General features: G+C 40.8%; 3 protein-coding genes and 1 pseudogene across 11 annotated transcripts; 3 read left to right on the top strand and 1 right to left on the bottom strand.

Annotated features, from left to right (window-relative positions):
• Positions 1 to 728: 728 nt before the first annotated feature.
• Positions 729 to 24,281, top strand: Clcc1 (chloride channel CLIC like 1). Of its 7 annotated transcripts, none has more exons than XM_074050854.1 (12): positions 1,124 to 1,713; positions 6,771 to 6,910; positions 7,300 to 7,401; positions 10,152 to 10,259; positions 13,154 to 13,375; positions 13,722 to 13,862; positions 15,266 to 15,359; positions 17,297 to 17,394; positions 17,883 to 18,029; positions 19,973 to 20,311; positions 21,845 to 22,145; positions 23,743 to 24,281. In XM_074050854.1, exons 1-11 carry the CDS (start codon positions 1,680 to 1,682, stop codon positions 22,094 to 22,096), a joined length of 1,677 nt encoding a protein of 558 aa, XP_073906955.1. In that variant the 5' UTR covers positions 1,124 to 1,679; the 3' UTR covers positions 22,097 to 22,145; positions 23,743 to 24,281. The 7 variants fall into 7 exon arrangements, 6 of the variants coding, with proteins under 6 accessions (XP_073906956.1, XP_073906958.1, XP_073906960.1 ...); XR_012439964.1 differs by having other exon boundaries at positions 1,125 to 1,713; positions 21,845 to 23,645; XM_074050855.1 differs by lacking the exon at positions 1,124 to 1,713 and adding an exon at positions 729 to 856 and having other exon boundaries at positions 21,845 to 24,281.
• LOC141415251 (small nucleolar RNA SNORA70) lies at positions 9,528 to 9,655 on the top strand (annotated as a pseudogene).
• A 747-nt stretch (positions 24,282 to 25,028) lies between the features above and the next one.
• Gpsm2 (G protein signaling modulator 2) lies at positions 25,029 to 70,615 on the bottom strand. Of its 3 annotated transcripts, XM_074050853.1 has the most exons (16): positions 70,338 to 70,615; positions 58,561 to 58,862; positions 54,773 to 54,865; positions 51,091 to 51,312; positions 50,594 to 50,729; positions 50,147 to 50,286; positions 49,180 to 49,303; positions 48,982 to 49,097; positions 46,402 to 46,557; positions 45,372 to 45,480; positions 44,641 to 44,770; positions 40,699 to 40,769; positions 37,115 to 37,291; positions 33,967 to 34,123; positions 32,303 to 32,520; positions 25,029 to 25,899 (listed from the first exon to the last, which is right to left on the bottom strand). In XM_074050853.1, the coding sequence occupies exons 3-16, from the start codon at positions 54,838 to 54,840 to the stop codon at positions 25,675 to 25,677; spliced, it is 2,049 nt and encodes a 682-aa protein (XP_073906954.1). In that variant the 5' UTR covers positions 54,841 to 54,865; positions 58,561 to 58,862; positions 70,338 to 70,615; the 3' UTR covers positions 25,029 to 25,674. The 3 variants fall into 3 exon arrangements, with proteins under 3 accessions (XP_073906954.1, XP_020016971.1, XP_020016977.1); XM_020161382.2 differs by lacking the exon at positions 54,773 to 54,865 and having other exon boundaries at positions 70,338 to 70,613; XM_020161388.2 differs by lacking the exons at positions 54,773 to 54,865; positions 58,561 to 58,862 and having other exon boundaries at positions 70,338 to 70,613.
• A 20,392-nt stretch (positions 70,616 to 91,007) lies between these two features.
• On the top strand, positions 91,008 to 120,132 carry Aknad1 (AKNA domain containing 1). Its single transcript, XM_074049051.1, has 13 exons — positions 91,008 to 92,003; positions 94,230 to 94,403; positions 94,500 to 94,561; positions 99,612 to 99,750; positions 102,422 to 102,530; positions 103,320 to 103,380; positions 104,755 to 104,880; positions 111,735 to 111,829; positions 114,594 to 114,716; positions 114,808 to 114,915; positions 116,877 to 116,958; positions 118,909 to 119,038; positions 119,732 to 120,132. The coding sequence occupies exons 1-13, from the start codon at positions 91,008 to 91,010 to the stop codon at positions 119,861 to 119,863; spliced, it is 2,337 nt and encodes a 778-aa protein (XP_073905152.1). The 3' UTR covers positions 119,864 to 120,132.
• Positions 120,133 to 122,273: the final 2,141 nt, after the last annotated feature.

The following is a 122,273-nucleotide window of genomic DNA, read 5'->3' on the forward strand; positions in this document are numbered from 1 at the left end:
TGCTGGCTTCGAACCGCGATCCTCCTGATCTCTCCTTCCCCAGTATAGAATTAAAAGCGTGAGCCACCAGTGCCTGGCTAGAGTACTGACAAAATTTTAACACACTTTTTGTTGCCAATTAACTTTTTTGTGTCCACCTGTGGAAAAATCGTTATCTCTTTAGAGAGTTTCCTGAGATTTCGAGGACAAAAGCTGAAGATAAAACTTTATTTCCAACAGCCCTACAGTGTGCAAACTCCCACTTGCCCCGCCCCAATATCAGACCATCATTAACCCCCATTTACAAAATTATCCTCAAACAGATTTACAGTTTTATGACAGTTATATACTCGAACTTACAAGACAAGTTAATAGTAAAAAAAAATACGCATGGCGCTCATTTAACCTACCGGGTCTCACATAAAACTTCATTTCTAGAAAAAAGCCCGGGCCCAAAACTTACGCGTTGAGGCTGCTGGCCCCGCCCCTCGGCGGGACCAATCAGCGCCGCGCGCGGGAGGCACGCCCCCACCGCCGGCCGAGCGCACCCATGCGAAGGCGCAGGGGCGTGCGGACGCGCGCGCGGGAGGCACGTCCAGTCGCCGGCCGAGTGCGTCGATGCGAAGGCGCAGGGGCGTGCGGACGCGCGCGCGGGAGGCACGCCCCCACCGCCGGCCGAGCGCGTCCATGCGAAGGCGCAGGGGCGTGCGGACGCGCGCGCGGGAGGCACGTCCAGTCGCCGGCCGAGTGCGTCGATGGGAAGGCGCAGGGGGCGGGGCCGTGGGGCCACGCTCAGCGTCCGGGGCCGACGGCTCGCCATCTTCTACCGCTTGCGGGGCAGGTGTTTTGCGGGAGACGCTGGCTGGACCCTGGGGACGTGAGTCTGCGTGCTGGGGTGTATTTGGGCGGCCGGCAGGACCTGGGGCTCACTGGGCGGGCGCGGCGCAGACGCGCGGGAGGCCGCAGGCATCCTGGGGCGGGGACACCGCGCCGCCGCCGCTCGGGCCTGTGGTGACTTCCGAGCTCGGTGTTCCTGAGGTGGGCGGACGCCGAGCCGCAAGTGCAAAGCGAGACCCCCGCGGAGGTTGCATTTTTTTTTTTTTTTATTGGCTTCGTTTCCCTCTGAAAACTTTGGATGTAATTCGAACAAATAGTGCCAGCAAAATATCTAGGATTTGGGTATAGCTAATCTTTTAAAAACTGCAAGTCTAATTGGATGTAGAAAGTTAAGAGGTGTCATAAGCCCGTATGTTGTGACTGGGTGGTGTCGGGGATTATGAAAGTGGGGTCCCCAGAATAGCTTCATCGTCACCTGAGAATATGTTAGAAATACACACTTGCAAGTTTGAGAATCACGGCAAACACGCGCGAACCAAAATGCAACCATTGCTTCCGAACTAACGCCGAAGTTGACTCTGTGATCTAAGTGAGCCTGGCCTTTCCCATTACACGGGTACATTCGTTAAAATCAGACCTTGGTGCGGATTTCCATGGTGGCCGACATGTCCCTGCCGGTCTTAATTGGTGGCCCTTCAGTGTCGCGGTTCCAGACCCCCCGCCCTTCGGTGCAGCGGGTCCAGCAGCTCCTGCTGCACCCTAAGACTCTCACCTCCAAGAAAGCTCAGGGCCCGAGTACTTTGCCCTGACCGCTGTCTGGTCCACTGGCCTTGGGCGAGTTCGTTGTTTTCCTAATCTGCAAAATGAAGACAGCAGTGCTACCTCTTGAGAGTTTCTGTGAGTAGTAAGTGAGTGTATGTATCAGATTAAAAAACAGTATTAGCTGCTGCTGTTGTATGTAGTTGATAAGATTACTACCAAAGGTGGAGGCAATTGAGAAAGTGGTAAAATGGTAGAAACTGGGGGGAGAGAGACTAGTACCCACTGACAAGTTAAAATGACATGTGCTACTGTTAAATTAAACCAAGATAGGACAATTTTTGGGGGGTGGGAGGGCTTAGGTTTGAACTCGTTTTCCACTTGCAAAGCAGGTGCTCTACTGCTTGAGCCACGTCTCCAGTCCATTTTGTTCTGGTTATTTTGGAGATGAGGACTTTCATACTATTTGCCCAGGCTGGCCTCAAACTGTTATTCTCCTGATCTCAGCCTCCTTAAGTAGTTTAGGATTACAGGCATGAGCCACTGGCATCAGCAGTTTGTTTGTTTATTTGGTTTTTTTTGACACAGGGATTCCCTGTGTAGCCCAGGCTGGTCTGGAACTGAGTGATTCCTTATGCCTCAGTTCCTCAGTGCTGGGATTACAGGCATGCACCACCACACTGGCCTAGGATGATTACTTTTGCTTAATACTGTAATCATAGTGTGATGTGGGAACATCAGGTCTGTATCATGAGCAGGAGCTCATTAGAAATGCACAGGCTCAGATCCACCTCAAATGTACTGAATCAGAATCTTTTTAAGACCAGGACTCACTCTGTAGCTCAGGCTGGCCTTAGACTCACAGTCCCCCTGAGTGCTGAGATTACAGGTGTGTGCCACCATGCCCAGCTTAGAACCTATTTTTTTAACAAGCTCCCTAGCACATGTAGATGCAGCTTCTGTTAGAGAAATGCATCAGCTCTAAGATTTATGGTTCCAGCCAGGAATCTGACAGGAGGGCTTGAATTTCCAGCTGATCCTACTGTATCTCATCCTCTGTTCGGTCATCATTTTTATATTGCCATTCTCTAGCAAATTCTGGATAAATCTCTGTGCTTGCTGAACATTACTGGAGAAAGTCACATGATTGTCAGTGGTATGACCATGTGTGACGCTTGGCAAGCTTTTCATTCACCTTGCTTTGCCAGGCAAACGCTCTACCACCTTCCAAATTTCCATTCCCCCTACCTGCACAAGAGTGTCCACAGTGACACTCTTTGCAGAATATTTGTTGTCTACTTGATGCCATCTTATAATGTGAACTCTACTGGCTTCCGATCTTTTTACTTTAGAAACTTTCATCTTCCTCCCTCTTCGTTCTATTTATGAAGAAGTGTATAATCTTGTTGCCTGTGATAAAAACCTTCCTGGATTTTCCTTCATTCATACACACTCCCAGTTTCTGGAAGCCTCAGTTCATTTTATATGCTCTGTCACCTACTTACTTCTTACCCACTTGGAATTAGGCTTTTTCCTGTCGTTTTTTGGTCTATAAGTGGCCAGCTTAAGCGATCCGAAGACCTTTGATCAAACTTCACTCTCAACGTCTCCAAAGCATTTAACCTCTCCAGATGAAGCCCCTCCTTGTTTTCTTCACCTTGCCTGGTTTTGGCTTGCCTTCTGTTGCTCTGATTAGTCTGCACTCTCCTTGCATTTGCTTCTTCCAAGGCTTTATTTATTCCTTAGTTTGACCCTTGTTTTGTTTTTCTTTTTTTCCAATAAAGCCTACAGTTATTCAGTATTTCTCTGTCTCCAGAGCATGACAGTGATGTTAGTATTTTGCCTTTACACTTTTAAGCACAAAACCTTTTTTAAAACTACTGATAGTTAATTGAATTTATTAATACTTGATTGCTGATCGTTTCTTCTGTTTACTCCTTTTCTCCTTGTGGTCAGACTTCTTTGATGTATGAGGAGTCCATGAGTTGTCGACCTTTTTAGTCTTTCATATCTGAAGAAATCTATATCAGTTTTCTAGGGTTACCATAACAAGTATTAGGGAGCTTAGGCAGGTGCTGTACTACTTGAGCCATTCAGCCAGCCCCTACTACTAGGGAGTGTAAACAATAAATTACTTTTTTTTTTTTTTTCACAGTTTTGAAGGCCAGAAGACATAGCTCATGCGGCAGGATTCATTTCTTCTGAGGCATCTGAAAATGGCTTACAAATGGTCTATGTCACCTTACCTCTGACCAGTCTGTATCCAGATACCCTCCTCTTAGGACTCCAGTGATACTGGATTAGGGCCCACCCTACAGATCCCATTTAACTTAATTCTTTAAAGACCCAGAGCCTTTCATGCTAGTGCATGCCTGTAATGTCAGCACTTTGCGAAGGATGGTGAATTTGAGGCCAGCCTAAGCTATACAGTGAGACCCTGTCTTAAACAAAACAAAGAGTCCCCAAAACTCTATGTCCAGACACAGTCACATTCTGAGGTACCTTCAACATTAGTCTCATGCCCATTTAGTAAACCTTTTCCTCCTCAGGTGAGTCCAGTGTGAAGAAAACTGTTGAAAATGTAAGTGCTCACCTTAGCCAGGTATTAAAAAGCGATCACCCATGTGACTGCCATCCACTTTTCGTTGCCAGTGTCCCAGAAACCCTCAAGCCCCTTTCGCTCGTCTCATTCTTGATCTACTAAGTATGGTGCTTGCTGTAGCAGACTCTTGACCTGATGAGGAAAGTAGCTTTCATTACTCTTGAAAACTCTTGTCAGAGGGTGAAATTAGTCACAAGCTTTGTATGTTGGTGTCACCACAGCCTCGTTGTTCAGCTCTGTGCCCCAACATACATCCTTGCACTTACACTTTCTGAAGCATGGATTTTGCTCTTCTGCTTTCTTGTCATGCATTCTTAAAATGTTCCCTATACTTCATGATCCATTTCCCACTGGATTTCTCCATGAACTCTTCCTGGGTTTTCCTAATCAGATGAGTGTTATTTGATCTTTGAGCCTCTCAGATCCTTTAATCTTGTTACAGTGTTGATCATTTGTACTTACTGCTTAAACATTTATTAAACGTCTTTCATTTGGCAGTCACTGGGCTGGGTGTTGTGGGGGGCAGGATGGAGAGGTCATTGGTAAGGTGCATTTAGATTTGGAGTAGCTGAGGTGGTGCTGTGGATTTTGACCTTGGCTGCACATTGGAATCACCTGTGGAGCTTTAAAATTCCCAGTGCCTGGGCCCCAGCTCCCAAGATTCTGATTTTGTGGGTCTGGGAAGTGACCAGGACATGAATTTCAGAAGCTCCTCAGGTGAGTTTGGTGTGAAGCCACAGTTGAGAGCGAGCCCCTTGCTAGTGGAAGAGAGAACAATAAAGGACTCATTTCACTGTGTGCTGTGCTAGAAGAATGAACAAGGGGAGCACAGAGAAGTACTAATTTAGTCTGGAGTTACTTCTGTTTTTACAACTAGACTTTAAGCTGTTTGTGTGCACAGCGCAGACCTTTCTCATTTTGGGGTTCCCATGCCTTACATGTAGTGGATTTAAGGTAGGCTGTTTGGAAGAACTTTCTGTGCCTATGGAAATGCCCTGTATCTGCACTGGACAGTGGTTGGTTTGTGGTACTGGAGTATGAACCCAGGGCTCTGTGCTTTCGAGGCACCTGCTCAACTACTTGAGCCACACTTGCTGTATTTCACGTGCTCAGCAGCCACATGTGGCTCCTATATTGGATAGTATGTTAATTTTTTTTTTTTTTTTTATGGAACTGGGGTTTGAACTCAGGGCCTCTTAGCCCTTGCTAGGCAGGCACTCTACCACTTGAGCCACTCTGCCTGCCCCTCAAATAGTATGTTATACAGACACTTAGGTGAGGAGGCAGGTCATTTTCTCTGAATGATATTGGAGTTCGGTTGAATCTTAATTTCATATCTTTTCTTAAAATCTCACTTGTTAAAAAAATTGGCGAGAAAGGTTTTGTTTGTTTTTTAGTACCTACATTGAGCTATAAATCAATACTATTTTAAATTCACTTGTTTAATTGGCTTTATTTTTCATTCTAAACATTGGCAACACTTCACTCCATAAAATAGAATAAGTGCTCTCTACTCACTTAAAATGTACAGTTCAGAAGCCAGGGGCGCATGTATTATCGCAGCGATCTGGGGGGCTCAGGTGGGAGGCTCATTTGAGCTGAGGCGTTTGAGGTCAGTCCGGGGACCATAGCAAGACTCCATCTCTGTGTATTCACGGGTATGTCCAGCCACAACTTTAAAACAGTTTTCATTCCTGTACCCTTTAACTATAGCCCCATATGGCCCTATATGCCCAGCTAACGGCATCCTTAGTCTTCTTTCTGTCTCTATAGATTTGTCTACTCTGGACATTTCTTGTAAGTGGAATCATAACATTTGTGGTCTTTTGTGGCAGGTTTCTTTCACAGCATAATAATTTTAAGGTTCATTCATGTTATAGTATGGCATAAGTGCTTCATTCTTTTATGGTTTAATACTCTGTTGTATGGGTGTACCACATTTATTTACTCATTTATCAGTTGATGGAATTTTGCGCTGTTTTACTTTGTCTATTTTGTACAAGTGTTTGTGTGGACATATATTTTCATTTCTCTCGGGTATATAGTTAGGGATGGAATGGCTGGGCCATATGGAAGACATGTTTTTTTTTTTAATCTGAATGAGAATATTGTGCATATAAGTATTTTTATATACATGTATATTTTTATACATGGATGCCACCTTACTATTATTTAATGTACATTCCTTAATTATTACTCAGAAATGTTAACACTGTAAGGAAGTAGTTTTTATTATAAAATGATTTATTTTAAAAACTGTGTTTCAGCCAGGTGTAGTGCTTATACCTGTAATCCTAGCTACTCTGTAGGTGGAGATCAGGCAGATTGGGGTTCAATGGCAGCCTGGGCAAACAGCAGGAATTCATTTCATCCAATAAAATGCTGGGAATAGTGGTGTGCACCTGTCATTCCAGCTACATAGGAAACATAGGAGGATTGTAGTCCAGGCAGGCTAGAGCATAAAAGCCAGATCCTATTAAAAAATAACTGAAGTTATCTTTAATTTGATGGTATGGCTAAAGTGGTTCAAATGCCAGTGCCACCACTCTGCCCCACCTCCCCGGCCCAAAATTATATCAAAAATTTTTTTTAGTCTTATACAGGATGCTGTGCTGTCTGCTTCTCTGTGAATACCTATTGCTGATAACTGGTTATGCTCATGACGATGACTGGATTGACCCCACAGACATGCTTAATTATGATGCTGCTTCAGGGACAATGAGGAAATCTCAGGTATTTATTTAAAACTGCATGTGTGTGTAAGTCCTATCAGTCCTCTGATGGAAATAGTACTCTGTTGTTCTTGTTTATACAGATTTAAGAGTGTCATATATAAATGATTAGCAGTCATGTAGAATATCTTCCTAACAACTCTTAAATCTGTTTCAAACCCATTTGGTTATTTCCATTTTGAATTTGAATATAAAGCTGATCAAGGAGTAAGCCAGATTGATTTTAGTGCTTGGTATGTACATTTGAGATTTTTACTTTTGTCATGGTTCAATTCAAGTGAAGGCTATAATGAGCAAAGTCATAAAATGATAAAGTCAAAATTTTATTCATTAACCAAAAGCTTTTTTTAAACTGAACTATATAGAAATAAAATCTCTACTTTGTTTTAGGCGAAATATGTTGTATCAGAGAAAAAGGATGTCAGTCCTGACTCATCAAATGCTGATGAATTGTCACAGTGTTATCTCAGACTTGATTCTTTAGCTCATAAGGTTGGATTTTTTTTCCATTCTTAAATGTAACATTGTGTTAAGTCACTCCGTTTTCTTGTCTTTGTTAATGTTTGTGTTCATAATGTTCCTGTATTATGTAATTATATGTATATTTTTAGTCAAGTTTTGTTTTCTAATAATGCTTTGTATTTTTTGTGATGACATCTATCATGTTATGTTGTAATTATGTCTTTATCAGACTACAAACTAGTCTGTAGGAGTGCATTTTATTTATTCATCTTGCTGTATCACCTGTCATACTGGTAAGGGCAAGGAAGAAGATGAAAAGAAGCAAGTGAAGAAACTGGTCTATTAACAGTTTATAAGACCTACTCTTACAAATGTGAAGGGCTGTTAGAATCTAGTGTATGGTAGCTATTCATTTCTTCTTTTACTCAATCTTTTTTTTGTTTTTGTTTTTTGCGGTACTGGGGTTTGAACTCAGAGCCTATACCTTGAGCCACTCCACCAGCCCTTTTTTGTGTTGGGTTTTTTGGAGATAGGGGCTCAAGAACTATTTGCCTGGACTGGCTTGGAACCTCGATCTTCTTGATCTCTGCCTCCTGAGTAGCTAGGATTACAGGCATAAGCCACCAGTGCCCAGCTTCAATCTTTTTTTTTTTTTTTAATGTGGCTGAAGTAGGGTTTATATAAAAGGAAATAAGATTAAGGGATGTGAGCATATTCATTATTTGCTGGGAGAATCATCCTCTATTAGTTTTATATGTAGAATGAACTGTCAGTATGGAGAGGGTCTGGAATGAGGAGGGTGGTAGTCAGGTCATCAGGAGTTACAGAGGTTCAGCATGCTGAAGGCTCACAATGACATGGTGACAGTGATGGGTGAAGAGAAGAGGTGAGTGTGAAGCTTTTATGAAGTAGAGGAGATAAATGCTGATAGCTAAGGGAAAGTGGGAGATACAGGGCCAGGGAAGGGCTAGAATTCCCAGCTCAGGAGACTGGGAGAGTGCTAATTGAGATCCTGGTTTATCCTAGATCCAGCCAGATATATCCCCTGAATGCTAGCAAAAGAATGGTTGCATAAATTTGTTTCAGTTTAACCGTATTTTGGTAGTGAGCTAGTATGGTTGACATTAAGAAATACAGAAATGCCTTTTTCTTGAAATTTTTATTTCATTGTTACTTGGGCTCAAACATGATAAAAGTACAGTTGGCGAAATGGAGTCTTATGTTACTGGGGTTTTTGGTGGCGGTGGGATAGGCAAGCGCTTCACCATTAAACTATATCCCAAGACCACTTGAGTAATCTTTTTTATTTTTTAAATCTTTTTATTTATTTATTTATTTATTTTGGTTGAGTAATTTTTAATAGCTGAAGAAGTTAAGAGCTAAAAAAATAAAATGGTTTGTAAGTCCTGCCTTGAAACAGGACTGAAACTGCTGTGCTCCTTCTGTCCTATGTGTGTGCATGCTGCTTAATTACTTGTCTTGTTTATCAACTGGTAAACAAGCCTTTGGGCCATTTCAGTGCTCACTGTTAAAAAAATATACAAGTTGATTATCACCAGGTTATTTTGAAGTTTGTAAAATACCCACTGCCCTCGCTCAGCCACTTGGCTGCTGTTGTGGTAGTACAACTAAATTTAGAAATTTGTTCCAGTGAAGAATTATGTACTGAACGCACGCATGTGTGGGATTCTTTGGAGAAGCCACAATTACTGCTTTCCTGAGCATTCATGTAGTGGGGTGATTAGTCACTAACAAAAGAGGTCAGAAGTAATATGTGCATTCAAGGAATTCTTTGCTTTGTCCTTCATTGCATCTTCTGGCTTCACCCTGTCTCCATTCCTCTGTCTCTTTGTGTGTCTGTTTTTATTCTTCCTTTCCTCCTCTCTTTCTCTCATTGAATCGTTGCTTTGAAAATAGAAAGAGGTGGTATGGTGCAGATGCTCTGCTTATGAATCTCTGCTTCTCAACTTCATGATCTTCAGTTTTAAAATTGTTGAAAGGCAGCAGAAAAACTGTCAGGTCTGGGCTAAGTACTGGACATATGTTCCTTATTTGTTGCCTACTGCCCTTTACCAGGAGAACTCACAAGACACAGGTCAGCTCTACACTGTAATGCAGCTGATATGTATAAGCTTGATAAAAATAACCAACTCCTTTTGCAGCCAATTAAATTGACCAGGCTCTTTACCCACTGCCCTGGGTGCAGCGGCTGCAAACACCAGCCTTCTTGGTAGTGTACCAGTCTTGTTTATATGGGTTGTCCTAAGGGACCTTGGAGACAGAGTTTTCCCAGTGGGTGTTCATGTCTCTGCTCTCATGGTGTCCCCAGTCCAGGCTTCAGACAAGTATATGGGCACATTCACACCTGTCAAGTCATCAGGTCCATTTGCACCAACCTGTAAAACAAGGAATATGTGATTGAGGCCTTATGCAGGGCCAAGTTCAAGCTCCCTGACCACCAGAAGACCACATCTCAAAGAGGCAGGGCTTTACCAAGTTCATTGCGATGAATTTGAAGCTGCTGAGAAACAGCTCATCCCCACTGACAGTAGGGTTGAATATATCCCCAACTGTGGTTAGTTGGACAAGTAGTAGTCCCTGCACTTGAGAGGGCTTCCACCCACCAGTAAAACATGTTTCTTGTAAAAAAAAAAAAACCAAACCAAAAAACAAACAAAAAAACTCCTTACCCTGACTTCGATGACATCATCAGGCTAGAACTGGACCCTTATGTTAAACTTTGATGCTAACTCATGTTGAATTTTTTTGTGTGATTACAGATTGATGAGTGTGAAAAGAAAAAGAGAGAAGACTATGAAAGTCAAAGCAATCCTGTTTTTAGGAGATACTTAAATAAGATTTTAATTGAAGCCAGAAAGCTTGGACTTGTGAGTATCTGGTTGTGTGATATTAATCAGTGTAGTGGATATTTTCATTCCCCTCCCTTCCCTTCCCCCTTCACCCTTCCCCTGGGGCTTCCCCCTTTCCCTTCCCTTCCAGTGCTGCAGACAGAACCCAGGGATTTGCATATGCCAGGCAAGAGTGTTACCACTGAGCTATACCCCTAGCTCAAAACTTCCATTTAAAAATTTTTTTAAATCCATTTAAAAAAACATTGTTTTCACATTGGGGAATCAAAACATTAAGAAAACTTAATAATTTTATAATTTACACCATTTATAAAAGCTTACTTTCAAGTGCGTAGATTTTTTCCCCCCATTACATATATCACCAGAATTAGTTTAGGGTAGAAGCTAGACTTGTTTGGTTTGTCCATTAGCTAGAAGCACTAGAACATTCACAGGCAGATTCTTGAAGTGAAATGGCCTTGTGTCAGCATTGAGCAGGCTGGCCAGATTCTTTTCTCCTGGCTGAGCAAGAAATGGTTAAACTGGACAGAAGTGTTAGATGAATAATTTAATAATGCCACTTTTTTTTTGTTTTAGGGCAGCACTGGGGTTTTTACTCAGGATCTCATGCTTGCTGGGCACATGTTCTTACCACTTGAGCCACTCCACCTGCCCTTATTTTGTGATGAGTTTTTTTGAGCTAGGGTCTCACGAACTATCCTGATCTCTGCCTTCTGAGTATCTAGGATTATAGGCGTGAGCCACCAGTGCACAGCAATACCACCTTACCTTGAAAGTATAAAAGCAGATGTTCTCATGTGTACACCCTTTATAATTTTTTTTTTCTTTTTGGAGGTGGGTCTTGTTCAAACTTGAAATCTTCCTGCTTCAGTCTCCTGAGTAGCTGGGATTACAGGCTTGCACCCCCACACCTGGCTTGTACACCCTGTGATTTAAGTCTTACAGCTGTGTAGAGTAGAACAGAACCTATATGAGAAAACAGAAGGAGCCAGGAGACATTTACGATGGAGATGGGGCCAGGAAATGTAGCTCAGTGGTAGAGCAATTGTCTAGGGTGCATGAGGCTTTGGGGTCAATCCCCAGCACAAGAAGGAAAGAGAGAAAAAGCAAAAGAAAGGAGGAGGAAAGGGAGGGAGGTGCTTGGAAATGCTTAGTTCCCAATTTAAAAAAAAAATTGTAAAGTATTTTTAAAATATTCTTTTCAATATTAATGATGACTATGCTTTCTGGTGATTTGTGATTTTCTGTGTTTACTCTTATAAAAATGAAAGGAATTTTCTCTTAATTTGTATTGTTTGCTCCTTTTTAAAATTTTTCTTATTTATGCTACTGCAGATTTTAGGCTGTCTTAAAATTGTATCAGCAAATACAAAGTCATAAACTGAATGATAAAGACAGTCAGTCTTTATTTCCAGATTCCATGTTTGTGAATTTATTTGTTATAATTTATTTTTGGCCTTGAAGTCAGTACTTGAGGTGTCTTTTTGGTCTTTCTGGAGCATGTGCAGAGTGTCAAAAAATTTGAGTTGCTTGATGCCTGATCCCAACTGAGGAGGAACAAAGCAGCAGGGGTCTGCCTCTTTTTGTTTGTTTTTTTTCTGGTACTGGCATTTGAACTCAAGACCTTCACCTTGAGCCACTCCACCAGCCCTTTTTTGTGATGGGTTTTTTGAGATAGGGTCTTGGTAGTTATTTGCCTGGGCTGGCTTCGAACTGTGATCCTCCTGATTTCTGCCTTCTGAGTAGCTAGGATTACAAGCATGAGCCACCACCTCCCATCTGAGATCTGTCTCTTGTTTCAGCTCTAATACTACAAACCATTGTCTTCTGCTATGTTCATTATGGTTTATTTAGTGCTACGTTTTTCACATTTTTGGGGGATGGGTGTAATTTTGTTTAAAATGTTCCTCAAATGTATGTTGAAGTACTGCCTAGTGTTCGTAAGTGCAAGAAGGCTGTGATGTGTCTTACAGAGAAAGTGCATATGTTGGATAGGCTTCATTTAGGCATGACAAATAGGATTGTTAGCTGTGTGTTCAGTGGTAATGAATAAGATGTCACAGAAATACACATAAAACAATGTTATGTATTGATCAGTTATAATTAGAGGTTCAAAATGACCCAAGCCTTGTATGCACATATGAATAAGAAAACAATAAAAAAAGAAATAATTAGAGGTTCATAGAACCTAGCCCTGTGTTTCCTATAGGAGTATGGCTTACTCTGCCAATTAGTGTTTGAGGCTACTTTGTAGAACTTAAGTATGCAAAGAGCAAGAATTAACTGTGTTTCAATACAATTAACAGTATCCTTATATACAATTCTCTCATTTTAAAAGGTTTTTCACACGTTTCTGTTTTTTTTTTTTTTTTTAATTTTTTTGATGATTCTGTGGTTTGATCATGCTTACTAGGCAGGTGTTCTACCATTGAGTTACTCTGCCAACCCTTTTTGTGTTGAATATTTTTGAGATAGGTCCTCAAGAACTGTTTGCCTGGGCTGGCTTTGAACCATATCCTCTTGCTTTCTGCCTCCTAAGTAGCTAAAATTACAGGCATGAGCCACTTGTGCCTGGCTTATTACTGGTTTTCATGTTGGCCCTTGAGACAGACAGACATGTATATATGCTTTCTTCTTCTTTTTTTTTTTTTGGTGGGACTGCGTTTTGAATTAGGGCTTCACACTTGCAAACACTCTACCATTTGAGCCACACCTCCAATTCTGTTATTTTCTTATGTGTGTGAGATACTGCAATTTAATTATACTTAACTCATTCTCTTTGTGGGGTGCTAGGGATCAAGCAAACTATATATTTAATTCCAAATTGGCTTTTATCTTAATGCTTCACTGGGTGATGTGATAATAAAATTCTCTTTTTTTTTATTGTTTGAATTTTGGTGAATTTAATTCAGCCTGATGAAAATAAAGGTGAAATGCATTATGACGCTGAGATTATCCTTAAAAGACAAACCTTACTGGAAATACAGAAGTTTCTCAACGGAGAAGAATGGAAATCAGGAGCCATGGATGATGTGCTAAGTGATATTTTAATTAATTTTAAGTTTCATGATTTTGAAACATGGAAGTGGCAATTTGAAGATTACTTTGGAGTGGATCCATATAACGTGCTAATGGTAAGGTGGGATAAGGGTGACATGATTAAGTTTCCTTTTTTATAGTACTTTGAAGACACTAATATATTATTAAGGGTCTATACTGAGTCACTCAGACTTCAGTCTGAACAAGCAGCAAAGTGGTATGAATGATTTTCTGCATTTAATTTTTTTGTTGTTTTTGGCTTTGCTGGGGCTTGAACTCAGGACCTTGAACTTGCTAGAAAAGTGCTCTGCCACTTGACCCATACCCTCAGTCCCGATTTTATGTATTTGTGTCTACTACTTTTGTTTCTACTGATGTTTGGAGTTTTTTGCTGGGGAGGATAGGTTGGCAGTGACTCTGATTTACGCTTTTGTTTTCAAGGTACTTCTGTGTCTGCTCTGCATTGTGGCATTAGTAGCAACTGAGCTGTGGACATATGTTCGCTGGTACACCCAGTTGAGACGAGTTTTCTTCATCAGTTTTGTCCTCAGTTTTGGATGGAATTGGATTTATTTATATAAGGTATTAAATAGGTTGAGAGTTTTAAATTTTTAAATGTAAATTCAAATAAAAGAACACTATAATCTACTTGGAGCAATCTTGCTTTAGCTGTGGGTTAAAGGCAGTGTTGGAAGTGGACAACAGTGGGGAGAAGTAAATTGACACTCAGCTGTGTTTGGTTTTTGGTCCTTGACCAGCTAGTAGGGGGAAAGTGTAGCCTGATTTCCATAAAGCAGTCACTCTTGGGTAGTATCTAAACAACTAAGTCAGCACAGAGCTAAGTAGACACATTTTTAAAAGTCTTATGTAAGTAATTTGAGGAATATCTTTATATTCTTTGTTGAAATCATACCAGAATATCATTATTATTTTAATATTTTCTGAATATAAAAGTATGTTAAATTATAAATGATTTAGACAAACACAGATGAATCAATTTTTAAACTCAGCATAATCATTGAAGGAAAATTTTAGATCTTTCTAGCAGGGTGTTAGGTATCCAGGTATCCTCAGTGAATTCATGTGATTAAATCATTGTGAATATCCTTTAACTTTTGCTCTTTTTTCTATAGCATCTAGAACTAGTTATTTACAAACTAAATACCTAGGTTCTGTGTGGAAGGAAGGTTGCTTGGTTGAGTATTGTTAGTTCAGTGATTTCTCCTGGGACTTTGATTTATAAAAGCTGTACAGCTATCCCTCGGTATCTTTAGGGAATTCGTTCTGGGAACCCCCTGCCCTCCCCCTCATAAATACCAAAATCTATAGACACACAAATTCCTTACATAAAATCATATAGTGTTTGTACATCCTCCCATGTACTTCACATCATCTTTAGGATTACTTACAATACCCAGTGCAGTGTAAGTCCTGTGTAAATAGTTGTTTACTATATTGTTTAGGGGTTAAAAAAAAATCTGTACATATGTTCAGTACATACACAGTTTTTTTCTATCTGTGACTGGTTAAATCTGTAGATGCAAAACCAACTGCATTATATCTATATTAGTCATTTGTGCTAAAAACCATTCAGAGAAAAAAAAACACATTTTATCATGAATCTTAAACATACAGGAGATATAGTCATTTAATTTGGATCGCTACATTTTCAATTCAATTTTCAGTTCAATTTTCAATTGAACTACAATTGAACTAATTCTTAGAAATGATCTTTTTAATAGTTTTCCTTCACCATAATTATATACAAAGAAAGCACTTGTGGTTAATTCTTTATTCTTCTTTGTTGCGCTAAGACTATGCCTTTCCACGAGCTGAAAGTAGCTAGTTAAGTATTCTTTTAAGTTAAGAAATTTGGAGCAGTGTTGGATGAATGGTAAAGACACTCGAAGCTAGGGTGTCTTGGATGTGCAGGGACAGCCTTCGTTGTTGGCAGCCTTTCACTGTTCCCTTTTCATATTGGTCAGCTAGCTTTCGCACAGCATCAGGCTGATGTTGCCAAGATGGAGCCATCGAACAACGTATGTGCTGAGAAGATGGACTGGGTTGGAAGTCTCTGGGGTAAGGTGTTTATTCGTTTCTCTATAGTGAATGGAATTTCTCAGAAAAGGGAAACATTAGTTAGTAATCACAAAGAAAATTAGGAAATGCCAGATGAGGCTTTCCATGACTGAATCTTTAATGTAGGGACATGTAGCCAGGCGTGATGGATAACAAGTTCAAGGCTAGGCAATTTAGTGAGACCTTAAAATAAAAAAGGCTAGACTGTAGCTCAGCGGTGAAGTATTTGCCTCCCATGTACAATTCCCTGGGTTTGATCCCCAGCACTGCTACAAAAAAACAAAAACACATGCAAAAGGATTCTTAGGATTAAGACTTGTGGCTTTTGGCTCACATAAAGTTACAGGGAAGAAACAGAAATCGTGTGTATGTGGCTCTGATGTTACTGTCTGTGAGGCTGAAGTTCTGTGCTCCCTTTTGCTTACCTGGTCCTTAGCAGAGCATCAGGCACTTTCTAGGCCCTCAACAGCAGTTAACTAAAGTGGATGAATGTGTGTACAAATTAATGTCCATCTTAACTTCAGTTTCCTTATACTGACTTATGAAATCTTTTCATTTATTTTTTTTGTGGTTCTGGGGTTTGAACTCAGCCTCACACTTGCTAGGCAGGCACTATACCACTTGAGCCACTCCACCAGCCCTGACTGATGAAATCTTATATTGTGACTTCACTATGCTTTTTTTTTAACTAAGGGGGAATTATTATATTTGGTTTTTATTCTAATATTGACCCCCAATAGTTGTCTGTATCTGTGTTTACTGGAAATGATTTAATGTTCAGAGGCACTTTTTAAATACAAATCCATAATAACTGACAGAGTAATATCTTAGTAGATTCTACAAAGAGGGCCCAGAATTAATGTTTTTAAAGAAGTTGTGAGAAATAATCAATTCACTTTGACCTCTTGGCTTCAGGAGACAACAAAGTGCCTCCTCTAGTGCAGGTTAGTTTCCAAATGTGCCTAAGACTGATTTAGAAAAGTTGGGAGAATGAATGTTCTGTTTTCTTACTTTTGTACAAACAGAAAGCACTGTTTATTGTTGCGATAATTACAGATTCATAAGCAGTTGTATGAGTAAGACAGCGCCTATGTGTTCTTTTCCCGTTTTCTTCCCCATTTGTAGCATCTTAGCAGCTACAATAGAACAGTATAAGAGGCAGGATATTAACTTTGATGCAATCCACTAGTCTTACTCACTTTCCCCAGTTTTACTCATATACATTTGTATGCATAAAAAGCTGCTGTAATCATTTACTTTTTAGAAAAATCTGTATAATTTTTTGTCTCCATAAGACTTGGATAATTTGAATAGATTTTTTAAAAAATAAGCATGATTTTGGACATAAGATGAAAAATTTAAATCAGTCTTACAGGGAATCTATTTAAAATTTAAAACAGTTCAAAACTGAGAAGCGTTGGTGGTATAGTGGTGAGCATAGCTGCCTTCCAAAACTGGGCTGGTGGAGTGGCTCAAGCTGTAAAAGCGCCTGCCTAGCAAGCATGAGGCTCTGAGTTCAAACCCCAGTGCCACCAGGAGATAAAAAAAAAAGATACAGACTTGAACTGAATCTTTAGCTGGAGGTATGGCTCAAGTGGTAGATCACCTTCCTGGCTAAGGAGAAACCCTGAGTTCAAACCCCAGTACCACCAAACAAAACAAAACAAAAAAGTAATGGGCTGGTGAAGTGGCTCAAGCTATCAGAGTGCCTGCCTAGCAAGTGTGAGGCCCTGAGTTCAAGGCCCAGTTCCGCCAAAAGAAAAATAAATAAATAAAAATTTTTAAAATGACAAATTGACTAATGGGGGCTAGAGGCATGGGTCAAGTGGTAGAGAGGCTGCCTAGCAAGCACGTAGCCCTGAGTTACCAGAGTATTTTATTTGGGAATAAAATGCAACTTTTTAATGATTCTGTGTTTTGTCTGTCTCTCTGAATAGAACTGTTTAGAAGCTCATGGACCTATAGAGATGACCCATGCCAAAAGTACTATGAGCTCTTACTAGTCAACCCTATATGGTTGGTCCCACCAACAAAGGTATAGAACATATCTTGTGAAAATCACTTATACACAGCGTCAGAAATCCCTTGCATGTATAAAAAATTGTGTTCTTTAGAATGTTTTGCTAATAACATTCATCTTTGAGAAAAGGCTTCCATTGCATGGTGATTTTCACATATAAGCTGGGTTTGGTAGTGCATGCCTGTAATCCTAGCACTTGGGAAGCAAAGGAGGCAGGAGGATTGTGAGTTCTAGGCCAACCTGGGCTACATAGGAGTCCCTGTCTAAAATAACCTGGGATGTCAATGGCAGAACACTTGCTTTGTTATGGGTGAGACACTGGGTTTGACCCCTAGCACCACCACCACCACCAAAAAAAAAAAAAAACAAAAAAAAAGTGGTATATAACAGAATTCTGATTTATGTAACATAATTTCAGCCTCAGAGCACAGTGAATTTTGGCTTAGTCTATGTGTCTCACTCCTTTGAGCAAAAAATTAAATTCCTTTTATCTTTTATTTTAGGCACTGGCAGTTACATTCACCAACTTTGTAACAGAACCATTAAAGCACATTGGAAAAGGAACTGGTGAATTTATTAAGGCACTCATGAAGGAGATTCCAGTGTTACTTCAGATTCCGGTGCTGATAATTATGGCCTTGGCTGTCCTGGTTAGTATATCAGCACTATTAATATTTAACAGGATTTGCAGAAAAAAAGTAGTTCTAAAATTATTAGGCTGCTTTGATGTTGTAAATCAAACTAAGTCATGCTTGCTGTTTTGTTTGGTTTTGTTGAGACAGGTCTCACTGTATAGCCCAGACTGGCCCTGAACTCACTGTCCTCTTGCCTCCACCTCCCAAGTGCTGGTGTTATAGGCATGTGCCACCACACCCAGCCTAAGTTATGCTCATTGGTTCAAAAAGTGATACACATTGATTCAAAAAGTGATACACATTGATTTATTTATACTTATATGTATATTCCTCTAATCAAGGAAGTTCTCTAGCTTATAGATATCATAGCAGTGATTTACAATAATAACCTCTTTTTATCTTTTTGTAGTAAAAATAATAGTAAAGTTTATTAGGAAGGAAATGTAGTATAACAGGATAAGAGTGGGGAAAAATGAGAAAAAAGAAAAACATTTCCTGTCCTCATGCAAGGAGAAGGAGACACAGGAGGAGAGACTCCTAATAACCTCTTTTTAAATTCATTTTTTAAACTTGGTGAATTAGTACCTAGGAAATTGGTTTACTACTTCCTGTTTAAAAAAATAGGCCTTCTTGTTCCAGTCTGAGTTTGTGCAGCATTAACTTGAACCCAGAATCAGGGAGGGTGCAGGGAAGCAGTTTGGGGATCCGGGAGCAGACACTTGTCAAGAACATTGTTCATTCATCCATGGTTGTTCAGCCTCTTTTTGATGTAGATTTTTACTCAGTAGCCAAAATGCAGTTTCCATGTGAAAGTAAAGAACTCAGACATGCCATGGGAAATTGTCCCTTTTTTGGGAGGGAGGGGAATTATTCTTTCAGATATAAAATTTACTATGCTCCATTCACTTTGAAGTTGTTCCTTTTTTGGTTTTGTCTTTTGATGATTATAGGACTCAATGGGTTAGAGATAAGACTTTCTTACGTGACATTACTTCTTTAGTAGTAGTTTAGTCTCTAAAACTGAAACTGATCAAAAGCTTTATTATTTCTTTTTGTTTGGTTTTTAAGATGGAATCTTGCTATGTTGCACAGGTTAACCTTAAACTCCGGGGCTCAAACTGTCCTTCCACATCAGCCTCCCAAGTAACGGGGACTACAAGTGTGCGCCACCCTGCCTGACTTGTGTTATTTCTTTTTGCATCATTTGTTCACTATGGAAAGTTAGACTCTTTGACTTATTGCTTCTGTCTACAATACCAGTATGATAATGCTGGTACAGAGATTTTAATACTTTTGTTCTTAGGACCCCTTTGCATTCTTAAAAATTGAAGATCATAAAGAACTCATGTCTGTGGAGTTACATTCACTGACACTTACCATAGATTGAGAAATTAAAAAAATACAAGTATACACAAACATACATTCCACGAGTTGTCAGACTATCACCCTATCCTGTGGAAAACTCTGCTGTACACTCACAAGAAGACAGTGAAAAAGATAAATGGTGCCTTTCCTGAAAAATAAGCCTGTTGCCTAGTTTTTCCTATGGGATATGAATCAGAATCTGTTGAATTTTAGGTATAGCTTAAGCCAAGTTTGTGTTTGTAAAAAAATCTATAGGAAAATGTCTGCATAGCATTTGAAATAATTTTCAGCATTTACTTTATATCATGGAGCATGAATGTAGAAACATGAGCAATTATCAGAAAATTACAACTTTCTGATTTAAATTCCTAGGCCTCAGCCTGCTCTTATAAATTGAATCAAAATATGTCTAGCTGATTGAAATGTCTACTTGATACTGAGAGATTTCTTAGGTTTTATTGGCTACTCTGGCCTGTATTAATCTGAAGAAAAGTTGTTTAATAAAAAGTGAATTAATATTTTTATGTCTGTAAACGTTGACTAAGATAGCTCATAATTTAAGTCTTGAGGCTAATGCATTCTTCTTCTTACAGAGCTTCTGCTATGGTGCTGGAAAATCAGTTAGTGTGCTGAGACATGTAGGTGGTCCTGAGAGAGAACCTCCCCAGGCACTTCAGCTGGGCGATAGAAGACAGCAGGAGATTGATTATAGACTCCATGGTGGAGCAGGTGATGCAGATTTCTATTATAGGGGCAACGTTGGCTCCATTGAGCAAGTCCCTTCTGACAGAACATATGAGTATAGAAGAGATGTTTTGAGAGAGAGAGATGTTGGCTTGAGATTTCAGACTGGCAACAAGAGCCCTGAAGTGCTCCAGGCATATGATTTACCAAACACAGAGGCACAAGAGCATCCTGAGGTGGTACCCAGCGTAAGTCAGCAACTGTTTATTTTGCTGTCCCTTTGTTGTAGACTTAAATGCGTCTTACTGAGCTTTTGAATAAGTGTCTTTATTCTTTTACCCTTCACTGTTAATTGTGTCATTAGTGGTAAGGTTCGTCCAGCTTCCTCAGAAGAAATAAAATTAGATTTATTTTTTGTGGTAAATACTATTTAATGGTGGTTTGTTATAACAGGTGGTATTTCATACGAAATTCATAGGAAGCTGACAAGCGAGCATGACTAAATTCTGCCTTTGAAGAGATCAGAGAGAGGGCCTCACAGAAGGCCTGGAACACAAGGGTACTGAAGGGTACTGGCAGTAGGGCTCTAAGGCCCAGTTTGGATGAGAAGGGGTGGTAGCAGTTCAAAAGCTTTGCCTTTCCTTTCTATCATTAGATTTTTCTATATTAGAAATCTTTTGAGGTCATTGGCTGGCTAGACTGCACCTTTTACTGGCAGAATGGTGACAAGGGCTTTTTCACTACTATTGGTGTTTTTGTTTTGTTTTGGTGGTACTGGGTTTGATCTCAGAGTCTCAGACTTGTGAGGCAGGTGCGCTGTACTTGAGCCACACCTCCAGCCCTAGTCTTGGTTATTTAAAGGGACATTTCCATTTCTGTTTGCAAATGATTCTTTTCTCAAAGTAAACCTTTGAGAAACAGTTATGAACTCAACAGAATCTAGAAGACTATAAAATCTCTTGCCATGGAGTTCCCTATGAAAATGTTACCTTCTTATATCTGGAAAACCTGGGAATGGTTCTTCCCAGTTATCTGTTACCTGCTACTCATCTCAAAAATGCTCCCGTGACTTGCTCTCACTTGAGGAGAACGCACTGTTGCAGTGGTCTGCCCTAGTGGTACCTGGTCTGGTCTGCGCACATCCCCCGGCCCCCAACCCACCACCTCCCTGGTCATCTGTTCTCCCTCCAGGCTCACTGCACCTCAGTCACAGGCGTTCCTTGAGCTCCGCGCCTTTGCTCAGTGCCTAGGATGCTGTTTACCCATATGGTTCATTTCCTTAGGCCTTTACTCATCCTTTCTTAGATCACCTTAGACCTAAGTCTGACCCTAGCATTTGTCTCTGCTTTTTTCCTACATAGCCCTTAATTCAGACTTTATGTCATACTCTTGTTTGTCATCTGATTCTCTTTTGTTCCTGCTGTATCCTCAGTACCTAGAACTACATGCTCAATAAGTGCTTGTTGAGCAAATTATTCTCAAGAATTATGCAAGAAGAGTTAGCAGTACTGGTGATCAGTCCTCTTGACCCCTCCTAAGCTGGATCACTAGACCACCTGTCATCCTAGTGTCCCCATTCTTCCACATACAGTTCCGTGAGTCGTGACACTCACATCATTATAACCTAGCTGTGGGACCATGGTTTAAAAGCATCTGGAGTGTGCTACAATAGACTTGGAGAAGAACTTGATCTGCAGCTTAGGAGTTCAGAAAAAAAATTCTATTTGATTACTAAACTTCACATTATGTTAATTGTTAAAATGTAATTCTGTACTTTATAGCATAAATCATCTATTTTGGATACAAAGCCCAAAGAGACTGGAGGAATCCCAGGAGAAAGTACCCTGACAGAATGCAGCAAGTCCATTAAGCCTGCCCCTGACCAGGAGGCATCAGGGACTGCAGAAGACTCGCCTGCAGTGAAAAAGGCCCAGCTGAAGACTGAGGTGGAGGGCAGCCCTCAGAGCCCAGACCCCGCAAGAACTGCACCCACAGCATGTGGAAAGGATCCCATTGGCAGCCTGTGTGGCTAGAGGAGCACAGACGCAGGCCCCAGCTCTGAAGTCATCCGTCTTTAGTTTTGTAAAGTATACCTTAACAACTCTATCCATTCTTCCTACAAATACGGTATTTACTCCAAAGGTGTAAATTTAATCAATAATTTTGCTTACACACATGTATGCATGTAAAAGCTCCCGTTTAATTTCATTTTCTTCTCTTTGATGTTAAGATACATCCCATAATGTTTTAAAGTGTTAATTTTGACACGGGGACTCAGAATTTACATTTAAAAATGAATGTTATGGCAAATACACATTCTAGATAATTATGGCGAGTGAATTAGAAATTAACTGTTTATAGGCATTTATAGGAACCAACTAACTGAAGTGTGTGTTGCCTCGTGGAAGCCCTGTCACATCTTTAGTTAACAGAATAATTTATCTTGCATTAGATTTGAAGTGTTTCCAGTGTAATAGATACTTATGAACTGTTTTTAAAGAAAGATCACTTAAGGTCACCCCCTTTGTGGATGCTGGCATCTTAATGCAGCTGCAGAGTTTATGAGCATCAGTCCAGCTGACACCCAGTTTGTCTCTAGGTGGACCAGTCACAGATTAGTGTGACTGTTTGGTTTCATCCCTCCTGCAGCTCTTACTGGGCCTGCTTCCTTATCATACCTTTGACTGTGTGCCTCAACAGAGCTGAGGATTGCCAGTGGGGTTTATGTGACATAGCAGTAATCCTAGTTTTATGGCATCAGTTGACTTTGAGAATGACTTTATGATGCTTTTCCCACCAGATGAAGTGCACAGGCATTGTTGAAGATCTCCTTCCCATATTGCTTACAATCCTAGCAGTGGATACTACTGGATATTACCAAGCTTATTTAGATTATAGCAAACTTGTCTTGGCTACATAAGGTTCTATATATGAAGAATACTATGATAAGGAAAACAGGTGTTTTTCTTAACTACAGATGGGTTGTCAGTTAATGTTTTAGTCTTCTAAATTTTAAAAATCATTCTTAATTGAAGCAATTTGTGTATTTTGCATATGTCCCTAGCTGTCAGGCATCACATGCACTCAGGTGGCTTTTGTTTTAACCATATTTACACTAGAAGTTATATGCAGCTGCTTTCTAAAAATGGTACCAGTCAGGAATGAAATCATAAAATTTCCATGTAAGCATTTGTTTCAGGAAAAAAGACAAGGATGTTTTTTGATAATTTTTACACAAAATGCAGAACACCCTTTTTTGGCTCCCAGAAGTGTTACTTGGATACCTGAAAAAAAAATTAATTTTACATGTCAGTATTATTTTCTTTGTATTTCAAAATGATAATCATTTTTTCCAAGAAAGATAACATTTTTGGATTTTCTATTAAGATTTGTAACATATAGCAGGCATGTAACAACTGACTGAACGAACACTGTGTATGTAAAACAGTTCTCTCTGGGGACTGGACCCACTCCCACTGATTGGTGAGTGAGCTCCAAGCCGCAGGACTTGTCCTCTGAGCTGTGATCTGATTCTGAAGAGAAATGAATGCCCCAGGTGATAGACTGTGACTGAGAGCAGAGGTAATGCTGCTTGTACTCCACGTTGCTTTTAATCAGTCCCAAAATGAGTCCTTTTAAAAACCATTTGGAATCTCATCTTTGTATTCTTTCATTACAGATGTTCATTTGAGGATGAAATCTGCTTTGACAGCTAACAAGGCAACATGTTACTGCTATTGAATGATTGCAACAATTCAGGGAAGACTGTATTAAAGTTTATTGAACCTACCAAGCCCAGTTTGTTACCAGGAAAGAGAACAGGCTTGTTTATTGACTAGCCAATATTTGTTACTGGAATTAAGGTTTGTAGTAGTTAGCTTTTAAGAAAATCAGAATGGGGTACACAGCTGTTAAAAGCAGGTTTTTTATTCTTGGTTTTTTTTTTTTTACTGGGATTTGAATTCTGGGCTTATACTTTGAGCCACTCTGTCAGCCCTTTTTTGTGATGAGTTTTTTTTCCGGAGAGGGTTTCACAAACTATTTGCCTGGGTTGGCCTTGAACCGAGATCCTCCTGATCTCTGCCTCCTGAGTAGCTAGGATTACAGGTGTGAGCCACCGGCACCCAGTTAAAAGCATTTTTTAAATGGAATAATGTTGAATGTTTACAGGGTATAAGAAACACTGTATACAAAAAATAAACACTTATTTTTACATAATTGTGGTTTGGTATGCTGTCTTTGCTTAATGAGTTTTTAGTTTTGTTTATTTTTGTTAGGTACTGGGGATTGAATCCAGGGCCTCACTGCTAGGAGCTATTCCACTAGCCCCTGCTTTATGAGCCTCTTGTAAAGTAAGTCCCATAAAACGTGCAGTTTTGAAAGTGATGGTGTCCTGGACATTGTAATCTGGGATTTACCCAGCTTAATGTAATCTGGGTTTTAGCCTAATGCTTGTGACAACATTTCTGTGTGTTCTTAAAGCCAAGAAAAAATATTTTCTTAGCTCTAAATATAATTGCAGGCTGTAACTAAATTTTTTTTTACATTGGCCATTTTAGAGAAGTTGGATCTTACTTTTGCCCATCAGAATCATCCAAATGACTTTTTGAGAAGAGACCAAGGTCCCATCTTAGCTTTGTAGAATCAGTGGCAACTACAGTTGTTGCCAGTGTGTTCCTGGTGTGGGAATTTGTATTTAGCCTTAAGCCAGACCCCACTGTCTCTTGCTTTCTGCCTTTCTCACCACCTCCCATTGTGCACAGTTGTAAACTCCAAGAAGTCCTAACTGATGCCTCTCATGCTGGTTTTTTTGTGAGCTTTCATTTGTTTGCTATTTATGTGGCTTGGGTTCCTGACGTAACCACATGGTTTTCTGATGTGTTTTGGCTGTCTTTTTAAAATATTAGGTCATTAAAAGTTTGTTTTATAGGAGTATTATGCAACTGAAGAGACAAATCACCCAAACCTGCTAAAAGAAATTTATTGAAGCATTTTTTATCCTGGCTTTGGCCTAAAAATGTATTGAAAACAGATTTTCTTAAAGAAAAAAAAAATCCAGAATTTTATAAGACTATTTTATGTAACTTTTTTTTACATTAGACAGGTACATTATTATTACTGAACAGTGTGATTTCCCACTGTATCCATGGTTAAGCATTAAAAAAAAACCAAAAAACATTGTCAATTGAGATTTTTTTTAAAAATCACCTCAGCAAGAGGATTAAATTCTAGCCTAGGATTCATTTAAATTCCTACTTTACAAACACTTTGCTGAAGAGCAGTCCCAGGCAGTAACCGTGGCGATTGATGAAGCACCTTATGGGACACTGCCACCCTGAAAGCACTGTGTCCACAGGAATGCTGACCCAGTACTACACTACTGAAATCTAAGTAGTTACATTATTCTAAAAACATTGTAAGCTGTACCACAGTGCTATATATTCTCCTTTTTAGGAAAAAATAATGTTGAATTTCCCTGCAGCATTCTGAAAGGAAGTAGGTCTTTTCTTTAAAAAGAATCCATAGCATCTAGTGGCTTGCTTGTTATTTTCCTGGAAAGGAAATAGGTGTTTTCTTTAAAAGAATCCACAGCTTTTTAGTGGCTTGTGGTTTATTTTCCTGAATTTTTAAATTCCAAGAAAGCATTACTTTGCAAAAAGTCCTTTAGTCCAAATTCAGTGTCTCTGTTTTGATCTCTTTGTAAAAGAACTCTCTGTTCATCCATTCTTTTTGCCTGAGACCGTAAAATAAGGCTAAAAAAATCTTCATCCGGTACCGTTGCGCCCTCTGTGGCAGCAGGCGGTGGAGCACATCTTTGGTCATCCAGTCTGGACCCCTGAGAGTGTACGAGAAAGATTAAGACACTTCAGGTAAGAGAAACACCAGGCTGTATGACATCTGTCAGTCCTGTGTAAACTGAAACTAAACATTTCTCTACAGACCTGAAGCCTAGTAAAAACTATTTAGAACGACTTACAGAATCAGAATGTAAGTATCACGTAGAAGTACAGCCAGAGTCTCATGGTTAGTAAGTACATTAAATCATATGATTTTAATTATAATTGATTACAAGAAATCTGAGATTAATCTCTTGGCAAGGTCACCCGTGTCCACATAGCAATTCCAGGATTAGAATCTTACCATAGCAGGTGTCCACAAGAGCATTCACCAGACCTTTAGAAATACATTTAAAACCCTGCAGAACACTACCTTTAGAAAGCCTTAGGCTAGCCAGGTGTGGTGGTATACACATGCCTTTAATCCCAGCTCTGGGGAGGCTGAAGCCAGCCTGGGCTATATAGACCCTGCCTCAGAACAACAAAACAGAGCCTTGGGGCAGGGGGCAGCAAACGCTAACCAGTGCCTGCTTCTGAAACTCTCATTTAAATTTCACCACCAGTGATACTGAGCAGTTGCAACAGAGATCATACCGCCTGAGGCCTGAAATATTTTCTCTCTGGCCCTTTACAGAACAGTCTACCTGCCTTTGTCTTAGGCATTTGTTAAAGAAATAACCCAGACTGAATTTTTCCTTCAGGTTCTAAGTGAGTGTGAGAGTGTGTGTGTGTATGGTGTGTAAAGTGGGAGAGTTTATTGAGAGAAAAGTAGCAAAGAATAGAGCTTCTAGAGCTGGGAGGGATCCCAAGAGGGTGTCCAATGTCACGATTCTTAAATTAGAAGTACATTAGAAATGTTAACTGATTGCCAGGTGCTGGTGGCTCACGCCCGTAATCCTAGCTACTCAGAAGGCAGAGATCAGGAGGATTGCAGTTCAAGGCCGTTCTGGGCAAATAGTTTGCAAGACCCTATGTTGAAAATACCCAACACAGAAAAGGGCTGGCGGAGTAGCACAAGTGGTAGAGCACTTGCCTAGCAAGTGTGAAACTTAGCCCAAACCCCAGGAGCACAAAAAAAGTAAAAGTTAATGATCAAATAAATAAAATCCAATAACTTAAGAATTTACAGTGCAGTTTCTGATGTTATAGCTCAAAAATAAGAGTGAAAATGTGGTAGTGTACCCACTGTATTGCTGGCCACTGTGCTAAGCATTACATGCCTTAAAACATTTAACCCCATAATCCTACGAGGGTGCAGGTGTCCGCTGGCTTCCTACTCAGCACCTGCACCTCCACCTCCACACAGCTGGCTCACTCATTTCTCCCATCATAATTCCTGGTCGGTTCAGCAGCCTTCAATAAATCCAACCTTGAGCACCTCCATTCCTAGACCTTTCCTTATCGTTCTCACCCTTTTCCTCTCCCTTAGCCATTTGCCCCACAGTTAGGCCAGACCCTTACTGTCGTCTTTTGAGCCAGGTTGACTTTTAGGAGTTCTCCATATATTATTGATTATTAATCATTTATCAGATGTGATTTCCAGACGTTTTCTGTGGGGTGCCTTTTTACTCTATTGCTAGTGTCTTTTGATGCTTTTTTTTTTGGGGGGGGGTCCGGGGGATAGTACTGGAGCTTGAGCTCAGAGCCTCATGCTTGCTAGGCAGGCACCCTACCACTTAGGCCATTCCACCAGCCTAGAGATTTTAAATTTAATAAGTCTTATCTTTTTTTTTTCTCTGTGCTTTTAGTGTCATTACCAAGAAATCATTGTGAAACCCACTGTCATGAAGTTTTCTCTTTACTCTTCTAAGAGTTGTATAGTTTTAGTTCTGACGTTTATGTCTTTGATATATTTTGTCAACTTCATTCTTTTGTATACAACTATCCAATTTTCCGGTTTTTTTTTTTTTTTTAATACTGGGGTTTGAACTCGGGGCCTCACACTTGCTAGGCAGGTGCTCTGCCACTTAAGCCACTGTGCCAGCCCCCAGGACTGTTTCTTATAGACTGGTCTCGGCACCTGCTGTGGTTTGAATGTGTCCCCTATGTATTGGGAAGTGAGATCTAGTAGACAGGTGATTAGGTCATGAGGGTTTGCCCTCATGTGTGGATTCAGTGTTGTTAATTTGGGAGTGGGTTAGTTTATCTTAGTTGTTTGCCTAGCATGTGCAAGGCCCTGGGTTCAATTTCCAGCACTGAAAAGGAAAAAAAAAAAAGCAGCCTCTTGCATTTTGCTCTTGCCAGGGGTTGGCAGAGTGGCTCAAGTGGTGGAGCGTCTGCCTAGCAAGAGTGAGGTTCTGAATTCCAGGCCCAGTACCACCAAAAAAAAAAAAAAAAAGAATGAAAGGCCCTTGCCAGGAGCCAGTGCCATGCTCCTGGAGTTCCTAGCCTCCAGAACTGTTAGGCAAGTAAATTTATGGTCATTATAAATTACCTAGTTGGTGATATCCTGTTACAATGGCAAGCATAAATGGAATGAAACAACATCCTTGTTGAAAGCCATTTGAAAGAATATATCTGCTAATACATATATGTGTCAGTGTGTATGTGCTACGGTTTATTTCTCTACTCTTCTAGTCTCAATACCTGCCTTTATGCCAGTACCACACTGTTTTGGTTACTATAGCTTTTAGAAACTTTGGAAATCAGGAAATGAGAGGTCTGCAGCTTCATTCTTTCTCAAGACTGTTTTGGATATTTGGGGTCCTTTGAGATTTTGTGTGATTTTTAAAGACAGATTTTTCTATTCAAGTTTAAAAAACGAGCTATTGAGTTTTTATCAGGATTTTACTGAATCTGTAGATCACTTTGGGTAGTAGTGAAATTTTAACAGTATTAGTTTTCCAATCCATGAACCATGGTATTACTTCCATTTGTTTAATTTCTTTCAGCAGCATTTTGTAGTTTTCACTGTACACGTGTTTTGCTTCCGTGATTAATTCTAAAGTATTTTACTTTTTTGATGCTATTTTAAATGGAATTATTTTAATTTCCTTTTCTAATTGTTCACTATTAGAGTATAAAAAGACAAATGATTTTTACTTTTGTTTATTCTGTATTTTGCTACATTGACAAATTTGTTGCTTAGTTCTAGCAGTTTTTTTGTGGAGTCTTTAGAATTTTCTACATAAGTTCATATTACCTGTGAACAAAGATAGTCTTCCTTTTTCTTTTTTTCCCCCTTCTTCAAGACAGGGTTTCATCAGGCTGGCCTCAAACTCACTATCCCAGAGCTGGAGTGTACCACCACACCTGGCTTTACTTCCTTTTGTCTAATTTGAACATCTTTCTTTTTCACCTAATTGCTCTGGTCAGAACATCAGTATCTGAGCAGATGTGGCAAAAAGTGCACACTGTCTTATTCTGATGCTTAGAGGCAGTCTTTCTCCATGGAGGAGGATTTAGTGCTGGCTGTGGATTTGTTGTATGTGGCTTTATTATATTGTGGCAGTTTTATAAAGTTCTTACTTGTTGGCTTCATAGAATGAGTTAGGAAGTGTTCTTTCCTCATCATTTTTCTTTGGAAAAGTCTGAGAAGAATTAGTGTTTGGTAGAACTTACCGGTAAAGCTGGTAAATTCAGGTGCAGGACTTTCCTTTGCCAGGAAGTTTTGATTGATTACTGATGTCTCCTTACTATGGGTTTCTTTTCTATTCATGGCTTGCTCTTGATAGGTTTTGCATTTCTAGTAATTTATCAGAATTATTAATAAGTAATAATGTCCCCACTTCCTTTTCTGATTTTAATAATCTGAGTCTTAGATCTTTTTGTTTTTTAAGTAGTCTAGCTAAAGGTTTGTTAATCTTTTGAAAGAATAACTTTTGAGTTTTTTGTTTTTTTTTTTCATTCTGCCACTTTGGGATCTAATTTATTCTTTTTCCTTAAGTTGTAAAGTTAGGTTGTTGATTTGAGTTCTCTCTTCTGTTTCTAATGTAAGCATTTACAATTACAAATTTCCCCTTTGGTACTCAGCTGTCCTATCATTGAGAGTAGAGCATTTCAGGTCTCCAGCTATTACTGTAGAACTGTCCATTTTTAATTCATATATTTTGATGGTTTATTATTAGGTATATCTCTTCAGTACTTTTTTTTTGCAGTACTGGGACTTGAACTGAGGGCCTACACTTTGAGCCATTCCACCAGTCCTTTTTGGTGAAGGATTTTTTTTGAGATAGGGTTTTGTGGAACTATTTTCCCAGGCTGGCTTCGAGCCATAATTTTCCTGATCTCTGCCTCTTGAGTAGCTAGGATTTAAGGTGAGCCACCAGTGCCTGGCTTTTCTTCAGTACTTTTTTTGTTGTGGTCATTGAGATAGGAACTCACTGTGCAGTCCAGGCTGGTCTTGAATTGGTGATAATTCTATGCCTTTTCCTCCCGTGGCATGCCCACCACACCTGGCTGGATCTTCACTAATCCTTGACTCTACTAGAGACTACCCCTGGGTTTTTTTGTTTTTTTTTTGGGGGGGGTGGGTGGCACTGGAGTTTGAACTCAGGACCTCACGCTTGCTAGGCAGGCACTCTACCACTTGAATCACTCACCAGACCTTTTTTGTTATGGGTTTTTTGAGACAGGATCTCACAAACTTATTTGCCTGGCTGCTTAGAACCACGATCCTCCTGATCTCTGCCTCCTGAGTAGCTAGGATTACAGGTGTGAGCCACCAGTAACTGGCTCCCAGCCATTTCTTCAGATAGGGTCTTCCCTCTGCTTAGAACCAGCCTAAGTCTGCAATTCTCCTCTGCCTCCCAAGTAGTTGGGGTAACAGGTATGACTCTCAGTGAACCATGCCTGGCCCAAAATACCAATCTTGGTTAAATGTATCTCTGCCATTTCAAGCATCTGGTTATGACTAGAGAAAACAGAACTGCACTGACCAATCTCACTTCAGGTAGGTCCCCAGCACAGCTCAACCTCACTACTTTTCCTTGGTCAATTCAGTTTCTCAAAGGCAATTGTTTTCTACTTTCTTTCTCTTCAAACTTATAATGTCCATCTAATTCAGCAGTGATCTGTTCCTTCATTTCTTTAAGCAAAATCTCTTGAGAAGGTTTTCCATATTTACTCTGTCCCCTTTAGTACTTCCCATTTTCTGTACTTGCTCAAGCCTTTGGTTCCCACCACGCCAGTCAGTGTCTTCAAGTTACATGTTGCCAGATCTAGTAGTTCAGCTGATATCTTAATATACTTCCTTAATATACTCTTCACTTGGTTTCCACTATACCATACTCTGTTTTCTTTTAACTCTGGCTCTTCTTGTTTCCTTATCTATTACTTAGGTATAATCCTTTTCAGGGTTTTGATACTAGCTATATGCTGTCGCCTGCAACCTCCCTTTCACTGTCTAATGAATATCTCAAACTTAACATAGCTAAAACAAAACTCATGCTTCCCAAATCTGCTTCTCCTCATCTTCTCCATCATCATTCTTTCATCCTATTACTCAAAAAGATAGAAGTCATCCTTGAGTCTCTCTTTCACTTACACCCTCCATGCAGCTTAACAGGACTTGCAAACCAAAAACCTTAAGAATATATCCCTATTCTACTTATCACAACTAGGGCCATTCCAACCCAAGTCACTACTCTCTTCTGCCTGTATTTCCAGCTGGTTTCTGCACTGATACACTTGCCACTCTATATTCTTCCTTCAGAACCCTCCAGTAACTTCCAAACCTATTTAGAACACAAGATTTCATGATGGGCTGCAGAAGCCTGTATGAGCTAGGCCCTGATTACTTCTTCATCCATGTTTCATGCCACTCACCTTTTCCCCTTACCCACTCAAGCCACACTGGCCACTGAGCCATTCTTGAACCTGGTACACTAGTCCATCCAAGAGGGGCTTGCTATCTGCATGGAATGCTCTTTCCCTTGATGGCTGACTGCTTCACTTCATTCAAATCTCTGTTTAAATGGCAATCTAGAAAGGTCATCTTTAAAACAGATGCTTCCCCAACCACTCCACCTTTTCTGGTTGCCTACTACTCCTTCAGCCTTCTTCCTCTTCTTTCTTTTTTTCTCAGTACTGGGGTTTGAACTTAGCCTCAAGCTTTCAAGGCAGGCACTCTGTACCATTTGAGTCACTCCACTAGCTCCCTTCAGCCTTCTTTAAGTTTCTTTATGGCAAGTACCACTGTGCCTCTCTGCTTGATATATGCTTGAATATAAAGCACACTTCCTCACTGCCTCTCCCACTAAAAGGTAGGATCCTTTAAAAAGCAAGTGCATCCTCAATGCCTAGAACAGCATCTGGAACACAACTGGTGTGCAACAGTGTTTTGAATGATGGACAAGTAAATAACTGATTCAAAATGAGTCCTTGCCAAGTAAGAACCGTAACACTGCCAAAGCTCTTGACGGTATCTGAGCTATGTACAGAATGGAAAGCATACAGACATACTTGACACTTTATAAGGATGTCAAAGAAGTCTTCATCAGGCTCTTTGTTGTCATTAGTTACTAGGTGATTAAGTACTGACTGACTGTTGTTTTTCGTCAGACGAAGCCCTGGCAAATTACTGAAACTGGCCCTCTGGTCATCTAGGCGGCGGCTCTGCGAGCTGGCAAGAAGGTCTAAAAACTCATCCGTGTTGGGGGACACCACAGAAACAGATGGTGCTATGAATAAAAAAAAAAAATTGAAAATTTTACAAAGATGGTTAAGCATATTTGTTATATACATAGTTTTTTTTTAATACAGACATGCTTTATTGAAAGTTTTTCCCCTAATCATTTGATTAAGAAAGTTACTGGTAACACCCACGCACAGGAAATCAATGTGAGTCAATGCCCTGTATAGCTATCCTTATCTCAACCAGCAAAAACCCTTGTTCCTTCCTATTATTGCTTATACTCTCTCTTCAACAAAATTAGAAATAAGGGCAAAATAGTTTCTGCTGGGTATTGGTGGGGGGGAGGGAAGGGGCGGAGTGGGTGGTAAGGGAGGGGGTGGGGGCAGGGGGGAGAAATGAACCAAGCCTTGTATGCACATATGAATAATAAAAGAAAAATGAAAAAAAAAAAAAAGAAAGTTACTGTTAGGAAGGCAAAAATCCCAAACACTTCATTTAAAGGGAAAAAGAGAGCTAAAGGTTGAAAGATGTAAGAACTAAAACTAGTTTTATGCCTTCTCAGAAAGAGGCAAAAGGAAGTTTATATAAAGAATTCTTAATATACTAATGGCTAGGGTTGTATTAAGACAGTTTGAAGTCATTCATTCAACAGTGTCTATTGTGTAACTATTACATTCCAGGCATGGTTTTAAATACTGAGGGAAAAAGACAAGGACCTTACCCTCTACTACTATTTTTTTAAGCTATAACTTTTTACACAGCTGTTTTCTATCTTGCAACCCAACACCTTGTTTAACACTGTCTCTGATCAGCTTCAGCTAGATGGCTTTGGCTTTTATTGGCAGGGAGGGGAGAATGAACCCCTCAGTACTTGAGATGGTACTCTTGGAGGTTATTAAGAGTTGTCTGTATTTCCCTTTATCTAATGCTCATCCAAAACAAAACTAAGGTACACAGCTAGATTTCAGAAGGTAAACAAGCTGTTTTAAATAATTTCTCAGGGCAGGTGAGTGTTTTTTTCTTCCACACACTGGATGGGAATCACTGTGAACTGAACTTAAGTCCTGCTGATAAGTCTCAGACTCTCCAGAAGACATCTTTTAGGAGTTGAAATACTCATATTTAGGCTCACTGTGCAGCCCAGGCTGGCCTCTGAACTTGAACTTAGGATCCTCCTGCTTCAATGTGAGCTGACAGGCATGTGCCACCATGCGCACCTCTCGTTTTTTATTTTAAATCAGATTTTTTTGCCCTACCTCAAAGAAACTAGAAAGGCAGTATGACATACTTAGTAGAAAGTACACTGGACTAAAAACAAGACATACTTAAGGGAACTTAAATCTTATTTGAACAAAATGAATATCAGCATCTTAGCTACACCTGTATTCAGGGTCATTTATTACATGTTCTATGAGAACTAAAATCTCAGAAATAAATCATGTGAATGTCAAAGAGAACTGTTAAAATTAGAGGAGAAGCACAGATGGCTTACTTTTCAGCATTTTGGGGGGAGTGGAGGCAGTTGCTGTTGAGGCTGCGTGGCAGGTGTTTTCTTGTAAGCAGCACCTCTGGTCATCCATCCTGTTGCTCTGAAATCTGCTTAACAGGTCAAGGAATCCCTCATCTCCAGTGGTGTCTGCGCTGACTTTCTAAAATATTGAGAGAAACTCTAGCTAATTATTCTACCATCAGGTCACTGAGAAGCAGATGATGCACTCAAATGTAAAAGGGAAAGAATGATTAAAAATTGACCTTTAATTTTCAAAAAAGAATACAAATGGCAATATTGATAATAAAATGTTATTTCAGTGCAACTAACAATTCTTTTAATTGTTATTTTAATTAACTTCTGTATTTTTAAGGCTAACAAAATGCACCTCAATCTCAAGAAAACTGCCACAGATACTGAGCTATGCAAATGCAGTCACTTAGGGATGGGGACATGCTCTGAGAAATGAACAGCAGCACACTCACACAAATCTGGATGGCATGGCCTACTACACACCTAAGCTACGTGATCTGTACACTGTCACAGATGTGTCCATCAGACTGAAACGCTGACATGGAGGAAATGGTTATGTCAGCAATGCAGACAAGTACTCAGGCTCAAAATTCAGTTGTAAGATTATACAACAGTAAACTGCGCTTTAAAAATTATTAACCTATAGCCTGGCCCAAAAGACCAAAAATCGTATGTTCTCCCTCATATGTGGACATTAGATCAAGGGCAAACACAACAAGGGGATTGGACTTTGATCACATGATAAAAGCGAGAGCACTAAGGGAGGTGTGAGGATAGGTAAGACACCTAAAAAACTAGCTAGCATTTGTTGCCCTTAACGCAGAGAAACTAAAGCAGATACCTTAAAGCAACTGAGGCCAATAGGAAAAGGGGACCAGGAACTAGAGAAAAGGTGAGATCAAAAAGAACCTAGAAGGTAACACCCACGCACAGGAAATCAATGTGAGTCAATGCCCTGTATAGCTATCCTTATCTCAACCAGCAAAAACCCTTGTTCCTTCCTATTATTGCTTCTACTCTCTCTACAACAAAATTAGAAATAAGGGCAAAATAGTTTCTGCCGGGTATCAAGGAGGTGGGGGGGAGAAGGAGAGGGCAGGGTGGGTGGTAAGGGAGGGGGTGGGGGCAGGGGGGAGAAATGACCCAAGCATTGTATGCACATGTGAATAATAAAAAAATAAAAAATAAAAATTATTAAACTAATTAGGAAACCAAGTGCATTTTGCTAGTATAGTGATTTCCAGTGTCTTTTTTACTTTCATTTTTGTGTGTGTGGTACTAGGGATCAAACTAACTCAGGGTATCCTATTAGTCCCTAGGGAGCCACTCCAAGGTTGGTTGGTTTTTTTTTTTTAATGAAAGATTTGAAGATACTGAGAAAAATACACATAAACTATAAATAAATGAATTTATGAGGAGGTGGAGGCTGTCAATACATTTATTTGGAAGGTCCAAAACTGAAATGATTAATGCAGTTTAATGTAAGTAATTAAATTTTTTTTGTAATGTAAGTATAATAAGGCAATACATAGAAATCTTGTGGGAGTAACTAATTCTTAGGGAAAATTTCATAGATGTATTTGTGCTGGCTTCTCATGAATGAACAGGCATTTGCAGGTGAAAGATGTGTTACCCTGTTGACCAGGCAATTCCAAAGATTTGTAGTATGCAAGAACAATGGACTAAAGGGTAGAGGTGAATAAGGAGAAGGTCTTCTGGAAGCAGTACTAGCAAGTCTGGTCTGCATTCTGTGGGACAAGGGGCACCGGCAGCAGAGTCAATTTGAAACAGTCTGTACAGAAACTGCCCCACCAACAGACTGGGGGCCAGGAACAAAGGGAGGGAGAGCAGGTGCCTCTTCCAAAAGTCTGGGTAAGCGATCTTTGGAAAAAGACTACAGATCGGAAGGACAAAGTGATTGGATATGGTTAGCTAAGGAAGGTCACTCCAGGGACAGAGTCCACGGTATCCCTTTAACTGAGATAAGGAAAACAGGAGTGACTGACTGAGATGTACTTAAGCACCAACAAGACTTTTTTCTGGGGGCAAAAAGTTTTGTAATTCCAATTCAAAATTCTAAACATCAAAACACAACATGGCTCTAAAAGTGTAGGCAATTTCAGTTGAGCAAAGTGTGCGTATTTAAGACCCAAACCTTGAATAAAGCTGTGCCTTCCCTGAAGTCTAGTTTTGCTCTGGTCTACAAAAAAATTCCTAAACCATTAATATGTGTCACATCATTTGTCCTCTGGTTAGTCATAGAGCGATCAGAAAAGGTGTTTAAGAAGCCACTGATAAAAATCAAGAAAAGGACACAAGGCTGAGTAGATATAAATGGAATTCTGACAAGAGGAACTCAACAGAAAGTCTCCAATAAGCAAAAATAGACTTTTTTTTTCCAAAGGCTTTCATTGAGAAAGGGACTTGACAACAGGAATCGCCTTCTTTGTTAATTATGTTATCCTTTTACAGAATACAGATAGCTTAGCCATTTCCTTAAAACTGATCAATAAACCCAAGGTGTTTTACCCCTAAAATAGTTAAATTTAATAAATTGCTTTTTTCATCAAAAAAATTTTCAATTCTATGTACTTTTAATCCAATTAATAGAAGTTGATGCTAGCACCCATTTTTCATTCTAAAATAGTATTTAAAAATCCTTGTACAGATTGCAGTCCAAGGACAGCCCCAGTTAAAAGTGCAAGATCTGAAAAAATAAAGCAAAATAAAAAGGGCTGGCATTGTGTCTCAAGTGGTAGAGCGCCTGCCTAGCAAGCGTGAGGCCCTGAGTTCAAACCCTAATATTGGAAGAAAAATCCTTGAATATCTGAATTTAATTTTTTCTGGCTTCTAAGATGAGTTAGTTTTACTGGCGGACAGGGTAGTGAGATAAATGGTATTAATATTTTTGCAAACAACAGTGACTTGAAACACAAAGCTTATCCATGAATACAGTAACTCCTATTTCTAGCTGTGAAGATAGACAATACAGAGAAATATGGACAAGTTCTTTGAATAGCAAAGATATTTTATACTAAGTGTCTAATTTAAATGATCAAAAAATTCAGTATGAATACAAGAAAGCTAACAGATTAGGTACTCAAAACATAAAACATACCCTCTGAGCACCAGGAACTCGGTGGTCATTGGAATTACTGGTATTCTGGAGCACTTTGGTGGAAGAACTGGCTTTGTACTTTTTCCCTTTCAGTCTGTTGACAAAGAGTAGCTTTGCAGAAGGTTTGGCGATAAGTGGTTTTTGTTTAGCAAGAATTTCACTGTTCCAGTTCTGTACCTACAAGATAATAAATGAAAAGAACCCCAATCTTTCTGGTTTCCTACATTAGCTTGATACCTTCACTCATTGACTAATGGGATGGGAGGAGAATTTTCAATCTCTTAATCCTTTCAGTGTATCTCACTATTTTCAAAAGCTTATATCAAATGCATACTGTGGCTCTCTCATGATGAAAACATTAAAATGGTGGGGTTAAAGAACCTAAGGATAAGAACCTGTTCACCAAAAATAAAATGTGAATGGTCAGAGAAGGACTATTGTAGTGGGTGTGAGTTACATAAAAATCTGTAACAACTAGAAATTTGGGTATATGTATACTCTTTAACCATAAAAATGAACATCTAAAACTGTTTTCAGCTAGACATGGCACCTGTAATTCCAGCCACTTGGGAGGCTGAGGCAAGAGGATTGGGCCCGGACAACTTACTGAGACCCTGTCTCAAATAAAAGGGATAGGATGTAGTTCAATCGGTACAGTACCTGCATGACATGCTCGAGGCCTGAGTTCAGCCCCCATTTCCACCAAAACAAAACAAAAGAAACTACTGTTTTCACTAAAACACAATACATTATCAATAGCCAAAACCAATTTGTATAGGTCAGGTTTAAGCCTGACACTGTGCCTCACACCTGTAATCCCATCTACTTGGGAGGCTGAAGTAGGAAGACTGTGAGTTCAAGGCCAACCTGGGCAACATAGCAAGACCCTGTCTCAATGATAACAATAAAACTCCAACATCAAAAACCTCCTGGCTTAAACAAACATGGCACTCTCTAACACAGTCAAAATAGTAAGATTGAATTCAAAGGAAAAATATACAGAATATATATGCTCTGCGATATCTGCAGTTTTTACATTCAATCTTAAGTGTTTGCAAATAATTCTAAAGGTCTGTGCTGTGTAATCATTGATAATACTGGTGAGGCGTGTTTTTCATAAGTAAAGTTCATATGCATTTAAATGCACAAATCTTAAGCGTGTAGTTGAAAGCCATATAATCTCTATCCCAATTAAGACAGAGCATTTCTATTTCAGATACAGAAAAGTCCCCTGTGAGGTATGAACTGGAATAAGCCCAGCTTGGAGGCTCACATACAGAGTGAGACAAGTAGATAGAAAGTGAACCACGCCATCAATTCCTTTTCACAAACAGGTTATGGGGGAAAATATTTTCTAGAGTGAATTTCAGTCTGTTGGTTGAAAAATAAAAAGAAAATAGTCTTTGATTTGAGACAAACTGAGACTGGCAGAATGGCTCAAGTGGTAGAGTGCCTGCCTAGCAAGTGTGAGGCTCTGAGTTCAAACCCCAGTACTGCCAAAAATAAATAAATAAAAAATAAGAGAACGTACAAATGTTCCTAAAGCCCAAGTAAAAATATGAAAAATTAAAAATGTTTTTGTAGTTATTTGGACTATTCAAACATTGGATAAGAATACACAATATGTATGTTAATGTCTTAAGATTATAAAGGAACATTGTTTTCAAGTTCTTTTGTTGTTTTTGGTGTTGCATGAGAGCTCTACCACCAAGCCACATCCTTAAATGAGCAAAACTATGGATCAAATGTGAGAGTATGAAAAAACATTTTCACACATCTGGTTCAGACATCCATGTCTCAAAAGTTCCCTCTCACTGCACTCTTTCCCAAGAAGCACCTTTTCCCATCTCCCTGGCTTCTTATGTACATGTCTGTACTTTGTTGAGAGTAATGAAATGATGAACTCTTCAGAACTCTATTGTTAGGAAAAGAAACCAACACAGAGAACTACTTTCACTGAAGCATCTTAAAACAGAGATAAAACCTAGCCCTTGAGAATTAGAGGGCTGAAACTGGTCAACTTCTTACAGAATTACTATAGAAAGTAAGCAGAGATAACTGCTACTAATTTTGCTACTTATTAGTAAGAGCCTACAAGAAAAGATTAGAATTGCCCTAAGTTAAAAAAAATAATTTGTGAAATAGAAAGTTACTCATGAGATAAGAGCTGAATATTTTGAGAGAACTGCAAAGTCCTTCAAAAGTCACCAGAGATTTTAAACAACGTGAGTAACTGATATGAATCCAAAAAAGATAAGAGACTTTTGAAGGCTATTTGCACAGTGTCAATATTAAAGAAATCATGCTAGTTATTATAATGATGGGGTAGAAGAATATTTAATGACACAGAAAGATTACTTTGTTTTCCTGAGACAAAGTCTTGCTACCTTGCCCAAGATGGCCTCAAACTTAGGCTGACCTTGAACTCAAGATTCTTCTGCATGAGCCTCCCAAATGCTGAGATTACATGTCTAGCTGGAAAGATTTTTTTGGCAGTGCTTGCAATAGAACTCAGGGCCTTATGCACACTAGGTAACCACTCTACCATTGAGCTCCATCCCCAGCCCTGGGTTTTTTGAGACAGGGTCTCTACATAGTTCAGGCTGGGCTTGAACTCACTATGTAGCCCAGACTAGCCTCAAACTCATGATCTCCCTACAATTACAGATATGTGCAACCATGACTGGCTGGAAAGATGTTTTTGATGGATGACTACATATTATAAAGTATAATAATATAACATTCAAATGAAAATGCCAGATGAATATACACCAAAATATTAGTAGTAGCTATGAATAGGAGGTGAGATTATTGATTATTTTAGTTTCCTTGCTGGAATTCTCTAAAGTTGCGAAAATGAACCTATTTTATAAGAAGTATAAAATACACAAGGGAATGAAAGTCTTATTTTAACAATGCAAAATTAAATTAAATGGAGGTAGAAGAAAGTAGCTTTGATTTGTTCTCTGATAACCTTTTACCAGTTATGAAGTCCCTTCTTTGTTATCCATCCCCCTAAAAAAAAAAAAGGGCTGCATCATGAACAAAAAGTACTTTCAGTTTAAAAAAATGCTTCTCAAAAATGCAGCTGGTACAACTCTTCTTGATCATAAGCCTCATTAATCTTGGCAATAATGTTGCTATATAAGTGAATTTAAAAGGTTGTTGACCTTTTTTATATCTTCCTGGTGATCTTTTAATTGAGAAAAAAAAGGCAATATGCTTACATGGTAAAATACTCAAACCAGTTCAAACCAGTATATAAGTATTCTAGCCTAACCCAAACACCCAGTCCCTCTTCCCAGAAACAGTAACGGTCAGCAAGTTTCTTGAGTACTTTTCAGAATGTTTTATGACTCTATGAATGATGTAGATGTGTATAGAGTATATATTTACATATATCTTTTTCTCAGCAGCATGCTAGCATAATTCTTTTTGCACTATACTTTTTTCTGATTCTTCTTAAAGGCAAATTTTAAGTGATATCCATGTAGGACAAGGCTTATTTAAACTATTTCATTTAAGCTAAAATTTACTAAAATACTGTAACAGTTCATGAAATTTAAAACATAAAAATGGCCAACCTTTTCTGGTGTTAACTTCATAAGCTCCATATTTTCCATACTGTGTCGTCGTCCCAACTTGGTGCGTGCACCTTTGCAAAAAAAATAATTCAGATAAAAACCAGAGGGAGCCTTTAAGAACACAGCTTCAGCACCTCTACTGTATTCAGGCCTACAGTCTGACCTACAACCCTTAGAAAAGGAGAAGACATGTACACATGTATTTTTTGGTGAATAATTATTTTCCATTCCAACTACATAAAAATACACACTCCCTCTAAGATGCTTTGATGTAAGGAAGTTACATTTTGGTTGGAAACTAAATTTTGGTTACTAACATTACCCCTTAATTTAGAAACAGCATTTTTATAGTAACTGGTTTTATACTGTCCACTGAGTCTCCAAAAAACCAAACAAACTGTAGAGTAGTTTAAGTAAGTAAAGCATGTGGAAAAGGCTTAGGCCTACAATTTTGAGAAAAGAACAAAAATAACATCCCCAATACTATACTGTATTCCTAAGTTACCACTTTCCATTTTAAGATATCATTAGATGATGGGTTTTTGCTAGTTAGGAAATAAGTTAAGCAAATGGCAAAGACTCAGCCGGGCCCTGGTGGCTCATGCCTATCATCCTAACTACTTGGGAGGCAGAGATCAGGAGGATCAGTTTGAGGCCAGCCCAGGCGAACAGTTCACAAGACCCCCATCAACAAAATAACCAGAGCAAAATGGACTGGAGGTGTGGCTCAAGTGGTAGAGGGCCTGTTTTGCAAGTGCAAAGCCCTGAGCTAAAACCTCAGTCCCACCAAAAAAAAAAAAAAAAAAAAGCAAAGGTTTCCAAAAGTGTTTTTTCAACAGTTATTAAAAATTAAGTATAGGGAATTTCGATAACTTACCTTTTAAAAGACATAATAATAATATAAAGAATACCTGATACCTAATACCTAGCTTAAAAATAAAACATTACTGATACATTAATCCCCCTTTTGTAATTCCCCTTAAAACCTTCTTCCTCCCTGCACTTTTGTGTGTGTGTGTAGTTCTGGGGATGGAAGTCGCCTTGCATGTGCTGCACAATTGCTCTACTACCGAGCTACAGTCCCAGCTATGCTCCTGCACCTTTATAAACTTTCATGACACGCGAATCTCTAAGCAATGTACCATTATTCGCATTGCTCTGAAACATAAACACCACCATACTGTACAGAATCTGCAACTAGCTTTTATTTATTTATTTTTTACCTTTTTGGAAGTATATTTGAACTCAGGGGCTCACGCCTGGTAGGCAAGTGCTCTACCACGTGCATGCCCCAGCCCTTCATTACTATTTATTCATTCTACCAGTGAGATATTTAGATTGCTTCCAATTTTTTACTATTAAAAACAGTACTACATAAATGCCTGGTCATGCCTTTTGGTGTCCATGAAGAAGCATTTCTTCCATCTTAGAGTGGAATTGCTGGATTATGCAGATGGTGCATCTGTAACTTCACCAGAATGCTGCAGAGTTCTTCTGAGGACACCAGTGTGTGTCCCATAACACAGTACAACAGGTTCACAACCCTGCCTCATGCCGATACTACCACTAGACTTTTGTTCATCCCATTATGGTTTCTGCTTCTTGAATAGCACACTCAATCTTAGCCAAAAGGCCAAGAGGCGACCAAAGATTAAAGAAAATTGTCTTTTCATATATTTACAGGCTATGTGTGTTTCTTTTTGTCATCACTTTTGGCTACTCTTCAGGTTATTTGTCTTGCATTTAATTCCTTGGAGTTCTTATATAATCTGGATACAAATACCTTTTTAATCATGTGTGTGGCATATATTTCTGCTCAGTTAATCTCTTATTTTTTTTTTAATGAAATCAAGTTCTTAATTTTTTGTTAGTGGTTTTATTTTTTGAGTCTTGAGAAGTCCTCCTTTCTCTCCTGTATTCTCTAAGGTAGCACAGCATAATGATTTAATCATGGATTTAAACATTTAAACATTTAAAGTGATTTAAACATTCACTTGTGATATGACCTTTGGCAGTTACCTCTGTGTTACTCAAATTCTTATCTATAAACAAAATAATAACCAAGCCACATATGGTAATAGTCTATAATCCCTACAGTCTGGACATGGGAGGATCATGAATTTGAAGCCAGTTGTGCTACGCAGTGGAACCCTGTCAAAAAATCTTCAACACGAAATGGAAAAGGAATAGTAATACTTATCTCATATTACTGTGTGATGACAGCTGCATCACTGTCTAAAGGGATCAGTACAGTGCCAGGCGAGGGGAAGTATTTGCTAAATATTAGCAACATCTTATGCTTGCTTTAGAGCTTTCATATTTAAATCCTTAACCCATCAAGAATTTATTTGAGTGGGGGATTTTCCTTTCTACGTATACAAAGAATACAGGCTCTGTGTTCCAGTCCATCGATTTGTCTGGCTCTATGCCAAAAGCACAGTCTTCATTACTGCTGTCTCTAGAGAAAACCCCTCTCATTTCTAGTTCATCATAAGGAATGTTTTCACTTTCCTCAGACCTTTTTTCTTGTGAGCGGGGGTATACGTCAGTGGTAGAGTCCTTGCCTAGCACGCAAGAGGCCCTGGGCTCAATCTCCAGCTCCACAAAGGAACAAAAAACAAAGACTTTCTCTTGTATCAACTTTCACAAAAGCACTCTGATGTGTTTGACAGTGTGCTGAATTTATATTAGTGTGGGGAGAATGGACATCTTTTATATTTAGTCTTCCAATCCAAGTAGCTTGTTTTCTGTCTGTTACCGTGTGAGGTAAGTTAAACTTTCCCTTCATCATTGTAGATTTTCTCGTCTATTTGGTCAGTTTTGCTACTACGTATACTGACGTTTTGTCATTAGGCCCATGAAGTAAAGACAGATTCAGTGGTTTTATTCTGGTTAACTGAACCTCTTAAACATTAGGAATAACCACTAAGAAGTGACCCTCTTCTTTATTAAGACCTTTCGGCTGTTTTTTGTTTTCTTTTTGGTGCTGGGGAGCGTTGAACCCAGGGCCCTGTGTATGCTAGGCATGTTCTCTACCTCTGATCTGCACCCTTTCCCATGGACCTTTTGTCTTAAAGTACATTTTATCTGACATTAACATAGCCATGCCAGCTTCCTTTTAGTTAGTTTTTGCATGGTCTATCGTTTTCTTTTTATTTTCAAGCTTATTATATTGGGAGGATCATAGTTCAAAGTCAGTGTAGGAAAAAGTTAGCAAGACCCATCTCAACCAATAAAGCTAGGCATGATGGTGCACATCTGTCATCCCAGCTGCACAGAAACAACTGTGGTCCAGCCCAGCGTGGGCAAAAAGGACTGGGAGACTGGGCGCCACTAGCTCATGCCTGTAGTCCTAGCTACTTGAGCGGCAAAGATCAGGAGGATCGTGGTTTGAAGTCAGTCCAAGCAAATAGTTCTCGGGACTCCCCCCCCCACCCCCTCTGGAAGACACCCACTACAGAACAGGGCTGCGTAGTAACACACCTTCCTAGCAAGCGTGAGGCCCTGAGTTCAAACCCCAGTACCAACAAAAAAAAAAAAGTTTTCAAACCTTCAACACAAAGGTACAGCAAAATTTTCACCCAACAGTTTAATATAGATTTTTTTCTTCTTTTCTTACTCATTTGAATGTGTTTTTTTTCGCAGCACTGGGGTTTGAACTCAGGGCCTCATGCTCCCTAGGCAGGCGCTTTACGACTTAAGCCACTGTCAGCCCTTTGAATGTGTTTTTACAAAAGAAAATAACTATACCTTCACCATTTCTAAATTCATGATAAAAATTATAAAGTAGTGCTCTTTATATTGATATAAAATAACAATGTATACAACAAAAAAAGGTGAATTAACATATATCCTCTCTGGAGATGGTAAAAGTATGTGATAAGTAATTTAAACGTAACTTTTGAGGACAAGGAAACCAGGTTTTAGGACATTGTTACTTACTATGCAAACTGTCATCAACATCGATGTTTTCAGACATTATGGAATTATTTGTGCTGTAGCTCAGACCGAGGACCATCTGAAGGTCCGAGAGGTTCAGTCGTGCTGTTAGTTCACCGCTTTTATCCCCGACCTACAACCACAAGTGTTTGTATTTTAAAGGATACTATTTAAAGATAAAGATTTGTTGAAAATAGTTACCCCCAAACTGGAAGAAAATCAGAGAAATGAAAATAGTTACATTAGAATTATGAAACTATGAATGAATAAAATGGATTATCTCATTAATAGTTTTTTGGGGATTTTTTGGACTGGGAGCATGGCTCAAGTGGTAGAGTGCTTGAGGCCTGAGTTCAAGCCTACTAACTCAAATAAAGTTGTTTTTTTTTTTTTTAAGAACAGAAAAAATGGCAAGTTTCTAAAATATCACATAAGGACAAGTAATTCTATTCAGTAAATTCTTTAGTTCTCTAAATATTAGAGTGCCATTCTATTTATTCTCCAGAATTCTTAGAAATCATGTGCCATTCCCCATGCCTGGCCTTCCCTTCCTGTTTTCCTACATCAAGGCAACACAAGCATACCTCTGATCTTCATCTCAAAATGCTTTGTGGGCGTCAAGGGAACAATATATTTACTATCCAGCCAAATGGAGCAATTCGGAGAAATGAGAGGCTTCTCTCCCTCTGTCAGTGATTTATAAATTACAATGACTTTTTTTTTCTGTTTCATACCTCTCTTGAAATTTCCAGGTGCTTTTCAGCAAAATGCATTGCTTGGTCGTGATTTCCTAGGGCCGTGTATGCATTTCCCAAGCTCCAACATGCTCTTCCTTCACCAATTCTAAAACACAGTTCAAAGTTATATGCAGTTATCTGAAAAGTGGTCTGTGCAGAGAATAAAATGCTAGCAGTAGTTAAAGATATAAACCATGCTTTGGATTTATTTGATCCTTCATAAAAAGTACTTACTATGATACTAGAGAAGGAATCTAAGAATACTCAGAAAATACTAAAGTCAGAGTAAATACTGAAATATGTAAAGCATTCTTTTTAAATATGCATTGCATTATAAAATAATAAAATCTCAGGGATAGGCTTTTTATTCTGACTACCCCATATCTTTCTACAATAACCTTACCAGATAACCATTCAGTGTGTGTGTGAACACCAAGAAGAGAGAACTCCACTTCATTTTGTACACTGGTACTGAATAATTCTTTCTCATACTGAGGTAAAAATCTACCTTCCAAAGTACAGTCACAGACTACATGCCAGCATAGATATTATTGTCATACAGTAAAACAAAAGAGAGTGAATGAATTAGTCACCAACACTTAAAAAATCAGAAGATTTCATGTATGACACAAGATTTCTAGCTTCTCTTGGAAAAACAAAAAGTGGGAGGATCTGTATATAACAGACCCTCACTCTTGCCTGGCAACTATTGGCCAAGTAGCCACAACCTCTTGATACTGGGCACTATCTCTAGGTCACCACAATTCCCACAATGACTAAGCAGAAGGACTGGTGAGAAGGCAGCTGAGTTTGTGACTTGATCCAGGCTCAAAGGCACATCAAACCACATCAATTAGTCCTTTACCTCAGTCTGGCCCTTCAAACAATATGCAGAGCATACTAATCAAACTTTTTTTAGGGAATCTCCCTAAAAAGGAAACATGGAAAAGAACCAAAGGAACGATTCCAGGGATAAATACTGCATCCATATTTTAGCCTCACTAGAGGAAAGGGATGCATAACTTACCTGTCTTTCAGCTCCTGTGCAATTGCTAGGTGCTTCAGATGATAATCAATGGCCTTTTCGTAGTCTTGCAGTAAAGTGTATGTGTTTCCAAGGCTGTAACAAGACTGCGCCTCCACAGCTCTGTCTTTAAGCTGTCGAGCCAGGAGTAATGTCTTCCTAAAAGTGGAAATTAATTCTCACATAATGAGCCTTTTTAGTTTTGGCTATAAAATAAAAGGCACAAAATAAAACTGATTTTTCCTCTCTGCTGCTTTCTGCTGTCTTTCAGGTAAATCTGTTAGAGAGTCTAGTATCTCATACTTTTCCCATTATTTTTAAACAAACTGAAAAGATGTTCTGAAATGCAAAAAGCAAATGCAGACTTTCAGAATAAATCTAAATCTTCATTCGCCAAAGAAAGGAATATTGAAACATGAGGTCAAGAACCTCTAAAAATTGACAGTATTTTTTAGCATTTAAAAAAATCTTTCCCTTCACACTGGCAATATCTTAAACTTTTGTTCACATAATGTCTATCTTCTATCAGACTGCTTGCTGCCTTTACATTTTATTAAAATTTAAAATATCTAGGTAAAATTCTTAAGGGCAGCCCATTAGTCACAGATTCATGTAAAAGACTGGGTATTTCATTTAAATGTTACCCAGATTCTACCTAACACATGGTACTGTTAACAAGAAGCTGGTGTAATGGGTAAGAGCATGGGTGCTGGAGCATCATGTCTGGGCTCCACTCTCACCTTTGCCAGCTGTGTGAGCTGAGGAAGTCATCCAGCTGCTTTGTGTACCAGCCTGTCAGACAGAGAGCTTTACATGAAGGTAAGTGATGAGAATAGCACCTTATGTAGAGCAGATGCTATGTAAATATTAATGCTATTTCATCAGTGCTTAAACCTACAGATGACTTTGAACCCAACAGTTTAAATGACTCTTTTCCATAATTTCTGCCAAATAATATAATTACTTCTTATCACTTATAACTACATAAAAAGTTATGACATGGTAATATGACAAGAAAACAAATCTGAAATGAGACATTCAATGAGGTATGGCTTTTGCATTTATTCTAATGTTCCTGTCCTCCCAAACACTGTTGAGACCTTCAGAGCTGCTTCAGATCCTGCAGCACACCGGTATTCTTTCTACAGATGATCTGCAGATAGTCAGAAATCCTTCTTGAAACAAATTCAATTACTAATGTAGGTTTGCTAAACTACTGCCTTGTATCATGAAAACATGAATCTATAATGTCATGACAGTCTTCTTGTGTGGGACTGAAAACAGTTTCAAAGGTTGAGTTCCAAAAGTAGTTCTAATGTTTTTAGAATATCTGTGAATCTTTGAGTTCTAGCTTGCCTGTTAGGGGAAAATAATGTCATGAGTACTTCATACTCATGTTTCTTTAGCCAAACAGCTACCGTCCACTTTATGATAGAACATTTCAGTATTTCACACAGGGACATCATTTAATAATTAAGAATTCTCTATATCCTTTGGCTTTAAAATACATGAAACTTAAAATCAAAATGTATATTATACTCCTCACATAGTGACATATTTTATTTGGGAAGATATTTCATATCTAATCAACCAACAAATACTAACCACTAGTCATATTTAAAGCAAGGAAGGATGCCATTCAATTTTTTAGATAGAACAAAACAATTTTACCATATTTTTACATGACTGACTATCCAGAATGCTCTCTCTCACATTGAAGTCTTTAAACTACAGTATAATTCAACCCCTATGTCTTTGACTCAGTGTGAATGGGCCTTCAAACCCCACTAAGTAGAGAACACTCCAAACAGTCTAGAAGGCACAGACCAGGCAACTTGAGCCTGTTTAAAGTTGACTACCATCTGTTTCAAGCTGACTGACTGACCAGAAAGAGTCTGCCACAGAAGAAGTAGGGGCTGCCAACCGCTCAGGTAGAGGGATGGGGCCAGAGCTTAGTGAGAGCCACAGTTGGGCAGAAGGAAGGTGGAAGGAAGGTGAGATGGTGGAGAAAATATTCAGAGATCACTGGTGGAGACTTGAGCCTATTTTTGTTACCAAGCTTCTCTTCCAACCCATAATTGGGTAAAATGAGGCATGTATGCATGCATACCACACGTTAAACAGGTTTAAAAGACTTTAAAAGTTTAGAATTTCATGTAAAAACAACTGATTTTAAATATAAAAACTAATAAAAGGGTCTTGCTGCTATTAAGTCTTAGGAACCAAGGAAGAGAGTGATGCTACATGCCTGTAATCCTAGCACTAGGAGCCTGAGGCAGGAGAGTCACCAATTCCAGGACAGTCACATCACCAGACCCTGCCCCAAAACCACAATAACTTAGATGTAATAATATTTACTGAGCACTGTTTGCCAGGCATCATGCTAAGTGCTCGTCATTCATTCTTTCACTTAGTCCTCACAGTAATGTCAGAATCAAGGTATTAATGCCTTCTATTACAGATAGCCCAGGTCCTACTGTTAGTATACAGCCAAAAAAAAGCAGGTTTCAAATCCAAAGCCTGTGATTTAATGGGATTGCATGACTACTTATTTCACATTTATCTACAGAAGTATGGACTCACTTGTAGTACTCAGAGGCAGTTTCAAATTCTCCAAGAAATACATAAGCGTTTCCAAGGTTGCTGTATGCTCTTCTTTCAGCCGCTTTATCTCCAAATTCTTTTGCAATGAGAAGGCGCTGAAACAGAATTATTTTCATTAGGATCGCTGTGATGAAACTGATGGAAGAATCGCGCTGGCTCCAGGCCCTGCGCTGGTACCTGCTCGTGAGCTATGACAGCGTCCCGGAAGTGGCCGAGGAGGTAATGGGTATTGCCCAGATTTCCAAAGGCTCGTCCTTGGGCTGCTCGGTCGCCCAGAGCCGTCACTAAGGATAGGTTTTCTCTAAGGGACAGCAAAAGTGAAGGAAGTAAGGTTAGAGAAATGCTCTCATTGATTTGGTTTATACATCTATTCTTTCTTTTTTCACCAATGAGTATTAAACCCAGGACACTTCATGTCTGCTAGGCAAGTACTCTACTACTGGGCTGTAACCTCAGCCCTACATCTAATTCTTTTTATCAGAAAAACAAATAAGCTTTAGCCATAATGTGCATCACTTTTAAGATTCCTCTATGATGGAGGAAAATTATAGGAACTAGCTGGGAATGCTTTATTGACCCATTCAGTTAGGTTTCTGTCCAGAGTCAAAGACAGTTAATCTTAGAACTTGTATAGCCAAGAAGCTAAGAAGGCCTATAAAATTCTATTTACAAAGGCAAAACTTATGGGCTGGTAGAGTGGCTCAAGTGGTAGAGCACCTGCCTAGGAAGTGTGAGGCCCTGAGTTCAAACCCCAGTACTGCCAAAAAAAAAAAAGATGAAACTTACTCCTAACACATTGGACTAAACATTGGTATTTCTTGTTTTTGCCACTAAGAGGCACTGGTTTGCTGCTTAAATGAAAACTATATATTGCTACCATGAAACACTAATATGTAAGCCATAACTGATGTGATTTGTTAGTCCATACAGCTAGGGTTTTTGTTGTTTTGTTTTGTTTTATTTTATTCTGGTAGTACTGGCAAGTGAACTCAGGGCCTCGGGTATCATTTGAGCCCATACACCCAGTCCTTGTTAGTCCAAAATTTCAAAACCTTTGCCAAACTAAACACTTACTACTGGGTAGAGAAAGAACAGTAGGCCCATGGCTTAGCTGGACCCACACGCCAGCATCAGTCTTACTCACTCATAAAAATCCACAGCTGCCTGCAGAGCATTTCTCACTTCTTCTGGAAATTCTCCATCCTGGGGCCCAAGGTAGCCAAAACTTTTCCCTTTGGCATGATACACATTTCCAAGATTGTAAAGTGCTCTTGCTTCTCCCACCTAGACAGAAATATCAGCAAAGATGTTTCTACTGCTTATCCCAGATATTCATACTATCCTTCCCATTATCATCAAGAGAAAGAAATTTCTTCAGTAGTTTTTGATAGAGAACCAAATGATTACTTATGAAAGAGGACCTCTTACATTTACTTCTTTTGTCTACTTCAAATTTTTTATTATGTTTTCTCTTTTCTATTTGTCTTTGTACATTTTCTTTTTTTAAACCACAGAATAAGTATGTTAAAACACAACGCAGTCTCAATGAAACCATTTGGCATTAGTCTGCTAGCTCATGTTTATTTATTACCTTGTCATTAAGTCCTCTAGAAATATCCAGGTGTCGCTGACAGCAAACTATAGCTTCATCAAAATTCCCCAGGACTTTTAAGGTGTTTCCCAGATTGCCACTAGCTTTGGCTTCCCCCAACTGGTCTCCAATAGTCCTAGGGAAAAGGTGAATGGTGTTAAAACTATAAATGGCATTAAAATATAAAGCCATTTATATTTTATATATCCTAGAGGACAAATGACATACTTAAGGTAAGACTCATTAGGCTTCAAACCCACTTACAAAAAGATTTGAAACTTAAAATCTCTGAATTTAATTTTCATTCATTTAATCAAACACTAGGACATTTCACTGCTCTTCACTCAAAATTCTTTATTTAGCTGATTCATTTTTTAAAACAACAATATTGAATTATAGCTCATTAAATGTACTAGGTTAGCTTTTAAAAATTAAATAGAAATATTTTTAGAGTAACAGTTAAGTTGGGGAGGAAGAATATTAAAAAGCTTAATTACCTTGCCAGAGTTAGATCATGATGGTGGTATTCTAATGCTTTTGCATAATCATGCAAATAGAAATAAGCATTACCCAGCTGGCTGTAAATAGCACTAAGTGTTTTTAGGTCTTCAGTTCCAACTTGAACTGCAGCTTCAAAAAATGACACACCAGCACGGCAGTCTCCTGATTTACACAGACGTTCCCCTTCCAAGGCCAGCTCTAGGCAAGAAGCTTCCATTCTACAAAATTATACAGGACAGACATTTACAACATTACAACTACATTGGTGTTTTAAAATTTGAATATGATTTAAATGTGGGCTTTGTGGCTACTCTTGCTCAGACCAATGCATCTCTAATTGAGGCATATGTACATTGCTGATAAACAGTTAACAGTTATTTGTAGCAAGAGCTAGTTGCCCCTTCAAATATCTCTAAATCTCCGAAGTCTGTTATATAGGATAGCTAACTATCCTGGCATGAAGATCATCTTAACAGGCCCATCTAGAGCAACCCACTTTATTACTGAGAAAACCTAAAGCAGTGTTTCCTAAAATACTGAGTTACAGCAGACCTATGGACTTCCAGAGAGTTTGGACAGAATAAGAAGAGCCTAGGAAGGTGAGCTATAATTAATACTATTCTCCATCTGGGTAGTCAAGTGACTATTCACTTTCACATTGTGGATCTACTTAAAAAATACAAATTAATACAAGTAAATCTCTTCTTAACATTTTGCTTCAACATTAGATGAAGCCAATTAGATACAGGAAGAAAGACCTAAAGTACATCCAAAGATAAATCACTTAAGCTGAGCACCGGCGGCTCATGCCTATAATCCTAGCTATTTGGGAGGCTGAGATAAGGAGGATCAAGGTTTGAGGCCAGCCCAGGCAAATAGTTTGTAAGACTCCATCTTCAAAATAATCAGAGCAAAGATGAACTGAGGTATGGCTCAAGCAGTAGAGCACCTGCTTTGTAAGCTCGAAGCCCTGAGTTCAAGCTCCAGTCCCACCAAAACAAAACAAAAAGATAAACAACCTAAATCAGAAACCTTTAACCTTTATATTTTTATTTCTTTTCTTTTCTTTTTTGAGGGAGGGTCTCATTAGGTAGCCCAGACTGGCATTGAACTCTGGATCCTCCTGCCTTTGCCTCCCAAGTGCTGGGATTACTGGAGTGTCACCACATCAAGCTATTTGTATTTCTTTACATGTCAGTTCACAATAAAGCCTATTCTTGTCTTTCACAAGTGAAAACTTCCCTTTGGAAGTATTTTTTTTAAATGAGAGCTGCTAGGCAAGGTATCTGAACTAGTCTTCGTTTGTCTAAATACTAAAAACAAAACTGAAGAGAACACCCACAGAGTGGGAGAAAATATTTGCCAATTATACATCAGACAAAGGACTGATAACCAGAATATACAGGGAACTTAAAAAACTAAATTCTCCCAAAACTAATGAACCAATAAAGAAATGGGCATGTGAACTAAACAGAACTTTCTCAAAAGAAGAAATTCAAATGGCCAGAAAACACATGAAAAAATGCTCACCATCTCTAGCAATAAAGGAAATGCAAATTAAAACCACGCTAAGATTCCACCTCACCCCTGTTAGAATAGCCATCATCAGCAACACCACCAACAACAGGTGTTGGCGAGGATGAGGGGAAAAAGGAACCCTCTTACACTGTTGGTGGGAATGTAGACTAGTACAACCACTCTGGAAAAAAATTTGAGGGCTACTTAAAAAGCTGGACATCGATCTACCATTTGATCCAGCAATACCACTCTTGGGGATATACCCAAAAGACTGTTACTCCAGAGGCACCTGCACATCCATGTTTATTGCGGCACTATTCACAATAGCCAAGTTATGGAAACAGCCAAGATGCCCCAGCACTGACGAATGGATTAAGAAAATGTGGTATCTATACACAATGGAATTTTATGCAGCCATGAAGAAGAACGAAATGTTATCATTCGCTGGTAAATGGATGGAATTGGAGAACATCATTCTGAGTGAGGTTAGCCTGGCCCAAAAGACCAAAAATCGTATGTTCTCCCTCATATGTGGACATTAGATCAAGGGCAAACACAACAAGGGGATTGGACTATGAGCACATGATAAAAGCGAGAGCACACAAGGGAGGGGTGAGGATAGGTAAGACACCTAAAAAACTAGCTACCATTTGTTGCCCTTAATGCAGAGAAACTAAAGCAGATACCTTAAAGCAACTGAGGCCAATAGGAAAAGGGGACCAGGAACTAGAGAAAAGGTTAGATCAAAAAGAATTAACCTAGAAGGTAACACCCACGCACAGGAAATCAATGTGAGTCAATGCCCTGTATAGCTATCCTTATCTCAACCAGCAAAACCCCTTGTTCCTTCCTATTATTGCTTTTACTCTCTCTACAACAAAATTAGAGATAAGGGCAAAATAGTTTCTGCTGGGTATTGAGGGGGGGGAGCGGGAGGGGGTGGAGTGGGTGGTAAGGGAGGGGGTGGGGGCAGGGGGGAGAAATGAACCAAGCCTTGTATGCATTATATTTTATTATTATATGAATAATAAAAGAAAAATGAAAAAAAAAATAAAAATAAAAATGTGAACAGTCAGACTTTCAAAAAATAAATAAATAAAATAAATACTAAAAACAACAGATTTCTAAAAATTATAGGAAATAAACTGGAAAAGATACTTTATATGTAAAATAATTTTCCTATTAAAATTTCAATGTAAGCATTTTAATTATGTAAATATATATCAAGCATTTTCACTGCTAGGAATAAAGCAGGATATTTATGAAAGGTTTATTCATAGCAGGAAAAAAACTGCAAATAACTTCAATGTCCATCAATGAGAGTAGTGGTTAAAAAACAACTACTGGGGGTGTGGCCTAAGTGATAGAATATAAGCATGAGGCTTTGAGTTCAAACCCCAGTACCAAAAAGAGAGAAATAAATAAATAATTAATTAAATATCATCTCACACAGCACGTGATTCCCCACAGGGGTGGTAGGGAAATGGGCTTAGCCAGCAGCACCATCAGTTTAGGAAGACTGGGTTGCTGGCCAGGAAGCTAGGGATAAAGCAGAACTAGCTATTTATATGTAAGACATTTATAAATTAGAAGTTTTCAAGTATTTGCCTATCCATATAAAGCAGAGAAGGCTTCTCTGCAAACACTTATCAGCACCTTCTGCATTAGAACCTATTTATACAATGTTACACTGCAATGTGACATCCAACACAAGTTAGCCATAGGCTGAATGGTGTCATAAGACTTTCATTTTTTAAAACAGGCATCTTTACATAATTGTGACTAGAAACCACGACAACAACCTGGAACCCTGCTGACTATACACTGTCGTCCGACACCACGGAAGACTGTCTCATAAGAGAAATCACTTCAGAAAGTTATTTCAGTAACTAAGACTGCAAGGTCAAAACTCTCTATGTTAGTGTTAATTCTGAGACACAGCTCTGAAAATTTTTATTAGAATAAACTTCAATTTTTGGACAAAATCCCCAATATCCCAATCAAATATATGTAATTGCAAAATAGGGCAAGTTAGCCTATTAATTTTTTTAGAAGATCATTAAATAGTAACAGAGAAAGAAATTTTATCCTCCCTGTCGCCATTGGGAGAATAGAATTACTTCATTTGTTTATCAGTTGGGAAGAAAACAAAGAACATACCCAGATGCAGACAACGAACTTGTCCAGGAGAGTAACTTTCCATTAAAATATATCCCACAAAGTTTCATCTAGTCTTCCTAATGGCCTGAATAGCTGCATAATCAAAGAAACTGCACTTTAATAACTGTAAATAAACACTACTGTCCTTGACTGAAATGTTCTCATTTCTGCTATCAATGCATTAAACATTTTAGGTATAATTCCTCCTCCTCTGTAAAACCCCATGTTATTTCAACTTCTCAAAAAAATTTTTTTGGCTTTTCTTCCACACTAGATTTTAACTTTTGTTATCTTCTTTACCTCCTTAATTCTGGTTTCTTGTTTTCACAGTGCAACAGTGAAAACAAAGCAGGATTAAAACCTTGATGCTACAACATTTAAAAAGATCCAATGAGCTAGTAGAGTGGCTCAAGGGGTTAGAGCGCCTGCCTAGCAAGTGTGAAACTCAAGTTCAAACCCAGTGCCGCAAAAATAAATAAATAAAAATTTAAAAAGATCTAGCAATACTGATAATGTTCAAATCTGACTCCTAAAAGGCTCACACACTATTTCAGAATAAATGGCAGGACTCAGGATTTAAGATCCAAATCAAGAGTGCGCTACACCTTCTCCACCTTAAAGTCTCCTTTCATAAACCCTAGCTCACCTCTATGTGTTCTAACTGGGTATGGAGTTGTTCTATCACCAGTCCTAGCTCCAATAAACAATTTCCATCAATTCTAATTTACCATGTATCTCTAACTGTTCTAGTTCATTTTGTAAAAGGAAAAGTAACACAAAATAATCTAGATTTATATTTTATATAGTAACTTCATTTAAAAAGCGCTTTAACAAACACCAAATTTGATTCTCACAACTCTCTGAGACAGGTGTTATTACAAAAAGGGAAACTGATGCTCAGATAGGTACAATGACTGGCTTAAGGTCAGGCAATGATTAGAGAAATGTAATTCTGTCATCTGTAAATCCAGTGCTCTTTTTACCATTCCATGTTACCTCAAGCTAGTCTTCAGGAAAGAATATTATTAACAATTATACTTATCTAACAAAATTAAAGAGTTCAATACCAAAATTCTATTTCTTTACAACTTAAGTGCAAGTCTCATTTTTACATATAAAAGTATTGAAATGTTTATTATTCATAGAAGCAAGTATGCACAGAGGTGTGCCAAAGAAATAAAAAAAAAGAGAAACTAGTATAATGAATACAATATATCCATCTCTCAGCAATTACCAGTATGAATGATACTATAATATAAATGATACTATGTTTCATTCTCTATTCTTACCCTCACACCTCTAAACCTAGAAAGCAGATGATTTCCTTTATAAATATCTAGTATGTATCTCTTAAAAGGTAAGTATTTTTGCAAAAAAATTTAAGCATTTGAGAGGCAAAGGTGAGAAGATCATTTGAGCTCAGGGGTTCAAGAACAGCCTGGGCCACATGGTACCACTTGGTCTCAAAAAACAAAAAAAATTTGTGTGTGTGTGTGTGTGTGTGTGTGTGTGCGCATGTAGCTATGTATAAAATACCATTATCACATCTAAAAAATAATAATTCCTTAAAATAAATCATATGATCTTTTAAAAGTTTAGAGACTAACTCCATTTTGCTATCAGTGTCCACCTTCCCAAACAGGTACAAAATTAGGACATCATTTCAAAGTTGCAAAGTCATTAAACCATGGAAACTCCTCCTAGGATAGATAAGGCCCCCTCCAATGAAAGAAGCAGATACCAAAACATTCCATGTTAAGTATTTACTAGAGTGGAAGAGTAATTTACACTAGGACATAGCTAACACAAAAGCTTCAAATCATTACCTGCAGTTGTACAACCTCAATATACAAACTGCTATATCTTAGAGCACTCATGAGGCCAGATTCATTTGCATATTCTTACTGAAGACAGTGCAGATTTTTAAGCTTCCCTTGATGAAGCCCTATAGCAACACACAACCATGTTTGCCTGTGCCATATCATAGAAGGACAACGCTAAGACCTTCCACAGACAGGGCTACATCACCTCTCCTTATCTACAGGTTCCTAAGACAGTGTCAGGGAACACAGCAGTCTCTAAAATGATCAGAAAAAACAGATGAACATCTTGGGAACACACAGCATGGTTATGCCCAATGAAGATCAATGGACATGCATACAAGACAACAGACTAAGCATCAAGGTTCCCTAAGGAGTTAACAGTTGAAGAGGGAGAAGTGAAGAAGAAAAAGCCATAAACACAGACGCACTGGATTTTAATGTAGTTCCTGCTAAGAAAGAGCCATATGCAGTCATAACGTGAACACAGGGAGGGCACACAGCCAAACTGTGGAGTTTACAAATGTTTCCCAGCAGGAGATAATCTCTATGCTGAATATTAGATACCGAGTAGAACTAGCTGCACAAAGCAATTGGAAAGGGAATTCAAGTCAGAGGATATAGTGTGAACAAAAGCACTGAGGCATGAAATGGTGCAGTGTACAGGGCAACAAAGTCCAAGTGCCAGGTGGAAGATGGCAGAAGTGAGGTCTAAGGCAGAGGTAGAAAGCCAGACCACAAAGATCTTGTGTAGTATGCTGAGTTTGGCTCTGCTCTATAGGTGACCAGGGGTCACCTTAGCCATTAAACAGAAAGGTTGCATGGTTAGTTCTTTATTTTCAGACTGTGCCCTCAAATGGCAAATTAAAAAGATGGATCCCAAGAAGGTAAGAATGGAGAATAGCAGCAGTGTAGAAGACACTGGGACCTGAACTACAGCACTGGAGGAGAGGATGCAGATGAAGAGATGAATCTGAGGAGCATCTAGGAGATCAGACTGGCAATGCTCCATGCCAGATACAGGGAGTGAGAAGAAAAGAAAGAAAGTAATTCCCAGGTTTTTGGAAACATAGCCGAAAGGGTAGCATGAGGTAAGGTAGAACGAGGCATTTCATATTAAAGGCTCGTCTTGTGTTGAATGTCTTCCATTCTCCTTTATTTGAAACCTTTTACATTTAATAGAACTATCTATACCTTATCTATATACATTCCTTGGCACCATGCCCTGTCATGAATTATCTACTTCACAGGATAATTCTGTTTCCTTCTATTTCCTAAATGTATGTTAAGATATCTAAGATTTGGTAGCAAACACCTTAACACTGAGATTTTTAATTATATTCATTGCTACAAAATTCTAGTGCCTGTTTTATTAATTTGTAACAGTTTTGATAAAGAATCTACTATTATTTATCTTACCAAATAATTGCCTTTATTTTATGGTTTAGTGTAATGACCAGAGAGAGGTTCCAGAATAAATGTTAAATAATACTAATACAGCTATGCTTACCTTGTTCCTATTATATCAGAAATGTCATTTCTATTTTTCACTAAATATTAAAGTGGTTATTGGTCTGTCATACTTAGAAAATGACCACCCATTTCAGCTTTACTTAATACCAATTTCTTTTAAAAGCTCTTTTATGAAAGATTACCAATTAAAAGTTATAACACAACCATCAGGCCCCCCAGCTGACCACATTAAAAAAAAAATCCATCTTTTACTCCCAAGGAGTAAATTACATCCCATTTTTATTCTTGCATTGTGTCAAAAGTTACAAAATATAAAGTAAGTAGTCACAAGCTTTTCCCCAAAACATCAATGAGCCATAGTATATGACCAGCCTTATTACCACTTCCTACAGAAATGATACAAAAAAACTTACAGCTACAACAACAAAAAAATTTTGCTTACAGAAGACAGCAACAAGGACTAAACGTCATCCACTAAGAAAGCAACAGTCTTACCTGTAACGAACATGAGAACAGTCTTCCCTCATGCTCATCAAATTTTCCTCCATCGAGTCATACTATAAGCTGAGCAAAATATACAATTACTTTATTTTGTGTCAATCCAGTTCTTTACATGCAGAATTGTTTGCAGAACCTTGTCCAGTTAGTACATTAATGAGGTGGTGTTAATACATCCTAAGCTCCTGCTTCTTCTTTATTAATAATGAAAGGAGGTCAATGTCAGACAGCTTAAAGGTTCAACATGTGTCCCAAATCCTTGCATCTCTGGCCCTTTCAGCAGCATTTCAGCAACATTTCTGCAAAAGGAATACAAGATGTTTTGCTTGAAGTCCTGCTTTCAAAGAATAACCGAAAGTAACCCTGAGCGTACATCATCACACAGCTAACTCCAGGCTGCTGTGAGGCCAGTTACCACAGAAAATGGCACAGGGCTTAACTGTCACCAGGCAGATTCCAAACAAGGACGTGAACAAAGAGGTGTGTTTGAGAACGGACCTTTAATTTTTAAAAGTGATTTAAAGTACAATAATCTTATGTGGTATTTTCTACAATTATAAACAATTATAGCAGAAAGGTATGTGTCATGTTAGCATTTTAAAACAAAATTATGAGGAGGAGAATTAAGAAAGAGTAATACAGATGGGTAAATTTGATTAAAGTACATTACATGCATATATGTAAATATCACAATGAAACTAATAAAAAATTTTAAAACAAAATTATGACACTTAGAGCTATTAAAGTTACTATTAACAAATCACATGAAAATTCAACAATTATTTAAGTCAATTACACTCTATTTCTTCAAAGAAGATAATCACCCTAATAATTAAGTTACACTTGTACTCATTTTCTCTCAAAGTATATTGTATTTAAGTTCTTTAAGGTCTTTAAAATATTTAAATTAATACTGCAAAGGTACCAAATGAATTTAGGAAATGCATGCATACAAAAAAGAATGGCACAGTAAACTACCTAGTACAAGATAAAAGTGTGTCACCACTGCCTTTGAAGTCCCCTGGGTACCCCAACTGAACCATCAACTTCCTTTCTTCTCGCCCATCTCTGAAGTAAACTGTGCTTATCACTCCCATGCAGTCTTTATAACATCACCAAAAATGTGTACATAGCCCCAAGTAATGTATTTCTTAGATGTATATAGTTTTGCTTAGCATTGTTTCTGAGATTCAACTCAATCGCTGCTGAACCTAACTACAATATGCATATTTTTATTGCTGTATCATATGCAATTGGATACCAGATGTTACTTTTAATTCTACTGCTGATGGGCATTTGGTTTGTAATTTTTTATATTTCTTTCTTTCTTTTTTTTTTTTTTTTTTGCTATTACTAAGTGTACTGCTATGAAGACTGACAGTAATAATTTCATGTACTGCTTAGGTGATGTAACAAATAGTGAGAAAGGTGAGCAGAGATGAAGAGATGAAAACTCCTAGAGAGCAGCTAAGAGAAAAGGAGGGCAAGGCGAGAGGCTCTGACAGATCTGATCGGAGCACCTTCGAAGCACAAGAAGCAAGGGGTAAAGGCAAAGTCTTCAGTGACAGGTGAGGTTCAGGACTGAAGGCATGAGTCAGCAGGCTGAAGAAGCACACTAAGCCCTACACAGGGAAAATAAAATGAGTCCATGCCCAGATATGCCCCAGAGAAACTGCCACACAGCAGATATAAACTAGAACTTTTATATCCAAGTTCAGAAAGACAAGTAAGGAAAGATATATAGGTACAGAATCATAAAGTCCTAGACTTTCAGTATTATAAACAACCCTTACAGGTCAGCTAATCCAACATTTTACTACAACTTTTGCAAAAGGTCATAGAGCAGCTAATGCTAATTCTGAATAGGGCTCCTGAAAAGTTGTTTCACTCTTTGAAACAAATATTTACCCATTTGTCCTGTTCTTCCTTCTGCTGTCATCTACACTAAAGCTTACTTCTTTACTCTGCCACATAACATGCTTTTAAGTACCACAGTCACACAGAACCGGACTGTAGGTACTGAACGCCCACTGCTTTGTTAATTAGTATAGTTAGAGAGAGGTTAATAAGGAACAGAGCAGAATGGTGGGAGGGAGGGGGAAAGGACAGCCTTGGGAATGTTGACAAAGCTTCCTAAAGGACATGAATTTTTCATATTAACAACTGTTTGGCATGTGAGAAACACAAAATGTTATTCCTCCTATTTCCTCTCTTGTCCAACAAAGGAAGCAATAACTTAAAGGATGAAAAAGAGAGGTCACAGGCAGCTACTCCAAAAAATCTCTTTTCCTTTAGTGCAGAATCCACTGTGCCTCTTTTCCTTTAATAAAGACATTAGTAAAGGGAGTTAGTGTAGATATTCAGAACAATGGCTCCAAAGTGCATCCAGATTACATGGCAGCTGAATTGCCAACCAAACTGTATTCCATTATCCACTGTGAGGGTTAGCCTGGCATAAAATAGAACAAGGAAAGGTATTTCATTTAAATATTTTCTCATCTATAAGATCATAATGAAATCCCACATTTTACTAATAATTTTAAAATGTCAATTTCATATTTATTAAAATATAAACATTTTAAATGTTTACATGTATTCATTTACATGTTCAACACATTAACAATGTATATAAATGAAGTTGCAAAGTACCTGATGAAAACTGCAGAGAAACACTTTTAAATCAAGCAAGGAGGCAGAGAGAAGGCTATTTGCAATTTTACTAAGGACAATTATTACTATGGTTTTATTATTCTCAAAAAATACAAAAATCACTCTTGTATTGCAGTCTCTGTAACAATTAAATAGCATTTTAAGCTCCACACCCATCAAACTCAGGACCTCACACATGCTAGACAAGCATGCTGCCATTGAGCCACACCCCCAGACCAACAGTATTTTATATTTTAAAATTATTCACTGAACAAACAAGCAATTCTTGACTTATGATGCATATTGCAAGAATTCTCTAACCAATCTAGTAACAATGTGTTCACTCACGTTCCACATTACACAGTTAACACACCCACTTCATATTTAACACTATATAGATATGCACATGTATATATAGAAACACTAGCAAAATATAAAGATACTATATATATATATATATATATATATATATATATATATATATATACATACATATAGTTAATTTTAAACAAATACTAAATACAAATTTGCTCATTAGGATAATAAAAATTAATTTAATAACAGGACCAGGAACTGAACATGGAAATTATAGGTTTGAATGCTACTGAGAAGTGACCAGGTTTTAATTTCCAACCTCCATTACTTTCAGATTATCTAAATGTGGCTTGTCCCCTAATCCAAACTGTGTTTTTTTGGTTATTGTTGTTTTGCTTTTTGTTGGGGTATTTGTTTGCTTGTTTTTTGGTGGTGCTGGGGATTGAACACAGGACCTTGTGTATGCTAAGCAACTAACAATTTGTAAGAAGCACATTCATCCCTTAATAGCATCTTCCAAACAATGCTGTTAGCATCTTTTGATCTGAGTGCAAAGAAATAAAGAGAAAGCAATCATTTTTTTCATATCCCAGAAACTGAAAGAAACAAGCATATAAATCTTACTGCTTCACATTTAATAGCCTGAATAGAGTTAAAATAAGGAGACTCCCTTTTTATAGCTAGGTGGACTTCTAGACACTATCCAAGACATGCAATCAGAGCAGGCAAGAGGCTGACCTTTTATCACAGAAATGCTGGCCCTGCTTTACTCCACTGACAATAAGAAGTTTGCAAACTAGATGACGGGGAATAAACACAACAGTTATATTTATATCTTTTAAAATATATATAATGACCTACTCCTGGCTAATTTACATGATATTCCCTTTTGATCTCCTTCTTTCTTTCAAGGAGCTATATAAACTGATAATACCATTAGATAATAAATATAACTTACTTTCTTGCCTCTGAGTTAGGTCATTTAAATTCTTAAGACTTTTCATATCCTGTCAATTCCCTCTAAGGTACAATATTCAAATTCTCCAAATTCCTTCTAGCTGTAATGCTTCAAGTCACACAGCAGCACTTTATCAATAAGAACAAGGATAAACATGAGGAAGAACTAAGAATATATGCTAAACAAAAGTTCTGTTATATTAGAATTCAGAGTGCAGGTTATAGCAGCACATACATACAAAGTAGGATGCCAGAATATCCATTCCTACAATAAAGTTCAGTACCCTAGGTAAACTGGTTATTTTCTACCAAATTATGTATCTGTAAGTAGACACTAACTTATTTTTATATGATCTAAATGTAGCTTGTCACCTAATCCAAACTGGGTAATTTTATTGTTTGTGTGAGTGTGTGTGGTACTAGGGATTGAACCCAGGACCCCGTGCATGCTAAACAAGCACTCTACCACTGAGCTACTTCCCCAGGTCCCCAATTTTCTATTTCTGAAACACAAAGTGGAAATAAGATGGCAAGTAGAAAGAGTATCATATTAAGAGCAAGAAATGAAGGGCTGGTGGAGCGGCTCAAGCAGTAAAGCGCCCACCTAGCAAGTGCAAGGCCCTAAGTGCAAAACCCAGTACCACAAAGAGAAGGCGGAAGTTACCACAGTGGCACAAGAAGGCTGTGTGCAGGAAAGGGCAAGGCATAGTAAACAAAGTCCTACAGAGATGATCCCAGATAGCAGAGCTTGAGTTTACTATGGCAAGTGTTAAGGAGGCAAGTGAAGGCAAGAGAAATTGATTTGACATCAGAGTACATCACTGATATAAGAAACTAATCCCTTACACAAGGGCAGTCACACCAAAAAGCAGCAGGGCACTTGGTATAACGTGGTCAAGAGCACCTACAGAAAAGTACACACTGCCCACGGACAGTGAGAGGCAAGGGGCAGGCAGGGACAGAGAGCCCACGAGAGTCCCGATTCACGAACGCACCCACAGTGACAGCCAAGTTGAATGACAAGTTATTTATACTGTGAAGAGGGAAAATGAACCACTTCTGTCAAACTTGTATTTGCTGAAGTGCTATATCCACAAATAACAGCTGAAAAAACAAAAATACCAAGTTTGAGATACAAAAAGTTGACAAATGGGGAAATGTCTGGGAAGGAAAAAACAGAACTGAGTGATAGATGTTCCTAGATTTTTACACATCTTTAAAACTAGACCATTTTAGAGTACCAATGAAATCTAAATGTTAATAGGTTAAGTCATTGGCAAAATTGAGAAACTCCATGCAGTGAAAACAATGAAGCAGTACAGAAAAGTCCCAATTCTTTACTCAATATACTCAATTTCTACACCAATAATATGATCAAGTGGCTCCGTAACGCTGTGAACTGAGTGAAGAGGAACTCAAGACTACGTATACCTATGTATCTCTATAATGGTGAGCAGAATTCCAGTATAACCTGACAATTGTCATGTATACCAAATATGCATGACTTTACACAATCTCAAATTAACAAAATAAACTTAATCATACACTTCATTAAGCAGATCATCCCACTCTCTATCACTGCGAAGAAATGAGAATTTATTACAGATTATGCTATTAAAAACTGTGTCAATAAAGTTCTCCATAAGCAAATACATAATCCTAAAGTATGTACTCCAACTAAAGTCAAATCTCAATGTATTGTAATCTTTTAAATGTGCAATGTCCAGTTTGTGAGATTTCAGGTAAAGTTAGTTTAGAAAACAAGTATAACAAACTGTAAATTCTAACAAACACCTAAAATAAAAACTTTAGTCCTGGGGTGTAGCTCAGCGGTGGAGAACTCACCTAGCATGAGGGAAGCCCGAGGTTTGATTCCTAGCACCAAAAGACAAATAAATAGATAAAATAAAAACCATAAGCTGCCTGTAACTATTGAGCAGCTAAACAAATATGACACTGTTCAAAGGGCAGATTAGGACTAGGGTTACAGAGCCCAGTAAATGTTAAGGCACCCCGCCAGTGAGAAGAGTTTCCAAACACATCTGCAACTAATTCTCAGGGGTCATTATGAAAGATACATGCAAAGTAAAGGCATGATGGATTTCAAATTCTCATTTTTATTCCTAGACATTTCTGGGATCCTAGAACCAACAGCCCTTGGATGATTGCAAGGGGCAACTGTATAAACTTCCTTTCTTGGTGAGGAACATTTATATTTTCTTTCATCATATAAAATAAAAGGGAATTCTCCCTGGGTAACCAAAACTAAAAAAAAACCTACACATGAAATTTCAAAGTAAATAAATACTGCAACGTAATCTAGAAGAAAGGGACTTGAACATTTCAAGTCTTCATTTAGCATTGTTACTAACAGTGAGAAAAGTCTGCATCAGCCTGCAAATGCTTGGAGTCTATGTACTTTCCAGCAATCTGCACAAAGCACTGTGGACAGAATGACCACGCAAGTAGCTTCTTATTGTCCTAGGGTTTAGCAGCTCATGAAAAGTCAGAAAGAGGTGGAATATTAGAGTTGTCTGGGCTGTGATAAACTAGGAAGGGACAGTATTTTTATATTATATTTGGAGTTGATCTGAATTACAACAGTGACTAATCATTAAAACTGTTTTCTGATGATAATCCTTAGTGATTATAATAATTTAATTTTCAAAGACAAAAGGAAGATTGCTTTATGTAACATTCTTAATCTTGGTACCTTCCTCCCTGACAGAGCAGTTGCTGAATTAAAAATCCTGCTCCAACAGGATTATTTACATTTAAGAATATAAATAGTGGGCAGAACACTTACCTAGCATGCATGAAGCCCTGGGCTTGATCCCCAGTACGAGGGTGGGGGGTTGGGGGGTGGAATATAAAGAAGTTCAGCTAAAAGAAAAAGTCTTACACTGAGTATGTTCATTAGACTAAAACCAGCACTTTTTTCCTTATTAACTTGGTATTACTTCTCATTAAATCAAACACCAGAGTTAAAGAATGTTAAATTTCTCTCTTACGAAGCTACTTTAAATGGATATGATCTTTTTAATCCATTAGTAAAATTAATAACCTTTTGAAAATTTTTGACACTTTCATAAGAAAAAATGTTTCTAATTATGAATAATGTAAACTCAAATACACAGAAGTAAAAATTCAAAGTTATAGATGATATAATAACTTTTAAAAACAATATTCTAGGGGCTGGAGGCATGGATCAAGTGGTACGCACAGGCCCTGAGTTAAAATCCCAGTATCACCAAAAAAAAAAAAAAAAAGAAAAGAAAATGTCTAAACGGTATTGTAAAATTTAATCAACCACAATTACACATTCAGTACTTTCCAAGTGACTATTTAAGGTTACCAAAGCAAGAGATGACAAGGAAGTGTCTGCAATGTGAAAATACTAGTGGTTCAAACTAAGCCCAATTTCTCAAAAAAAACCCAAAACACATTAATACTATGTCATTGCCCTTTCCTACCTGTCATCTTTTCGAAAATAAGTAAAGATACATTTAAACTTTATCTTATTTGGGCCTATAAAAATTATTGGACAAACATAAAATTAATAGCTCAAAGAAATAAATTCAAAATAGTGTTAGAAACATATTATTATGGTGGAAGAAAAGAGAGACAATTATTAGTAAACAATGCACAATTTTGAGAGAACAGGACAATGAGTTACCAGAGAATGTGGCCCACAGCCACTTATTCTGCAGTGGCTCCCTCTCATCTGCAATTTCACTTTCCCCAGTCTCAGTTACTTACAGTTAACTGCAGTCCAAAAATATTAAATGAAAAGCCCCAGAAATAAATAATCCATTAAGATTTTAATTGTGTGCCATTCTGCCATTCTGAAGATCACAAAAAGTTTCTCACAGTGCCAGCAGGATGTGAATCAGCCCAGGGTATCCAGGCTGTATATGCTACCTGCCCATTAGTACTCAGTAGTAGCTATGTTGATTATCAGATGAACTGTCAAGTAACCCTTATTTTACTTAATAATCGCTCCAAAGCATAAGAGTAAAGATAATGTCAATTTTACTTCAGTGTATTGTTATAATTATTCTATTTTATTATTAACTAGTGTTAATTTCTTACTGTTTAATTTATAAATTAAAGTTTACCATAATATCCAGGTACAAGGGCTCATCCCTGTAATCCCAGTGGCTTATCCACATGACCGCATCTCAACAAACAAGCTGGGAATGGTAGTATGTTCCATAATCCCAGTTATGCCGGAGGCATAAAGAGGAGGATCTTGGTCCAGGCCAGTTGGCCAAAAAAACACAAGACCCTACCGAAAAATAACTAAATAAAAAAGGAAGGGCATGGCTCAAGTGGTAGAGCACTTGCCTACCAAGTCTGAGTTCAACTCCCTCAAAATAGTAAATATAATAAATAAAAATAAAACTTATAACATTAAAAATATGTTTGTATAGGAAAAGACAGTTCTTATCTGAGGTTTCAGCATCCCCTGGAGTCTTGGAAGTGTCCTTTTATGGATAAGAGTGGACTACTGTCACAATGTTGGTCAGCCATCAGCCTCAAAATCAGTCAATACATCTATATATAATCATTTAAAAACTCAATAGTGGGCCAGGTACCAGTGGCTCACACCTGTAATCTTAGCTAATCAGGAGGCAGACATCAGGAGGATCGTGGTTCAAAGTTGACCCTGGGCAAATAGTTCCGGAGAGCCTATCTCGAAAATACCCATCACAAAAAAGGACTGGTGGCCTGGCTCCAGTGGAAGAGTGCCTGCTTAGCAAGCATGAGGCCCTGAATTCAAACCCCAGTACTGTAAAAACAAAAACAAAAACAAAAACAAAAAACCCCAAAACCTCAACAAATAGTGAGCAAGGTACCAGTGGCTCATGCTGTAATCCAGTAGCTGAGATTGGGAGGATCACAGTTCCAGGCAGCCTAGGCAAAAAGTTCCAGAGATCCCATTTCCAAAATGGACTGGAATTGTGGCTCAAGCAGTAGACAAAGCAGTTAGTAAACAAAAGTCGGTTTTCATACTGGAAGAGTTTTAAAAAGGTAAAATCAGTTTCACATACATTTTTAAGCAGAGATAAATCCCAAATAAAAAAGATTATAAATGACCCCCCAAAAAAGGTCCCTAGAGAATTTGAGTTTAGAACTCATCATAGAAAAATATTATCACGCATGATCGTGACTTCTCTAAAGTTAGCAATCACCATTCTGCTGGAAAGTAAATGTTTCTATTCACTTCAATCATATTATGATGAGAATAACTGTAACTGAAAAGGACCAGGACAAGCTTTCTGGAAGCAAGGAAATCTGAAATTACACCTTCAAGGATGGCAGATCTTATCCGGCAAATGGAAAAAAACACATTCTATTTAAGGGAAGTGGCTGGAGCAAAAGCAAGGAGATGGGAATGCAGGCTGTGTTCCAGGATAAGTACTCGGTGTCAGGAGGTATGAAAGCTGTCTGAGGAGTTAGAAGAGTACGGAATTGCGAGACTTCCCATATGTAGCAAAGAACATATTTGGCGTTGCATTTATACAATGGAGAAATTTTGTATTTTTTTCAACAAAAAATAGCACAGTTGAATCTGTGTTAGGAAGATATACCCTGGCACATCACAGAGGGCAGGATGAGGAGACAGAAGAAAAAGATGCTGCAAAAACTCCCAAACATCTGCTGAAGAGGAAGGTGTCTTTTGTCATTGCACACCACCAAGGACATTGCTTTGCACATGATGTGCCCCCGCAGAAGAAGATAGGAGCTCTATGAAGCAGGAAAGAATCCTGGAATACTGGGCCAGGGGTGTGACTCAGTGGTAGAGCAGACAAGGCCCTGGGTTCGATGGTGGGGGAATCTATTAAGTGAGAAAAGCAGACTTTAATGCTTTTCTGCTCTATAGTAAAGAGTATATTCATATTCATGCAAAGATCTCAGAAAAGTCTTACTCTTCATTTATAAATGTTTTTATAAAGACAATTAAAAGGATACTGAAAATATTACATGATTTAGATGACAACAAAGACAAGACTGTAGTTCTAGAAGGATGGAAATATTTCTACATAGTTCACAACAAAACACAGTATCTACAGGCATCTTTAAGTAGAATAATGTCCCCCAAATGGGATGCAGAGACATGTGAGGATTTAAATAGACACACGGAACCATTTACAGCAGGTGCTTTGGGATCAGGCCATGGTCTGCATCCCAGCACAGTGACTTACTAATTCACTATCCCACACTAAATTCTCAGAGCTGGTGTGGGCATAAGAACAGTTACCTAACGTGTTGTGTTGATTAGCGATATGATTTAAAAAACACCTAACCCAGTGCCTTGTACATAACATAAGCACTAAAAATGTAACAGTAAAATAATAATAGTTGCTATTATTATAAAGTTGAATATGTCTATTACAATAGATTTACAATAGTCTAAATCTATGTCACGTTTTCAATTTCAGAATTCCAGAGAACTACAAAATTTTATTTACATAAATCTTAGAAATGTTTTATGCTTAACGACAGGCCATTTTATGCCCAGTGGTAGTGGTGCACACCTCCAATCCCAGCAACTAAGGAGGTTTGAGGCGAGCCTGGACTACTTAGCAAGACCTTGTCTCAAAATAAAAAGGGCTGGGGATGTAGCTCAGCAGTAGCTCGCTTGCCTGAGGTGCTCACCGCCTAGAATCAATCCCCAGTACCGTCCCTCCCCCACCGACCCAAAGCAATTAAAAAAACTATTGTACCCTCTTACTGTTACAATTCATCTAGTACCAAGCCTCGGATTCATCTGAACTGTATTTGTAACACCGCACGTCTGACTTAACAAAGGAAGAAAGTACAAGCATCCAGTCAAAGAGGAGCTGGGAACTAACTATGCCTCCAGAATAACATCACGACTTTTGACTTCATAAACCAGTCCATCCTTAAATTACAAATAACAGCCTGCTTTGCCAAAGCAGGATCCATGGTAAGATGTAGGGAAGAGTCGGTCTGGGACTGCCCCGCATCCCGGATGGCCACCCTCCTCCCGCACCCTCTTTCTTCCTTCTGAACCAGCAACCCGCGCTGCTCGTGAGCAGTGGGAACACGCCAAGAGGTCTGGCCACCATCAGATCGGAAACTTTCGGGGCGCAACTTGGAAAGTCAGCTCGCTCGGTGACGTTAACCCCAATACCAGCCGCCCAGGAGAGGAAAGGCTAGAACCCACTCTCCGCGGCCGTTCAATTATGCATTAGGGCAAGTCCAGTTTCCATCCTCACTCCTGTTCTGAAACGGCGTTCAAACAAAACTACTTAAAGCTCCCTAATTGGTTGCCATTAAGAATTAAAGAAATTATAGGGTTTTGGAAGCGAGTCTGGAGATTCCAGCAAACCTGTTATGCTTACTTCAAAACTTTTTTTTTTTTTTTTTGCAGCAAACTACCAATTTCAGTTTACCAACAGAAAATCGGCCGGCTGGTTGCCCACACCGTGCGCGGATTTTAAACGTGACAAACGCAAATATCTGACAGACGACGCACAGAGGATCTGCCTCGGATTCGATCCCGCGGGGATCTGCGCTTTGGTCCACGGCCCGTGACGCTCGGGATACGGGACAAGTCCTGAACCTGGTACGGTTTTTAGTTTTCAAAAACCTAGGGAACGAAGCTCTTAAGCCTCACCCTCGTTAAAAGTTTTCACAAGAGACCAGCGCGCTCGCACTGCTGCGAACTACTCCCCACCCCGAGCCCGGACTGTCCCGCGCCGGTCCCCGCCGGCCACCACAGTCCTCAGCCCGGCACCCCGCCCGGGACAAAGAAGCCGCCGTCCCCCCACACTCGTCCCAGGCCTCTCAACGCCTCAGTCGCTGCAGAGGGCCAAACTCACCTCCGGCAGGCCGGCGGGTCCCGGGTGCGCGGTGAGCTCGGCGGTGCCACGGCAGCGGTCGCCCCCCGCCGCAGAATGGGGGTCACGGCCCCTCCCCCAGACTGGTCAGCGCGCCGCGGGCGTCCAGCCACGCAGGGGCACAGCGGGAGGCAGGCGCGCGCCCCCTGCGCCCGCCCCCGGCCGGTCACGTGGGCCAGCGCTCCGGACTCCCCTCGCCTCCCCTGAGCGCTCCTCAGCCACCTAGGGGTCCTGCGGCGCCGCCGGCTCTCAGCGACTGCGATCTTCTGCGCCTGCGCTTAGCTACAGGCGCTCCCATTCAAACCGACAACGCCCCGCGTCTTTCGGACCGGCCAATGGCGATGGCGGAGGGCGGGGAAGGGGGCGGGGCGAAGTAAGGGGCGGGGCGCTGTTCCCTAGCTGCCCGCCCCCTCCTCGCCCAGGACTAGTGAACGGGGCTGAGCCCAGGCCAGGGGGTCTTGGGATCCCCTCTGTTCCGGGACCTGTCCTCAGTCACCACTTTGAAGTTCCTTGTCCTCGCATTTCTTCACACACTGAAAGGTGGAGCAAGAAACATCGTCCCCAGTTCAGATAGGGTCTCACCCAGACCCCTGTGAAAGGTGGGAGCTCCAATCCGGTTCTTCCTTCCCCAAAGGCCGGCTCCGCCCTCCAGAGCGAGGATCGAGGCGGCAGATGCGAGGTGCGCAAGAAAAAGAGGCCTCTGTGAAGGGGACAGAGGGTCCCGTGTGAAGGTCTGAACAAGGCAGCCTCAGTTCTTGAGGTTGTGTCACAATTCTGCCGTTTCCAGCTGCTGGAAAAGCAGACTTCTTTTGAGTGCAGGATCGCTGGTTCCCAGGAAAATGGAGAGGCGGGTTTCGTCAGTTTCAGCAGCTACATTCCAAATGCACAGAAGAGAATAAGTTTTATTTCTATGTACTTCTCTCCATATCAAATTGATCAAAAATAGGTCTCATTATCTTCACAAAATGCCAAGACTGGAATCTCTCTGATAGAAAGAATCCGATGAATTTAGATTATTTCTCTGTTGAAATAAGTTTAAATGTGTTACCGAACCCTGGATTCAGTATCTCTCTGAATGGTGGTTATAACCACTTATCCGAGCAATGTTTCTCCTTAGGTATGTGGGATGGCAAATTGTTTAAAGGAACAAAGTTGCTGTCAGCTAGAATTGGGTTTGAGCTTCAACCCTGCCACTTAGGGGCTGATTGACTTTGAACAAGTTTCATGTCCTCGTTAGCCTTGATTTACTCACCTGTAAAACACAGATAATAACTCCTCTTGTAGTAAGGTTTGTTATGATGAGTGAGGTAAGGTTTATGAAATGGTTAACATAGCTTCTGACACATGGAAACTGCTCAATACATGGTAACTATTATCAACAACCCCTTTAATATCAAGTTCTTATAAAAACAGCTGAATTAACTGGCTGCCCTGTTTTAGAGGTAGGTATTATAATTCCTTCTTACTCATAAATTCTTTGTGAGTATTGATACTATAAACCACAAGAGAAGTACAATGTATCAAACTAAACATGTCCAAAATCAATCATTATTTCCTCCCTCCAAATCTCTTACAGATTTGATTTTCTATCTCTGACACCAATTACTTCCACCTTCCTAATTACCCAAGTTCAATTATTTTTAAATTATCTTTCAAAAGATATAAATCAGGCTGGGCTCCAGCCTGTAATCCTAGCTACTCGGGGCAGAGATCTGGAAGATCATGGTTCAAAGTCAGCCAGGGCAAAAAGTTCAAGACACCCCATCTCTACCAAGGACTGGGTGAAGCGGTATGTGCCTGTCATCCCAGCTCTGTGGAGATGCACAAATAGATCACAGTTCAGGCCAGTCAGCATAATGCCAGACCCTATCTCAAAAAATAATCAACACACACAAAAGGACTGAAAAAGTGGCTCAAGTTGGTAGAGCAACCTGCCTAGCAAGCATCATGAGGCCCTTAGTTCAACTACCAGTACTGCCAAAAAAAAAAAAAAGGCATAAATCCTGGAAACTCTTTAGTGGCTTCCCATTTGATTTCAAATACAGTCCAGTCTGGCGCCGGTGACTTACACCTGTAATCCTTACTACTCAGGAGGCAGTGATCAGGAGGATCATGGTTTGAAGCCAGCCTGGGCAAATAGTGCTTAAGACCCTCTCTTGAAAAAAATCCATCACAAAAAGAAGCACTGGTGGAGTGGCTCAAGGCACAGGCCCTGAGTTCAAACCCCAGTACCACAAGTAAATAAATAAATAAAATACAGTCCAAACTCCTACCGTGGTCAGAGAGCCCTAAGTCATCTTACCCATGCCCATCTCTCTTACAGTCCTCATTTCCCTCTCCTCTTGGCCTCCTGGCTCACTATCCTCCAAGTACACAGGCAATCACTCCTCCAGCCCTAAAGTAGCCCAAACCTTAGGGTTCTCTCGGGATCTTCTACTGGCAGATTCCTCTGCCTTGGTATTTCTCCCAAGGTTTTTAAATGGCTATCTTCTTTTCTTCCCTCACTTTTCAGCTGTGTGTCAGGAACTGTTGTAGGTACTGGGAATACAGCTGTGAGCAGAACAGAGAACACAGCCCCTGCTCTCAGAGGGCTCAAGAAAAATACCAGGTTGTGCTAGATACCATCAGAGTCTAGTACTTTAGACTGAGGGTCCAGACACTCCGAGAACATGGTACCCAGAGACTTGGAATATGAGGAGGAGCTAGCCTCCATGCAAAGTTCAGGAGAGAGCACATCCCATAAAACGAATACTTAAGGCAAATTCCTGCAAGGACAAGCTTTGTGGACCTGAGAAACTGGAGAAGGCCACCGTGATAGAATGAGGGAGAAGAGAGGCCAAAAAGCCATTGTAAGCCAGAATAATGAGTTGAGATTTTTTTATTTCAGCTGATCTGCATTTTTACAAGAGTACTTTGGAACAAATTTGGAATTTGAGACGATCTACAAAATAACTAGCCCAAACTCTTTATAGAAGCCAGTATTATTAATACAAACCTACAAGGGGATATAAATGTTGATGGAATCTTAGGGAACAAAGAAAGGGAGGGAGAAAGAGATAGAGAGGGAGAGAGAAGAAAGAGAAAGAAAGAAAAAAAGGAAGGAAGGAAGGAAGGAAGGAAGGAAGGGAGGGAGGGAGAGGGAGAGAGAGAAAGAGAAAGGGAAAGGAAGGAAGGAAGCGGGGGGGGGGGAGAGAGAGAGAGGTGAAAGCTGGAATATTTAAGGATAGAGAACCATGACCTCTACAACACATGTCACATGATTTGGCAAAAGACAGGGAGAAAAAGAGTGAGAACTGCAAACCAAATTTTAATAGTTGGATTTAGGCGAAGATATATAAAGATGTATGTGTGTAATTCTTGTACTATACTGCCCATTATCCTTTTATCTTTTCTGTAAATTTGGAACTTTTCAGAATTAAAAATAGAAAAGAAAGTCACTTTTAGAGACTTCCATTTGTGAAAGTAACGTAATAGATGCCCTGACTCTCCCACTGAAAACAACTTAAATTGCCTTGCAAATATTTTAAAAATATAGAAAATCTGTCAATGCGCTAGCTTAAAAGTAAGGATTACTCAGAAGCTAAGAACTGATTAAAAATAAATAAATGAAGATTGAAGCCAGCTTGTCTTTGAACTTGAGCTTTAGTTGTCAGTCTCAAAGAAGAAACAAAGGCCAAATCCCCAGTCAAGGTGAGGAAGCTTGTAACAGATCCCACGCACAAAGCCAGAATCTCCTGAATGTCGCTCCAGCCTCTTCCTAGAAGACTGCAAAAGGAAATAGCCTGGAATCATCCTTAATGTAGACTGGAGAGAGAAATATGTCCTCTGAGAAGTTTTTTAACCAAAGACAATGATCTGTCCTACATAGATGGTCAGAAACACTGGAGCAGACAATTTACTTTAACCTGATTTGGGATTGGTGGTGTCCCCAACTAGCAGAGGTAAACCAAGTCACCTTTAGAGGGGCCCAACTTGATCAGACCCAAAAACATACACAGAAAAAGACCCCCAAAAATGTAAACTCTCAATCAAATCACAATTCCTGAGAAGAAACAAGACATCTTATAGAAGAATTAGCAGCAAGAAAACAGCAGGATCAGACTTTAAACTGAATTATCAGACATAGATTATAAAATAAGTATTTTTAATATACTTAAATAAAAGACTAAAAATATAAGAACAAAGGATTGAAAAAAAAAAAAAAAGGCCAGGCAGGTTTAAAAAAGAATCCAGCAAGAACACATGGCATGATGGCTGGGCATCAGTGGCTCACACCTATAATCTTAGCTACTCAGGAGGCAGAGATCAGGAAGATCAAGGTTCGAGGTCAGCCCAAGGAAATAGTTTGAGAGACCCTATTTCAAAAATACCCAACACGAAAAGGGCCGGTAGAGTGACTCAAGTGGGGAAAGTGCCTGCCTAGCATGCATGAGGCCCTGAGTTCAAACTCTAGTACCACCAAAAAAAAAAGAAAAGAAAAGAAAAAAAAGTCAACAATCAGAGGCCAGGCCAGGTCAGTTGGTGTCTGACATGACACGAGAAGTATGTCTCCTATGAGTCTGTGGTCTTCATTCTGAGTCAGCTACTCTGCATCTGTTCCTTCTGTTCTCATCTGACATTTGACCAGAATGTAACTAAATATGGCTTCCTCACTTATAAATCTGTGTCATTGTCACTGGTGGTGGGTGAGAGTCTTGAGGAGCTACCCCAAAAAGAAGGAAAAAGAGAGGGATCCTCAACTTAGCACTTTATATTCTTGCTTCCAAACAAGGAGTAAATATTTCAGGCACAAACCCAGAACTGGTGGCTCACACCTATTATCCTAACTACTTGGGAGACAGAGATCAGGAGAATCACAGTTCAAAGCTAGTCAACATAAATAGTTTGAGAGACCCTGTCTCGAAAATACCCAATGCAAGAAAGGGCTGGAGGAATGGCTCGAGAGGCAAAGCACCTACCTAACAAGCATGAGGCTCAGAGTTCAAACCCCTGTACCACAAAAAAAAAAAAAAAAAAAAAAAAAATGATCTTAGGTGAATAAAAAAACAGAAAAGAAATGATGACCAGTAAGGCAATAAATAAGTGCATAAAGATAAGCAATTATTAATTGATATCATTGCTCTTCCTTGCCCTGTAAAGTCACTCGGCATCAGTTCAGTAACCTATGAATGTGTAATAGGAACACAGAAGTGAGGTTTACTGGACCTCTTCCACACTGCTGGGGCTGGCACAGCCAAGAAGCTTTCTTGGCCATTTTCCAGTGCCTTTGAGTAGGGACAGAACACTGAGGATACCCAGAGCCTTTCAATACTCAGGTGTTAGGATAGGCCAAGCTTGGTTTTTTAAAGGTAAAGCCAGAGTGGCTGGACTTCCCTCAGTTATAAATGGCCACATTGAATCAAGGCAAATTTGAATAACATTTGTTGCTTCCCTGCCCACAAAGTCTATCAGAGAATAACAGGGCTCCCTTGACTGAAAGAAACTTGGAGGATCCAAACTTGGAAGATCCAGTGTGGCTGTCCTGCTGCAAGAATGTGGACTTGTAGGCCAGGTATAATCCCAGCCCTCAGGAGACTGAGGCAGGAGGATCATGAGTTTGAGGCCAGCCTGGGGTACATAGCATGACTCTGTTTCAAAATAAAAGGTTTGGGGGGTGGGGTGGAATGAGGGGTAGGAGCTTTACAAAGAAATACATAAGAGGTATGGGAACCTTAAAATACAAGGGAATCGGGGCTGGGGGTGTGGCTCAAGTGGTAGACCATTGCCTAGCAAGAGCAAGGCCCTGAGGTCAAACCCCAGTATGGTACATTGTAAACATATATGGAAATGTTAAAATGAAATCCCTTATACAAGTAATATTTGCTAATAAAAATGTTTTTTAAAATATGGCATATATATATATATATATATATATATATATATATATATATGAAACAGATTGATAATCTTTCATTTGAAACCTAAAGTGAACCACCATGCACTATTGTGAGCATTTACACATTTGAAGATTGTATCTGAACACTGATATAAGGCCAAAATGAATTAATATATATGAAGTACTTGATGAAGCCTAGTATATTGTGAGTCTAAGTGACTTTTGCTATTACTTTGTGTGCGTGTGTGTGTGTGTGTGTGTGTGTGTGTGTGTGTGTGCAGTACTGGGATTTGAACTCAGGGCCTCGTGCTTGCTAGGCAGGCACTTTACCACTTGAGCCATTTTCCAGCCTACTTTTATTGTCACTATTGCTCCATCTTCACAACAAGCCAGTGACATTGGTACAAGGGAGATCCAAAGCAGGCGGCTCCTATAAGGGAGGCAGTAAAACATGACAGGGCACAGGAGAGATCCCAGTAAGAACAGATCTCAGGAAATTCTAGCCTTGCTCTGATCCACAGAGGGAGGGCTGTTGGGTCTAGAGCTTCAGTCGCCCTACAGAATTCACCCCCACTTTGCACAAGGGTGCTGTTTATCAGGTGCAACTTCCTCAGGCTCTCCAGAAGAAGGAGAGCTGTGACCTCTAGCAGCCCACCTCACCTCAGATGGGAGATGGGTGCACTGGCCAGTGACGAGACTCTGAAAGGGCACCTACTGTGGTTTAGATGTAGCGTGTCTCTCAAAGGCCCCTGTATTAAAGGCTTGGCCCCCAGCTTGTGGCACTACTGGGATGTAGTGGAAAGTAAGAGGTGGGGCCTAGTGGGAGGAAGTTAGGTCATTGGAGCATGTCATTGAAGAGGATATTGAGATGTTGACCCCTGCCTGTTTCTTTCACTTCCTGGTAGCCATGAGGTAAACAGCCTTCTCCACCAAGCTCTCCCTCCATAGTGTACTGTGTCTTCGCAGGACCAAAACCACAGAGCCATGTGACCATGGACTAAAACCCACTGATCCACTGAGGAATGGTGAGCCAAAAGAAGCCTTTTCTCCTTTTAAATTGATGATCTCAGGCATTTTGCCACAGTGATGAAAAGCTGACTAACACTTAAACTGCATTCACACACTAGTGTGCAGAGCCCATCTGTCTCAAGATTACACTTTCAACCTCTTTCTACTTCCTCTTATAAATTAAAAAAGAAAACAAATGAAGCTGAGCACCAGTGGCTCATGCCTGAAATCCGAGCTACTTGGGAGGCTGAGATCAGGACTGCAGTTCAAGGCCAGCCCAGGCAACTAGTTTGAGAGACCCTATCTCCAAAATAATCATAGCAAAATGGAGTGGAGTTTTGACTCGAGCAGTAGAGTCCCCAGTCCTGCAAAAAAGAAAATGAAAACCTATGCCACTATCAAGTATTTAAAGAGAAAAATAAAAGGTGACAACTTAAATGAGAGGCAGAGGACAAAGACCAGCACATTACAAGAGAAACTCAAGTGGCCACAATGAGTGCATCACTTAGGAGGGTGGATCAGTGGAAAGGACGCGTGGCTCTCTTATGACTACCCCATGCATCTAAGTTCTAAGAATCAGTTTGCCTGTAGGACAGCACACTTACTCAGATGTCCTCTTCTGAAGGTAATGCACCTGTTTTATGATGCTATAATAAGTCTTAATTATGGGATTGCAAATGTGCCCAGAGGTTCCCTTGGATGGGCAAAACATCTGAATGTAAGCTGTCATCACAGGGAAGGAACTCTTTCTACCTTAGTGGCTAGATTCCATCTTAGATAGTTGTCACCGGTACTCCTCAAACGATTATTTTTTCAATCAGTATGACCTTGGTAGGCCCCTGGTCTCAGAGACAAAAAAGACTAATAACTTTTTAGAGATACCTCACCAGTTAGGTCAAACTCCTCCCAAGAACCCAGATGTACTTATCCCACAAAGACTGCTGGCCCTCCATATCCATGGGTTCTGCACTGTAGATTCAACCAACTGCATAGGGAAACTATTAGGAAAAATATCGTAACTGAGCCAGGCACCAGTGGCTCATATAAATTTCTACCCTATGTGCCTTGCTGATGGGGAAGAGGATGAAGGAGACATGGAAAAAGATTTGCCATTTATCAAGCACTCACCACATGTTAGACGCTGAGCAAGGACCTTTATATACTTGCCTCATTTAATCCCCACTTCACCCTCGTCCCATTCTGTGGATGAGGAAACTGAGGTTCAGATAACATATCCAAGATTCTCAGTTAAATACACACCTAAGAGTTCAACTCAATATATATATATTTTTTTTTGTACTGGGCTCTTTTTTGAACTTAGGCCCTCGCACTTGGTAGGCAGGTGCTGTATCACTTGAGCCACGCCCCCCCCATCCTTGCCTTTTTTTTTTTTTGCTTTGGTTTTTTTTGAGATAAGGGCTCTTGTTTATGCCTAGGCAGGCCTGGACTGCGATATTCCTATTTATGCTTCCCATGAAGTTGGGATGACAGGAAGTGTAGGAAGTGCCACCATACCCAGCTTTTTATTGGTTGAGATTGGTTTGCCTGGGCTGGCCTCAGACTATGGTCTTCCAATCTCTGCCTCCAGAGTAGCTAAGATTACAGCTGAGCCACCATGCTCAGCCCAACTCAGCTGTTTAACTTGTGCTTTTCTACTCTTCTCAAGCACCCAAGAGTCTTCTTCCTCCTCCTCTCTCTCCTCCCCACCTGTCTTCCCCTGCTGACTCTCCCTTCCTCCCTTCCACCAAGGTTTTATAATTGTGATAAATGCCATTACTGAGATACACAGAATGGTCTGCAGGCTTATGCCCGGGGACTCTGCCCTAGTGCAGGAAATGAGAGAAGGTTCTGGAAGAAGTGATGTGCTAAGGGATGTCAGAAATGAGCAGATAGAAAGGCAGAGGGAAAGTGTGACAGACACCTCACACAGAGCCAGGGGACCGAGGGGAGGCCCCGGCACGGGCAGGGGACAGAGTATTTGAGGAAGGGCAGAGAACAGGGATGGCCAGGGGCTGGAGAGAGAGTGCACTTATAGAGGCAATGCCTCAAGGATTGGATTCTGGTTCCATCACTGACTGTACCTCACACTCGTCTGGAGCCCCGAGGAAGAGATATTCATGGTCTTTTCAGAGAAAACAGGTTTTATCTTTAGTATTTCTTAATGAGGGCCCTGGGCATTTGGACGAGATGGTGGTCCAATGTACAGGACTTTCTATGTCTTGCCTCTTCTGTGCCCACCTGCAGGTACTAAATGCTAGCAGAAACTCTCCCCCCATCCCCCACCCCATTTTCTGAAGCCCAGAGGGTGAGTGTTCTAGTTCAGGCCACAAGAGTGTCATTGCCACCAGCTTCATCCCTTCACCTGTCAATATCCAAACTGTTCTCTAGGAGACCCTCTTCCCTACAGACCCTCTAATGACTCCAGTGTTTATCTCTGTGACTATGGGAGCATTTCATGCATGAAGAGCACATTGTGTCCCCACTCCCAGGTTGAGAGTACAGATAGCTAGTGACAGGGACAGATATGAAACCATCCATTACAAGATGGTGAGGAAGCTTGTACAGGGAACTGAGGTGGCAGAGGAGGAAGTGAGGACCACTGGTGGCCAAGGAAGCCAGGGAGAAAGGGCATTCTGGCACAGAGAGCAGTGGCATATTCAAACAGGTGGGGACAAAGCACTGTGTGAGCTTGGGAAGCTCTCAGAAGCTTGGGATGGTTGAAGCATGACTGTCAGGACGGGTGTGGTAGGAAGACAGGTAGGAGAGCAGTCAGCCACAGTCCACAAGGCCTCCCTCCTATGCCTGGGGTAGAGTTTGACAGCAGGGGAAACAAACTCCAAATGTGTAGCACTTCCTTCAGAAACAGTAACCTCTGAAGTGGTATTTAAACTTCTGCTGGAGCACTTTATAGGTAAGGCTACTGTAGCGTGATGTGTGTTTTCCCTGGCTCTCATTTACCAACTTCCTGTGTGCTTTGGAGGACTTTCAAGTTGTTTTATTTGTAACAGCTTCCTGCAACCAAACCTGACACAATAAATAACACGTATTTCAAGGCACAACTTGGTAAGTTCTGACATATATACGCACCTGGGAAGCCAGGTTCTAACATAGGTCCACACCTGTGAAACCATCACCAAAATCAACATATCTGTCACTCCTAAAAATGTCCTCACGTCCCTCGAGAATCTTTCTCACCCTCCCTCAACCTGCACTCCAATCCCAGGCAAATCTTTATCTGCGTTGTCCTAGTAGTCTCTAGAATTTTATAGAAATTGAATCATACCATATGTGTAGTCTTTTCTTTGAAAAATAAAAAGCAGGCTGGAGGAGTGACTCAAGTGTTACAGTGCTTGCCTAGGAAGCACAAAGCTCTGAGTTCAAACTCCACCAAAAAAAAAAAAAGCAATTCAAGTAGCATAATTATTGTGGGATTTATCCGTGTAGTTGCATTATCAATAGTTCCAATACCATTTTTACCTTCCATTTTTGAGTTATGCCCTCCTGGTATATTTTCTATATCTCAGCAAATTACAGTGGCCCATGGGATGAAAAAGCTCCATTTAGAAGGGGTTTGGAGTAGGAGCGCTCCCTGGAGATGCAAAAAGTGCTGCCTGGAGATGGGAGAAGACAGCTCCTGCTTTTCTAAGAGTTCTCAAAAACTTAAGAGTGCTGTAATAACTAAAATGGTGGCTCCCAAAGATTTCTGTGCAAATCCCCCAAATCTGTGAATCAGTCACCTTACCGGTCACAGGGGATTCTGCAGGTGTGATTCAGGATGTGGAGAAGGGAAATTATGTCGGGTTATCTGGTGGCCCCAATGTAATCACCAAGGGTCCCTATGTGGAGGAGCAAGGGCAGGGGACATTTGAAGATGCTGTGATGTTGTCTTTGAAGATGGAGGGCTGGACCCTGGGCGACCTGGTGTAGAGTCTCTAGAAGCCAGAAAAGGAAAGGGGGTGGATCCTCCCACTCCTCCAGCCTCCAGAAGGAGTACAGCCCTGTCTACATTTGATTTTAGTCCAGTTAAATTATGTTCAGACTTCCAGCCTCCAGGACTAACTGATAATAAATTTGTTTTGTCTTATGCTACTAAATTTGTCATCATTTTGTTAAATTTATGGAAGGCCATTATTTTGGACTGAGTTCCTAAATGAGGCCCCAGGAGACCACACTAACAAATAGGAAGCAAATACAATAAAAATCCTGCAAAAAAAATTGTGTAACTCTGAGTCTCATTCCTTCCTCTTTATGATACATGGTTCAACAGGAGCGAGAGCCAGATGGCTTTGGGATGGGAACCTAACCCAACTCAGTCCCTCTGAGCTCAGTTCTTATCTCTGGAGACAATTGAAGAGATGGTAACACAAAGTGCCTAGCACTTAGTAGGCCTCCAACCACTGATCCTTTTCTTCACTTTTCCACCATTTGATTTGAGGGGACTAAGTCCTCATGGCTAGTGACCCACTGTGTAATTTTAGCCAAATGGCGTCCTTCCCTCAGTCTGTTCCATGGAGTTAAAGGGAGATACTTATTAAGAGTTTAATTAGAGCTGCTGTGTACTCAGATGTTCCTGTTGAAAGTGTTGTTTAGATGGGGTTTAGATGTCACGTGCTGTTATCTTTTGAGCAGGTGATTATTTCCTGTGCAAAACTGTTTATCATCATACCGAGGATCCATCCCAGAGATGATGCCATTGCTTAGGAGAGTAAAGAAATAGCTCACCTAGGAGTTGCGAGTCTTAATTAGTGCTTGTTAAGCCTGCACAAGCCATCTTAAAAGGCTAAGTGTTTATGACTTACCTCCTGGACGCTTGTCACTTCCGGTATTTTAATTCAGCAGACATTTATTAATGTCAGCATTTCAGCACCAAATTAATTTAGTTCATAAGCAAAGGGGGGATCTAATTTGTTTATTTTGGTGGTACTGGGGTTTGAACACAGGTTTCACACTTGCTAGGCAGTCACTTTGCTGCTTGAGCCACACCCCAGCCCTTTTGGCTCTGGTTATTTTGGAGATGTGGACTCACTTGGACCCTGGACCATAATCTTCCTATTTAGAGCATCCTGACATTGCTGGGATGACAGGCGTATGCCACCACTCAGTTTTTTCTCATTGAAATAGGTGTCACCAACTTTTCGCCAGGGCTGGCCTAAAACCACCATCCTCCTGATTTCACCCTTCTAAGTAACTAGGATTAGAGGCATAAGCCACTGGTGCCTGGCTTAATTTGTTACTACTTAAAGAGCTTTGTGTTTTTTACAACAAAGGGGTTAGGGAAATATTGATAACTAACATTTTTCTACCACGGAATAATTCATAACACATCTGCATTTCAAATACTTATCTCTGACAGAAAATTATAACAAATGACTAAAAAAGTAAAAATTTGAAACACATTTTAATGTAATAAATTTTTCTTTCCTTAATTAATAATTAATTTTTGGTGATGCTTAGGTATCTGGCACTCTATCACTCTATCTACACCCCCAGCCCAGTTAATTTTTTTTAAAACTAGGATTCATTAGCCATGTGTACCAGGTGCAGTTCCAAGCCCTAGGCATGCCTTAAAGCTAAAATAGACACAATACAACTTTAGGACACATTTATTCAGGCACCCTTACTATCGTGTACGTTTCTAAATGCATAACTGGTTTGTCAGGATTGTCCATTGTGGGGTGAGGATGGAGGAGGATTCAGAGAGTCCAGGGCTTTGGTTCTGTAGTGACAGCTGCCATTTCTTGGACATGGCAGACATGATATTTTTTTTCAGTACTAGGGTTTGAACTCAGGACCTCACACTTGCTAGGCAGGTGCTCTACCACTTGAGCCACTCCTCTAGCCCTAATTTTTTTTTTATTATTCATATGTGCATACAAGGCTTGGGTCATTTCTTCCCCCTCCCTTACCACCCACTCCGCTCCCTCCCTCTCCCCCCCACCCCCTCAATACCCAGCAGAAACTATTTTGCCCTTATTTCTAATTTTGTTGTAGAGAGAGTATAAGCAATAATAGGAAGGAATGAGGGTTTTGGCTGGTTGAGATAAGGATATCTAGCCCTGTTTTGTGATGGGATTTTTTGAGATAGGGTCTCTCAAACTATTTGCCCCAGCTGGCTTTGAACCGTGATCCTCCTGATCTCTGCCTCCTGAGTAGCCAGGATTACGGGCATGGGCCACTGGCGCCCGACTTTTTACGGCAACCTTTTTTGAATAAGAGCTGTCAGGGGAAATAAATCAGAGAAGTTAGGGAACTTGCTCAAAATTGTGAAGGTAGCTGGTGTAGACCCAGGATTCAAACCCTTGTCCTGCTGTCTACAGGGCATGAGCACCGTACACGACCTATACCCTTTTTATGAAGCGCTCTTTCTGGTAAGCCACTCCCTCATTCTGCTCCCCAAAACGCTCATCATCATGGGGTTTTGGCCAGGGCCAGCTCTGATGTCCTTTGCTGCTTGATGTCTTACGAGATTTCAGTTGCCATTGTGTTTTTCTTCTTTACATGAAAGACTGCTACTCAGGAGGTAGAGATAGGGAGGATCACGGTTCAAGGCCAGCCCAGGCAAAAAGTTTGAGTGACCCAGTCTCAAACATTAACTGGACATGTTAGTTTGTATCTATCATCCCAGCTAAGCAGGAAACATACACAGTGGATCATGGTCCAGGCCAGGCTTGGCATAAACTTGAGACCTTATCTGATAAATAATTAAAGCAAAAAGGGCTGGGGGAGTGGCTAAAGTGGTAAAGCACCTGCCTAGCAAGCATGAGGTCCTGAGTTCAAACCCCTGCACGGGGTGTACCCCCACGTGTGCAGACACCTATGAGGTCAGGCTAGAGGCAAGGGTGGAAACTATGAGCCCAGCTCAAGACTTTGGTACTTCTGCATTTGCTAGCACCACACAAGGGACATTTTCTATGTAGACAGCACAAGCTAGAAAAACTCATGAGAAGGCTGAACTTTGGGGCAAAGGGCATCTCCCTGACAAAACAGGTGCTTTGGTGCCCTCATTGCAGTTGTAGCTTCACACCTGTGTGGTCTGAGTGTCTCTGCTCTCCTTTGCACAGTCTGGTTTCTCCCTACACCTGCCCCAGAAGAAGAGGCGCCTGTGGAGTTCATAAGCACTCAGTCAACCTTAGCGGACTGCCATGTGTTCAAAACCCAGAACGACATACTGTAAGGAGGTGAGTGGTGGTCTTTCATATTTACACGTGCCTTCCCTGCTGATTCATGCTCTTTACTCTTTGGGGTCATTTTCTTATTGATGTGAGTGACCTCTATGACTAGAAAGTCCTGATCAGTTTCCTCCCAAAATTTCTCTAATTGGCTCTGCCATGGCTCCTTTCAACTTCCCCAATGCATGTTTTTTTGTTTTTTTATTTTTATTTTTTTTTTGATGGTGGTTCTGGGGTTTGAACTCAGGGCTTCGTCTTGCAAAGCAGGTGCTCTGCTTCTCAAGCCACACCTCCAGTCCATTTTGCTCTGGTTATTTTGGAGATGGGGTCTCAGGAACTATTTGCCCAGGCTGGCCTCGAACTGCTATCTTCTGATAGGATTACAGATGTGAGCCACCGGCACCCAGCTTAATTATACTTCTTTAAATCAGTGTGCTCTAAATTTTAACATAAGAATTATTTTCAAAAAATCAATTAGCAAGAGTTGTCTAAGTATTCCCAAAGCACAGTGAAGGTGCACAGATTGTAGTACAAATTAGACACCTATGATAATTACAGGGCTACATCAATGAGAAAATTAGACAAAAAGATAGCACCAGATTGGAAGGGTGGCTGAAGTGATAGCAAGCGTGAGAACCTGAGTTCAAACCCCAGTATGCCCAAGACAAAGCCAAGACAGACACTAAAACCCTAAAAAGGCAGCACTGATCAAAGAGGCCAAAGAGAGGAATCTCTTGCAAATGCTTGTGTGCTCAGCTTCAAAGGTTTTTTTTTTTCCTTTGACTTTTAAAATAGTTTCAGGATAAACAATTTGTAACAGCTGGTCAACAAATTCATGCCCAATCCGGGAGAGACCACATCTCCAAGCTAACTATAAATAATCCATCCAGCTGGCTCCCAAGGGAGTATTGGGTTGGTGGTTGCTCCATCACAGTCTCCCTTCTGTCACACCACAATGACAAGATGAAGCCAGACCGCCACACTGAATGGGATACAGTTACAGTTAGAGACACACATTTGTGGGCAGCCCACATTTCTGAAATAAAGCTGATCGGATTACTGGAGCGTAATCAAATATAGCCTGTGCACAGGGGTTCTGCATTGTATTAACCTTTAAAAATATTTTTATCTAGAGACACCATACCCTGGATATGAAATCCCTGAACACCTGACCCGTGGGTGTGGTTTAGGACATAAAGTTCTCAGCCAACTCCTATTTTCTTTCTTGGATAAAAAGAAATTCAGTGCTAGAAATGGAAGGAGAGAAAGTGAAAATTAAGAGGCATACCAAGTGTGTTTTGAGTGTTCTTGAAAGACAAACAGAAAAAAGACAAAAGCTTAGATCACATCAGAAGTTCTCTGTTTCTTCCATGAGATGTCTTGGGCACAAGGACCCTGAAGAAACAGCACGAATTTGGGATGCTCCAGGTGTGTTCTATTTTTGGATTGCAGCCAACTTCCAACTACTGAAAACAAAAGGTTTAAAGTTAAAAAATTGCTCGCTCATCTGTGTGGCAAGGCCCTTCAGCTGGTTCACCCGGTGCAGTCAAGATCCCAAGATGTGGGTGAATTTCTGGTGTTACTCTTGGTGTTGACTGTCACATGGTGTTGGTTGAAGTCTGAAAGTAGCATATTGCTTGGTACAGAACAAAATATTGGTGGATTGTGTCCTTAATCCTCCTGACAGCTGAAAGCCAGTCATATTCTAAATGACAAATAGAGGAGCAAAACGAATTTTGATGGTTGAATCATTTCCTCCAACAGTCACCTCATTGTCTTTTCTGTCAATAGGGCTGATCTCAGAAGTGTGGGTTTAGGACCATAAGGGACAGGTGGTGATGCTAACAGGTACTGGAGTAGAAGGAAGCAGGGAAGGGTGACACTTCCAAGGCTGGGTCACAGACTTCTTCCCCAGTTTAGCAGGGGACTAAACACAGGGCAGAAGTTATTGGGCATGAGGTACAAAGATGGTCACAGACACCTGGCTCCAGTTTTACTTTGGTGACAAAAACAGTCCTCCAACATGTAAAAGTGTTTTATCACTAAACAGGCAGAAATATCACCTACCAGTCATGGTTGGCCTTTAGCTACTAAGTAGTTTTGGTTTCTTTATCTACACGTAATAGCAGAGTCCTTCAGATTCTAGTTGTCCTGGCCATGGTTCTTGTCTTAGGTCATCACCTCATCACCAAATTTTGACTTCATAATAAAGTAAACCACACAGGGGATAGCTGTCAACATGGTGAGCACCTTCTTGTTCATCTATGCTCAAGACCTGGACTCAGGTGTTCTCACAGATCTGGTGGCTGTGACGCCCTGGCCTCACCTGCTCAGTGGGGTGACTATGAGCTATTGCTGAGCACACAATGGTCAGCACAGCTGCGTAAGCAGCTGTGGCCCCAAATGTGCTCCGGGACTTCAGGAAATCAAATTGGGTTCTATACAAAGGTTCTGTTGGGTTCTGACCAGAATCTCTTTGGAAGCGCCTCTGGATTCCAGGATCTCGCTGTGTTGATGGGGGAAGGTGTTGCAGATTCTCCCAGCTACCCGTAAGGGGCCTGTTGACATACATACTAAGGATGTGACTTGTCTTTTTCTAGAAAAAGTTCTCTTCATATTTTGAATGTATACACACACACACTCACTCACACATAGAATAATAACAATAGAAATAACAGACACTATTTCTTTGTGGGTAATGAGATAATTCCTTGGGTTTGGGGCTTATTTTGGTGGGGTCGCTTTATTTATTTCTTTTATTTTGATCGAACTGGGATTTCAACTCAAGGCTTTGAGCTGGCAAAGCAGTCCCTTTATTGTCTGAACCATGCCTCCAGTCCCCTCTTTATCTTTTTTTAAAGAAATATAGCAAAAATAAACTTTTATCAGTTTAAGTGGCATGCTGTTTTAGGGACTGAGATCTGGTTACCAACGGGTCTCTCTCTTCTTCCTCAGTGAGAAGGGTTTGGAGCTTAGCAATGAGCCCCTCAGGATATAAAGAAAGCATGACTGTGCTCAGAATCCTAGCTACTTGGGAGGCTGAGATCAAGAGGATCCTGATTAGAGGCCAGCCCCAGCAAATAGTTTTCGAGACCTCATCTTCAAGATGGCCAAAGCGAGGTAGACAGCTGTGGCTTAAGTGGTAGAGTACCCCCTTTACAAGTGTAAAGCCCTGAGTTCAAACCCCAGTCCCGCCAAAAAAAAAAAAAAGTGTGAGGATGACTTTGGGCTGTAGCTGTGATCCTTAAAAAGTCCTGCCATGCTAAATTGTCTTTTTTCTTTGTAAGATTTAAAAATACTCCCCTTTTTTTCCCCTCAAAAATTAGACAACAAGCCACATCCCAGTGACTCATACCTATAATCCTAGCTACAAGTGTAGTCTTGGGAGGCTGAGATCAGGAGGATCATGGTTCAAGACCAGCCTGGGCAAACAGTTAATGAGACCCCCCCCATCTCCAAAATAAGCAGAGCAAAATGGACTGGATGAATGGCTCAAGTGGTAGAGCACCTGCTTTACAAGCATGAAGTTCTAAGTTCAAACTCCAGTCCCACAAAAAAAAAAAATAGACAATGTTTTGTTTAAAATTATTCTGTGATTTTTTTCATCTTCAAACAACAGCTCCATTTTACAGTTAGATTGAAAACCAACTTTTAAGATTCTTTCAGAGATTGTATCTTCTAGAGAGGGAAGTTTTGGGTTTTTTTGTAGTACTGGGGTTTGAACTCAGGGCCTACACCTTGAGCCACTCTACCAGCCCTTTTTTTTTGTTGTGATGGGTTTTTTCGAGATAGGGTTTCTCAAACTATTTGCCTGGGCTGGCTTTGAACCTTGATCCTCCTGATCTCTGCCTTTTAAGTAACTAGGATAACAGGTGTGAGTCACTGGTGCCTGGCAGATTTTCTTTTTTTTTTTTTTGGTGGTACTGGGGTTTGGACTCAGGGCCTCAGGCTTGCTAGGCAGGCACTCTACCACTTGAGCCACAGAGATGATGTCTTACAAACGCAGTTCCCCCTCCCTTACCCTTTAGACACGGCCATAGTTAATGACTCCTTTCTTTTTTCATTTTAAAACCTCTATCTATTGAATTCTCACTCTCAGCTGAGCTCTGTGCCAAGGGCTTATGCATTGACTCGAGCCATCACCTAGCAATCCTGTGCACTGAGTACAGTTGTTTTTTCTTTCTGTTCAGTAGTACTGGGGTTTAAACGGTAGGGCTTCATGCTTGAGAGGCAGGCGCTCTACCGTCTGTGCAGCTGGCATGACAGTCCCTGCCTTTTCTGCTTTGGCTGGCCTTGACCTTTGATCCTCTCAATCTCTGCCTCCTGAGTAGAATTGTTCTTATTTTTAGGAAGAGGAAACTGAGACTCAGAAAAGTTAAAAAAAAAAAAAGAAGAAGAGAAAAAAAGTCAGGCACAGTATCACATGCCTGGAGTCCTAGCAACTTGGGAGGCTGAAGCAGGAGGGTCTTGAGTTCAAGGTCAGACTGGGCAACATAGTAAGAGTGTCTCAAAAGAAAAAAAAAAGAGGTGGAAGAAGATGAAGAAAAGAGACAAAAGAAGACAAGGAAAAGGAAAGCTAGATAACTTTGCAGGTAACATGCAGTTAGTGGGCCTCCGCCCTTTCAGAATTCAAATCCAGGGCTCACGACCTACCCCTCCCTCTGTGCCTTCGACTTTTCTGGGCAGCATTTTCCTTTGCTCTTCAACTTGAGTCAGAGTAGCCTGTACTTCTCTTCACAAAGACTGGCCTCCCTCACTTTATAGAAAACCTTAGCCTCTCTAAATGACTTAAAGTAATCCTGGGGTGATTTGCTCCCCCACCCCCCATCAAAGCACTGCTTTGATTTGGGTTCTCTAACACTGACATAAATCTATAAATTAAGGTTTTTGTGACGTGGTTTCCAGATGCCTTTAGCACATTCGCTTTGTACCCCTTTTTCTTGTAGAATTTAGCTCATTTTTTTTGGTTTAATATGTTATTTTAGCTTTTGAGGTTAACTAATAAGCCTCAAGTTCACAGACTCCTAACATTTTGGATGAGGAAGCACGTAAAGGATTTGTCCACCCAGCCCCATTACCAGATGGCCCAAAAGCGCAGCCAGTGGCTGTGGTCACCCGGGCTAGCAAACCGCAGAGCCTGGCGGGTGTTCAGGGAGAGACACAGCCTTAGTCACCCCACCTAAAACTTGGGATAATTTTTCTACTTTTGAGAAGCTGTCCCGAGAGTTCACAAATCAACAGGAGGTATCTTCTGAATGGGTGTTTTCCATTTTCTTTAACAAAAAGAAAAGAGAGTCATAGCAAATGGCAGCTGGCTGTGTTCTGACCATTTCCAGGGGTATCCCCAAGACACTCTGCTGTCACTACACTGTCGCCTAGGTATGGCCGATGTCCAGGACTGCCTTGATGACAGACTCCTGCCTGGGTCCTCAAAGAAGAGGGGCTGTAGACTGGCCTCCAGGTGTTCAAAAGGCCTATGTGAGGACTGGTAGAGTGGCTCAAGTGGTAGAGCACCTGCCTGGCAAGCACAAGGCCTTGAGTTCAAACCCCAGTGCTGCCAAAAACAAAGCAAAACAAAAACCACATCACAGTGTACTCCATAAATATGTGTAAGTATTATGTGTCAATTAAAAAAATAATAAAACTTTTTTTAAAGCAACAGAACAGCAAAGGCGGATGGTTATGTTCAGCCCCCCCACTGAAAGCTGAACTGGCTTTCCGTGTGACATGACTTAGAGGCCAATCAGTGATAAATAGACAAGTGACAACCAGAGTTCTTTAAGTCATCTTTACCTGCCTTCCAAGTACCCACTTGGAGAGAACAAACTCCAAAGTGTATTTCCTAAAAAAAAATGATAAAGATTTGCTAATCAACTATAGATTGTTCCTTTCAAAAAAATTTTGATTGTTCTTTTCAAAAAAATTTTGTTTGGGTGGAACTGGGGCTTGAACTCAGGACTTTGCACTTGCAAAGCAGGTGCTCTACTGCTTGGAGCCACGCCTCCAGTCCATTTTGGAGATAGGGTCTCTTGAACTATTTGCCCTGGCAGGCCTCAAACCTTGATCCTCACATTCTCAGCCTCCCAAGAAGCTAGGATTGTGGTCCCTGAATGAAAATTATAATGCATCCGTTCTTTTTTACTATTCCTTAGTACTTAGGATAAATTAGCTCTTGGCTGAGCTTTCAGCCTTCATACTAATAACTGAATTCTCTAAACGAAAGGCATCCTTTTTTTTAACAGTATTGGGGTTTGAACTTGAGCCACTCTACCAGTCCTTTTTTGCGATGGTCTTTTTTCTAGATAGGGTCTCACTATTTGCCCAAGCTGGCCTCAAATCACAATCCTCCTGATCTCTGCTTCCTGAGCAGCTGGGATTACAGGCATGAGCCACTGGTGCCTGGCAACAGCATCCATTTTTGTTCCAGTGTAAACACCAGAATATGCCCACATTATTCTAGTGTATTTAATGAGATTGTTCTCATTTCTCACAGAACAGGACCACAATGAAGACAATCAATGAAAACCAGAAGATCTCATGTGACAGTTAAGAACACCAAGACCAGGCAGCAGAGGATAAGAGACATCAGGCTGCACAAATATGGATGACACTGATTTTTCAGAAGACACAACTTGCAAGCAACAGGAGGACTTGCCTTATGATGAAGATCTCTCCCAAATGAAGACATGCAATGATTACAATTTGACCTCAAGGAATGGCTTCCTTGATGTCTCAGGTCAAGTGATGCTAACAGGCAATGATCTTCATGGAAAGACTGCACAAAATGACACCTGCCCAAGCCCAGCAATGGCCCTGACTTGGGATAAAATTATTGAAAATACTGTCAACAAAAAACGTGATAGAGAGAAATGGTTTTCCAGGACTCACTTTCCAGCTAATAAAGGAGATTCTTCAAAGTCAAACATTTCTGATATTTTACTCCATCATCTTTCTGCACAGCAGTTCTTCAGAGGTCAAGGCATTGACTGTAGGACTCTCCCAGAGGCCTCTGCTGCTGACAGTGTGGACGAGGCAGCTGTTATTAAAAATATAATTTCACATTATGTTAAGAATTCATGGCCCAAAGAATCAACCCCAGAATTCAGGGAGCAACCAAACCCCAAAGGGGATGGTGAAGACAGCAATAATCCGAGTTGTTCTTCAAGCATGGTAGCAGGAAACACCTCTGGTCTAGAAGAGCCAGTGGCTACCAGAGAAAGTGGCCATCAAGTGAATTTCAACTTCCTGACTACAATCAAGGGTCCAAGTGATAAAGAAAAAGGTTGCCTAGGGCAGGCACCCCTGAAACAGCTGCCTGAAAAAGCAAGTTCAAGCAATGGGTTCAAAAATGACCAAGGGCAAGTTCAAAGCCAGCACCTGGATTTCTGTAAGGTCACTCCCCGAGTAAAAATCCCTAAAAATGCTGTAATTAATAAGCCACTCCTAATAGCTAAACAAGCTAGCTTTTCTCCTAAGTTGAGAAATCAATCAATGATTGGACAAGATATTTTAGATACAATGTCTAGGTCAAAATGTGTTGAAAAACAACATTTAGAACAGAAAAGGAAAATGACTGAATCTTCACAACAAATACAGGTAAGTGAGGATCATCTTCCATAAGTATTTACCTGAGCCGCTGCTTATCTTCATCAGGTGGGTTTGTGGGGGGTGCATGGAGCATGGTTCTAGTTCTGAGATTTCATTTGGCCCACTGGGTCACACCCTAGGCTAGTGACTTGGCCTCTCAGCAGTGTCCTCATAAGAATGGTGGCTCACATCTGTAATCCTAGGTACACAGGAGGCAGAGAGCAGGAGGATCTCAGTTCAAAACCAGCCCAGGCAAATGGTTCAAGAGACCCTATCTCGAAAAACCCATAAAGGGTTCCATAAGAAGATAAAATGCAAATTGCTCGAGCTGGAATTTGGGTCTCCCTATTTTTTTTTTTAAACTTCATCTAACCTTCAGCTCTGTCCCCTGGGGAGTCATTCTCAGTTCCCTGGCTGATTCTGAGCCTCTTTTCAGGCCCCAGATTCTCTGAATGCCTTCCTTGTGGAGACCATCCCATTCCAACTTACCAAAGACCTGCTTGTTCTTGTGGCTTGTTCAATTCCCCTCGGGCCACGTAATTTTTCAGTTGCCTCAAGTCACAATCTTTCCCATCCTTGCTTATTCAGCCTGCTTTGGATTCTAATAATTTGAATGTCTGTTTCTTCTACTAAACTTACTGACTCTTGAGGGCAACAACCTCGTCTTCAACACCCATATCCTGACTTCTCCAGAGGCCTGGCCTTGTATCTTACATGCATCATTCCCTCAGTGATCAATACTAAATGGAATCAAATCAACCTCTTTAATAACGTAATTCAAACTTATAAGCATTTAGTATAAAATTTCGATGACATTTAATTTATGTTATTTCTGCTCCCTCTTATCTTTTTCCCCCTATCCAACTTCCTGACATGCTGAGGCTAGGATCACATTTGCAGTTCAATAGTAAGGTAAATTCAGCTCAATAATCAAGTAAATATTTTACTTGACTACCTGGTCTTTATTTTAAGCCACCCCTCATTCTTTTGTTCTCTTCTCTTTTAACTGAACACTCTGGAAAATTTGAGCAGACCACCCCCTGCCCCCGACCCCCATGCCCTGCTGCAATACACACACACCTGAAAACAGCAGTCCACTTGACCATGACTGGGCTGTTTCTGTAAGCCTTGCAGGAATCCATGCTTCTGTGGTAGAGGTCTCAGGCTTTCTGTTCTGCTTGCAGGAGAGCACAGGAATTGTATCCAGTTTTCAGAGCCGCATGGTTAGTAGGAACAGAATGGATTCTTGGCTCATCTCTCTTGCAATGGGAGTTTAAGGTCAGGCTACCATCTTTTTTTCCCATCCCTGTCAATTCAAGTTGGAGACCTAGACCCTATGGGTTTCAAACCATCCTATACTCAAGACATTCATGGTGGCCAGAGTCTGTCTTGCCCACTGCCATTTAGCTCCTGGCACTCGTTCATGTTTCAGAGCCTCGTGTGTTAGGAATGTCAGGAAGACCTCAAGGCAAATCACTCTAGAGAACTCTGTCTAGTCAGCCCATGGGAAGTAAAAAACAATCACTGTCTTGGTTTACCATAGGGTTGGTGTTCATGAGAGTACAGCAAGAAAGCTGGTGACAAGATCAATATTGGTCCTTGCCCTCATGAAGCTTGTGCTCTAGTTTAGGAGAAATATTGGGGCATTTCACATACTAGTATCAAACACGATTGTAACAGCAGCTAACATGTGCTGACTACTTCCTGAGTGCCTGAAATTATGGTGAATTTTTTTTTTTTTTTTTGGTGGTACTGGGGTTTGAACTCTGGGCCTCATCCTTGGTAGGCAGGCTCTACCACCTGAGCAACTCCAGCCCTTTTTTTGTGTTGGGTATTTTTGAGATAGGATCTTGTGAACTATTTGCCTATGGCAGGCTTCGAACTGCCTGGTCCTCCTGATCTCTGCTTCCCAGGATTATAGGTGTGAACCACCTGTGCCCAGCTTATGGTGAATGTTTAACAATCAATCCTCAAGCCTGATGAGGTAGATTCTATTACTATCCCTATTTCACCACCCAGAAACTTGAGGCTCACCATGAGGAGGCAATTAAATAAGTGTCAGAGTGGAATTCGGCCTCAGCATCATGACCCAGCACTGGGCTGACTCCATGATGGGCCAGAACGAATCAAGTCATTCTGAATAGTGGTAATTACTCCACAGTAATGTTTTCTTGTCTTCATGGATTTCTATGTCCAGTACTTAATAAAAATGTGATAAATTGAAATGAATTTTAGCCACAACCTATACGTTCCTGTTCAGCAGTAGAATCTGAGACAAGTTTCTTGAAGTTGACGTCCATCTCTTGGAAAGACCTTCCCTCAAGTTCTTCTTCCATATTTCAAAAGATATTCCAAGGGAAACAGATGTGCCAGAAGTTAAAAGAACAGACTGATCAACTGAAGACTAAGGCAATATTTTTAAACATTATAAATCCTAGAAGAAACGAAATTCAAACACAAGGTACTGTGCCACTAATGAAATACCACAATTTTTTTTCACTGCAGGTACAAGAATTTTCCAAAAGAATAAAACAGGACTCTCTCTGTCATTTGCAAGACAGAAGCATGGTAATGAATTTAATCCAATTTTTAAAATCTTTATTTGGGAATTTGACCTAGGCAAATACAAATGACTTCACAGCCCATGTTTTCTCTACAGTGTGGGGAGTGGTTGGAAATGTTTTGCTGAAGTTAAACCATCTTAGTTTCTGGGGCTAAATGAGCTTAGAATTCTGTTTCTATATTATTTAGCCCCTTTTCCTTCCAGGTGATCTATTACTACCCACCAATCACCTCATAATAAATCTGAGACCATAGTATGTTCCAGAGTCAAACATGTAGGCCATAGTTGATGGGTCCTGGTGGGTTTAGGTTGTAAAGAATGCTGGGATCTGGCAGTTCAATACTTTGTATTTCTATGGCTTTGAAAACTCTTAAAATCAGACTTGAAGCAATGCTTTTCACACCAAAATCTTTTATTTTCACATCCTTGCTTGTTATTTATTACATTTAATCAAACCATAAAGTTCATGTTATCACCATAGCAGCCTGTCATCAGTGCCAGGGTGGTGGGGAGTAGAAGTGGAGCAGTGGGGAGAACCACAAATGGGCCGAGTGGAAGGTATAGTTTGGGCCAGAAAGTCAACAAGGCAGGTGACCAGAAGGCCTGATGCAGGTGTGATTAAGGTTCAGTTGGACTGGGTTGCAGGAACCCCACAGTGTGGACAAGACTCAAGAGGACCCAGTTGAGAAAAGTCACAGTTGACCATTCCTACAGTTGACCACTCATCATATTAAATCATTCATTCATAAAACACTTACCAGGCATTTAAAAAGTGTCCCAGGCCCTGTCCCAGGCACTAGGGATTTAGAGATGAAGAAACACCTCCTTATCAAGTGCTTATCATCTGCTAGAAGCAATATTTTGGTGACCAGACCATCAAAACTTGAGCAATGTCACAGACAATGCTGGTGGAAGCCTAGGAGACACTCACTCTCACACTGAGGGAAGACTTTGGAAGGATTCCTGGAAGCCTTCTGCCTTGGGCATAGGAATAGGGGTGAGTTTGTCAGAGTAGATGCACAAGAATCTTCTAGAAAAAAGGAAACAGCAGGTGCAGTGGCATAGGGACAGGAAAATGCCACATTGTGAAGACCTGTATGGCCCTATAATTCACCAGACTGAGCTCGGAGTGGAAGAGGGAAGCTAGAGATGTGACGAGGACTACATTATGAAAGGCCTTGAAGCCAGGCTAAGGAGCTTAGATTTTATCCTGAGTTTGAGTGATGGACTGACACTGAGGGAATGACCTACAGGCAGGGACTGGTGAGGAGGCCACGGTCCAGGACAAGCTATGTAGCCTGCATGAAGGCTGGCAATGAGGATGAAGAGGGTGACAAATCTACGGTTGAAAGTAGTGGTGACAGATTGAAAGGGTGGATAAAGAAAGGGGGAAGGCTTGGATGCATTCTACATTTTGGGCTTGGATAACCAAGGCCAGGAATAAAAGTGGAGGATCCAGTTCAGAGAGTAGGTGTGGAGGGCAGGAGGAGGCAAGATGTCAAGTATAGTTTGGGACCATTTGAGTTTAAGGTCCCAATGGGACATCTAAGTGAGAACGTCCAGTGGACAGTTAGAGCAATGGATGTGGTTGTTGGAGGCATTTGGACCAGAAATGCAGATTTGACTATGGGTGGATGCGATTGCCCAGGCAAAACAGGCAGAGTGGTCAGGCCGCTGTTGGCTCACGCCTGTAATCCTAACTACTCAGGAGGCAGAGATCAGGAGGATCACATTTTGAAGCCAGCCAGGGCAAATAGTTCACAAGACCCTATCTCAAAAATACTGAACCCAAAAAAGGGCTGGTGGAGTGGCTCAAGGTGTGGGCCCTGAATTTAAGCCCCAGTACTGCAAAAAAAACAAACCAAAACAAAACAACCCCCGCCCCCCAAAAAAAACCAAACAGGGAGAGGGTCAAGGATAGACTCACTGACAGTAGCAATCAGAGGGCAGGGGAGAGAAAGAGGCCCTCAAAGGAGACTAAAGAAGAAAGACCCCAAGGGTCAGGAGCAGATCTGAAAGAGCAGAGTCATTGAAGCTAAGACAAAAGACAGTTTTAAGAAGGAGGGAAATGAACCACACCATCAAATTTTCAAATACGGAAGGAAAGCAAGATTGGCTTTTCATTGGTTTTGCCAATTGTGAGGTCATAAAAGTCCTTGGCAAGCCTAGTGTCAATGAGGTGGCAGTTGCAGAAGCCAACTGGAAGGGCCGAGGATAGACAGAGAGAGCACCAAAAGACCAGTATTTGAGGATCTGGGGGAACACAGAATTTGAAAGGGAACAGCAGAAGCAATTCAAGGCACACTGGCTTTCAGAGGCCTCGATTTAGGACATTTCTTCCTAACGGTTGAGGGTAAGTAGGGATTCCCATTGGGACTGAGAAGACAGTAAAGGCTCCAGACAGGGTCAGCCTGTGGTCTGAGACTTCCAAGCCCATTTGGGAGGAGGCCAGACAGGACTAAAACCAACCTTCTCCGTGTGAGCAGCACTACATACAGAGAGTGTTTGGATTTTGAGCAAGCATCCTACTTCTACTTATATGATCTTAGTCATGACAGTTATATGATCTTACACATGCTGTAGCCTGTCTTCCACCTCAGAGCTATACAAAGAATTAAATGAGATACACTTATGCCTAGAAAACTGTGCCCTATCTTTCAAGGTCCTGAATTAGAATTCATAACTGATTTTCATCTCTTCCTCTTTTCTTTCAACACTTAGTTCCTTCTCATGTCTTTAACTGCTATTTTCACAAAATTCCTAAACGATGGTCTTAACTTTCCATCGAAACTCCCAGTGTTTGCCTGTCTTCACGTGGATGGCCCGCTCTCGCTGCAAAGGTGTCTCACACTGACATCTCCCTAACCCTGTTTGCCTCCCCAATTCCTCATTTTATCTATCACATACTTTCTACCTCCCAAGGTAGAAACTCCAGGACTGTCTGAGATTTATAGCATCAGTCAGGGCCCTGGCAGAGACCAATGGCTGACTCGAATGATGTAACTGAGGAGAGTGTAGTAAAGGCATTCTTTAACGACAGTGTGGCAAGGTGAAGGGAAACCAGTAAAGGATGGAAAAGCATCTCATGGGAGGACTGTAGGAAGCTGCTTCACCCTCAAGCTGGAAGGAACAGAGGAAAAGCAGGCCCTGGAGCTTAAGGGAAGTAGCTGCAGCTGTAGGAATAGCTGATGAGCTCTGTGGCTTTGTAGAAGGACATAGCCAACCCACAATGACACAGGATGGAGGGAATTAGAGAAATACAGATTCCTACCTCATCCTACTCCAACCTCTCTTCTGCCAATGCCTTCCACTGGCTGGGAACAACTGAAGCCAAGGCAGAAGGGGGTCTAGAGATGCAGCACAGAGAAAGATGGAGGATAAACATGGGGAGAATGTGAAAACATCCACCAGACTCACCATGTCTACACCCTATAGCCAATATAGGATTCCAAGTTCCTCTTTATTCTTTTTTTTTTTTTTTGGTGGTACTGGGATTTGAACTCAGGGCCTTTCACTTGCTAGGCAGGTGCTCTACCACTTGTGCCACTCCCCCAGCCCTTGTTTTTTCTTTTAAAATATTAATAAGAATGTATAACAGCAGCTACCATCTATAGAGTGGGGAAAGATGGTACCTGACAGATGGCTCAACTTAACAAGTTTTTAACTTTCAAATGATTAAAAGTGACATGCATTCAGCTGAATTTTGATCATTTTCTGGGCTGGTGACATGCAGTATGGCTCTTTCTTGAGATGCCAGGCAGTAGAGTGAGCTGTAGCTCCTACTCAGCCATGCCATTGTGAAGGCAAACCACCAATACTATTCTCCAGTAGACTGGGTTGTTCAACAAGTCACATGAGCTATCCAACACTTTATTTAATAAAATAGGCGGTGTATGAGATGATTTGGCTCCACTGTAGGCTCATGTAAGTATTCCAAGCTTATTTATGGTAAGCTAGGTTAAGCTCTGATGTGTTAAATGCATCCTACTTCTGACATTTTCAATTTACAGTGACTTCATTGGGATGTAACTTCATTGTGGCAGAGAAGCACTGGTACTGTCCTCCTGGCACAATGATCTCATTTAATTTTCACAGTATGAGGTGAGAGCTATTATATTCATTTTACAGATGAGAAAACTGAAGTATACAGCATTCAAGTTGGCTAAAGTCCTTCAATTAGTAAGACACAGAGTCTGAACTTGAACCCCATGTATCTGGTCTTGTAATCCCACTGTGCCATATTCCTGCCTTTGGCAATATCTCTCTAATCCCTCCCTTACTGTCTGGGCCTTCCTGAGCACGCTCCTGACTTAAGTCTCACTCCTTCCGTTGGACTTTGGAAGAACAGCCTAATCTGCATTCTGTTTGCTCAATAAGGAATAAAACCCATTAGACCAGAGACTGCCTGCTACAATTTTTGTATCTCACACTTCTGGTCTAGGGACAGATAAAGGCAGGGTCAAGGAATGTTAGTAACCAGGGATGTGAGGCTGGAGACTCTGTCCATCTTCAAGACAAATGAAACTGATCTTCACAGCCTGAACATCCATCTGCACAAGGCTGCCTATGGTGACATCCAGAAGACCCATTCACTGCTCTGGCTAAATCTTCCTGCTTTCCTTCCCCACCTCACCCTCCAACCACCATGGGCTCAAACCAAGGCCCTCTGTCTTCCATTCCTTCTTGAGATTTATGTGGCTTCAGACATACTTCCCATTGCTCCAGTTTTCTCCTGTACAAAACTGGGAGAATGAAGTGAAAATCATTCTGCAAGTAAACTGCTTATGACTGTCCCCCTCAGGAAGTCCAGAGGCCTCTAGGTGCATCCTTCTGAGGGATAAATCAGAAGTAACTGTGTCAACCATGTGATAGGAGAGTGTTGGCATGTTGAGATCATTCTTGGGCTGTTTATATTTTAGACATCAGACTCAGACAACAAGTGGTGCGGCCAGAAGATGGGAGCGCCATTTTGACACTGCTGTAGAGACACTTACAGTGTTTTGGGGAAAAGCAATGCCACACACAGGCTTACCTGTGAATGATACACTGCTACGGGTCCTGGAGCGACTTCAAGGACACCTTGAAGTCCTGGAACAGGATTTTGTCCCCACCAGGGAGAAGCATCTGGCCTTGAAGCAGCAAGTCCTCAAGCATGAATCCCCAGCTTTGGGTAACTTTGATCCTGAAAGGGAGGTTTAAACCAACTGCAAGGTGGCCAAAGGTTATCTCCTTCAGGTGGGATTTTGAAGTAGCAACTGGCTTAGTACTTGGAGAGTCACTGTCTAGATTCAGCAAAAACTGTGTCACCTGTGAGAAAGATGTCATTTGATGCTGCAATGATCTGTAAACCTTGAGCTCTGAGCTGGGCACTGACCTAGATGGAGCAGCCAAAATGAAAGTTGTGTCCTGGAACAGAGGTATTGTGCCACCATTTTGAAGTTGGTTGGGTGTTATTTTAATGGGTTCTGAAACCCAGAGGAACAGACAGAAGAAAACCCCAGAAAAGTTGAGGGCCTTCTCCTCTCCCCTCCTCAGTTCTTTCCTTTCCTTATTCTCTCACTCCCTGCCTGGTGTAGCTGTCTGGCTCTTTTCTCCTGTCTCTCTTTTTTCCCCATTTTGTTCCTATCCACTGACAATTTGGAAAGGTAGTTGTCAGGAAAGGATCATTGTGGAGTTGATTTGTGGTGAGGTGAGAGACCCACCAATCCTAAAAAAGGAAAAAATGTTAAAATTTGAAGCTCAATGATTCCTGAGTTAATTCACTCTTGTTCTTATGGAATCATTTTCTTCTCTCTCCACTCCAAATAATTTTAAGAACTCCAGGCTAAAATTGTTTCCACTTAATTTCCTGGTATGAATTGAAGGAATCCATTGAGTAGGCTTTATCATTGTAAAATTCAGCTCTCTTGACTCATAGCATTTTAACACAGAATCATTCTTGATGCCAAAACTTTGTAATGATTTATGTTTCAGAACTAGCATCTTGAGATATTTTTCCCTGAGGTAGAGTTTTACTTTTTTACAGATGAATAGGACCTCTGTCTACCTTTATTTCAGTGCTGGGTAATTAGACAGCAGGGAGGGGGTTTTAATATCAATTTTTTCCCAAATACTTATTTTTTTTCCCTGTAGGGGGAAAAAGATCTATACATTTCTTTTCTTCTTCTTCTTCTCCTTCTCCTTCCTTCTTCCCTCTCCTCCTCCTCCTCCTTCCTTCTTCTCTATTCTTCTCTCTTCTTCCTTTTTTCTCCTCCTCCTCCTTTCTTCTTCCTTCTTCCTCCTCCTTCCTTCTTCCTTCTTCTCTAATTAATGGAGTAAGTATATTTGTTTCCAAAGAATCTCTACTTTGGGAAGTCATGTTTAAGAGAGGCCTCTGTGCACATCGAGACCACAGTTATGCAATGCTTATTTATATCCTGGTTCCAACCACACTCTGCCTGGCATGAGTATAAATCAAAAGGGTTTTAACTGCAATTATATCCCATATACGGGAGAAAAAAGCTTTCAACACTGGGGCAAGGGAGGGTCCGGCCTCTCCCAAAACTCACTTAAAGCCACCTCAGGACAAGCTTGGCTGATCAGCTCAAGACAGGGCTAACATGACACAGAGCAGAATCCTGTAAGACCTCTCTGGTCTTTTCTTATGTCGTGCCTCTTTTTGATTGAATGTGATTAATAGAATTTATGTTTTTCCCAGAAACTTGCCCATTTCACCTAGATTTTAAATTATGTTAGTATGAAATTGTTCAGTCCATTTTGATTTAATTGTTTTTGGTGGTACTGGGATTTGAACTCAGGGCCTCATGCTTACTAGGCAGGCACTCTAGCACTTGAGCCATGACCCCAGTCCCCTTTCTCATTTTTAATGTTGTTTATGCTTCTAAGTCAGAATTTCCAGTGATTTATTTTGCATATTTTTGCAAAAATATGTTTTATTAATCAAGTTCTTTCAAATTTCATATATTCTTACTTTTATGAATCCCTTCTTTTTCCTAGATTTATTTTATACACTACTCCTGTTTTAAATAATTTTTAAATTTTTCTCCTAATCATGCATTTTTTTTTTTTTAATGACTGTAGGGCTGGGGTTGTCACTCAGTGGTAGAGTGTTAGCACACACAATGTCCTAGTTCAATCCCCAGCACCAAAAAACAAAACAAAACAAAAACAAAAACAAAAATAAAACTAAGCTGGGATTAAGGGCACAAGTCTGAAATCAATGTGGGAGGATCCCTTGAGGCCAGGATTTGGGGCTACCTGGGCAATAAAATGAAACCCTATCCCTTAAAAAAAAAAAATCAAACAAAATAACTATGAATGTTCCTCAGAGTACTGCTTTAACTCATATAATTTGTTTTCATATGTTCTTTCATCATCCACTAGTAAACTATCCCTAATTTCCATTTTTCTTTCCTGTTTAACCCAATTATATGAACTTGGATAAATGGTATTATACACACATAAACATATATTCATAACAAGCTTGTTAATTAAATTATTTGCATATTTTATGTTCTCTGTCATTTTAAATTTCTTGAAAATTATTTCCATGGATTACATGTCCTAAAATCCTAAGAGTCCTTGACATCATCAGATCCAGATAAGCAAGGTATTGTTACCCAAGCTCTAGCTGAGGCAGAGAAAGCCCAGAAAGATGAAGTCATTTACCAAATGACGCACAGCTAGTGGATGGCAAATGAAGATTAGAACCCAGGACTTTGGAACGAGACCATAGAGAGGACGCCAGTCAGTGCAGGCGTGTCTAAGATGGGCCACATTAGTGACACACCTGTGTGCCATACTCAAGAACTGAGTCGGTAGAAGATGCCTCTTTGTTGTGTTTACTCAGAGAAGTGGAAGGTAGATCTTCAGGTTGGAGATGCTGCTTGAAGGTATTAAAGAGAAAACTGAGGAAAGCAGGTGCACCTCTGTTCTCTCTCCTCCCATGAATCCTCTAGTCATCCCAGATGACTGTATTCTCTTCACCCTCAAATGAGGTGATAAGGCCACCTGCAGCCTAATTTTGTGCCAGGAAAGGTGGCTTTTATGTGTAGGTGGACTCCTAATTTGTGGATTCACTGAATTCTATTTTAATATTTCATGAAAACAACCTTTCAAAGTCTCATGCATCTTACTATTTAAAATGGAACCTTCCTTTAATAATCAGAAGCTATTTCAAGCACTGACTTTTGAAACATCCCATTAGTTTAGGATGTAACAGCACAGTTTAAAATGACAGGCCACCGAAGAGCTATTTCTTCTGGGTGAATGACAAAACTTTTGCAGGTTGTGCCCGGAAAACATTCTTTTCTGAATAGTTTTGTACCATGTCTTCTAAGTACGGAATCGCACGCTTGGTGGAGTAATTCTTTCCTCTGAGCCCATTTTTGCATTTTCTGTCTCAAGTGAAGTTCTTTTGGGTGGCACATACAGGATTGGGAATTTGATCAATCACCATTGTCTTTCTGCACTTTTTGTTTTTGTAACCTCGTTAGAACATTTCAGACTAAATTAAGATTCTGAGACTCTGAATCATCTAAATAATTGCCTGAAATTGACTCTAATTTCATGCGGTATTTGAAGACACAGCCTGGGGCTGGAATGCAAAACTTGAATGAGATTTTTTTCAGAGTTAAGGACGAGATGAAAAATTATATAAATACTAGTTCTTCCAAAGAAGTGGGTCTACCTCCTCCAAACCCGTTGCTGCCCAGCAAAATCTTATGCATGGAGGCCCAGTTTCAGGTCTGAACCTGAATTAGCTTCAAGGTGGCACGAGGGGCTTGGTGACTCAGAATGCCATCCACCCATCGGCTGCCTCAGGTCTGGATTTGCTCTTCCCAAGTTTACAGCAACTATTGTGAAATGAGGGAAACTTGGTAATGACTGGGCTGGTGGAGTGGCTCACGTAGTAGAGTGCCTGCCTGTCAAGCATGAGGCCCTGAGTTCAAACTCCAGTACCGCCAAAATAATGATAATGAAAATAAAATAACTTTCTAGTGAATAGCCCTGAAGAGACTCTACTGTTAGTATTTTTTATTCATTCACATAGCAATTATTGCTAGATCCTTTTCTAGGTATTGGGGACACACATAAGCGAGGCAGATACATCTCACTCGACTCGAGTTACTTAAACATCAGCTGGGCGCCAGTGGCTCACACCTGTAATCCTAGCTACTTGGGAGGCAGAGATCAGGAGGACTGTGGTTCATGAGACCCTATCTTGAAAATACCCAGCACAAAAAAGGGCTGGGGGTCTTAGCTCAAGTGGTAGAGTGCCTGCCTAGCAAGTGTGAGGCCCTGAGTTCAAACCCCAGTACTGCTGAGGGAGACATACTGTTTTTTAATTAGCATACATTAATAGCACAAGTGTGTCTCATTGTGACAGTTCCTTAGATGTATACAGTGTACTTTGAACCAGGTCACCCCTCTACTATATTTCCTCAGCCTTCCTCTCCTTCCCCCTTTTCTAACAGAATTCAGTGGGTTTCATTATGCTATAGCCGTATGAATTCAGAGGCAGATGCAGTCTCTCTCTTTCTCTCTTTTTTGGTACTGGGGTTTGACTCAGGGCCTTAAGCTTACTAGGAAGGCCCTCTACTTGAGCCATTCCACCAGTCTGAGACACAGTCTTGATCAGAGTTGAAGCATGAGCAGGGCATGGTGGTACATATCTGTAATCCCAGCACTTGGGAAGCTGCGGGAGGAGGATTCAGAATTTGTGGACAGCCTTGGCACATACTGAGACCCTATCTCAAAGAGCAGAACAAGTAAAACCGAACAAAGAGGAAATGTGATTACAGAATATTAAAACTGCTGTGCAGGAAGCAATGACACATCCTTCATGGCCCTGAAGCCAGGCTGCCTTGGGTCCAAATACCGACTTGGTCACTTGTCAGCTCTGGGATCTTGGTAAAGTTATGCAACTCCTCTGTACCTCAGTTCTCTCCTCTGCAAAATGGGGCTACTGATGCCTGTGTGACAGAGTTGTTAGGACTCTCAACTGACTTCGTATGTGTGAGGTGCTTAAACAGGGCCTGGCTCCCAACAAGCACATCACCGGTGTCAGCTGTCATGCCTATTAAGGAGAGGGGACATGTGGGAGGGCAGCAGCACTAAGTGGGAGAGGTGGGAGGTGACATCTGAACAGAGCTTGGATGATGAAGGAGCTCAAGGCCGCCAGTTCCGGTGACCGAGGGTGGCATGGGTGCTGACCTGTTTTGTCACCTCTCATGGAACAGCAGTCCTAAGGGCTGGCCTTCTGTGTGCTCTCCAGGTGACCCAGGAGTGCGGGGCGCCGCAAGAGGAGCCGGACTGGCACACGTGAGTCGAACCTGGAGAGGGAGGAGGGAAGGAGGAGGGGAGAGGGAGGAGGAGGGGGGAGGGGGAGGGGAGGGAAGTGGGGGGGGGACAAAGCTGATCACATGACCGTCTGCCCCAAGGCGCCTTTGCTGCTCCCCATCCGCAGTCCCGGGGCGCCAAGTGAGGTGCCCAAGGCCTCTTCTCCAGAGTCACAGGCTAGCGACAAGTCAGGTGGTCCCCCACATGGCTCCCAGCTGGCCCAAGAGCTGATGTCAAAATGCAAACTTTTTTTTTTCTTTTTAAATCTATTTACCTAAATAGTAGGGATGCCAAGGACCAGACAGATGAAAGGCCTTGAGGCTGTCTTCTGGTTCCAGGGTGACACTGGCTCTGTTCTGGTCATTCTGTGACTCTTTAATTGCATTCCATGTTGTTGAAGGGATGTGACTGAACTTGGCCTCAGGGAGATCGTCCGGCTTTCCTTTGTGTGCTGGGGATCGAACCCAGGCTCCCTTTCCCCTGGACAAGCACTCTGCTACTGAGCTGCCCCCAGCCTGGTGCCTGTGCCAGGGCTGCTCTGCTACAGGTTCCCACTGTTCGGCTCCCTGGAGAAACTGGGTTGGGGCGCCCGGACCTAGACCCCAGCTTCTCCAACTTCACCATACCCAGGAATCATCCACAGACTGACTGAGTTAAAATGCAGGCTCCAGTGCAGCAGGTCGGGGTGAGCCTGCACTTCTGTGTTTCTAGCAAGCTGCCAGGTGGTGACAGTGGCCTGGCTCTTGTCTGGATAGCACCCTTTGGTACCAAGGATCTAGAGATTTCATTAAGAGTGAATTGAAAATACTGGGATTAAGTACTCACAGGTGTAAAGTGAGAACAATATTAAAATAAGCAGTACACAACCACTTAATAATTCTGTTGGTTCAGAGCTTCAGTAAACAAAGATGTTTTGCAGAAGAGGAATAGCATAGAAAAGTGACTTGCCAGGACAAATGACAGGATAGCTGTGAAAGCCCAGGTCTCCCAACTCCATGGACGACATCTCCATTCTGCTCATGAAAGTTTGCTTGCAATGTCAAGTGCAGGGGTAACCCTGAAAACTTAGCAGCAATAAAAGAAAATACAAAGAAATGAAGGGGAAACCATTTTTTTTTAATTATAAATGTGATCAATATTTACTGCCAAAGAAATCAGAAAATAGCCAGGAGGAGCAGCACACACCTGTAATTCCAGCTAGTTGGGAGGCAGAGGCAAGAGAATGTTGAGTTTCAGGCTAACCTGTGTAAAGCTAACTAAAAGACCCTTATCTCAAAAACAAATAGAAAAAAACTCAAATAAACACAAAGGGCTGGAGGTGTGCCTCAAGCAGTAAAAACAAATTCTCTGAGAAAAATCATTGCTAACATTTTAGTGTATATCCCTCAAGAGTTCTCCCCGCCCATAAACATTTTTACAAAAATGTAATTATAGTATACATTGTTTTAGGATCCACGTTTTCACTGCACATATCGTGGACATGTCTCCACATCACTTGGAATAAACCTGCAGCTTCCTTCCAATGGGCTTTTACAGTAACGTACACACCTCTGCCCCACTTCCTGTACGGGCGTTGTCAGGCTATACTCGTTATGTGGACGAGCCCTGTTTCATTTAAACGATCTCTTATTGAACACTAGGTTTTCACCCCAGTTCTTCAATATTATAAACATGGCTTCAGGTAACATTTTGTGTGTGTGTGGGGGGAGGCAGGAATGGGGTTTGAACTCAGGGCTTCCTGCATTCAAAACAGGTGCTCTACCACTTGAGCCACTTCTCCAGTCCATTTTGCTGTGGTTATTTTGAAGATGGGGTCTTGAGAACTATTTGCCCACGTTGGCCTCAAACCATGATTCTCCGGACATCAGCCTCCAAGTAGCCAGGATTATAAGCATGAGCCACTGGCACCTGGCTCAAGTAACATCATTTTCCTTGCAAACTTTTGTCTAAATAATAATAAATCCTTAGCATTGTGGTTAATGGTTTAAATGGTGCACACTGAACATTTGGATGAAATGGCTTTAGAAGGGGGACACAGTTTGTAGGTGCTCCCCCTCCCCCTCATGAAGATATCCCACCTGGATATATTTTCCTCCAACCTTTGCTGCCCTGGAGAGTGAAACCTGCTGCACTATTGCTTTAATCTGTGCCTATTGTGAAATCTCATCAATCTTCTTTTGTTTCTTGGCCATTTGCTCTTTTTTTGACAACATCAACATTTTTAACTTATGCTTGCCAAACTAAAACCACAGCCAATTTTTTCTTTCTGAAGACAGCTGGGAAAATGTGAAGAGCAAATAATGTTCAGTGTTGAAATCTTTATTCTATCCCAGTGCTCTGACAAATGCACAAAGGAGCAGAGCTGAGGTTAAGAACACAAGTGTATGAGTCACAGGGTGAGGGCGCACAGCTTAGCCACTTGCTCTCTGTGTGACCTGGCCAACTTCTGAAATTCCCCGAGCCTCAGATAATTCGCCATTGATGGAGATGTGGCAGGATGGCTGGAGATAATAGAGAGACTATATGAGAAGCACCTGGAATTATAATAAGCAATGAACAAACACTCTAGTTGTTTCTATCAATAAAATTACTTGCCAGGTGCCAATGGCTCATGCCTATAATTCTATCTATTCAGGAGGCAGAGATCAGGAGGATCACTGTTCGAAGCCAGCCCAGGTAAATAGTTCTGTGAGACCCTTTCTCAAAACACCCTTCACAAAAATAGGGCTGGTGGAGTGGCTCAAGGCGAAGGCCCTGAGTTCAAGCCCCAGTACTGCAAAAGTAAATAAATAAATAAAAATTACTAAAGCACTCCAAAAATTAATGGGCAAAGGAAAAGAACTAAAAAGTCGTGTGTTAGAAATACAACCAATAAGTAAGCATATGGGAATGCTTACCTCCACTAACCACAGAACAGAGTCTAAGAATACAAACTGCCACCCCCTTTCAATGGACCAAGAGAGTTTCTCCTGGTACCCCATGTTGTGGGGTGTTGAAGTAGTCTGTGCAACTCACCACACACACTCGCTGGAACTCTTTGGCCTAGACGTTTGCCAGGAAGTAATTCACACTGTGGAAAAGCGTGTGTTGGGGACGGTTATGCACACTGTTTGCACTGGGCGAAGGGTACATTCATTTTCTGTTTACAGAAGGAGTAAGGCCATCGTGGAAATGCATGGCGGGTGGTGTCAGTCCCTCCCGTTCAGTACAGAATCAATCATTTAGGGCTCCAGGCAATCCCTAAACCTTGTTTTACTTCACAGTAGAATACATTTCTTTGAAAAAGCTTGTAGGGCTTTACCAACTAGTGGTCAGAGTGATAGATTTAAAAATTATCTTCTGGGCTGGGGATGGAGCTATATGCAAAGGCCCTGTGTTCAGTCCCCAGCACTGAATTAAAAAAAAAAACTTCCGGAATCCGTTCATCCTCTGCTGGAGTAATCTGAAAGTAAGAGGAGAGGAAGGCAAAGTACATTCTCCTCTGTACCCCAGGTTTCAAACTGTTTGGGGAGGAAAGGAGCCCGGGCAGGACTGAAGCTTCCTTTCTGGCAGCCAGGCCCCGAGAGGCTCAGACTACACCAGCACATCAGAAACAAGCCTGGACTCTGTCTCTTCCCCTGGTCCCCTGGGCCTCCGCCTCCCCACCTGTAAGAGACGCTTGGCCACTGTTTCTGGTCCTGATGTGGCAAGTTCAGCTGGGTCTGAGCTGTGTGCTGGGCTGTGCACCTGCAGCCTCAGGGATAGGCATGTCCTCCATCCCACCCACTTGTGTGCTTAGTGGTGCAGGAATTACTGCTGGCACCTTGGGAAGGCAGTGGGATGCTGTGCCTTCTGCTGCCAGCCCCTTGGATAGTGAGGGTTTCTTGCAGCTACATCCCCACCGGGTGGGAGGCGGTCATGGGACAGTAAGTCCAGCGACCATGGGCTACAACTAGCCCAAACCACTGGCCAGCTATAGGAGCACAGATCTCAGCTTACAAATCCGGGTGCAGTGGTCCTGTACCTGGGAGAACATCACATCCAGGGAAGTTCTAAGATAATGCACAGGCCTCCAGCCCACCTACGGTACCAGCATCCTAGGAGTTGCGCTCTGGTAGGAATTGTGCCTTTAAATCTCGCCAGGTGGTTGAGGCCCTTGGTGCAGAATCAGTCACAGCACACCAAGGGTGGACACAGGGCTGTTTGAACATTGCCCAAATGGGGCAATTATTAACCACCATTGTAGACCACTCCCACTGTCATCGCTGTCACTCTGGGGAGCAAAAGTCTTCCAGGTTGGGTGCCACCTGTGCCCTTTGTAGCTTCTATCAGTGAGAGGTTGGCTGGTTTCCATTTGCAAGGTCAAGAGTCAAGGAGGGAGGAGCTGTTTCTGTAGGTAATGCACTCTAATAGGACAAGGTCTGAAAGACTCAAATTTCCGGTTAGGAAGCACTCCACCACAGGAACTGGCATTTGTCCTAAGTGCTTTATTGACTTTCTGCTCCTAAAAAAAAGAAACAGCTAAAAGTGACTGTGTGTCATCTGGTGTGGATCATTACCTCAATCCCCCACAGCGGTCTTTGAGCTCCTTTTAAAATTTTTTTAATTTTCGTATTGTCTTTGCACTGGGGGGTACATTGTGGCATTTACAAAAGTTCTTATGATATATTTAGTTGAATTCACCCCCTCCTCTGATTTTTAGAATAGTTTCCTGAGGTCTCATTTTTCCATTTTCACACGAGTACACAATATTTCCATCATACTCACCCTCCTACACCCTTTCCTGATATCTTCTCCCCTCCCACTGGTACAACCCCCAGACAGGACCTGTTTTATGTTCCTGCCTTCTGTTTGAGCATTCCTTTAAATACAAGGGCACCAATGACATTTACTCACTGAATTGGCCCAGGTTTACTATCTTTATTTATTGAATTAAAGTCCAGGTTTTGAATTAAAAAAAAAAACACACTTTTTTTTTGCTGGTGGAGTGGGTCAAGTGGTAGAGCACCTGCCTAGCAAGCCTGAGGCTCTGAGTTCAAACCCAGTACAGCCAAAAAAAAGTAGTTTTTGAATTCAGGGCCTCAGGCTTGCTAAGCAGGCACTCTACATTTGAGCCACTCCACCAGCCCTAACAAAGGTTTTAAGTATAATGAAAATATTTTGACATTTGAAACATTGAAGGTAATAGTTGCTTCTCTTCCAAGTTCCTAGTCTTAGAGCCACACAAGTACCTCAACAGGGATCAATGTTCCAGACTAAATGTGTTTTTGGAATGGCCAAGATGGAAAGAAAAGCACAAGCAAGTGTAAAATCAAACAGTGCACCTACTTTGGGGGCGCGCCGTCTTAGGAACTGAGGTCATAAACTGCATGACCCCAGGAACTGTTAATTGAAGGGGGAATTCTGATAGAAGGTATCTCTCTGATGGGATATATTCTTTTAACGTTTGCTGATATACAAATTGTAATTTATCTAAATGTGTGTTAAATGAAAAACGCAAACCACTGAATCTAAAGTCCACTTTAGCTATTTGCGGAAACACTGCCTTCTCTGATAGAATTGCCCTTGGCCAGTGATGGTTGGCCCGAAGATTTTTGTGCACAAAGAAATTTAAAAGAAGCAGAATTTAAGTCCTGTGCTGGGCTACACACACTTGAGTGCAGTCCAAGTTTTCCACTTTGCAGAACAGATGTTCAAATGCCCCAGAGGCGGAGGGTGGAGACAGAAAATGAGGTGTGTGTGACTTGTGTGACTCAGAGGACAGCATGTTTTTCCAACAGGAGGAAGAGGGCCTGGCTTTCCAGCCCCAGCCCCAGGAACCCCAAGCCCAAACAGGTTTCCCCCTCTACCAGCAGCAGGCCCAGGCCAGCTGGATGTGCACGCATTTGCTCAGAGCGATCACTCACTTGTGCCAGGGCACCCTGGGCACAGCGCCCTCCACGCTACGAATGCACGATCTCTCCTGGGAGCTGTTCCTGTATCCCAGGGGCCAAGCAGGAGCTTTGCTGAGAAGTGTTATCAGTTAGAATTTCTTCAGAGGAGTTAGGAGCTGTGTGAAGGAGGGAGGCAGAAACTGACATGTCAGACATCATCTGATAAATGATCATTGTGGTTCCCGCTCTCTGATGCCCCCTGGTGGCCTTGCATAACTAAGGTCAGCTCCACAGGCTCCCACAGCTTTTAGCCCCATGGACACCTACCAAACCCACTTTGCAAGACTTCCTGGATACTTTCAGCTTGTACTCACAGAGCCAAAGCCAGGTGACCCAGCACTGCGGTGCAACATGGTTTCTTCCCAAGAACTGATTTTGAGAGAAAAAGGAGGAAATGGCAATTTTTGTAATTCCATACTGTAATTTTCTATTTTGTGTATTTGTGTATGATGATTAGGTATTAGTCTCAGAATAAATTATATTTTTAATCTTGGATATAAGAAATTTAACATTTCAGGTTGACCCTGATATTTTCCCTACGTGTTAGAAATGTACTAAAAGCTTATGTGATTTTTTTTTTCTTTTGGAGGTACTGGGGTTTGAACTCAGGGCCTTGTGTTTGCAAGAAAGGTGTTCTATCACTTGGGCCACAACCCGAGCCCTTTTTTGGCTTCAGTTATTTTTTTGGCTAGGGTCTGACATTTTTGCCTGGGACCATGACACGCCTATCTATGCTTCCTGTATTGAGCTGGGATCACAGCATGTACCACCATGACTGGCTTATTTTGTTGACACAGGGGTCTAGCTTTTTATCAAGGCTAGCCTCTATCTGGGATGTTCCCCATCTTTGCCTCTTTAGTAGTCGGGATTACAGGAGTGAACCACTGTGCTCGGCCCTTATGGGATCTTATTTGTCTTTTTTAGGAAGCAAAACATGGAGGAAAAAGACCACAGAAGGAACTGTGGAAGATTTTTATCTGTCATTCACAAAAAGGGACTGTACCAAGATTCATCTCCTGGTAAGTTGAGGACCATGGGTAGTCAGTCTTCAGGGTCCCTTTCGTGGAGTCTACCCCCAGTGAGTCCCAGCTGCTCTCTGACTCCAACAGTATCACACAACAGTAGGGAGTTGTAGGTTTTGTTTTTCAAAATGTAAAGAATGGACTAGATTTAAATAAGATGTAGTTAGGGGGAAGTGCCACTACCTGTTTCTAGCTGGAATTGTAGGACTCCATGGACCTGGTCAGGTGGTGTCCTCAATCTGTCCATCATCAGAACCTTTCTCCAGAGAAACATCCCTGGTGAACTGCCCTTGGTGAAGCTGAGGAGGGGCCAGCGGCCTGCCTGCTCAGGCAGATCCTGAACTTAAAGTCACTGCTGGAACCAAAGTCCTCCTAGCTCAGCCTAGGAGGAAACTGGAGGCTGGAGAGCCACATGGCTGGCTTATGTTCTTGTTCCTTATTGCCTGGAGCCTTACCTTCCGCTCAGCATCCTGCCAGGGCGCTTAGTTCTAAGTTGGCCTTTCTGTCGATGGTACATTTTCAACTGCGCTGGATGCTTGGGACAGTTTTCACGGGTTTGCAAGCCCCTGGGGCTCCCTGAAGGGAGACCATGAGCTCCTCTCCTTTTCTAGCAAGGCTAATATTGCATCAGATCGAGAGGTAGTCATGAACTCCAGCTGCTTGCTAGGAAGCCAGATAAAGATACTCTCCAAGACATAAAATAATGGTATTCTCATTTTTTTTACATTGGAAAATATGGATTTCATTAAAAACATTTTATTAATGAGATGATTTTTAAAATTTTTTAAACAGGGTCTTGCTAGGCTGTCCAGGCTGGTCCCAAACTCCTGGGCTCAAGTGACCCTCCTGCCTCAGCTCCCACCACCACACCCAGCTTGTTGTTGCTATTATTGGTGATGCTGAGGAATGAATTCAGGGCCTCACACATGCTAAGCAAGTGCTCTGCCACTGAACTAGACTTTCAGTTCTCGTTATTTTTTAAATGACAGACCACAAAGTTTTTTAAATGTCTCAGTTAAACAAAACAAACAAAAAATTTTGTCTCAGAACTGTCCATTCAGTCTTAGGAAGATCTGAATATAGAAATGTTTTGCAATTTATATTTCAAGATGTATCTTTCAACCCATCTGTAGCTGACGGTTGTAAGATAGTTCTCTAATTCAGTGTGAAACTTTTTATCTTAGGTAGATAAAATGGTGTATATGGTGTAAGTAAAATGGAATATATACATATACATGTATGTGTGTACATATATATATATATATATATATATATATATATATGATGATATTGGGTAGATAAAACCCACCAAAAACCCCCACCAAGATCTTTAGGATCCTCAATTTTAAGAGTGTAAAGGGTTCTGAAATCAAAAGTTTGAGAACAACTGATATAGTGTGTATCACTTAATTATTATAACACCCCTTAAAGTAGGAATTATTACTTGTATTTTATAGAGCAGGAAATGGAAGTGTGGAGAAATTCAGTGACTTGCCAAGGTCAAGAGCTAGTTACTCCTTAGCTACTGCTTCATAAAACATCCCAGGACTTGCCAACTCAATATAATGAACATTCATCTCATAGTTTCTGAAGGTCAGGGATTTGGGAGCAGTTTAGCTGGGTGGTTCAGGCTGAGTGTCCCAAGGTGCAGTCAAGATGTCCACCAGGCTGCACAGGTGTGAAGACTGGACTTGGGGAAGATCTGCTTCTAAGGTGGGTCATTCACATGGCCAGTGGCAGAAGGCCTCAATTCCTTGTCATTTGAGTGAGTAGCTGCTTCCCTGTCATTATAACATGGCAGCCAGTTTCTTCCAGAGAAAGAGAGGTGGAGAGAGAGAGGGACAGAGAGAGAGAGAGAAAGAGAGAGAAATGCCAAGATGGAAACCTCAATGTCTTTGATGGCCTAGTTTGGATGTTATAGACCATCAGTACTGCTTCGTTGGAAGCAAATCCATGATGAAGGAGAAAGAGGAATTAGGCTCCACCATTTTTTTTTTCTTTCTGTGATGCTGGGGATGGAACCAGGGTATTGCCCATGCTAGGCAGGTACCTGCCCAGGCTCCATTTTTAAAAAAAGTGAGTGTTAAGAACTCATGGACATATTTTTAACTATCACAGCTAGTAAGTGGCAGAGCCAGGCTTGAAGCTTAGGCCTTCGAACTCACCCCACATGCGATTGATACTCACATGCTCCCCACTTGGCCCTGTGCCCCCACACTCTGGCCCTCCCTGGAGTGCTCTAGAGCCAACAGCCTGCCCAACAAGTTCTAGGCCTGTGCCTGGAACACACGCTCTCCGCTCTTAGCCTCTCAGGCCAGGCAAAGTTATCACTCGATCCTCGTATGAACCTATGAATGTCGTATAAAAGAAATATCTGACTGGGAACAAAACATAAGCTCTCAGTCCTAGCAAGGCCTGAGATAAAGAACGTGGAGGTATCAGGGCACATCTGGAGAAACAACCATAGCTGCAAAACTGTCTGATGATTCAGTGGGCCAAATTTCCACAGACTCATGCATTCAGTAGGACTTTTCCACGCATTGAGTGGTACCAGGCACATCTTGAGGCTTTCACATCAGTACTGTCACTTACCAAAGTATCTCAAGTGCTAGAGGGGATTTCAGGTGTCACCATAAGCTAGTAATTCCGCTTAGGAGCACAATGAAGGGCTGTCACTTTGGTGACATACATCCCATGCATGTGAGATGTCCACATCACTCAAGAAACTTACACTTTTTTTGTGTAACTTGGGTCTTTTCAGGTTCTGACATAAAACTTAGCTTCTGTTCTGATTCTGGCACTGGACTACAGAATAACAAATGTGAGGACTGCAGCACCCAGATTCATAACTCCCAAAGAGCCTGCAGTGGAGAACCACTGAAAGGTGAGACTGACTTGGGGGCTCCAGAAGGTATATGCAGGGGCAGTTGGGGTTCCCAGCCAACAAATTGTACTTTTAATCTTTTCTTTTTAAGAGTTTCATTATAGATACAACACCCCTGGACAGTATTACTTAAATCATAGTGGAAGAGGTGCCTCTGTCCAGCCCCCCTCTTTAGATGAAAGTAAGAATTCTTCACCTCGTAAGTACATCTCCTTCACAATTCCATCAACAACCTAATCTCCCAGGTGTGGAACACCCACAGGACACTGGCCACTGCTTCCCCCAGTGAGTCCTGCCCTCTCCAGTCTGCTCCCCAGGTCTCCTGAACTCACCTGATACTTCCAAATTCAGTCCTGTACCGGAATGGCAAGAGGCTGAGTGGGGCTGGGAAATAGGAAATCACAGTGATAAAGGACTCTGAAAGTTACTAAGTGCTGTACCAGTTCAAGTCAGTAATAAATCATACTTACTGAACAAATGACTAATTATTCAATTATAATAATTGAATAATTAGTAAATATAATAATTATATTTACTAATTATTCAATTATTATAATTGAATTTATTAGGGTTAAATTATAGTAAATTATATAATTTACTAGTAAATTATAATTTACTAATTATAATATTAGTAAATATAATAATTCATTACTGTTCAGAGTGGCTAAAGCTTTAAATATATTCTTATTAAAGATCAGTGTACAGAGAATTATTTTAATATTCCTTAGACAGCAACATTGCAATTTTCCAATGCAAAATCTTGCTGTCTTTGAAAAAAATTTAAAAACCCACAAACATTTATTTATAAAGATGATGAAGACTGACTCTCCCCTGCCAAGGAGTCTCCAATTGAAAGGAACTTATACCCAAGTAAGTAAAGTCCGAGGCAAACCATGGTAAGTACTAAAAGCAAGGTCAAAGTGTGCCATGGGACCATGGAGGAAATACTTCATTTGACCAGCACACTGAAATTCCCTGAGGGGGACCACCTCATTTCCTTCACCCCTTCATCCCTTCCTCTCTGGGGACATAGGAGGAATGCAACAGAATCAATGAAATGTGAACTGCCTAAGTGAACAACTAGTGGCCAAGGCAGTAGAAGTCACAGAGAGGCAGCTTTTCTTTAGTGCTGAAAAAGAACCTTCTAGCAGTTGGAGATGACAGAAAATGAAGTGGGATGTTGGGGAGCCCCATCTGGGAAACATGTCTTGTCTGATATTGTAGATCTGCATAACTGAACCTCATGACCCTGTGCCCCTTTCTGAGTTTCTATGTTTCCAATAAAATCCAAAGTTATATCTGGAGACTGCCAAAGAATGAACATTGACTCATTAGTGCCTCTGTTCATCCTGACCCTACACTAGGACTTTTTGGCTTCCATCCTGCTTTCCATGTTTGGGGAACAATGTTTGTTCAGTGGGACCCCCTAGAGAGATGTGAAGCCTACCTATGAGACACCAGTGAGTAACACAGGAGACCTGGAGATAGAAAACTGAGGAGGAAGAGAGAAAGGGGCCCCAGTGATAGAGGAGGCACATTGTTTGACCACTGACTTATCTCTTTTCATTTCCCTGGCTTTCTTTTTGCCTTCCATGGTGACTTTCCTACACTTTGCTTCTCCGTTTAGTTTCTCTTCTGGAATTGTCTTCGTAACACAGTTGTTAAGTTTCTGACTCCTAGAATGCTTGCTCCTAAAATTGAAGAGGATTTCAGGAATCTGTGTGGGTCCAACCTCTCGAAGCTATTATTCTTCCACTTATCAGATAAAGTAGTTGAGTCCATAGACGTTGGACAATGTACCTAGGACACACAGTGAGCACCTGAACTCCTAGCCTATGTGCTAATAAAACTCCCTTTAAAGCTGAATTTCCTTTCATGAATTCAGAATACTTGATAGAAAATTCTTTGCTTTCTGTGTTCCCTAATTTTATTATTAAAATTTTATGAACTACTTCATTCATGTTAAAAAACTAAGAAAATAATACATACCTAACACTTGGAAATTACTTTGTTTTTTGGTAATTTGGCTCTGAGCTTGCTAGGCAGGTACTCTAAATCATACTTACTGAACAGATGACTAATTATTCAATTATAATCACCACTCCAGCCCTAGAGAATACTTTTGATGCTCTAAATTTAGTCATAACTAACATTTTTCAGCTTGTTTAAAACCAAAACGGATCTGTCCCCAGAGAGTGAATTCAAAACCTTTCCAAGATAAATGTGAGCCCATGCCACAAAAGTAAGTATTATTTTACTATTACTAATAACAAAATCAGCTATCATTGGTCAGATGTGTACAATGTGCTTAAATGCATATTATAACTACCAAAGATTATCTAGATCATAAGTAGCAAGAACTGGGATTCAAAACTCAGCTTCTCTTAGTACTTCAACCATTCCTTTAACAAATACCTGAATATCAAAGGCAGGAAACCATGCTAGATTTTGAGGCTATTACACAGTCAACTATTGTCTCTGCTCCTCATGGAGCTTACTGTTTTGATAGAGGAGTCAGACAATCTTTCTTAGTGTCCAGAAGAGAACATTCAGAATGCTACTGACCTAATTTGGGGCTTCACAGAAGTTGAGCTCCAAATAACAAGTATGAATGAACTAGCAGGGGGCATGAGGGTAGAACATGCCAGTCTAAGAGGCTTCCTGAAGTGGGAAGGGCCCTGGCAAACTCAGGAACAGTATGGATGGAGCCCAAAACAGGGAGTGTGCAGCAGGGCAAGATGAGGCTGGTGAAGGAAGGCTGGTGGAATGGGCAGGGCCAGCTGTGCAGGGGCTTGTCAGCTACTCAAGGACTTCAGACTCTTGGGAACAATGGGGAAAAACAAAGGAACTTTTTAAACCAGGGAGTTTTGAGGTGTTTTAAGAAATTACTCTAGCTATTGAGGGAAGAGGAATGGATTAGAGGAACCAGAGTTGGAGGCCAAATAAGAGGTTAATGCAGTAATTCAGGTGGGATAAGGGTAGTACAGAAAGTAAGAGGGAAGTCTATGTTTTTAGCTGTTTAAGAGGCAGAAGAGTAGCTAAGATTTTAGGCTCTGACCCCACTACCAACTACCATAGTACAGTTAGTCATTTAAAATGTGTCTTCAGAGACTTCTTGGGTTACATCTTGGTTATGTATCCTTAGAAAGGCAATTAACCTCTCGGTGCCTGTTTCCCCTATGTAAAATGGGAATAGTAGGGCTAAATCCATTGAGGACCGAGTCAATACATACAAAACATGAGAATTTGGTGTCTGGTTCATAAAAAGTACTCAGCAGACAATGCAGTCGTTAGTACTGTTGACAGTGGTGACTGTAAGATGCAGGGAGGGAGAAGACTCTGAAGCTGTGTTCTCCCCACTGTACCACACTGCCATCCTGCCCAGAGTTTTTCATTAGTGAGGCCCTGCTGCAGAATGGCCTGTCACCTGCTGGACAGCCCCAATACACTACACTAACCACAGAGTCAACTAATGTTAACGTGGAAGGGGAGGATGGATTAAAGGAGGTGCTGAGGTCAGTAGTATTTAAAAGAGACTTTCTGGAGATGACGCTACTCACAAGTACATGCACCAATGTAATGCTTAGTAGAGGGGTGGCAGGAGGATGGCTTCATGACAGGGCTACTATTCATGGTGGTGAAAAGTCTAACTCTCAGCAGGGCCCTTCACACAGACTGTGTCAATAACCCCCCTGGAGCTATGCAGTGTGCATCCTGAACACCAGAGTGACTTGGTACAGTGAAGACTATCCCTCTGAGACAGAACCATAATTGTGCAGTAGTTTGGGGAGGACTACTGATTTAAAGAGGTGCTGCTTTTACTTTTCTACTGCTCTGGCCTCTTTGCTGGCTAAGCTCACTGGTGCTAGAATGAACTCAATTCAAGGTACCTGCCAACAGCAGTTCTGTGTGTTCACTTGTTTTTTAAATATACAGCATAGAAGGCTGGCCCCCCAAAATGAAGAGTGAACAAAAATCTCTTTGGAGTCTTGCCTCTTTCTATTCCAAAAGGCGGGTGTGTGGGGAAGGACATGTCCTCACAGGTCATGCAACAGCCTTTTGCTGAAGCTCAGCTATGGCCCCCACAATACTACAGTCCCTCCACCCCACACCACACAACAACTGACTTGAAGGGGAGAGTGTGCTTGAGGGTGCTCTTTATGCAAGTACCAATGTGCTTTTTGTCTTCCAGAAAAAATCCTAAGACTTTCATGACCTTCAGCTCAGCCCTCGCAATACCCTCAACCCATCTGCACTCCTGCAGGATTTCTGGAAGCAAATCCTTATGTGACTTCAACAGCACCAAAGAAACAGAATCTAAGGTGATGGCTTTGCAGCTCAAAAGTTTGGTCTTAATAACCACAGAACTGTTAGCTTTTAAGTCACTGCAGTATGAGGTTTTAAAAAATGCTGTGCTAAAGATGATTTGTGCTCAGCACTAACCTAAAGACCCATGGCCTTAAGTTTATATTATTCCTAAATTGGTTCCAAGGGCAATTTCCTGGAGAAAGTATTTGCAGGTGGTGCCTGAGCAGCAGGATTCCCCTGGCCCAGGAGTGAAGGCCTTGTGTTGGTTAGGGCTGCCAGTAGCTCCTATCCTCAAACCATTAACACTACTCCCCAGGCCCACTTTCAAATGCTTCCACAGGCATGCATGCGCTGTATCCCTGGGTGCCCTCTCAGTGGTTATGGCCCCCAAGTCCCCTTCGAAGCCCCTAAGAGCTTTTCTTTTTTTCTTTCTCTGCAGCAGGGAAACAGCTGAGCACGTTGCTGACCTCACTCTCTGATTCATGCTCATCAATCACGTGTTGATCTTTTTTCTCTTCCTTTCCCTAACAAATATATTCCATCTCAGGCTGGTTTCCTAGGAAACCAACACTGAAAAACAGAAATAAACTTTGGAAAACAGAATGCTCCAAAAACTCCATCTTGCAGTGCTTAATGATGAAAGAACCCAATTGTCAGAAACAATAGCAAGTGTATGTAACTAAGATATGTGGACTTTTCTTCTGTAGATGTTAAACTCAGCTTTGGATCAAGCCCTAAAGACAGCCACCATTTTGAAAAAATCTACTGACCAAATGATTAAAGCCATTGCAGAGGACCTTGCTAAAGCACAGAGACTGAGGAACGGCCTGAAATTCTAACTCAACCCAAGGCAACTGAAACTGAGGGTTAAAAGAAACAAAACCAAAACCAGAAAATGTGATGGTTGTCCCCAAAGTATTTTATTAGTGAAGATGACCTTCTAGAGAAAACATCAAAACCCTAATAAATGGGTAACACAAAGTGCTTAAATGTAAAAAAGGACCTTTGATTCTTATTGAAAGCAACCAAGTATTTACATTAAAATATATGTTCTTCCAAGTGCATAATAAAATAAACCAAAACAATAAAATTTACTTTTACCTATTAGTCTGGAAAAAATTAAAGTTTGAAAACACTGTGTGTGTCACTGAAGATGTAAGGAAACAGGTACTCTCATATGCTGTTAGTGGGAGTATAAACTGGTGAAGTCTTTTTGAAAGGCAATTTAGTAACAGTGATGCTCCCTGACTTATGATGGGGATACATCCTGATAAACCCCATAGTAAACTGAAAATAAGTCATAAATGCATGCAACACACCCATCCTACTGAACATCATTGCCTAGCAACACATACACTGCAGAGTATCTACTGTTTCTCTTGTGATCGCGTTGCTGACTGGGAGCTGTAGCCGGCTTCACTTCCTAGCATCAGAAGACAGTACTGCCTGAGTATTACTAGCCCAGGAGAAGATCAAAATTCAAATTTGAAATACAGTGCCTACTGAATACATAATTGATTTCACACCATCATAGCGTCAAAAAAAAAAATTAAAAGTCTATCCACTGCTGAGTTCAGGACTGTCTATATCTGCCAAATTCCACAATTCCAAAAGCATTTCTCTTTTGATCAGCAATTCCACTGCAAGGAATTAGAGATAATTCATGCACTATCCCACCATTCATTTACAAGAAGGGCCACTGGATCACTCACTGATGGTACATCTTCAAGAGGGACTATTTTAAATGCCCTATGATGACTAATAGAGAAAAAGAGTTCATACCCTGCAACCACTGAAAAGAATGAGGTGGATATCTGCAAGACATAATAGTGACAAAACCCAAGCTACCTAAGAATATAGCCAGTGTGACCTCATTTGTGCATTTTTTTTACAGGGCTTACATGTCTTCTAGAAAGATGCACAAAAATCTAGGAAATGAGTTTGAAATGGGAGGAGGAATTTTTACTTTTCCCTTATTTATTGTACTGTATGAAATTCCTGCAATATACTTGTAATTTTGTTTGTTTAAAGATCTATTGAAGTCAAGAATACATAAAAAAATGAGTTTAGAAAAAGATAATTCATTAAAACTGAACACCAAGGATTAAGTGAATTTATAACATTTCCCATCGAATGCTAGAGCAAGTTCCTGACTGGCTTCATGAGAACTGATTTATTACCCTTCTTAATGGCAAGAGCAGCAGATTATTGGCTCTCCCCCTCTCCTGAGGCCCCCTGCCTCCATGATCGCCAAACATTCAATAAAAGGCTTCCCAGCCCCCACAGTCTGGCTCAGCAGTGAGGAGGGAGGTGAATATATTCCCGCATAAGATTTTTATGCCAACACAGCTGCTATTTGTGTAGCTGGCTGGAGAATGGGCTATATTTAACTTTGGGACTTGGAAATTGGTTTGTAGCACCTTGGAAGAGATAATGCAGAGGCCAGTCTGAAGATAACTCTGTGGCTAAATTTACATAGGCTGTGGCACTATAAGAAAAACAGTAAAGACCAATGGCAGTATTCTAAAAGAGAAAAAGGGAGTTTAAACTTTGTGTGTTGTATTAAATAAAATCTATGGGAGGTCATTTTTGTACTGGGCTCCCGTGCTAAGCTCAAAGAGACAAAACCAAATCAGAAAGCCGGGCACTGGTGGCTCATACCTGTAATCCTAACTACTCAGGAGGCAGAGATCAGGAGGATTAAGGTTCAAAGCCAGCCCAAATAATTCACAAGACCCCATCTCAAAAAACTCTTCACAAATATAGGGCTGGTGGAATGTCACAAGGTGAAGACCCTGAGGTCAAGCTCCAGTACTGCAAAAAAAAAAACCAAACCAAAATGGAGTCATGCATGCTAGATGCTATGTAGCCAAATTGAACTTTAAAAAAGGCCAAGTTAAAAAACAAAAACAAACGAAACTCCCAGGAGAGTCACATAACCAGTCAACCTGAGCTGGCTCATGTGATAAGGAAGCTCCCTCTGTTTAACCTATGCAGGAAAAGTAGCTTTGAAATGACCAATAAGCTTTCTGTTCCACATCTTGTGACTATAAAGCCCACTCTATGCTCAGCTTTTTTCTCTCATAGATGAGATCAACCCAATTTATGAAGCACTAATAACAGTCAATTAGGTCATTAAACTCAATGTTTTTCAATACTGGGGACTGAACCTAGGGCATTGCACATGCGTGGCAAGTGCTCTACCGCTTGAGCTACACTTCCAGTCCAGAAATTTTGTTTCTTGATAGT

This window comes from Castor canadensis, chromosome 12, assembly GCF_047511655.1.
Source record: "Castor canadensis chromosome 12, mCasCan1.hap1v2, whole genome shotgun sequence".
Taxonomy (NCBI): Eukaryota; Metazoa; Chordata; class Mammalia; order Rodentia; family Castoridae; genus Castor; species Castor canadensis.

What these genes read in the sequence shown, in the direction of transcription:
- Clcc1 (XM_074050854.1), top strand. Translation starts at nt 1,680, where the DNA reads ATGAAGACAGCAGTGCTACCTCTTGAGAGTTTCT. An exon ending in GCTACCTCTTGAGAGTTTCT is followed by an intron (nt 1,714 to 6,770) that starts GTGAGTAGTAAG and finishes AATTTTTTTTAG; the next exon opens with TCTTATACAGGATGCTGTGC. An exon ending in ATTGGATTTATTTATATAAG is followed by an intron (nt 13,863 to 15,265) that starts GTATTAAATAGG and finishes CATATTGGTCAG; the next exon opens with CTAGCTTTCGCACAGCATCA.
- Gpsm2 (XM_074050853.1), bottom strand. Translation starts at nt 54,840, where the DNA reads ATGAAACTTTGTGGGATATATTTTAATGGAAAGTTACTCTCCTGGACA. An exon ending in ACTGCCTCTGAGTACTACAA is followed by an intron (nt 46,558 to 48,981) that starts GTGAGTCCATAC and finishes TTCCACTTTTAG; the next exon opens with GAAGACATTACTCCTGGCTC. An exon ending in TGAAGTTAACACCAGAAAAG is followed by an intron (nt 37,292 to 40,698) that starts GTTGGCCATTTT and finishes ATTATCTTGTAG; the next exon opens with GTACAGAACTGGAACAGTGA.
- Aknad1 (XM_074049051.1), top strand. Translation starts at nt 91,008, where the DNA reads ATGGATGACACTGATTTTTCAGAAGACACAACTTGCAAGCAACAGGAG. An exon ending in TCTAGTCATCCCAGATGACT is followed by an intron (nt 102,531 to 103,319) that starts GTATTCTCTTCA and finishes AACCTGAATTAG; the next exon opens with CTTCAAGGTGGCACGAGGGG. An exon ending in AAGTAAGAATTCTTCACCTC is followed by an intron (nt 114,916 to 116,876) that starts GTAAGTACATCT and finishes AACATTTTTCAG; the next exon opens with CTTGTTTAAAACCAAAACGG.